The sequence below is a fragment of the Cololabis saira genome, chromosome 21, assembly GCF_033807715.1.
Source record: "Cololabis saira isolate AMF1-May2022 chromosome 21, fColSai1.1, whole genome shotgun sequence".
In the NCBI taxonomy this organism is placed as follows: Eukaryota; Metazoa; Chordata; class Actinopteri; order Beloniformes; family Belonidae; genus Cololabis; species Cololabis saira.
Window position 1 is genome coordinate 19,933,877 of NC_084607.1, and position 107,627 is coordinate 20,041,503.

Below are 107,627 nucleotides of genomic sequence, written 5' to 3' on the forward strand. Positions count from 1 at the left end.
TTCCTTTCCCCCCTTTCCTGTCAATCATTGCTCCGCTCCTCCTCCAAACCTCCTCCAGCCATACGCTCACAGCGGCGTCGGAGCGACAGGCGAAGCATGCACGGAAGAGCAGCAGGGAGAACCACAGCAAACAATCATAAAAATAAAGGCATGCAAGCAGCACTGTCCCCTTATCTTAAGTCCAGTCAGTGGCCGCGGGTCTTCTTAGCAGTTTTCCTCCGGTGATTAGAACAAAAGACGCTCTAAACAGCTCCGTGTTAAGCCTAATTTATGGTTCCGCGTTAAATCGACGCAGAGCCTACGCCGTAGGGTTCAGCGTATGGTGCGCGACGCAGCGTAACCCTACGCCGTAGGCTCTGCGTCGGTGTAACGCGGAACCATAAATCAGCCTTTATGGTGCGCTGGAGAGGAGCGGAGGCAGGGAGCTGGGTGGAGGGGGCGGTGATTTAGCGGTCCGTTACGTAACGATCCGCCACCAAACCACATGCGCCGTTTTTGCACAGTTATGCGGAAAATCCCAGAAAGCACACAATACACTGAATGTTAAAAGTTCGTTGTTTTTTGGGTGTAATTGATGTCAAGACACCCAACAAAACACAAAAAATCAAGAAAAATTTGTTTTTCATGTCACAATCCCTTTAAGGCATTCAGATATTAATGTTAGGTATTCCATGTCTGAAAAAGCACAAGTTTTATTTTTAGTACTAAAAAAATAGTACTCAAAACATTTGATGAAATACCTACCTTGTGACCATGTTTGTCTTAAAGGAGCTTGAGGCTCCTTTTAAGAAATGAGACTCTCTAGCGCCACCCTTCACCACGACGGCCGTTGGGGGTACTGCAGCCAACAGTGAAGCCGGCACGGGAGAACTGGGAGAACGTGCATGCAGCGTCATGTGACGTCACATCCGCAGCCCAGCGCGGGAAATTCGGGACCGAATTGCAGCACATTTTGCAGCACACAGCCTGTTCAAGGCAACGGAGAGATACGCTAGAGGGCTCATTCTTTTGGGTTTGGAACGCTTCATCTGACATTATTACTAGAAAACTTAAAATGTATACGGATTTTTTTCATAAATCTTGCCACAATCCGGCCTCAAGCTCCTTTAAAGAGACAGGCACTAAAACACAGTATTTAATATGAAAAATTAACAAGAGCTGCTACAGAAATGTGTAGGAATAGTAATGCAGTTTTATTATTTAAAATTAAAACAAAATAAATAATTTTGAAACCTGCAAATAAGTATAACTGGGATCTTTAAAGCTGTGTGTTTTTTAAAGGAACACCAATGCAAAAAGGAAAGCTTGGAAATTTGTTTTGAACTCATAAAGCTGCCTTTTGCATTTTTCTTTTTCTGAAAAAAATGCATCTTGCATACACAGACAGGCTCGTGATGATAAGATCATTATGAGGTCAATCTTCTCAGGAGGACAGAGAGCTGGAGCAGCTTCTCATGAACAGATGGCAGCCATATTTCCATCTACGTGCACTTGGCGATGCGCTGACACTGTAATCCATCATACTGTACAGAGCAACGCCAGGCTGTTATCCACAGACGTTCACGAGAACCACACTGCATACTTTTGCGGTTTTTTTGGGAGGGGGGGGCAATGCAGGAGTATGTGTTGTACACTGAGAATGCTCGTGCCACTTCCTCCACCTGAAGACACCTGTTCCTGAGTGGTTCAGGAAACAGCAGTAAAAGAAATATTTCTTTCCATACATCTTCTTTATGGTGCTGAGGAACCTTGTTTTCTGTGTGTATGCATATAAAAATTGACTATTAGAAAACAACCACTTACAGGTGAAAAAAAACAACCCCTAGTCAGCCCTGATTTATTCGTATCCATGAAATTATGCCAACAACTTAAGCCGTTACTGTGAACCTGCCCCAGTATATTTGTGTTCCTGCTCACCGTGTGCAGTTAAATTCAGAATATAATACAGTAAAAGCTAAAGCTCTATTAACGGAAAAGCATGATTTATTGCACTTTTAGTAGTTGCTGATTAGTAAGAAGAACAACTTTGCGCCAAAGAAACATCTGGGACTGACCAGATAACAGCAGCTTCCGTCTTTCTTAGGTCTAACCTTTCATAATACATAGACACCCTGGCACTATTTAGTGAAGTTCTGTGTTATCCCCGCACATAAAGGGACTTTATTCGGCCCAAAAGGACGTCAGAGTAAGTTGGTGTGGGTTTAACCTCGACAGCCTCCAGCCCCCCAACAAGCCTGAACAGGTTAAAGCAGGTACTGAAAAAGATGGATAAATGAGAATAAATGTGAAAGTGAATAAATGTCCACAGATGACCAAAACGTTAGAAGAGAGCATCCACATTTTGGAGAGCCTGCTGCTCCGCATATTTGTCGGATTTGTTGTGGATGTTTCGTTTATCAGTTCCGTGAAATAACAAGCAGCCAGAGCCAATTATCACGAATTGGACACAATAACAATAATAAGAGTCCTTTTGACTTGAAGATCAGCCTTTCCCCCGGGCAGCACATGAAACACCAGAACTGAATATATAAATTAAAGTATTAAAAATATAAAAAAGATTTACGACCCACAGTTGGATAAATCCCTGATTTTAGAGTCCAAAACTATGATTTATAATAAATCTTGAAACCGAATAACAGCCAGCCACATCAGGCTCGGCAGTACTTCATTTTGTAACTCATTGGTAAAAATTTTCAAGTTAACAATGTTAAAATACAGTAGTTAACATAATCAAGCCCAACTGCATCTAACGACATGCCTCACATGCAGTAGCTGCTACAGGCGGCATGACTGTGGACTCTTAGCGTTGTTTATTCATCTGTAATGATCCGGAAGTCACATTCTAGTCGATTCATCTCAGGAACCCTTGAGGGGATTCCAACCCAAGTCTGAAACTGCAGCAATAACAGATGGCAGCGGTAATTATCGTGGATTTCACCTGAAGTATTTAACGCCTCGACAACTACTATCAGCAGATGGCTCTATCAAGCGAGGAAAGAGCTAAATGCACAGCGAGTGCCATACAGATTACCAGCATGCAAAGGTCGCCAATGTGTGGAAGAAGCCTCTGCATGACTAATGCAATCAAAGATTAATTTTTTGGGGGGGTGTAAAAGGTCCCTCAGAGAGCAGTAAAACACTAAACTGAATTTTTGCAACATTTTGAAACTCCCTGTGAAAATAGCACTCTTGCTCAACACAGTGCTGCAGGTCAAGCAGAGGTTAATGGAGATGCAGTGGTGGTCGGAGCAGCGTCGTCTTGACCTTCGCTGCAGACAGCGACAAGTGGCGCAGTCACACTAACAGAAAGGATGATCGACTCTGCTGCTTTTACACCCTCAAAAAAAAACAAAAAACACAAGTTTGATCTGTGACATGGCAGCTTATTTCTGTGCTCACTTCCTAGTTGCCAGCAAACCTCATGGGGAGACCAAGTGTAAGGCAGATTTTACCACCTTGTCTCGTTCAATAAACAAGCTAATTAAACTGAAGGCACGGAAATTTTGAAAATGCCTTTGTTTGGCATTTTAAGCTAATTAGGAATGACATGCATTTCATAATTAAAACTGAGAATGGACCTTTCAGACTCAATCTTTGTAAGCTTTCATAAATAAGTCCGTATTAACTTTCACATCTGTAAGAAAGAAAATAGTCAAGAAAGTAATGTTCATTTAAAAAAACAGCACATTTTTGCTGGGTGGTAAAGGAGGTGGGTGTTTTTTTAAATGCTTAAAACTGACCATGTGAGTATTAAACAGCTATACAAAAGGCTTCCAGAATCAATATTACAATAACTTGGCAATAGACAGCGGACAACTAAAGGATGCACATCCTGAACATAATTTCAAAAAACCAAGTTGTCCGGCTGTTCTGATCAGGGTGAAATCTCAGTTGTTGGCATTCTCCAATATCAAGCTTGGACTCAGTGTGACTGACTTCAGCAAACATAATGCCGTTCTAAAAATAGACTTCAAGGACACCGATGGGTAAGTCGACAAAGTGAAACGCTATCTTCCAATGTCCAAGGAGCAATTCTGCATCCGTTATTTATCAATACTGAAGTGCGGCGGTTTGGCTTTCCACGAAGCTCTTAATATAGTTGGACGGTCTTCACAGATGCATTCAGGACGTCTTTGGTTACAGCAGGTCTGCATCCAAGAACCTATTTAAGCTTTAATAAAGTCAGAACAAACATGTCAAAATTACCAAACGAATATCTACTCTTCATAAATAAGCACAAAACAGACTCACAGAGAGTCACACACCGATTTTTCTCTTTTTATTCAGTGATAAATAATTTCCTATGATCATAGGCTTTATGTGTAGACATCCGATCAAGGCAAGAGACAAATTAGAGGGCACACACGTTGCCACCATTAGAAAATAGCAGAAACAAAAAAAAACAAAACAAAAATCAATGAGGTAAGAGGTTCTCTTCTTTTTTAATATATAAATTGGTGGTGCTTCTATGTCTGTTACCTATACTGTTGAATGCACAGTGCTTCCTAATAGAGAAATCCTGCCTTCTGTGTCTGTACATTAATAAACAAAAACAGGTCATGGTACAGTACTAAACCAAACAAGGCAGAGCGTACAGCTTAGCAGTATACATCATCGGACCAAGATGAAGAGAAGCTGAACAGGAAACAGAAATAGAAAACAAAACTATGACTTTGCGACTGAGCAACTGCGAATGTTTCAACACACTCAAAACACACACTTTTCAGAGAGAGAGCCGAGTGTCAGTAGCTTATTTGATCACACAGTGTTGGGAATAAACAGGATGGTGATGAGTAAGTTTTTAAAGAGGATTAATGAGCAACTCTTCAAATGATCCTCAAAGTGTTGGCTGCTTCCAGCTAGAAGCTGTTGCAGTTACTTATGGATTAGTTTAACTTCTCAGATGGAAGACATTTGACAAGGTGTTTTGAGTAATGACCTAGACGGATCAAAAGTCTTCAAACAGTGTGACCCATCTCGTCTCTGAGGGTGTGGTTTAGAGGGAAAGATCTGAGTCAAGATGGAAATCATACCTATGGATGCCATTATCTCTTGCATAAACATCCATCAATGTCAAAAAATGACAGATTAAAACAGCTCCCATAAGAGTTTAGAAGCTTTTTATTAAGTTAATGTAAGAACAGTTCACTTTTACAGTAGAAGCTCATGTACCAACGCAAATTAACAGTTTCCTTAAGTCTGAGTAGAATGCTGCTTTCAATGAAACTTGGGATTTTTGATTCATTTTTTTGTCTGTGTCTTTTAAGAAAAAAAACCCAGAGAACTTACAATAATAATAATAAAAAAGAACAAAATGTATGAAGCTTTTTGCTTTAATTGTTTACAATCTGTCAATATGAGAAATGACCTAAAGTGCACTGAAGGCTTAATTTTTTTTAAATGTATTTATTGTTTTATCATTTATCCGTCTAGTGACATCACATGTGTGACCTAATAAAAGAGTAACAATATGGAGTTAAACCCGTAGGCAACAGCTAACTTAAGTGATTTCACGCATGAACACCAGAGGACGTCAGGACAATCAGCTGCAATCGCCTTTTAGTTCTCAGAACTGGAAATACAGCGTGGTGTATGAATAGTGCACACAAGAAGCTGGAGATGATAAAAGAAAACCCAAAGTAGTTGCATGTTGCACACACACAGGATGACTGTTCTGTTGACAGCCGGCATCATCTTACACAAGAGGCCTCTATGAATTCACCTGAGAATTTTTTGTTGTTGTGGCTCATGCAGAGATTTGTGTTCTCACATCCAGCCCCTTTCTCGAATGTCTGAAAGCTTTCAGGGCTGCCATGTGTTTATGAAAATGGCTGAATTAACTCCATAGCAACATATGTTCTACATAAAGCCCAAACAATGGAAATATGACGAGTGAAATCAGTTTGTCTCAATTTTTTTTTATACCTCCTAGTGCAGAAATATCAATACAACATTAGATATTCAAATGTCATAGGAAGGTTCCTGATAAGAAGTTTGAAATAAATTATTTTTCGCTTTCTGGGAGTTTATATTAGCAGATGTTATTGAGATTAATGTAAAAGATAATGACAACCATAACTGACAATAGCAATAACTGCTAGAATCACTTTTAATATGTTGACCGACAGCACAGAGAGTGAAAGTGTGTTGGTGTGTGTTACATTCACAGCCCTCTCGAGAGCACACTGAGGCACAGCCCCATGTATGGACCTGACCCGCAGTCCCAGTGCCTTCACTGTTGCACAAAACAAGACTTAAAATAAAAATAAGAAAGAAAGAAAACACACTCCTGGCTCACCTTTTCCCTATCAAACATTAAAGGAGAATACCACTTATTTTCAGCACTCACATGTTATTTTCACACCAATCAATACTGTCAACAAAATAGGGGTTTTATCCCATGTCCCCAAAAATACAACACCACGGTCATGTCCAACCTTCGAGAACTTCTTGGTGAAGCGATTGTGCACATGGTCATGTTGTTACAAACTCGGGACAAGCGTAACATGATTATTCCTTAAATTCACAGTCACTGGCAAAGGATTTGCATCAGCTGGATGGTTTAGCTGAGCTGCCTACACTAATACTTTGTTGCGGTCTGTATGAATAACATTATGCATGGTCTCAGACTGAGTGGCATTCTCCTTTGTGGTGCTTGACCTCCGGTTCTGCTGCCGTGGAGGCCACTCCAAGCTGCTACCTGCTCCTGACTGGGAGCTGGATGAGACAAAGAGGAAGCACACCTGCATCTACCTCTCATCCACGGCAGGTCTGGTGTGTGTGTGTGTGTGTGTGTGTGTGTGTGTGTGTGTGTGTGTGTGTGTGTGTGTGTGTGTGTGTGTGTGTGTGTGTGTGAGTACAAACAGCTGGGATTACAGCTGCTCCCTTCAACAGCACACCTGAGGCTGTGTGATATGGCAGACTAGAATACACCTTGCTCTCAAGTCACTTTCAGAACACCCCCCACCCACCAAATTCACTTCAAGGATTCAGTTCAACGAACCTCAATAACACTTGAACTACTTCAGTGGAAATGCAGTGAGGTACAGAAGGGCAGAGGGAAAAAAAAAAAAAAAAAAGACAACAGAAAAAACACAAAATTGAAAATAGCAACGAAAAGCCAAAAATAGCAACAGGAGCAGTTGTGACGGAGCAGAAGTGTGCTGAAGGGTAGCGGGGCGGACGGCTGGGGATCAAGTCGGGGAGTGGCTGTAGTGGTCCTCAAGAAATGTGCGCCAGCATTGTGGCTGTGGTTGCCATGGCAGCGGCACATTAAGCACCCTTTCCTACAGGACGACAGCAGAGATACGGCTGTATCTGAAATCTGCAGTGGCGGGGTGCTGCGACAGCCTCAGCTGTGCTCACACTCCTCCACCCTGTTGTGCCCATGTCCCGTTAGTGTTTTGTTCATTTATTCATTTAGTTAGGTTCTCCGTGGTGCTGCGGTCCCTTGACACATAAGCAGAGACTTTCCCCGTTTCAGGCTTCTGGCTAGAGTTTGTTGTGTTTGATTTTCAGTCATTGTGTTCTTTTAAATCCCATAAAATTTTCAGAGCCTCTTCTGTCAGTCCAGAGGCAGGCGTGTTGGAGTCATCAGCCTGGAAGGCAAACTTTGCCTGCAAACAGCAGTCCCACTATGGTGAAGAAGATGGAGAGGACGAACAGCACGTACGAGGAGCCGACCACCGTGTTGTTGGGCAGCTTGTACGGCTGACCTCCTACCTCGTTGATATAGAAGCCTATTGGGAAGATGAGTGCCGCCATGCAGAACAGGATCACTGGAGGGAAGAAACAAGAGAGAAAAGTTAATTACCTAATTGTTTTATAATGATTACAGACAAAACACATAATGAAATAAATCTATATCATATATCTATCGACGGTGTTGTGCACGAACACGTTCATTGAACACGTTCATTTCTGTGAGAACGTTGAACTGAACGCAACATATTTTCAAATAAAGAACTTGAACGTGAACTTGGTCATTCTGCAGATCATGAACTGGAATTTGAACTGTTCAGATTATGTGAGTTTCAGCTTCACTGTTTGGGTCCAATTATTACGGAATAATCCTTCTCATTTCACCAGCGGGCGGCGCGCACACGACGAGACGACGACTTCACACTACATTACCCACAACGCAGTGCACACACCAGCATAACAACGGGCATCATCTCTATGGCAACAGTGGCCCGAGCCCGCTGCAGTCTTTACGAATGAAAGCTGGAGAGAGAGACGCCGCGGATGCAGCGTGAGCTGATGATGCCTCTGCTTATCATTATCTGCGGGAATTTTACACATCGTCTCCCAAAGAGTCAGATGGTAAAAATCTAACCTTTCTGTGCAAATTATGTCCACCTGCGCTGAGAAAACAAGTCCGAGCGTCGGGCTCGTCGACTTCAAATTTGAAACGTCATGTGGAGTTAAAGCATCCGTCCAGTAGGGCTGGGCGATATATCGAGATTTTAATATATATCGATATATTATCAAACACGATATGGTATGAGACAATATCGTTTATATCGATTTAAAAAAAAAAAAAAAAATGTTGTTTTTTTTTTTTTTAATGATTTTGATATAGCTTATTTTGTGACAAATTGACTTGAATGTTTTATTTGAGATTTGCACAAATGTTTTATTTGCACAACTGTCAACCTCAGTGGAAAAGTCTGCCTGTTACTGTCTACATTGTACTAATTGCACAGTGTATTTTAATTTAATTGTTATGCAGGAAAGGGATATTTGTTTTATTTTATTCAAGAAGCATTTTTATTCTATATATGCAGGCAGTTTATTTTTATTTCATTTGTTTTATACATTTTGATATTGTGCAGACCTCTGTTAATAAAGGTTCCTGTGTGACATTTGGTACAAGGCTTTGTATTAAAACTGACAGTTTTTTTAAGGGTTTGCCTCAGAAAAAAATGAAGCTAACAGAGATGCTAACAGAGATGCTAACAGAGATGCTAACAGATGCTATGCTATAATGCTTTGGTGGAAACCCCAATTAAGGCACAGAAAAAATATTGAGATATATATCGAGTATCGCCATTTAGCTAGAAAATATCGAGATATGACTTTTGGTCCATATCGCCCAGCCCTACCGTCCAGTGTGAGCAAATATCCTTGACAATCAAACAAAGTCACCAGGAAAGACCAAGAAGGCCCCAAGAGCCCCAAACGACCCCAGCCCCACTGCTGCACCTTCAGGGGTTTGATTTCCCAGCAACAGGTAGACAAACTGATAATGGATACATTGTTGGAGATTTACAGCCTTTGAGTAAAGTTGAAAAGCCACTAGGACAATACATGATTGATTACAGCAGGGTCTCCAACCCTGGTCCTCGGGACCCCTGTCCTGCATGTTTTAGATGTTTCCCAGCATCATCACACCTGATTCTAATAGTCGTCATCAGCTTGTCATCCAGGTCTGCACAAGTCAAACATGCAGGACAGGGAGTCCTGAGGACCAGGGTTGGAGACCACTGGTATACAGTGAAGAGTTTTGGGATAGGGTGGCGTTTCATTCGTACTTCTCACCTAAAAATATTGAAATGAACTGAATTTGAACTAGTTCAAAATGAAAATTGTGAACTATGAACGTGAACTGTTCATTTTTAAACTATGTGAACTGAACTTTGAACTAGTTCATGAGAAGTATGAACTTGCACAACACCGTCTATCGATATTAGAAGTTTCTAAAGTGACCACAAAATGTGACTGTGTCAAGTGTGAGGCGTGAGTCTCCAGCTATGTATGTCTGCATTTATTTGTGCTTGTTTAGAGTGTCTTTGCAGTTGTTCTGCATTTCTTGTGAGCTGCTTGCATTGGTCTATATTTGCTGACCTAGTCTTTAAGGTCATTCTGCACCTTTGCAGTCATTTATCTTTGTTTTGTGCTTGTTGGGTGTCTTTTTTATGCACCCTGTAGTCGTCTTATTTCTTATTTTGGATCTCTTTGTGGGTCATCTTACAGTGGCTGTTATACATCTCTCTGGCTCCCAGCATGTGCTCTGTAGATCCATTTATTCATTTATCCATGTTTCTAGATCCTACATATAGAATTCATTTCAGGACGTGCTTGTGTGAAGGTTTGAAGAGGTACAAGAAGAAGATCAATTCCCAACAAAGAGAAGGCTGCAACCCTTCTACACTTCTCCAAACTGGCTTCAGACAACTAAGCATAAGGTAACCGAGCAGAAAACAGATGGTGATTATAATGAGTTCAGTTTCATTAAGTTCGTTGGTGAGATACAAATGTAGCTTTCAAAGTGCTTTGAGGATAAAATAAAAAAAATAAATTAAAATGAGGAGACTTTTGTTATTCAGTATTCAGCAGTCACCCTGGTGTTTTAAATTTAAGAGGAGGAAGCAATGATGGGCATTTATGTGATGCTATACAAGTGGTGTATTATTAAATAACTGCTTATTTTATTTCTTGTAAGAGACAGTCATTTGAAGAAACGAAAAACTGTTGTATTAAATACTTATATGTTAATATCTAAATATTCAAATGAACAATTAGACGGAATTTGGAAAATTCCTTTCAATCTAAAACATGTTTTCAGGAGCAAGAACTGAAGCATCTACTGAAAAACACTCAAAATGCTACAGGACATATTACTAGATGATAGATGGAGCCCTTCACAGAAGGGTTTGAGAATTCATGACTCAGCTGGGTGGCAGTATAGCTGCTAATAAAAGATCAATCTTATTATTTCATAAAATTCTGTTTTACTTGGAGCCTGGGATAGCTCAGTAGGTTGAGTTGGCACATTTACAGAGGCTATCGCCCTCATGGAGGCAGCGCAGGTTCGAGTCCCGGCCAGTCACTCTTTGCTGTGTGTCCTCCCCCTTCTCTCTTTACCCGTTTCCTGCGTCCCACAAAATCTTTAAAATAAGAAAAGAATTCTGTGTACCTGCATGAGAAGACAAAACTGCGCACAGCGAGTCTAAAACATAACTTAGATGAATTGTTTAACCTACTTATTTCACAATGGCATCTGATGCTGCCACAGAGGAGGCTATGTTTAGAGTTTGGGATTTAAGTCAGCTGTGAGAGGCACTAGCTCCGTCAGTGACCCCCTTTTGCTCCTGATATCAGGAAACCATGTAGAGGTTCTGAGTCTATAAGAAACCTTGAAATAAACAGTAAATTAGTTGACAGGTATATATTAAGCTAGAATGCTGAGACAATGCTGGTGAAGTGGCGCCATTAAATTACATTTAACCCATTTTTACCCATAATCAAATCAAATTAAATCAACTTTATTTATTTAGCACTTTTCAGACACTAGTAACCCAACGTGCTTTACATAATACAATCAACATTTAACATAGAAAAACTCACACACTCGTGGTTAAAAACACACATCTGGTCATTTTCACATACATGCTCACTTCAATATCCAAACAGCACACTGTGACTACGTTTACATGCAGTCAAAATTTGGGTTATTGCTAATATTCCGGTTACTGAAACATTCGTAATATTCCGTTTACATGTGTGAGCAAACAGGGTTATCCCTGTATACATGGTAATTAATCGTTTGGGATATCTCGATCAAACCAGCGACGCGTGGAGAACGTCATTTCCGCAATTCCTGTCATTTCCGCTTCTTCTTCCTGTATCCAAATTCAAAATTTGCACAACTTTTCGCTCACCTTCTTGTAAATTTCGCTATCCCGGTACTTTCTACCGTCTACAAATGCCAAAATGTTCATATCCTTCATTACATTTATGAAGTGATTAGTCTCCTCCTCACTCCAAAAGTGTGGCGTGGTCTTGCTTTTGTCCATGTTTAGAAGTACGTCCTGGACTCAAAAGACCAAGATTCCTTGCGAACAGAGCATGCTTAGAAAACAAATTCATGTTCCGTTTGATGGGGATATTCCGTTTGGTGTTTACATGACCGAATATTCGGGTTTTAAAAGGAGTAACCCAGGGGTCATATTCGGGTTTTTAAAAACCCGAATATGAGCAAATTCGGGTTATTCAAAGGGGTTATTGGTGTTTACATGGCCGTGCAAAACCGGGTTATTGCTAATATTCGGGTTTTAAAAGGGTTAATGACTGCATGTAAACGTAGTCATATACTCCACCTCCCCCACATAGACATTAAAACATGAACATCATAAATAAATAAATGAAGACCTGGCATGACGCTGAGCTGAGGAACGATATGTTGGGGATCTATCCCCACCAGGAGCCCCCCCACCAACGACCAATAAGGGCGTCACCACGGGGAAACCAGATCAGGGCCGGCGGGGGCCACACCACAGCCGAGGCTGCAGTGCAGGACTCCCCAGACCCCGAACTGGGCCATCCCCACAGCAACGACCCCACAGGCCAAGTAGGCCTTCCCTGGTTATAATAAACCTTAGCTCAATTACTACTTACTAGCACAATTACTTAAAAACCTGTTAATCTAAACTCACTGAGCAATGATTCAAAACTGTGGTCAACTTTATGTAGTGTGTTTCCATGGCAACTTACAGGCACTCAATAAATGCATACCTTTTGTGTTTTTACACTTGAAACATTTGTGTAGCCATTTCTATTTATTGCTGCTGATAATACATAAAATGTTTTTGTTTAAAGACATAAGAAAATGATTCATGCAATTTTAAAGTGAACAATTATTTATACTGTGTTGAGTGTACTGCTGCTGCATAAAGCAAATTTCCCCATTGAGGGAGAAATAAAGGACAATCTAATCTAATCTGACCTAATCTATTTTAACTTTTAATTAATTTCCATGTGTGAAGATCATGTCTCATGCTCTCTGAGGCTACATCCAAATTATTACCTTTTCATTTTAAAGTGCAAGTGTCACAGTTATACTGGCAAATATTTATACTGGCAAATTCAAACCTTTAAAATGGAAAATGTTTTGTCCACTGCCGACCCGGTTTCAGTCTGTAAACAACTGTTGTGGTGTTGTGGTAGGTGGACAAAGCCAATGCATTTGAAAGCGATTCACTTTATGACTTGCTCTTCTGCGTCGCCACGTGTACTTCCCTGATTCATTAAACCTCAATCAAATTACCATTACTGGATATAACACACAGGTGCGGTGGAAGCGCAAATAACAGAGTATAGATGGAAGCACTGCCGACTCTATCGTTCTCTATATCAGCTCTTATGCACAGAAAATGTGCATTTAATACTGCGACCGCCTACATGTGCAGGAGGAAAGCCATTACAGAGAGCAATCTGCTGCCAAGTTATTTCCAGTGGAGTTTTCAGGCTCTTTTCACATATGTGTGTATGTCCATTGATCATGGATGACTATTGATGCAAAAACCTGGTCATTCAATTTAATTCAATAATAATTTATTAAACCCCAAGGGAAATTATGTAGATTCAATGTATTCAAACGGTCAGGGGACCTAATTTGTTTGGGCACATCACTTTACAAAACTCAAACCTTACCACCTAACGCTTCAATGCTAAAATGTTAAATGTTATGGATACTATTGCTCCCATTATGGTGAAGGTCATCTCTGACATGTGGACAACCCTCAGGACAAACGGAAGAAATACCTGACTAACACTCTGGACAACTCTGGGCTGACTCAGCATGTAACAGAGGCCACGCACAATAGGGGGCAAACTCTAGACCTACTGATCTCTGAGGGTCTGAGCATTTCAAAGGTTACTGTGTCTGACGTGGGCCTGTCTTGATCACTCGTGTGTTTTCTTTGAGAATATGTTTTCAGTGCACACAAATGCTTCAACAGCAGTGATCTCAAAACAGTGTATAAGTGAAAACAGTAGTGAGATCTTTAACCAGGTCTTCTCTCCAACACCTTCTCTGTCTGGGGGTTCAGCCAATGAGCTCATCAGTAGCTTCAATGCTAAAATGTTAAATGTTATGGATACTATTGCTCCCATTAAGGTGAAGGTTATCTCTGAAAGGAAGACGTCTCCATGCAGAAATGTTACACTGGTAAAAAAAAATAAAATAATGGGGGGCACGGTGGCGCCGCTGGTAGTCCAGCCGTCTCACAACAAGAAGATGGGTTCAATTCCTGCCGGGGACGCTGGCCGGAATTGAGTGTGTGTTAAGTTCCCCCATGACTTCAGCACCTAAACCCTGGGTGGGGTTGGCGAAAGGGCCTTTCTGTGTGGAGCTTCCCTTGGGTAGCTACCGTCACAAAAACATGCACACAGTCCTGGGCTATACATGCATATTTCTTCATATCCTTCATTACATATTTAACCCAAAACAACTGCTAGGTTGCCTTCCAGTCAGGTTTTACACAGCACCACAGCACTGAGACATGATGACCAAAAAATTTAATGATATATGTCTGAATATAGATAGTGGAAAAATGTCAGTCTCAGTTTAACTGGATCTCAGTGCTGCATTTGATACAGTTCCCCAAGGTTCCATCCTGGAACCTCTTCTGTTTAACATCTACATGCTCCCACTGGAACAAATTATAAAGAACAACAAAATAAACTACCATAGTTATGCAGATGATACACAGATATATATTACAATTTCCTCTGGAAACCGAGGCCTTGCACTAGCCTTTGGTAAATGCATTGAGGAGATTAATGACTGGATGTGCCACAACTTTCTTCAGCTAAACAAAAACAAAACTGAGGAAATTGTCTTTGGATACAAAGAGAAATAATAACAAGTCACCACAGAGCTTCAATTTATACACCTAAAAAACCACCAACCAGGCCATAAATCTGGGTATTATGATGGTCTCAGACCTAAGTTTGGAAACCACATTAAGGCAATAACAAAGCCAGCCTACTTTCACCTTAAAAATATATCTAAAGATCTGATGTCTCAGCAGGACCTGGAAAAACAGGACACGACCACTTCCAGCTGTGCCATGCGCTTCGTTCGCTCTGGTGCTGCTGGTGCTGCAGCCGCAGTGCCAGGACGCGCCGGGCCGGGAACCTCCTCGTCCCTCACCGCTTCCGACTGTAGAATGACTGAGGACATAACAAATAAGTGCCGGGCCACTCTCCTGTTGGCCTCCACCTTCAGATTGCACCACTTCTTTTTATTTCTGCCACAGATCTGTCCGTGGCACTCACGGCGTTTACAGCGCCGCAACGACGTGCTGCCACTCACTCGTTTTCTTTTTGTTAGCGATGCCACTACTGTGACCACCAAATAATGTGGTTTTCCTGGCCTCCACCTCATCCACAACATCTCGATCTCGGTCTCCGTGAAATTTAGTGACACGGTGGCCTGGCTCGAACATGTCTAATTCATCCTGACGCACAGCAGAAACAGACTGCAGGCAGGCGCTGTGCATGCTCAGCAGGCTCATTCATATGCAAATACAGTCATCAAGTACTTGGCATTCACCATTCATGGTAGAAAGTGGGCGTGTAGAGGGCGGGATATGAGGCGAATTCACATGCGCAAACTTCCAGGTGGACTGTGCGCACGCCATTTTCGGCTTTTGAGCGCACGTAGACTTTTAGTATGAATCCTACGCACTCTTTTATAAATGAGGCCCCTGGTCTTTAAAGCTCTGAATGGTCTAGGACCAAAATACATCAGTAACCTCCTGACCCAGTATGAACCTTCCAGACCCCTCAGGTCATCTGCATCTGGTTTTCAAACAGACTCCCAGAAAGCCTCAGATCAGCTGAAACACTCAATTTATTTAAGTCCAGGTTGAACACTTTTTTTCTACTAATTTGATCTTATTTGATGTATTGTTTTTATTTCATTATTTTTTGTATTTTAATTTTAAATAATGCTTTTTATTTATATTTGAATGTCTTTGTAAAGCACTTTGAATCACCTTGTTGTTGAATTGTGCTATAGAAATCAGCTTGCCTTGCCTAAAGCTACTCCAGATCATAACTTTGCCCTCATAGGCTTGATGGGTACATCACTTCATGAACTACTCGTCTCACACATGTACTCATCACTCTGGAATAAGGTGAATGGACTCATGAGATTAATGACTTCTTTCTATTGGTACATAGAAAGAAGTTCAATCTTTCCACTGCTGAGCAAACTGAAGCTTTTTTTTTATTCAGTGATAAGTAGTTTTCTTTAGGTCACACAGCTACTACTTGGTTTCTTTTCATATAAAATTTTCTTACTTTTTCTATTAACCACTGCCAAGTGTTCAGCTGTTGATTTTCACTTATCGGTTTCAATTAACATTTAAGTGATCTTCACTCAAAATCATTAAAGATTTTCTTTCAATCACATTTCTTGCCTAAAATTGATTGTTCAATACTCTCCTTCCAGGTTTCAAAAATGCATCGGTCAGTTCTTAACCCCATTTTAGTATTTTACGAAATCTTTTTTCCATGACTACATGATGTGTTTTCCAACATGGTTAAGGAACGAGAAGCTCCTCACTGCATCCGTTAGGGTTAAATAGCTTGCTGCCAGATGAAACATATTAATCACTCTGGTACTTTTCCAATAGAAGGCTCTCAGCAATTTGCTTAGTTGAATCCAGGTGGGGACTTTTTTTTGGCAAGGCAATGCATGCTGTTGTTTTTAACTCTAATAAGAACTTGTCACGTAAGAAATAAACATCAGGTAGACTGAATGGTAAACCTAATAGCCTGTATTGATTAAATAATTCACAGAATAACTATGTTTTGCCAGCTTTCTTCTTTTGCTTTATTTCCATCACTGTTGCCTTTTCCTGTCAGTTTGAAACACCTGTTTCGATTTAATAAAAAGCCATGCAACGTAAGCATTTCAAGCTTAAAATTACACATCATACATCGTCAAGGTGCCCTGCCTCTCTGAACCTTTTTAAGTTTTGTTAAACTGTCAACAATCACTGCCTTGCTACATAGTAAACTACACAAAAAACATACATATATACATATATATATATATATATATATATATATATATATATATATATATATATACTGTATTTGCACATCATGCTTAAACTGAACCATTATTAGTGCACTGCAGTGGCTCCCAACATGCCATCCACGTGATACTTCAAAATCAGAAAACACCATGGTCTGGACCGATTCCTGATATTTAAGTACTAAAAGGAATTGGACATTAAAATATAAAAAAAAAAATCGAATAACTTAGGAAAAGATTATCCTGTACCTGTAAAAAACCTCTGTCCCCTCAGCTTTTCTTAGGACTCTTTGATGCTGCCCTTCCTAAAGATAGAAATTCCTGATCTGTGTCTACAACCACAGAAATCCCCCAAAAATGCCTGCTGCACATATAAACACATCCTCACTGCAGATGTTTGTTGACCAAAGGTGTGCAGATGAGCAGCAAACACCTGCCCAAACACAGATTCATGTTGTTCTTTGATTTTTCCTACATAGCAGCAGGATAGGTAATGTGCAACAATATTTGAAGATCTACAACATGTTTTCAGGCTTTAACAATCACAATTCCATCTGTACCTCTTATGTTTATCCATTCATATCTAAATGTTCACATAATAAACCTTTTACAGCAATAGGGGGCAACTTCTTCCACGATTAAATGTTTTGTAATATAATAAATATGCTTGGGCAGAAAACTTAATTTCACTTTAGAATGTGTGCATGACTATCAAGTTCTAACCTTGCGGTCAAGATTAAGGCCAGACTTTAGAATATAAAACAGGTAAAATACAAGAAAATATTGACGGTGGCCAAACAAATTGTTAACACAGGTCGCACACATGACGCTGGTGACATTGCTGTTTCTTAATGTAACGTTCTGAAGCCTAAATCTCCGTTTACAAGCAAACGTGAAGACAGTGTTTTTGCAAATCTCTACTTCGGCCAGAGTTTTTGGTGGCTTTGAGCTTCGTTTTCATGTAAACCAACGGCCAAAACGCATGAAAACGCCACCGTTTTTGCTATGTGTAAACGGGGCCTAAGTTTGATATTCCCCACAAATGCAGATCGGGTTTAATGTTTTTCTGCAAACAGAAAGCAAGCACTGTATGACACCTCAGGAGCATATCTCTCAACAGGCATAAATTAGATGTCAATCTTTCTAAACAGCTTTTTTTCAACCCTGTTTATTGTCAAGCAAGCTTAAGTCAATAGAATATTCTGCATTAAAACAAAGAGGCCTTAGTAAAAGCCACATGTCTGCTAATTACTACATGTTAACATGAGATGCATGATGTCCCGACTCAACATTTACATCCTCAGACAAATGCATTACGTTAAAGCCATGTGCCCTCAGATTGTGTTTGTTTCAACTGTACCCAAGTGGAATAGCTTTGGCATTTAGTGGTTTTCTGAGAAAAAGCTTTTGTAAAAGCAGTGATACATCTCAGAAATGGTTTGTCTGCATTTGCAATAAGACAATCAATATTGATCAGTTTGCAAACTGCTGTTTAAGTGTCCAATAGTTGTTAGAAGAATCTCTATTTTGAATTGAAATCTGCTCAATGAATCTAAGACTCCCTCCATGAGGTCATTCAAGTCTACAGAGGCCAAAACACCACATGTTAACATGTTCTCCACTTTCCCATCAAACCTGGTTTCATAAGTGAAAGAAGATGCACTCATATGTGAACACTGAGACCAGCATCAACACCACTGGGATTAATTAGCTCACTATGTCGACCACATGGGAAAAATCATTAATTCATAACAGGCAAACCTAACAATAACAGTGAGCATGTTGTGATGTTCCACTCAATGCATAAAAGGTGTGTTAGCAGCTGCAAAGCAAAGCAGAGGTCAGGAGTGAAGTCATTGGGGAGTCATTCAAGAAGATTCAGGAAAAGGTGGTTGTGACTGAATACCCAAGCTGCCACTAATTAGAACCGTTTTATCTTTTTTTTGTGCCTTTGACGGCATTGTAACTAATGGTGATACAACTGAGGCCACATATGCAACACAACATGACATTAAGCAACAAAGAAACCTGATTTACTTTTGAATAAAGGATCAATGGCAGTGCAACAATTATGAAATAGTCTCATGTTATTAAAAATAACTCCCAGTGACGCATCTAGTTTTCCTGTACTTTAGAGCAGCAGATCTGCACATAGACTTTGTAACAGCTTCAATGCAGGTGGAACACATATTCATAAAGCTGCAATATGGCATTTTCCTAGTGTGTGCCACATCAATTTTTAATCATAATCTTGTTGTTCAACAAAGCCTGTACTTTGTACTGTTTCCGCTTGGTCCCATTAACCCATATGGAATAAGGAAAATGTTCCCTGGAGTTCAATACAAGGAAGCAGTTATTTAAGAAGGCATGGTGTTCATTGTTCAGACTAACGCTGCAAATGCTGCTAAATAAACTATTATTAAAAACAGCCTACATTTGTAGCTGATAGAATTTCACCACATAGTCAAACATCTGAAAGAGATTTGTTTATCAAAAGTTTACTAGTAATAATTTGTATCGTGCAAGCCTGTACTGAAGTCAAAATCTCCAAATCCAAATCGAATCCAAGTCCAAATCTCCAAAAATCGACCTGATAAGTTGACATTTTTTAACTCATGCAAGGCGAATTATGAAGGATGCACAACTCACTGTGTTAGGGTTTCTATTCCTATTTATAATTCATGATAACTTATACTGAGTTTTGAATTTAACTTTTGGATTCAATTTGATAGTACTTTATTAATCCCTGAAAGCAAATTTTATCTTTCCCGTTGTTATTTGAGAGGATGGGCAGGAATGACCAGAACCAGTTTTAAAGGAAAAAACTTAATTGATAAGTTGGTTTTCCAGTGTTATTATGTTCACTATTTTCACCAGGCTGGCTGCAAATAAAACCCTCTGTTTGTTTGAATGAGTAAACCAGTACATGCTTAATTCATGCATGCTCAGAAAAAGCTCTTGATGATCCAATCAGATGCTCCATGCTGTGAAAAAGAATTAACAAGTGCAGCTTGTCTGGGAGAGTTATGTGAAGAAGCATCTACTCTCCAAATAGAAACAACCTAAGGGGAAAGGTGACTGGTGTATTGGACATGTTTTGCATACACAGGACAGTAGAATATTCACTCATTGAGATTAGTATAACTCCTCCATACTGTAAACTATTCTAGGCTACGTTCACACTGCAGGCAAAAGCAACCCAAATCTGATTTTCTTCTTTTTTTAAACCCATATATGATTTTTTGTTTTGGCTGGTTGAATACTCTTGCTGACATTATATGAAATTTGATTTTCCTACATCAGAACTCTCTCTGATGGTGTCCCCCAAACAAATGACCCCAGATGAGACTGAACTCTCCATGACAGACTTACAGAAGAATACAACATCTTGCTGCAAATGCTGAAGGACCTTAGCATCCTCAAGAAGTAAAGTCTGTTCTGTCCTTTCTTATAAAACAGCATCAGGGTTGTATCCCCAATCTGGTCTGCTGTCAAGGTGAACACCGAAATATTTATACTTCATCACCACCTCCTCTTCTCCCATGATGGAAAAACTACTCAACTTAATCCTGGGTCTCCTAAAATCCACAATCATCTCCTTTGTCTTGTTCACATTTATGATGAGATGATTGCTCCCACACCATGCTACAAAACAATCCACCAGTTCTCTGAGCTTGGTCTCTTGTCCATCACTTACAAATCCACAACTGCAGAGTTGTCCGAGTATTTCTGCAACAGACAAGACTAACTTGTATTGGATGTCTGAGGTCTACAGTCAGTATATTTACATGTACTAACAGAAAGTCAAATTGTCTCATTAAGCCGGGCATACACTGTGCATACACTGTGATTACACTGTGCGATTGTTGGCTCGTTTTGAACCGATTTTCCACTTGTGCGACTATTTTTTTGATCGGGCCAGATTTGGACCCAATCGTTGGTTGTGCTTCGTGCAGTGTACGTGGGGTGACAACGAGAGATTAACACCTCACAACGAGCTCCCGATCACGTACCGTGTGATCGCAAGAAAATCAAAACGTGTTTGAAATCCTGGTCGCTCCTCGTGAAGGTATCGCACAGTTGAAGTAGTGCTAATTCACATTACAAATCATCTTTTGATAGCAGAAAAAGAAAGGCCGTACTTCCCACGTCTGCCCAGCCAATTCCTTGTCCAAACACAACGTCGTCTTATTTTTTTTTTATTTATGGCCACACAGAATGGCACACATTGCCAATGCAGCATGTTTGTTCTTGCTGAGCATCTTCAGTGTCTCCCACTTCGGGGTTCCTCCTCCTCTTCTACTTCTTTTTGGCATTGCAGTTCCAGTACACAGGCTATTAGGAACGTATAGTATGAGCAGATGGGTCGCATCAGAGCATCGGGACATACAGTGTGAGACCATTATTCGTGGGCTGCGAACTTTTGAACTCAGCGATCTAGTCGTGCAGTTTGAGATGGGGCTGAATCAAACAATTTAAAATATTGCACAGTCTATGCCCACCTTTAATCAGACCGATATCAAATTTTTAAAAGCTGTGTATACACCTTAGCCAGGCATTAGTCGAACCGAACTGAAGCTCTTGTGATCGAGCTATTAGTTCCAGATAATGAGGTCCTAATTCGAGTTATTCAGACATGTATACGCAACCCACGCTTTCTTTTTTAAGTAGTAATGTAGGCTGGATGGTGTTAAATGCACTGAACACGTCTCTGTACAAATATTTAAGCCATCGCTCCACACATAGCCAATGTTTAAAATTCTGCTGTCCTGTCACAATTAAATTCATAAACTGTCTACTTCCATTACACAAAAAGAAATCATACACGCTCACTGCCGCTGCATCTTTGTTTTCACCAGTACACCTGACGTACTGCATTTGATGTCAACAGCTAAAAACAAAAAAGCAAATCTGTTTTTGGCACACACAAAAAAAAAAAAAAAAATCAGAATTGAGCATTAAAACCTGCAGTGTGAATGTGGCCTTAGAGTCAAATGTGAGGCTAGCTACCCGAAAGTTAAAGCGTCAGGAAAAACTGGGTCATACAACAGGAAAACAATCCCAAACACGCAATCAACTCTTCAGCAAATTGACTGAAAAAGGAAAACAACAAACTACATTGCGCTAGCAAAGTCAAAGTCCAGCCATCAAGCTGACTGAAATACAGGATCTTAAGAAAGTTGTGTAAACCAATGTCAGCAACCTCCAAAAAACGGAACCAGTGTTATAAAGAAGAGTGAGCTAAAATTCCTTAAAAACTGTCTTTTTTTTTAGACAAGTTGACCCTTGACAAGAGGGTGTTAATAAACATCTTTAATAAACAGCAGCCTGACTAATAATGTGTGGTTAAAGATGCTTTGTGCTTTGTTAATTGACTCACTGTTCCAGATGGTCCCATATATCTGGAGGTCTTTCACTTTTTTCACTTTTACTTTGAAATGTTTGACTTCCTACACTGTTGTCACCACATCTTCTGTAGTTACTGGTGACGCATTGTCAGAATGTATTATTTATCCAGATTGAATCCTCCCACACAGGTGACCCTCATACATTGGGAAACACTGCTGACATGCATCACATGGAGACAGAGGTGAGTCTGTGCCAGTCATACAAAGCTATCCATTCAAAAGACTGCTGATGGCCTGAAGCCAGTTAAACTACAGAGTGCCCACCTCCTCTCAGACTTCATCACCTGTTTGTCTTGCATGAATCATCCTCATCTGTTTACCACCAATTCCCCTTTAATCCTCTGTCCCCTTTCCAGTTGTGTCTTTACATTGGCAGCTCTTACTTTTAAACACCCCTTGCTTTTGACTTCTGCAAACACAGTTTGCACTCAGCTTGCCTTCTTTAGTCTTTGTAAGCCTATACTAATGTTCTCACCCAAACTCACTAGAGAGTTATAGGTGGATCAAAAAATGATCATCAATCTCTGAAACATCAACTAAAAATGAAAAAAGTAAACTGAAGTTTAAAGACAAGATCTCCTCAAAACCCCTCCTTAATTTCTAAAATAAATCATCATAAATGCAGCATTTTTTTTCAGATTCCAGCTGTTTCTATGCATCACATTCTCAGTCAGACTGGGATGTGGGTGCTTAAAGACCATCCCAACACCCTTATTGAATTTATATATTTCTGACAAATCATCATGCTCAAAATGTTTATGAGGAAAATTCAATTTATTTTCTAATACCTCGGGCCACGTGTGGCAAACAGAAGCTTAACAGGAGACAAAGGGTGAAAACTCTTCACAGTTGTCACCAGCAACCTCATTTTCTTTCCTCTTCACGCGTAATTTTTTAAATGGTGAGTCAATAGCTTTCAATCAAACATGTGATATGCATTTGTTCTCACTGGACAGTGTGTGGACAGGTTTTGGCATGTGAAAAACCTATATTTATCAGGTATTTACAAGAGATTACAAAGTGTTATGCAAATAATGAATCTGTCCGTTCACTGCAGATTTAAAAAAAAAAAAGAAAAAAAAGAAGGGTGTTTACACAAATCTACAAGCACTTTCTTTCTCTCTGTCAGCATCATGAAAAATGCCCCCGCAGCTTTCAAACAATAATACCGGGCATTGTAGCCTCTCAAGCAAGTGCTCCATCTGTATGAATGTGCTCCAGGCTGTCCCTTCCCTCAACTAACTGACAAATCAAACTCCACCATCCCACCCGGCCTCGTAGCCCCGGCCAAGGCACTGTGCACAAGAACTTTCGACACAAAATCGAATTTGAGAAAGGGAAAGGGGAAAAAAAATAAAATAGAGCTCAAAAGCTGTGACATTCAAAGCAAAGAGGGAGGTGAAACACTTGAGAAACACTGTGGCTACAATGACCACCCACTCAGGTAGCAGATAAGCTGCAGTATTAAAGACATTAGCTTAAGAGAGAAAAGGAATGCATGAATATCATCAAGCATGCAAAAATAGTGCCTGTGTATGTTTTGTATTTAAAACAGACTATGCAGACATATGTACTAATTGGACACATTTTAAAGAGGAAATGTCCAGACAAGATGAAGTGACACAAAGAGGAAAGTGATAAAGCTCCAAGGAAAATGTGCTACATTTAGTGTACTAAGCACAGCTCTTTAATTCATTGTGACAGTCATTGTCTTGTTCACTTACTGCCAGTAAAGGCGATCCAACGGGCGTATTTTGTGGCTTCTCTGCGCCAGTGTGATGCCACCAGAAGACCGCATGTGACTGTGAGGGATATGATGCCCATGATGATGAAGAAAAGTGTGGTGACCCACTCGGGGGGCAGCCGTGGTGGAATACAAGTTCGGTCTCGTCCATGGATGGTCTGACATTGTCTGACTAGTCCAACTGTAAGGGCGCCTATAAGGAGAGGAGGAAAGCTAATTAGTTGACCTTTAATTCACCATTCAAAGAGCAGTAGCAAATACACTACTGGGGTTTGAAGCTGATCTGACAAGGGTTTAAACTCACTAACGTTTAAAACTTTAGAGCAATATTATCAACAAGAAGCAAATCACAATAAACTTAGAAGCAGCATAGATACACGGATGCTAAAAATAATCTTTTTGTAGCAACCATACATTGTAATATAGTAAAAGCAAAAGTGAAACAAAGATTTATCATTTAAAAACCAATCACACCAAGGATTTTTACCTTGATCTCATACATTAAAAAGAAACAGTCTTCCATAAAGAGAAGCTGTCTGAACTGCCAAAAGACAGTGAATCAAGCAAGCTGAAAACAACCTTGAGAGGGCATAAATTCCCTTCAGCTGTGCCCAGGCACAAACTGTTGCATGCATGGAGGGGTCCTGGGCACAGCACAACCTACTGTGAGAAGCAGTGGTCTGATCTCTCCCACACACGGCTGTTGTTTTTGCTATTGGGCCACTTAATTCTGCAGCAGCATGTAATGACTTATCCTTGACGATAAAACTTTCCATTGAGCATAATTTTTTGTGAAGCCCCGGCTTTTCTATGTGAACACTCGGTAAGTGATGAAAACTAACTACAGGTGCTGAAATAACATGTGCTAAGCATCTCAAACAGTTATGATTTCAGTGAGTGTCTTAATAAACCATAATATTACAGCAATAATGAGGGAAGGGAGCATTTCAAATTAAAATGCCTTATATAGTCTCATGTTAGAACAGGCTGCCAATGTAATTTGTTCCATTCAAAAGAAACTTAATTAAAATGGGAAGTGGATTATCCTTTGATAATCCATGCAACAGAAAAACATTAGCATCTATTATCCACATACATTTTTCGAGCTGAGATAATGTAATTATATTAATTCTGCTCCAGATTGTAGAGTAAAGTTTAAGATGAAGTCCTTTTGGTGCTGACAGTGAATACATAGGATATAAATGTGCATAAGGTCAAGGTATTAAATTTCACATATAAAGTTGTCCTATGGGCTTCATCGAGCCACAATCTTCAGCTCACACTAGAGCGGTTCTCAGCGGAGTATGAAGCTGCGCTCATGAGACACAGCTCCTCCAAAAATGACACCATGGTTAGTCAGGAAAGGCCCTCTGCGGGTTGGAAAAGAGATTTTAGTTTAAGGTGGGGTTTTAATCAGGAGTGAGTGAGGCTAGGAATCAACAGACCAATCAGTTTAGTGTCTGCAGTAATGCAGACTCTGTACCAGTCTGTTGTGAAGCGGAAACTGGACCAAAAGGCAGTGCTTTCCGTTAACAGGTCGGACTACGTTCCAACACTCACCTACGGTCACAAACTGAGGTTTTGATTTAGGATTCTTTCAGTCACTAACCAGAGTACAGGACCTACTGCTACTTCAGGTGGACACTTCTGTCATAGTCAGTCATATGACAAGAAGTAGAAAATATGGTGATTTGCTTTGGTTAATAAACTATCCTTATTTTGTGTCAACATCTCACAGATTCTCAGTGAATGGGTCCCACTAATGTTCTGGAGACTTTTGATAAAATGAGTATTCCTGTCTTGGACCATGCAAATCCCATGTCAGTTTTTGATGTTTTCATGGGAGATGGTCTCTCTGGTTCCTCTGTAGAAGTTTATAATAACTGAGCTCTACTCAAGTATTTGCCTTATCAGATAACTCCTTCTGCTGCTCATTTACCTAAAATAAGGCTAAAACTAAGTAACATGTCAAGTATCCAGGCAGTATGAAAACAATTTTTTTTAAGTCAACATTTAATTAAAAAAATTTGAGACAACATTACTTCTGAACAGTTTTCTTCTTCCCTTTTTTTTTTTGTTTATTGCAGCATATCTTTTCCCCACCGCCATATCTGAAACAACTGACAAGACTATGAATAGGATCCCCCACAAGTTTGGGAAAGTATTGAACACAAAAAAAGAAGAAAACAGTCACTGAAAAGGCAAGTCTTTGTGGACAATGTGGGGTGTTAGATGGGCGGACATGAGAATGAGACAAGTATGCAAGCTGGAATTTTGGAGGGTCAAGTGTCCCACTTTATCTGTCGGGTGCCAAAGTCTAAGCATTAATGTTCCTCAGCAATAACCTTTGTGTACAATGAATATGATGCTAAAGCAATTTAACCTGAACAGAAGAGTGAAGCCTGTGTAACAGAAGTGTTCTTGTTGGGCGTGTGGGTGTGGAGGGCTGTGCAGGCCTTCCAGAGGAAATCCTGGCCCTTTTATAACTCCCAATGAAAGCACTGCTTTTACAAGCAAATACAACTCACCAAGCACACAAACAATGCCAGTTTTACAAAAAATAAAATAAATAAAAAAAATAGCTTGGGAGTGAGGTTATGTATCAACAGCACAACTCAGGCCTTTACATGTGATACTACACAGAAATAATGACAGTTTTAATAGAAGGTAAGAAGTGACTTAGATTTCTACCTTGATATTTTACTTTACGGACAGCCTTGAGTCATGTTCAAACCAGTTCCAACTGTGCAGGACACTTATACAACAATCATGAAAAGAAAGAGAAAAAAATAGAAGAAAACTAGCACTTTTAGAAGCTCATATCTTGCTCCACAACACATTCATCTAGTCCAGTGATTCTTAACCATAGGGCCGCGGCCCACACTTGGGCCGCGAGCGCCATCTAGTGGGCCGTGAAAGAAAATCAGTTTTGTACATGTGGGCCGCGGGGGCCGCGGGACTGCATAGCAACTCCCGACCAAATGAGGAGAAGAAGACCCTCAGCTAGCTCTAGGTGTAATAGTAAGAGAAATGGTGTGTATTTATAGAGAAAATCCTTCATTTTGCACAGAGTACGTTTAGATCCGCCAGGATCAGGGATCGATTACTTGGGTCTGCGCCCAGAGCGAGCGAGCGAGCGAGCGCGGCATGATCATTTATCCCGGCGCGTCCCCGCGGCCGGGGAGGTCGGTGCCGCTCGGGCTCATCAATGAGCACCTTCACATGCGCATGAGAACCTGACACCATCCAGCCCAGATTTAAGTTCTGGCAGGAGAAATTAGAGCTCAGTTCTCTCACTGAACGACAGAAAGTGGGGACATAAGATTAAGGGGAAGAAATAAAAACTGCAAAACTGTTCAATTGTTAAGATGTGTTTATATCATTTATTATAAAAATGTGTTGAGACAATTAACAAAGAAAAGGGGAAATTCAAACTGCTGGTAAAGAAATAAAATAAGATAGCATTTGGAAAATAAAATCAAATCTATTTTATTTTTAAGAGAAAAAAATATGTGTAATTGAAGTTACACATGTTAATGGGAAAATATGTACTTTTTTAATATAACAGTCAGATGCAGATGTTGATACAACTATGAGGCTACTTGAATGTATGTATAAATATATATATATATATATATATATATATATATATATATATATATATATATATATATATTTATTATGATGTTCTGGACCTTCGCTTGAGTAAATTTTCTCTAAATGGACCTCTTAAAGTTGAATACCCCTGCTATACAGTGTTAATATTTAACGGGCCCCGGGCCACTCTGTACTGAAAAAATTGGGCCCCAAGGTCAGAAAGGTTAAGAACCCCTGATCTAGTCGTCCCTGTACCTCAAAATTATATCACAACTTCAAAGAAAGTTCCATAAGACTGCTTTGAGAAAAAAGTCAGGACTGCACATCATACACAGATTCAAGATGAGTGCATTGTTAGCCACCACAAGAAGTGACATAATGAATAACTTTGAACAAGTAAAAAAGGACCAAGGTCGAGAGAGGCAGAAAACCAACGCATTGGTGTTGAGAACATTAGGAGCAAGTTTGATGGCTGTAGTTAATGGCAGCAGTTTATGACCGTTTCCCCTGGATCCTCTGGTCTCCCGCTGTTTTACTGGCTCTCTGTGGAATTCCAGCCATACAGGAGGCAGTCACGCTACATGGACACAGGTAAACAATTTAACAAGCAGGAACACAAACCGCCAGCAGTGGTGCATTTCTGATGCCGGCTTTTCAATCTAGCCTCAGATGTTCGGCTTCACATATTCTTACTAACAAACACATCCAATTAAACTATCATAAAAACTACAGTTTGTAAATTTCCTTTTAAATCATAACAACAACTGCAGTAAACAATATAAATGTCATGAAAAATAAACGTTTATGCCACCAACATCACAAAACATCATAAACTTCAAGGAACGTATTAACTTTACATGCTTGGTTTACTGTTATCTGGTGAGCCCAAATTGAGCTTTTGGTAAGACCCACCACTCAAACCCCGATGAGATAATGGTTGTCGAGTATCAGTCACACAGGGACCGGAACTCAGACATCTGTATCTTTGGGCTCCATATATTCACTGGAATATCCTGAACTTTCATCTGTTGTATGGTGTTAAAAATGTGCAACGATGTAGCCGGGGTAATTTTACTTCTGATTCCAATACAGAGCTAGCAATCTGGTTTGGGTTAAACTAACAAGTTAAGGCCAAGAAGATCAATGTTTACATTTAATCTAGGCAAATCAAAGTAATAATGCTAATAACTTGCTAAAGTTAATCGCCACTACCAATGTGAGTTTAGCTCAGATGATTCATAGTAACTTTGAATAAAGTGCTAGGTAGCTAGCAATATCATACCTTCAGTTGTACTAGTAGCTATATAGCACGAGATTTAGAGTTATTAGGCGCAGTAGATCTAAAGATATGCCTTTCAACTTAAACTAATTAAAAGTAAGTTAATCTAATCTTACCCCGTGGTACATAAGCAGTGTTGATCCTTGATGTTGTTATCTGCAGTCATGCAACAGTAAAATGAGTCTAGGCCCATTCGCACTGCAATCTATAAACACTTGCCTCCAGCTGAATCTTATTACCAACCATATCTAGTTTAAGATTTTGCACATATCCCTCAAGTCCCAGTTGAAAAGCTTCTCAACCAAAGGTGGTCCTTTTGTGTCCAGAATTTTTTCTAAAACATCTTGGAACCATGTTTTCACACAGGCAGTCTGTTCTAAAACTGTAAACCCCATTAGCTTGTCTAAATTAGCAACAGTAACTAAGGGGGTGGGACTTGCCGCTAGATCATTTCCACCCACAGACTTTCCAACTCTGCCTCTATTTACACAAGGTAAATGTCGAGGCATTCTATAACAAATGTCATAATAAATGCACCTGTTGTAACGTCTTGAAAGTTATGTATTCCACTGGGATTTATTTTTCTAATTCGTCCACATCTTCTGTGTAAAGCTGTGAAAACAGACCGTATGTGCCATCCAGCATAAACCTAGTTTGCTTTATTTGCGATGTTTTCAACTGTATCACCGAACAACAGCTGTGAAAGCAATGCAAAAGCTGGGTCTGTCCTGTAGGTCCCGGGAGCTTCCCCTTACTCGTTACCCCTGAGCACCGCATATTTCTGGTCCACAAAATAGTATTTTATGTAGTGTAGCAGAGCTTGGAACAATACATCATTGGTGAGGTGGTGTATGTTGTTGTACATCACAAGAAGCCAATAGATGTATTGCAGCACAGTGTCTGGCTTAATTTTTTTATATTTGCAACAAAAGATTAAAACTCAAAAGTTTATTTTAGATATTGCGCCTTTTGCATTTCCACTTAGTTTTAAGATAAATTCTGATCAAGTGGGCCAAGTTTGCTAAAGTGTGTCACTCATTGACACGTTGCTCAAACCATATCACACTGTAAACAAAATATGTGCTTCAGTTGAGAAGCAGAGATTGATATGTTATGGCTCAAATTCACTGCTCTCTTGTCAGAATTGGTTCCAACTGTCATTATTCATTCTGGCATCCTCTCTCCCTGTGACTTATCAACCGGGTGAAACAAGCATAAATGTCTGAGTTTATATGTTGTGTTTACAAAGAGTAACAACTATTCCTGAAGCATAACTGAAGAGATGAGTTACTGAGGATATGAAACCTGATACATATGAAACGGTAGAGTGAAAATTAAGTTCTGGAAATACTCTAACAGGGTTCAGCACTGCAAGCCCTGATCAGAAGATTTGAGAGATAATCTCAATTGTACAACCTTTCCTTCAGGGCTGTATACAGGGATATGACATGCAGTGGAAATGGACGGAGTAGAGAAAAAGACATCCTCGAAAGCCATCCAAGTGCTGGATGAAGATTTTCATGATACAGCTACAACTGTGGTGTTAGAATCATCACTCAGTGAGTATTTATTATATTAGTATTTAGCAATATCAGGGGCCTTATGTACTAAGAGTGCGGCGCACAAAAAACGTGCGTACGCCACTTTCAACGCTCACGGTCGGATGTACAAAGAATGACGTGAACGTAGAAAGCTGCGGTCCGGCACTCACACATTAAGGCTTTTGTACACACTTTTCTGAGGTTTTGTCCGTTGGCGACACTCACTGGTGATGCAGTGAAGTGCAGAATATGAGGAAACTTAACGTCAACAATAAGTTCACGACCACGTGAAGGACACGACAGTCCCGACATCACCAGATAAGTTACACAAGAGTGGAGCTGCAACAATCTCACAATCAACCACATAATCTGAACAAGCAACTAAAGGAGCTCAACGATGGAACCAGCAAATCCTGATGGAGCTTTGGCTCCGTTAGAGGAACCTGCTGATGGCAGGATCAGGAGCGAGTCCTCAGGGACCAAACTGATCTGCTGGTCCAGGAGTAAGACTGGACCATCAGCTGGTTCAGGTACCAAGAGGATCCTCCTGGATCTCTGCCCTGAACTGGACCAGCTGCTCCGATTCAGACCAACATGATGCTTCAGCTGGAGCTGCTGACAGGTCGGACATCTGTCTGTCGTCATGACGACCGTATGGGAGGACTACTGGAGATAAAAGCCAGACCCTAAACATCCCATAACTGTGTCTGGACAGAAATACATTAAAATTAATTTTGAAGCAAAAACCGGTGTTGTGCCAAAAAGTGATTGTCTGCCAGAATCTTATTTCTTCTGATTTGTGGCCGCGGGAGCGCGCACAGCAGCCCGTTGAGCGAGAGCGCTAAACCGTCAGATTTCAGATTATGAAGCTCAAGAATGAGATCAAATCATATTTAGGCAGAAACAACCTTTCATTAACTGTATTTGGCCTTCAATCAATATTTGGCAGGTGAAAAGACCCATTTTCAGGGGAGAAATCAGATTCTGGGAGGCAATCACTCTTTGCCACGACACAGGAATCTAGACCGGTCGCTCCTCCTGCGGATGAAACACTCGAGTTACAGCAATTTTGCTCTTTATTTCTCACGTTTGCACCTCGATAATCCCGTCGGCACAAGTTGTCTTTATTTCTGCAGCAGAGGAATCAGATCGTGATGCTTCATGTTTTAAATATAAATGTATTTTGTTCACATTGTTATACTTATGAGAGAGGTGATCGCTGACATCCATAATGTGTAAGACTCAATAAACGTGTACATTGGTCTTAATCCGTTTAGTATATAATATGCATGACAATAAAGCAGAACGAGGAGCCGTTTTTCATCCACCAAAAATTCTGGTGTCGGTTCTTAAAATACAAACAAGAAAAGCAGAGTGTAATGATGCACTAACGCTGCCCATAAACATTCACAAACCCGTACGATCATAATAAAACCACAACTCTTCACCGAACGCAACGCAAAGCAAAGAACACCATAATTTAGGTGTGAAACTGAATCCCAGAAGGGCCGGTGTCCTGCATGTTTTAGATGTTTCCCTGCTTTAACACACCTGATTCTAATTAATCATCATCACCAACTTGTCATCAAAGTCTGGATAGTTCTGTTGATGACACTGTCACTTGTATCATGGTGCAATGAAGCAGGGAAACATCTAAAACCTGCAGGGACACCGGCCCTCGAGGACTGGAGTCCGACACCCAGCTCAGAGCCGATGTTTTCTTTTTTTATTAGTTTTACCTGTTTTTGCACATTTCTTGTTAGGATGAGCGGTTTTTAATGGATAATTATCTTCATATCATATTCAAACATATATTTGAGGGAGGAGACAAGGCGGAGTGTTGTGCTCCCGCATGTGCGCTCAAATCCACGCTGATTGGGATGTACAGAGAAACCTGCGTGGATTTGGGCGTACGCACAGCTTTGTACATGTGAATTTTTGCGGTCTTGTTAATTCCACGCACGGATTCAAGTTGAAATCCACGCACTCTTAGTACATGAGGCCCCAGGACTCTACCAGTTACTCATCTTTCAGTCAGAAAGCATAAAAGTAGGTTTTGCTGAATGCATGACTGCTACTTAAACTGATGAGAAACAGAAACACACGCCTGATTTGTTGGTCACTAGGGGTGGGCAAAAATATCGATATGGCAATATATCGCGATACTTTTCCAGCCGATTCAATATCGATATTCAGAATTTGATTATCGATTTTTATTTATTTATTTATTTATTTATTTTTTAAATATTTTTTATCCCTGATTTTTTTCCCATTATATCACCCAGTGCTCCTACCTAAGTTACAGTCCTGGGCATTGCCACTCTCTACCAACCCTGGGAGGGCCCTGCACTGAGCTCAGGTTTTATTTCACGTTTTATTTCATTTTATAATTTATTTTTTATATAACACAATTGCCTGTCCTTAAAAAATGAAAAATAATGGACAGAGGTTTATTTATTTATGGATTTATATCTACATACCTGTATACTGACTGATCACTGTGCCTGTCCTTGGTTTTAGTACCCATCTTTCTTGTGTTTATTATCATTTGCCACATAATTAAAGCAACCTCATACTAAATTTAATGTTAATTTCATATGATGTAAATAATACGAAAAACATATACAAATATGTTGTAACTTTAGCTTGTATAGTTATAATAAAACATTGTTTTGACTCAGTTTGTCCCATGAATTGTCACTATAATCTGATGAACGTGCAACTCGGATTTTAAGATCCATCACTATCATCTGATGTACATATATACAACTTGGATTTTAAGATGTGTAATGCATTTTTACATTTTCCGGTGAACTATGTAGAATATAATAATCGGGATATCGCATAATCGGGATATCGCAATGTGTATCGTATCGTGGCTCAAGTATCGTGATGCGTATCGTATCGTGAGGTCCTTCCCAATACCCACCCCTATTGGTCACAGGGCTTGTTGACACATCAGAGACAAATCAGCTGGTCGACAGTCACTAGACTGTTAGTGCCAACTCAAAAACTTATAGAAGACCTTTCCTGATGTGCCACTGAGCCATTGTTGATGGGCAGCAGATGTTAAACAAATCAAATATCTGGAGTCATCAGGAGAATATCTATTCAGGCTACAGCCAATGAGAGAGCACACTATCAGATGAGGTCACCGCAAATGAGGGAATCCTGAATGGAAATATCTAGAAAGCAAGGGCAAAATGCACACCATGAGCAACACCACAAAACAGAAGGGCAGCTACTTATCCATTACAAAAGATTGTATTCATCTTCAACACTATTTGTAGCACAGACATCTCTGCAGGATGCTGTGCAAAGCCATGTCTTTACACATCTTTGTGGTTCAGTGATCATTTAGGTGACAGCTTTGATATAAAACTGCTCTGTCAACAATCAAGGGAACAGGGAAATGACTCTTAGACTCCTAATTTAAAAAAGTGAGTCCAGTAATCTGAACAGACCAACAATCCAAAAATCAAAAATCAAGTAGTATGAAACAACCTAAGCGTAAGTGTCTTTAACCATTAACGGAAAAGCATACAGGTGGCAGGAATCCATCCATCCATCCATCCATTATCTATATCCGCTTTATCCTTTGCAGGGTCACGGGGCTCTGCTGGAGCCTATCCCAGCTATTTTTTCAGGTGAGAGGCAGGGGTTACACCCTGGACAGATCGCCAGTCCATCGCAGGGCCACATATAAACACACAAACCATGCTCACACTCACACTCACACCTACGGGCAATTTAGAATTATCAATTAACCTAATATGCATGTTTTTTGACTGTGGAAGGAAACCGGAGTACCCGGAGGAAACCCACGCAAGCACAGGGAGAACATGCAAACTCCACACAGAAGGGAGTCGAACCGGGGACCTTCTTGCTGTGAGGCAACAGTGCTAACCGCTAAGCCACCGTGCTGCCTGGTGGCAGGAAATTACAAATAATTAAGAAACAAAATATCAGCCTGTTTTCTATTCATATCAAGGTGCAAGTGAAATTGTATAATTGTAAAAGAAAACAAACAACCCCAAAGCAAAAGTAAATCCTGGGCCAAAAAATGTAATAAACGTCAACATCAAGTGATGATCTTGTGCCATTTCTAGAGACAAAAAAAAGGGTTAAAAAGGGAAACAAAAACAAATTACCATCCCATTTTGAGGAAGAGAGGAGAATTTGGTGAGTTCCAGCAGTTGGTTCAGGAGCTCAAATTGTACAAGTCCCGATAAAGACAAACCATGTTGTGTGTTTCTTTTGGAAGCTAAGCCTCAGACAAATTAGCCTAATTTAAAATAATAAAAACCCAGTTATTGCCCATCAAATCTAAATTGTTGATGTGAAAGGCTGCATTGGCTTAATATAGGTTAAGAAAAATTTATTATAATTTCTGACATTTTAAAATCCCATATTCTTGATCCTAAAGTCTGGATACTGGGAGATATTAGTTCATTAAATATGACCTATCATAAAAAGTATTTCATTCTGCTTGCAGGCACCGCGGCAAAAAATTGTATTTTAAAAAACTGGAAATCAGAAAACCCCCCAGCACCCAAACAGTGGATTAATGAACTTGGATCATATAGTACTCCAGAAAAAATATTGTATTCCGTTAGAAAAAAAACTAGAGACTTTGACCTTATTTGGGGACCTTTTTTGGATTTTTTTTTTAAATTATTATTATTATTTATTTATTTTGGTTTAATTAATGTTATGAAAAGTAAAAAAAAAAAAAGGGGGGGGGGAAATATTGATAATTATATTGTTATTGTAAATCTTATTTCTTTTTTTTTAATGTCCTCAAAAAAAGAAAAAAAAATGTATTAACATGCAAATGAATCACACATACAAAAAAACAAAACAAAAAAGGTGTCTGGTGCGCAAAGGCCTTAAAGCTCATTTCCTGCAGTATGCTAAGGTAATGGTCAGAGTGGGGTGTTAGTGGGAGCATCTTGAGGATAGTTGGGCGTCATAAAAAGCCAAATAAACTTTGCTTTCATTGAGCACTGAAATGGGGTGTGATGTCACAACTGAGTTATGGGCAATAAATAACACTAAGAATGGAAACCTAAACATGCAAGAACAACACGGGTTTTATTTTGGCAGACTGAGGACATCCGCAAGAAAGAAATCACAGATGCATGGCCTAAGAGCCCACTAGAACCATGAGAACCAACAATGCACCAAGACAAGAGGTCTAAGTTCAAATTCACATGCCATACACTTTTCAAATGAATACATGACAGTGTAAATATTTGCAATAGTGAGAGTGTAATGTGAACATGCATGTTGGCATCTAAAAACAAGAACAACTAAACACATTGTGTCTAGTTTACACACAACTCCGGCATGGTTGTGCCGTCTTTCATTTACAGAAAATAATGGGCCAATTCAGCACTTGGAGACCATGCTCTTTTTCACGCCCCCATCATGCCCTGATACCCTGCAGTCAGCTCTGCACTAACTCTAATCAAAACACTTCTCTCTCACCATGTCTCACTCCAAATGGGAGGAAATGAGCGCCGTGTCTGCCCAACTGCAGCATGATGATGCTGTCATTAGCAGAGCACAGGGGGTGCTGATGTTCGTAAGCTCAGGAGAGATGAGTCAAAATGGCCTCTGAACTGTGGTGGGCGGCAAGTAGGTAAGCTAAACCAGCCAACGGCCAGCTCTGCTGCAGCTGGAGGCTTTTACAGTGTCCACTTTTACTGTAGCAGCCCCCAAACGCAGCTGTGCAGGGGAAAAACAAGCATATCTAAATGAAGAATACGACACAAACAGAAACATGTATGAAAACAAAAAGTAATTCAGCTGCAGATAAGACCATGAAGAAACAATCACCATTTGTCTAAAATGGCTCAGATAAAGGCAAATTACACATGTGTAATCGCAATCAGTTTGACGAAGCATGGTCATCAAGATTTAATTATAATAGTCCCAAATCAGGTTCCTATTTATAAATGTGCCTTTTTGTCAAATGAGTCACACTTGCCTTATGGGGGAACCCTGATCTGGAATAGTGCCAAGGGATTATTTGATTTTTTTTATCAAAGTGAGAAAAGTTCCACCCTTCTGAGCAACTCCAAAATGCAACAATAAAATAAAACTATTGCTATCCCATTTTGAGATGGGAAAACAAGCTAAATCTAATAGTGTGAGATATCCATCCATCCACTATCTGCTAATAATTTAGGACTGGGATACATTTCACTTTGCAAAGAGAAGTTTGATGTAGATATTAGTTTTAAAAATGAAAATCTGTTTAACATTTAAAATAAAAGCACAAGATAGAGGCGTTCATTAAATGACAGAAAAACTGTATGTGACAACCTGTAGGGCCTCTATCAGAGCAACATGTAGAAAATCTAATATTTGTTCCCCTTGAGTCCATGAATGTTATAGCATCAGCTTCCTGTGTGCTACGCTTCATCATTTTTAACATTCATCAACCGCGACATGTGAGATATTTCAAAAGTGCATTATCTTTGCCAGAAGTTCTCATGGTTTCTGTCCTCGTCAGTTGCAGAGTTTTTAGAAAACTGCAGGTCAGGAGCCTTGGCACTGCAGCCCTGTAACTGGATGATAATGGCTGGCCTGGTTTCATTTGTTCTGTATGACAGACACAGTGTGCCCTTGTGCTTTGAAAAGAGATACCTAAAATAACACATTTTAATAGTGTCCCATTTCATCTATTTTTAGGTGATGTCAGATAACGACTGTGACTACAGTAACAGTTCCTGAGAACTTGCTATGAGCGGCAATTCTGTTTAATGATTACTTTAGTGGTGTTTATATCATTAAAATGTTTGCAATTTTATTAATACTCCAATGTGTTTTCTTTTTTTGTATAAATTGTCAACATTTAAAAAATGTCTCTGAATGTTTTAGCACAATTAACACTCAAGAACAGAGGTGGACAGAGTACTCGACCCCAGTACTTGAGTAAGAGTACAAATACTACTGGTCAAAATTTACTCCGTTACAAGTAAAAGTAGCTCAGTCAAGTAAGGGTAGAAAAGTACTTGCTTTTAAAGGTACTTAAGTATCCAAAAGTAAATGCTTTTAAATTTACTTTAAGTAAAAGTAAGAGTAAATTTCTTATTTTCCACATCAGTAAATTACTATATTTTTTCTAAATTAATTTAAGTTGTAAAGTTTAAGTTGTAAATGTCTGTGGTTTGTCTGTGCCCTCGTTTTTTACTCGGTCGAACTCAAACATTGAGTTAAGATACGGCCAAGGATTTTGTGAAAGTCCCTGCTCCGAGTCCGACTCCTTTGACAAAAACTTGTGTCCGATAGGATTTTAGGGAAGAAGAAAAAAGAGCAGACCTGAAAGTAACGAGTACTTTTCAGCCTTCCTAGAATTTTACTCGAGTAAAAGTAAAAATGTTTGTCTTGGAAATGTATTTAAGTAAGAGTAATAAGTACCAAAGAAATCTAATACTCAAGTAAAGTACAAATCCTCTGGATATGTACTTAAGTACAGTACTCAAGTAAATTTACTCTGTTACTGTCCACCACTGCTCAAGAAGCATTTAGAAGTGAAGAAGCTCCTTGTTACACAGGGTAAAAATATGTCTTTATTATTACAGTGAACAACATCCACTTAGAGGTAATATTCATCTTTCATTCAGAAGAATAATGTTTAATGTGTGATATAATTTCATAACACTGTGTGCAAAGCACATTTTTCCACGTCTTAACTGGAAACCTGAATAGTTTCGTTTTCATCATCCAGTATCTGAGAAAATGTAATAAACACTTCCACATAGGGGCTATGTCATTATGATAATTGTAAAAAGGCCAGTTTACTCAAATGCTTACCATCAAAATGTATAATTGACATGACAACTGTAATAATGGTAAATATGTAACATTGGTCACTACTGGTCACTACTGGTCCAAAAGATGCCTGTTTAGATTTGTGTGCATGCAGTCTTACAGAGGTTTTCAGGCTTGACAGAATGTCAATCCTAGTGGAGCCATAAACGTACGAAACAGCAGCCGTTAGTGAAGCTGCAGTGAATCACAGTTTGTAGCTAACAGTCCTATAATAATGGCTTTGCCTTTAAGCTTTGCACAGGAAATAAGCTTTAGTTTTTATTGCCAGAAAATATTACGCTTAAGTGAGGACAGTGTGATGCATACACATCCTGTAGTGCTGAATGACAGCAGCACTCTCTCTCTCTCTCTCTCCTACATTACTTTTTTTATAGGGATTTTCTTTAATATGAATAAAACCCGATAATAGTGTGGAGGTTACAAGAATAAAACCCTAGCACATCTTGAGCAAAGCTGGATTTAATCAAACCTAACCCAGGGCAATGCATTTGTTTCTCAATGGTTAGAACAAAGTCAGTCACATACAAAGACATCACTGTAAGACCTAAAAAACAAACTGTCAAAGACTGAGCTCTTCACTGAATCAATTATAACTGAAAACTTTAATGTTTTCATACTTTTAAACATATTTAAAAGGCACAAATATGGCACTAGTTATTTGTATGAAATACATAATTAAGAAATAAATAACTGAATAGGCCTTTCAATATCCATTTAAAGTGCAAAAAAGAAAGAAATTGCAACAGCTCATGCAGTAAACAAATAATTTTAGCTTGTCTAATTTATTCTGTCACCAGACAGACATATTGCCATGAAGCACCAGGCATTTTTCAGGTATGTCATTACACACCGTGTGTCTGATAACAGAAGAAACCAAACAAGCTATAGTAAATATAGATACTCTGAACTTCATTGAACTAATATAACATTTTGAAACTTAATCTGAAATATCCAAAGCACTGAACACTGGTTGTGCACAGTTGGGGGTGTGTATGAGGGTCCAAGTGTAACATGTCTGGCAATTCAATGTTCTACAAGTTTTGCCAGCACACGGTTGACTGAACACGAAAGGATACGTGCGAAGAACATGCAGCTGGTTGTCTGTGTGAGCGGACGCGAACTCAGGCTCAAATAGCAAGTATTTTCCTGGCTTGACAGTCATGGGGAAGCTGCTCTGCCCCGTACCTGGAAATAAACCGGTTGTTCTGTAGCTTCTGCGCTGGTTTCTCAGGCGGCCGCTTTGACATGTTTGTTTTGTTCATGAGGGCAGGGAGGGCAGGAGGGGGCAGAGAAGCCCGCAGTGTCCCCGGCTTTTAGTCACCCCTCTTGGAGCATTTTCTCGAAAGAAAACTTTTACGCAAATTTTTAAGCCTTTCAGGAGTTTTAAAAACCAGCGCTTTGTTAACGCTAAAAAAAAAAGATTATTAGACATACTAATCGATTGTTAGGAATTCATATGAGAATCGATTTAGAATCAGAAAATGGCAATTTATTTAACACTTTGAGGAATCAAGCTATGTCAAAATAATAGCCTTTTATGCCTCTGAAAAGCCTGAAAAATGTCACTCCATTTAAGTGATAAAGATTGGATAGGGTCCCTACTAGAGCTGCTTATCGATTACATAAACATGTAGACTTGCATTGAGTGCGTCGATGTGTTGCATCCCGCATGTACACAACACCCTGGCAATGGTGAATACAAGTTGCATACCGTGTTTTGCGGACCATAAAGCGCAGCACATTATAAAGGAGCAATATCAATGAACAGGTCTATTCTCATACATAAGGACCACAGGTCATAAGGCGAATGATAAAACATATACTGTAGGTAAGATAAAAAAGCCAGGTAAGTCAAACTTTATTCAACTCGTTCACAATAACTCAGAATATCGTCCGGTTGTAACTAATACAGAAAAATACGCTCACATTTAAAATAATTCGTCTTCCACGAATCCACAAATAAAAATTGCAGGAGGTAAGCGTAGTACTACGTCCCGTTCTCTGATTGGTTCATTGTTTCCAGCGATAGCAGACACCTGAAGTTAGTGTGAGGTTGGAACAACGTTGTATTCCAACATTTGATTATAACTGGATTATGATACAGATTTTAAAAATTGGGTTTACTCTAAAAACCTACCGTTGGCTTGACGTCTAATAATAAGGTAATATTGACTAGATGTTGGATGTTGGTTGCTTCTGCCAGCACTACATAATTAGTTATTGTTGTCTGACGTTGCAACCCATATCCAACCATAGATCAACTGTAATGCAACGTCACTGTGTCAGCTGAAAGGTTTGTCAATCAGTCAAGCGGAGCGGCTTCCTCGCTTACCGATTTTACGATTCTAAATCGATTCTCATATTGATTAAAAAAAAAAAAAAAAAATCAATTTGTATGTTTAAATATCGTTTTTTTAATCATTAAATTTTCGCCCGGTGAGGTTTAATCCCAGTAGTCACATCATTTAATTCACGCATGCACATGGTGTAAAACTATCAAACAACGAACATGGCGTCGAAAAGTAGCGGTAGTATCATCAAAGCGCCAGTTTTGAAAACTCCTGAAAGGCTTACTGCGTTAATACAACCAATCTCAGGAACCATAAGTTGTGACATCACCGAGATCTCCTGTCCAAGCTGTCCACCGGACCTCAACAAATTAAACTCAATCAAACTCTAAAACTACCAATCAATTCTACAAGTTCTCTTAAAATCACTGAGGCGATTGCGGGGTTAATTTGCAAAGATATGTGCCTGTATTCTGTAGTTGAAAACTAGGGCCTCAGGTGGCTAATTAAAGTAACAGAACAGAACTAAACTACGTTATGTTGTCTTGCAAACATCTGTCTGAAGAGTAATACCAAACATGTACCAGTCGGTCAAAGAAAATGTAAAGAATAAGCTTAATATTGTCATATTTTTTATAATGCACCAGCTTAGTTTCCCAATAGCAGTGCACTGCTGCAGAGACTGTTGATGTTTTTAAAAAGAGGCTCAAGACCCATCTCTTTAATCAGGCTTTTAACTGACTCATTTAACTCTTTTACATTTCTTATGCTCACCCTTATTTTTATTGAATCTTACTGCTCTGTTTTATATTTAGTTTATCCTTTCTTATCGTATTTTATTTTTGTTTAATCTCAATGTTTTATCTAAATATTTTAGTTGTTATTTATGGTCTATTTTATACATTTTACTGTTTTATTATTTTAGTTTTTAATGTCTTACTTTCTAGACATACTTTTAGGATTTTATGTTTGTATGTTTTATGTTTTTTATAAACTCCTTTAGTGTATTTTATCCTGTTTTCTTGTAGCTTTTAGCTCCAGTGTTTCCTCATGGGGAGCCTCCATGCTGGGAGTGACTCTGGCCTGCAGGGGGTCGTCCTGGGGGTCGTTCTGGCCTGGATGGTTGTGGAGCTCTGCACCACGGCTTCACCGCTGTGGTGTGGACTCCTCTTTCCGTCCGGGCCGGGATGGTCTCTGTGGGCCCCCCCCCTTGTAGCTGCTGGCTATGGGACCTCCTGGCCTGGACGGCTCCCCGTTACCGTTTCCTCACCTGGATCCTCTGTGCCTAGCCATGTCTACACCATGTGTCTGCGTGCGTGTCTGTGTGTGTAATTTAGGAATTTAGGTGAATTGTAGTGTGCTTTTGTCTGCGGGGAGGGGGGGGGGGGGCATTAATAAGTTTTATGTTTATTTGTTTTTTCTTGTTTTTTTTTTTTTTTTTTTTTTTTTCTGTTAAGCACTTTGTGTTTCATTATTTGTAGGAAAAGTGCTATATAAATAAAGTTTGATTTGATTTGATTTGAGATATAGACCCTTCTGGTGTCCTCTGTTTGCTTCCCTGGATCTGTTTGGTAATTCTGCCCCGCACAATGTTTCTGAAAGGAATTATATCAGCATACTGGGAGGGCGATTGGTCCTTACAGCCATCATTAGCTGCCAATACTTGCTGTTGAATTTCAATATAATACTAGCTAACAATATAAACCTGCTTCAAAGTGCTCCAGCCTTTTGGGTGTTTTTTCAGGACTTAAAATTAAACAATTTAGATTTTTATAAATGTCATGTTTATGCTGACTGTCACTTTAACAGTTGGCAAATATACATCACTCTTTGTGCTATGATCTGGTAAAAGATCATTTAAGATTAAAAAAAGTAATATATTCAATGTGAATTGTGTAGTGGTTAACGCTTTTGATGGAAAACCATTCAGACTTAAAACATTGGGCAGAATTTATGTAAGAATTATGGACTTTTGCACAAAGCGATTTCTTAAACAGTGTTTGCACTTTTTGGGCTTTGAATAAGTTGTTTTAGATTTATGGAGATTGTTCTGAATAAACTAATGATGCCCTAAGACACTTTTGCTTTGGTTAATGTATGAAATGTATTTTATTTTTTCACAAATATGAAAACAATGTGAGAAATGTAAAATGTATTATTTGTTGCCATTTGACAGAAAGATGTAAAAAGTGGAAAAATAAAATCATAAGAAAAATATTTAAAAAAAGAATCATTAGATTAATCAAAAAAATAATCAATAGTTATTGATTAGTAATTAATCAACAAGATATTAGTTAGTGGAAGCCCTAGTCCCTACAGACAAAGTAATTTCAACGCTGTAAGTTTACTAAAAGTGAATAAAAAACACTTAAATAACATTTGTTTAAGCATTTTCTTCCGGTCCATACCACCTTGTATGGACGGATAGTCCATACAGGTCAACTACCAAATGTGACATAAACTACCGTCAACAGACACAAAAAGCAGAGAACTCATCGCCTCTACTGCCGACATGGTCAAACATCTAAGTACTGATTCTGTTCTTTGGAAGTAAAGGCCATGAAGTGTCCTCCTATTTGTGTCTAATGACAGTATTTTTATGCATTGGCAGTCAACTTGTACAGACTTAAAACGTGGTGACCCTGACTGGCCTGTAACAAAACACTCCACTCCTTTTTATGCACTTTTTGTAGTCATACAAATTTGAAATTACTTCAAAAATGTCCACACTGACATTTGAGTCTTATCAAAGGCTTAAAATATCACCTTATTTAATATGAGTCTATTGCCCCAAGTACTAACATTAACTGCCATCTGGCCGTTCTCACTCAAAGTTACTTTAAGTCATGTTTTTTTATTCCCCAATGAACGTTTAGACTCTAACCATGTAATAAAAGACCTATGGGTTGATTTAACTTCTGAATTTTCGTTTAGGGTTTAAAATAAATAGAAAATGAACTCTGTTCGCTGCTTTGAGGTGTTAGAGGCCTATCTCCATATCACACTGATATGAGCCACACTAATGTAGCGAATGGACCAAAGTCTGTTTTACTAAACCACTCATATGGGAAAACATGAGAGTAGACTATGGACATTAAAGATTTTGGACACCTAGCCGGGTCAGCCTGACTATGATAAAACCATGGCAGCAGTGGCAGCACTGATTGCAGCTGCTTCTTGTCAAAGTTTGTAAAACTATCAAATGTGATTGCATATGCAATGTGGTGATCCTCGACTCTCCATCACTGTCCCTCTGCTCAAATTAAGTCCAGCAAATGACCCAGGTTATGTTCGCTCATGTAACCTGTCCTTTGTCAAGAGATGCCAGCCCCAAAGCAAACCGGCTATTCAAAGAATTAATCCTGAATTTGGTTCTACTCAGACTTGAAAGTAAAAGCAAGGCTTGGCAAAATCTATGCATGAATCTCATTTTAATCATATACATACACACACATATACATATACATATATATATATATATATATATGTATATAAAAAGAGCTAAAATATTGAAGTACTCATCACAAATATCCTCCCATACATTGAGTATTTAAGGACCACATAAAAGCTAAGTTTGCAGTTACAAAAAAACAAGAAGATGCTTTTGTTTACCTATTTATTCAATCCACTGAAGCGGTTTTGCTATTCTTATTGCATAAAAGAAGATGCCATTCAAGAACAAAGAAGCTACAATACTGAATAACAGAGATTGCAGCTCTAAATTATATGTTCTAAAACAACAGCTGTGATATTCACTAAAAGGATGAGAATCAAGGTGTGAAGGAGTTCACCCACACATCTCGTAAAACCACTGAAAACAAAAAAAAAAAAAAAAATAGTGTCAATGCAAAGCCTGTTAGGGGAAGTAGAAAGAATAACAGTGAGGTGGAAGCTGATTGATGCACAGGTCCCACACTCACACCACAACACTGCACTTCAAAAATAGCAGCGGTTCAACTCTCTTACAGGCAGGTACAGAAATGAAGATCTGAGGAAGTGGACAAGTGAGCTATTATGTAATGCAATCAATTGGATAGCACTGTAGATAAGGTTCCGATTGAATTTGCAACCTATTATTGCTTTTGCGCAGATTACTTATTCTGTCAAGCTAATACAGTCTCTTTGTGTCCCGGTATATAACAGACCCTCCCCGACCCACTTACTAAGCTGTTATTGTGCAATGGGAACAAAGAGTAGCATCTGTCAATCGCCTGGATGTGTATTCAGGACTGACACAAATAATACTAAGTAGCAATAACACGTGGTTACATCCAGCATCAGCATAGATCCCACAAAAAACACCTGCTTTGATTCCTTGTGTGCTCACTGATTAAACAGATCACATGGAGGTCCCCTTAAATGCCATGCCATTGGTGTTATCACAGGAATGGCATTACCTTTTGAACTGCAACAAAGCCTTGAGCAGACAGGAGGGCGTAAACAATGATTATTTTCTTAACATTAATTTGTTGGTTAGTTTATTGTTTGATGCTGAATTATTTTGTTTCAACTATACCGCTGTATCATGTTACTCCAGAAAAGTATAAAGGGTATGCCAATTATTTTTCTGAAAAACTGTAATAGTAGTCCAACTGATTTACAGGCCACACTGCAAAAACTCAAAATCTTACCAGGAATATTTGTCTTATTTCTAGTTAAAATGTCTAATTTTTAGTCAAAAAATCTCATTACACTTAAAACAAGAGTTGATACCAGAAAAATAACTTGATTTATTGACAATTTTCACCTGTTTCAAGTAAATTTTCACTTGAAATAAGCAGAAAAATCTGCCAGTGGGACAAGATTTATCTTTTCATTACAAGCAAAAAAATCTTGTTCCACTGGCATTTTTCTACTTATTTTAGGTGAATATCTACTTGAAACAAGTGAAAATTGTTGTTTTTTCCAGTGATGAGTCTTGTTTTAAGTGTAATGAGATTTTTTTGACTAAAAATGATACATTTTATCTAGAAATAAGAAACATTCTTGTTAAGATTTTGAGTTTTTGCAGTGCAGCTGCAGAGATTAAGGGTAAGGGTCAATCCACTGTCAATCTGTAAGACGTTTCTTAATATCCCAGTTTATAAAGCAACATAAAAGACAGAAACAATGCTGCTGCGGAGTAACAAAAGAGGACGCTGAAGGTGACAAGCCTGCCCACAATGGGGCCATTTCTCCTGAAAAGGATTATAAAACGACAAACATTGTTGTGATGTGGAGAACAGAAGCAGGAAAAGCTCCCCCCAAAAAAAACACACAAAAGCTTTGCTTGGTTTACCTGCTGATTCCCCAGTGTTGATCCAGTCTGGGTTTGCGATGCTGGCTATAGCAAAGATATCTGCTGCCAGAAACAGACACCCTGAAATTATGGTCAGTTTATCCATCTCTGGAGCCGATTATAGCAAGTATTTGGGGGGGGGCGGGGGTTGTTCAGACGTGAGCCCGGGTGCTGAGCGACCCTGGCGGGGGTTTGGTCTAACCTTAACCCCCTTCAGCCCCGTGTTGTGCTTCTGCCGTGCATCTTTGTAGCGGCGCCTCAGGCTACAAAAGGCTCAAACATGACGCAGGGAAGCATCACATAAATGCCCGGTGGAGTCCCGGTGGAGGTGAACCACAGCTGGATCCAGCTGCGGCGAGCAGACTGCAGGCTGAGCTTATATCCCGGATCCGGGCTCGGCGAGGAGCCGGGCCGCGGCCCAGAGGCGGCTCGACGGCCGAGACCGCATTTTCAGCCTGGAAATGTCACCGACGGAGTCCCGGTCGAGCGGCGGCAAACACGGGTCCTGGGTTTGGTTCGGGGGGGGTGAAGGTTTGCTGTGCGTTTACCCGTTATCGGGACAACGAGAACCCATCCCCGGGTGGTGCTGCTGGTGCGAAACCCGTCCTCCGTCCCCGCATCTGGGACCGCTATGGTCCGCTATGGGCGCCCCGGACCGTGAAGGGGTCGCGGTCGCTTTGCGTGGTTCAATAACACGGGAGCACTTGAACGCCCCACTTCCGAGCGGTGGTAAGGGTACGGTTATTGTTGTTTCCCACCGCCTTAGCTCAGCCTCCCCTTCTGCCTAATGACATCAGGCGGACACCCCCGAGCAACCTCTCACACACACACACACACACACATAAACACACACATGCACGGTATGTTCACTTCTGGGGGAGGAGAGGGAGCTGTCTTCTCGCGATATCTGGGGAAAACGGGGGCGCTGCTGTCCCGAGTCGCCCTGCTCGAGACAGCTGGACTTGCTGCGTTCCATTTACCTCGGAAGTCGGAACTCGGAACTAGGAATGACGTCACAGCCGAGTTATCAGCGTTCCAGTTACAAAGTAGGTAAACAAGTTTGTAGTTCGCATATACCACACGAAAAATGTAAATTGCAGCATATATATGCCGAACAATACTTGTATATGACTGATTTAGTGTGACCAAAACTAGAATGAAGTGCTACGGATTTTTACAGAGCTCTCTTCTACTGTTTACAACGGAGGCAGCCATCTTGGAATGTGAACTCGGGGGTGGTGAAGACTGTCCCACTTTCCCAGTGGGAAATCCCACTTCGAGGGGCATTCCAGTTGAAAATTCCGACTGGGAACTGGTAAATCCCCACTTCCGAGGACAAATGGAACGCGGCATAAAGGCTGATTTATGGTTCCGCGTTACACCAACGCAGAGCCTACGGCGTATGGTACGCGGCGACGCGCAGCTACGCCGTAGGCTCTACGCCGTAGGCTCTACGCCGTACCTTTAAACCGTCCCTTGAAAAACGGAATCGTCCCGAGACTTTGTCCTGAGAGTCAAATTAATAGTCATAAAATGACAATGGAAAATGGTATTGAGCTGTTGAGTTCATAAGTTTTTTTTTTCTGTTTTACTACAACTGTAGGCTACAGTTGTAGTAAAACAGAAAAAAAAAAAGAATTTATAATTTATTTTATGTCACTTGTTTATACTTTATTTTGTGGGTATTTAAATATTATACTTTATGTAAGCTATTTATATTGTATTTTTCATATATTCATTTCATATTTTTTTGTATTTCTTTCTAATTCTAAAAGTATTTTGATTGAGCAATTGCTTTCTTTAAATAAAAGAATGTCCAAGATAAAGCTATTCAGTTTCTTGTGAGTATATACACCAGCAGTGGAATTTACTGCGATGCAACAAGGGGCGCCACCTAAAATCTTGCCTAGGCCGCCAAATTGGTTAGGGCTGGGTCTGACTGTAGCCTATAGTCATGGCCTTTGAAGCACAAATATGTTTTCTACAGACTTTCTGTTTTCACTTTTGTTATTGCACTAAAAATATACACTATATACACTCATCACACAGTTCACCTCTGCCACAACTGGACTATATTTTATTTTGCACTTTATATGCTATTTTTTAACCTTTTATTTCATGTTTATTTTAATATTATTGTGCTTTTATTGTCTGAGTGGAAGTGTGGTTGTTTTTTATGTTTTGATGAGCTGCTGGACAGTTGAATTTCCCTTCGGGGATGAATAAAGTTCTATCTATTTATCTATTACAGAATGGATGTTCCACTTTCTTTCTATTGTTTTATAATAATTTATACAATTTTAAGTTAAGCAGGACAGGTTTCTGTTTAAGAAAGATACTTATTTTATTTAGTAAAAATGTTTATTTTGTATTAAAGTGAATTGCTGGATAATAATTTGTTTTTCCATGTGTTCGTGGCATTCAAAAATTCAGGTTCGAGTAGTTGAAAAATGGTTTCACTCACAGAAAAAAGGGGCTAAAAAAATTCCCCACGCCAGGAGCCTTCCTGAAGGGGTTGGCCGGCCCTGCCGATGTGGTGTCCTTTACTGTATTTATTTTTCAGGGAGTTGGCAACCCTAAACAGGACTGTACTGCAAAAACAGACCAAGTGTGGTCACAATGATCAATGATGATCACGTTTCGTCATAAAAATCAAAAGACTGAGTGTTGGGGGCGATAGCTAGGCAAAGTATAAAGTCTTTATTATATTTTGTATAATGTAAAAAAGTTAATGCAGTAGAGGAACACACAGGTATTTTGAATTATTGTTTTATTTATTGTACAATAACGTTATCAGCAGTCAAGAAGTTTGATAAAACATACAACCAAATCAATTTCAGTTCCTGTTTTATTGTTTCTGCTAAATAATTGATCATTAAAAATAACATGTCCTCAAGAATAACATACCTTATTTGCATCTACAAACTGCCTTTATATATGAATATCAGGTATTTATCCTTTTTTTAATTTAACCCTTGATAAACCTTCTCTGAATTACTTCTTGTAAGTTTCAGATGTGATGTTTATTTTTGTAAAATAATTTGCTTAATCATCTTTGTTTTATACATAAAATCAAACTATTGTCTCTCAATACAGAAGACAGTATCATTTGTCTACATCATAATTATAAATAACTGTGTATAACTGTGCTGCTTGTGCTGGATCACAGGCTGCTGTCCTTCATTTTTCCAGGAGTGTCGAGAGCCTTCCTCCTGCGAGCAACAGCTTCCAAGATCTTCTTCCTGGGTCCTAACTGAATTTGAATGCTTTTCAGGTCTTCGTCAGAGCAGAGTGTGAGTGCTTCTAAATCCAGGTGCTCTCTTCTAAAAGCGTGGGCAAACTCTGGCAAGGAGATGGCAGACAAGAACACATCCAAAGGAGAGGTATCTTCATCCTCTTCATCATCGAGTCCCAGATCTTCTTGCTCCCACGGTAGGTCAGCATCACCGGTTTCTTCTAAACCAATATTATCTTGCTCACCTTCAAACAACTCGTTCTGAACGAGGTATCCAAGACTTTCGTTGTTCCCGCTGGGACTCTCCTCTGAATCCAGATTCATCTTCTTCATGAAGATCAGACCCCCAAGGCCAGGCCGGTTGAAGATGGATTGCTTTACTTGACCCGGTTCTTCGCTGGCATCGTCATCTTCAAATCCACCATCTTCTAACATGTTCTCATCTTGCTCATCAAAAACATCCAAAAACTCTGGTTTGTCAGGAAGTCCATTGTCCTGTTTGAGGAAGATGACATTCCCGTCTCCTCCTCGCTGCAAAGTGCCTTTGTCTTTCTTCCCAAGCTTCTTCTGGAGTGTGCCTTTTACTCTGGCAGTAAGAGAGCCAGATTTTTCCGCAGCAATATACTTGGAGAACTGCTCATTCACACCACTCATGCTCCCAACATCTGAGAATGCTGATGCTGTGCCCGCCTCTGATGCCGACCCAGTATCTGCTCCACGTTGCATTTTATTCATCTTGGTTTCGTGCCTCTTCTTCACCTTCTCACAGAGTTTCACTCGTCTTTCTGCCTGTTTCTGGGCCTCCTTCTTCAGGGTGGCGACCTTTCTTGGATTTTTGTTGGTCTGCTGTGATGTGGCGGTATCAAGAAAGCGTACGCAGTCCATGTGTCCGCGGGCAGCAGCAACATCCATTGCCGAGTGGAATTCATTATCCAGTGCAAAAAGGTTAGCACCAAAGTTAACCAGGAAGCTGAGGATGTGCATGTGGCCGTTAGCCGCTGCATGGTGCAGTGGTGTGTTGCCCCAGATGTCACTCTTGTCGGGATCTCCACTGTATAACACAAAGGGGAAAACATGTACATATAAATAATAATCGCAAACAGTTTTAGTTTTGATTTCCATTGTCATCATATATTGCAAGTATCTTTCAATGACACTATGTAAAACTGTTTCCTGCTTTACATATAGCATTTGTAAAATAAAGTCAAGTCTAGTCAAGCCTATTTATAAAGCACTTTAAAAACAACAAAAGCTGACCAAAGTGTTGGACAAGCGGAAGGAAGACAAAATCAAAACAGGACAACATAAAACATAAATAAAAAAAAACAATCATGGTGTGTTAAATGCTATTGAATAAAAATGAGTTTCAAGATGAGATTTAAAAACAGCCATAGAAGGAGCCGGGCGTATGCACAGTGGCAACTTGTTCCACAGTTTGGGGCCAGTTACTGCAAATACCTGGTCCACTCTTAAAAAGTCCTCAATATAGTTAGTGCAGGAGTTATTTTTCAATGTTAAGGTTTAAATTTTACAAATTATAGTTATAATATCCAAGTTTTTATACTCGGATGGCACTGTACCATAATCCCATAACCTCTACCGTTTACATCCCAGTTAAGATTTGTTTGTGGAGCCCATCTGAGATATAAATGAGATAAAAGCAGCCCACATGGGGACCCTTTATTTGGTTCTATATTGGTCCCATGTGGACTGCTAACAATGATTATGTTCAGATCCGTGGCATGGGCCCAAGTTGGTTTTCTTTTCTGGGTTCCACTTGGGCCAACCATATAAGTGAACTCAAGTGGCCATTTCATGTAGTGACGATATGGAACCAGTAGAGAATCCCATAAGAGGCCCTTCTTTTCATCTTTGGGCCCCAAACACAAATACTGGTTTGGGTGTCTTCTTCAGAGACTGAGATGTGCTTATTGTGATGGAGTTGGTTGACTGTTGTTTGAAAAGGTGGATATTCAACAAAATAGAAATAGTATAAATAAATATCCTCAATGAAAAATCCTACTCAAATAAATGTACATATGTGTGAAGTAATGTGTAAGTAGCACTACTGCTGTTGTAGTTTTAGGTGGAGTTTGTTTGAAGTATTTTACATTAATGATTATAATGATATAAGGAAGAGGAAACAGGGAGAGGAAACTTTGATTACAGAAATCTGTATATAGCTCTCAGACCATTTCTTTTATTTTTTATTTTTGATCGGATATTGGATCTTTTGAATGTCTATTGAAATGAAAAAGTGGAAGAATGTCAGTCAGAAAATGGTGTAAAGAAAAAAACAACTGACACTTAAAATGTGAAGCTGGCCTTTGTATACCTTATCTAAGAACTCAAATGGAAAAACAAGTATTAATTCACTCAAATCTTTAACTCTCTAAACTTTACAACATGCTGCGTTCTGTTTATCTAAAGTTGTTTGTACAAAGCTGTAAAGGCAGGGCAAGTTTATTTCATGTACAAAACACTTCAAAGTGATTTACATAAAAACATTTAAAAAAGATGGAAAATAAGAGTAGGAATAAAAATAATAAAACAAATGAGATGCAAAAAATAAAGGTTGTCATAGTTTTTTTCTTTTTGTTTAGTCATTATTATTTCAAGTTCCTAATTTTTTAAAGGGAAAATACATTATGATTTAATAAATTTAATTTGCTAATTATTTTTCTCCAACAAAAACATTTTGAGGTTTTTTTAATTACCTTACATGTTTCGCAAGAGTCACAAGTTGCTGTGTGTGACACATCATATCAGTTGATGTTAAAAGGGAGGGCGTGTCGGACAAAAATAATTATATTAAATTAAAAAGAAAAAATAAATTGATATATGGGTAGTTTAAAGTTTTCATGAAAATCAGAAAACCCTCTCAAAGGCTTTTAGAAGCTTTTCATCTTTGTTACATTACAAAACCTTGTTATTTTTATTCTCTTGTCGTCATGGTTGAGAAAAATCAAGGTTTCTCCTATAACTGATTCTTACTAGTATAAATGCTAACTGGACTGGAGTTTTACCATTTGTCACGTTTTTCTTTGTGACGTTTTTCTTTGGAAGATCCTGCTTAGCTTATTGCTAGCAGCAAATACAGCATGAGCGTGAATGTTCTTTTCGTTCTTCTTGGCAAAAAACAAATAAAACAAAAGAACTTGAAATGTGATTTAAAAAAAAAAAAGGAAAGACTGCTGTGCATGATTAGTCATTTTCTGTTTATTACTTCTTACAGTATATCAGGGTTTACAGGGTCAAAGTCTAATGCCTTGTCTTTTTGTAGCAGCAATAAAAGTTTTGATTGCAGGGCTACAGCACCACTTCCTCATAAATCCTCTCTCCTGCTGATCATGATTGAATCAAAAATGTTTCATTTCCATTTGTTCATGCAGCAGAAATGTGTCATGGTCTGCTAAACATGTTCAAAATATCTTTTCTGAGGCCCAAACTCCATTTTAGCCGGTCTTTTGTTGCACTGAGCGAGGACTGGAGGTTGGGTCGGTGAGGATAGATGAAGGGATCTTTTGTTTTACAGAATGGGCTTGGCTGATTAGACATTTGGCTCAGTTCATGAAAGTACGTAGTTCAATGAAGCTTTGGGTCACAATATCCCGGACAACAGTTGTAGATGAAGTTTTGGAAAATCAGTTAATGGAAATAAAAAATGAATCAGACATCTCAATATTTTTCAGCCATAAAACTTCTCTCTACAATAATCTTAACCTTTGATCTGTGGACTCTAGTTAGGGCTTAATTGTTGATGTTAATTCAGCTCAGCTTTAGGGGAGTATACTTAAAATATTATAAATGAAACCTATATGTTAATTTCTGTGTTTATCTGTCTATATATCTGTATAAGAAAGAAATATGAGTTGATCAGACTTACTGTCTGCTGCATATGAGCTGAAGAGCATCGACGTGTCCATGAAAAGCCGCCAACAGGGTGGGGGTCATGCCGTCCTCATCAGCAGTGTTCAGGTCCTGTTTTGTGGCCTCCTTCAAGAGGTCCAAATAGCCATCAATCGCTGCTTTGTGGTACCTAGACATCTCTAAAATCAACTGAAATAAAATGAGATCGTGTTACTGTCTCTCCTGTTGTCTTTCCACCAGTCTCAGATGAGCAACGGTGAAGGCTGAGCTGAGCAAACAAAGTGATCACTGGGCGTGTGAGAAGCTTGGAGCCATAAAACAAAAGCAAAGTCCAGTGAGGTCAACTGCACCATTTCCTGCTACAACTCATCATCATCACTTACTTTGAGCTCATGCTGTCGCAGTTAGATCCATTGTATTTCCCCAAATTATTGAACCATTTCCTCTATGTTATGGTTCTTCTACTCTATTTAAGATTTATGAAACGCACACACACACACACACACACACACACACACACAAACACAGTTTTTCATTTCACATACCAATTTGTAATATGAATCGTTGCTATATTTTATTTTTTTTCACTTTAATTTTTTGGAATGTGCAACAACATAGATTTGATTGAATTGAATTGAAGACCTTTTATTGTCTTATACATAATTAAATTGTAGAGCTTCTCCTGTGCTCAGCGCAAAACAATTCAAGTAAAAAACAACAAGTAAGTAAAAAGTGCAGATGTGTAAAATAATATAAGAATAAAAAGTATAAAGTCTTTGAAAATGAATCGTAACTGTACATCTTGTGTCTTGTATTTGTTCAATAAACAAATAAACAAGGCTGTAGCAGAATACAATGCTTGGGTACAGTCATTGACAGACACACATTGCCACTGTAAACTGTATAAAACTGTCAACAGATTGACTTTCAGCTCATCTCTGAAGACTAACCAGACAAATTAAAAAAAAACCTTTTAGGATTAAAATCATACACACTCTTGCCCATTAAGTTGCAATAGTTTTGTTTTCAGAAACATTTCTCTGTTCATTCCTCTCTTCATTTACAATATTTCACGAGAAGAGGAAGAAAAAGGTTTAATTTTAACTTTATGGAGGACAATGTACAAACAAAGCAAAGTAAAACTGAACGTGTCATGATATAGTAAAAGGTTATTATTTGGGTATTAAGGATATTTGTTCAACCTGCTTAGCTTGATTTGATCAGCCTCTCACTCGCTGATAAGCTAAAAGGGCTAGAGTTGGCCACATATGCTGAACGTGCAGCATTTATTTATTACTTATTATTGAAGTGCACTTTGCATTTTGAGTGCCTGGAAGTTAAAATTGGAGAAGACTGAAGCAATGGTCTGCTATGCTGTGAAGTATAAAGCCATTACAGCTGGCCAGGTTGCCATTTAGCAATGTAATGAACCTGAAAAAATTAGGTAAACTCACCATCAGATAAAGTGTTTCCATCTAAAAAAGGTTTAAACTGAGGAGGGATTCAGGAAACTTTTGGATTATGAACACTCTAGGTGGTCCAAAAAACCCCCAACAACTTCTTTGTGTGTGTGTGTGTATTAATTTAGGCAGGGCAAGGCAAGTTTATTTGTGTAGCACAATTCAACACAAGGTAATTCAAAGTGATTTACATCAACATTAAAAGCAGCAAGACACAAACAGTAAATAAATAAAATGAGGTAAAATAAAAAAAAGCACAAGTTAAAAAGTAAGGGCAGTAGAGTACAGCAGGTAAGTATTTAATTTAAGAATACGCTTCAGTAAACAGTAATGTTTTTAGGCCTGATTTAAAGGGGCTGACAGTTGGAGCAGACCTCAGGTCTACAGGAAGTTTGTTCCACCGGTGAGGAGCAGAATAACTGAACGCTGCCTCACCTTGCTTGGTTCTGGTTCTTGGGAACCACAACAAACCAGATCCAGATGAACCTCAGGGGTCTGGGAGCTTCATAGGAACTAACAGATCAACCATGTATTTTGGTCCAAGACCATTCACTGCTTTGTAGACCAGCAGTAAAAGCAAGACAAACATACAAATTTAAAAGTTGCAATACTGCAATATTTGCTGTATTTTTTTTTTGTGTTTAATGAATTAGAATACAGTATTAATAATGCAATACCAATGGGCGAGTGCATGATTTCTTTTCATTATTTATGTATAATTTGCTGCTATTGCCACTTTTTCTGAGTGTGCAAATCAGTCAACCAAAGATAGTCCTGCTAAAAAATCTTGATTAGACCCAGTTTACAATCTTGCAACTCTTAACAAATGGATTAATATTTGTGCTTCTGGGTCCCCCAGGTGGTTGATGATTGAAATACTACAAATTCACATTGAAAAAGCTCAATGGTTGAAAAAAATGCTCTTAATGCAAATGTTTGCAGTGTTAACAGCACACAAAAAACAAGGGCTCTTGGTTGTGGAATCAGTTATTTAATGAAGAGCAGGTTTGTCATCCACCAGGTTATGTTCATACTAGAATATAACTGGATTCAGTCACGGATGCAAAATTCAAGTGATAACCAACTGATTTGCTGTCATTACTTTAATTTACATAGATATACAGGTACATTGACAAACAATTCCAAAAGATGAACTGCATTATAATGATGTAGCACTCTGTTGCTGCTCACACCAAGTGCAGGACAGTTAACCGATTGCTGCAGAAGGTTGTGGCTCTGGAGTCTTCTTTTGTTATCACACTGTCAGGTGCAGCAGATCCAAGTTAAAATGATCCTCTCTCATACTTCATCCACAAATGGTGTATTGACGAGGTGTCCACTGGCTGCCATGGTCTTCTTGCCATCTACAAATTTTTTTGCAGCCTGCAGAGAAAAGAGAGGAACTCGATAATTCATTGTCCAGTATAATACATTATTTAATGAGCTTAATATCAGTAAGTCAGAATATTCAGTTATTTTTAAATTCATATTTAAATTTCAGCCCATGCAGTATGCAGAACCACTTGTCACTAAATAAAAATGTACTGTAGGTGAAACCATCCATCCATCCATCCATTTTCTACCGCTTATCCGTTCCGATGTTGCGGGTGCAGCAGTCTCAACAGAGATGCCCAGACTTCCTTCACCCCAGACACTTCCTCCAGCTCTTCCGGGGGGAGTCCGAGGCGTTCCCAGGCCAGCCGAGAGACATAGTCTCTCCAGCGTGTCCTGGGTCTTCCCCGGGGTCTCCTCCCGGAGGGACATGCCTGGAACACCTCCCTGGGGAGGCGTCCAGGAGGATCCGGTACAGATGCCCAAGCCACCTCAGCTGACTCCTCTCAATGTGAAGGAGCAGCGGCTCGACTCCGAGCTCCTCCCGGGTGACCGAACTCCTCACCCTATCTCTAAGGGAGCGTCCAGCCGCCCTGCGGAGGAAACTCATCTCGGCCGCTTGTATCTGCGATCTAGTCCTTTCGGTTGCTACCCAAAGTTCATGACCATAGGTGAGGGTAGGTGCGTAGATTGACCGGTAAATCGAGAGCTTCGCCTTTCGACTCGGCTCTTTGTTCACCACGACGGTCCGGTACACCGACGGCATAACTGCGGACGCTGCACCGATCCGTCTGTCAATCTCACACGCCATTGTTCCCTCACTGGTGAACAAGCCCCCGAGATATTTGAAATCCTCCACCTGAGGCAGGACTTCTCCACCCACCCGGAGAAGGCATGCCACCCTTTCCTGTTGGAGAAATATGGCCTCGGTTTTGGAGGTGCTGATTCTCCTCCCCTCCGTGTTGCACTCTACCTCAAACCGCCCCAGCACATGCTGAAGGTCCCGGCTTGATGAAGCCAACAGGACAAGATTTTATCTCTGCGAAAAGCAGAGATGAAATCCTGAGGTTCCCAAACCGGATCCCCTCCGGCCCCTGGCTACGCCTAGAAATCCTGTCCATAAAAATTATGAACAGAACCTGTGACAAAGGTTAGCCTGCCAAAGTCCAACATGCACCGGGAACAAGTCTGATCTACTGCCGGCAATGTGAACCAAACTCCTGCTCCGATCATACAGAGACCAAACATCCCTTAATAGAGGGCCCCGGACCCCATACTCACTGAGCACTGAGTAAACGGTGTTGGCTTCCCCTTTTTGAGGCGCCACACGGTTTGCCAGAATTTCGGCCGACCGAAAGTCTTCCTCCATGGCCTCACCGAACTCCTCCCAGACCCGGGTTTTTGCCTCCAGGACTGGCCGAGTCGCGGCTTGCTTGGCCTGCCGGTACCTATCTACTGCGTCAGGAGTCCCACAGGCCAACATAGCCCGGTAGGACTCCCTTCAGTCTGACGGCATCCCTCACTTCGAGGGTCCCCCTCGGGTTCTAGGATTGCCGCCACGACAGGCACCAGAGACCCTGCGCCCACAACTTCGAGCTGCAGCGTCGACAATTGAGGCAGAGAACATGGTCCACTCGGACTCAATGTCCCCCGCCTCCCCCGGGATCCGAGAGAAGCTGCCTCGGAGGTGAGAGTTGAAAATGTCCCTGACAGAGGGCTCAGCCAGACGTTCCCAACAGACCCTCACAATCCGTTTGGGTCTGTCCAACTTCCTCCTCTGCCAGCGTAACCAACTCACCACCAGGTGGTGATCAGTTGACAGCTCAGCCCCTCTCTTCACCCGAGTGTCCAAGACATGCGGCCGAAGGTCAGATGAAACGACAACAAAGTCGATCATTGACCTCCGGCCTAGGGTGTCCTGGTGCCACGTGCACTGATGGACACCCTTATGCCTGAACATGGATAAACTGTGATTAGCACAGAAGTCTAATAACAGAGCAACACTCGGGTTCAGATCGGGGAGGCCGTTCCTCCCAATCACGCCTCTCCAGGTATCACTGTCATTGCCCACGTGAGCGTTAAGGTCCCGAGTAGAACAATGGAGTCCCCAGTTGGAGCACTATCCAGTACTCCTCCCAGGGACTCCAAGAAGGCCGGGTACTCCGCACTGCTGTCCGGCCTGTAGGCGCAAACAGTGAGAGACCTTTTCCTGACCCGAAGGTGCAGGGAAGCGACCCTCTCGTTCACCGGGGTGAACTCCAACACATGGTGACTGAGCTGAGGGGCTATAAACAAGCCCACACCAGCGCGCCGCCTCTCACCATGGGCAACTCCAGAGTAGTGGAGGGTCCAGCCCCTTTCAAGGAGCTGGTTCCAGAGCCCAAGCTATGTGTGGAGGTGAGCCCGACTATCTCTAGCCGGTACCTATCAACCTCACGCACAAGCTCCGGCTCCTCACCCCCCAGCGAGGTGACATTCCATGTCCCTACTGCATAGGTGAAACCACAAACACGCAAAGCTTTTGATTTAACCTTTGTCAACAAATGTCATGGTGTAGTACCTTCTGTTGTCGTTTATCTGAGCTTGTATTTACCAAATCTTTATTTATTTTTTGTTTTTGTAATTTACAATATCCTGAAACGTAAACCTTTATGAGTGAAAGAGGTTACATTTACTTTTTTTTATATGAATGCACACACTACAGTAGACCAAACACCAAAAAAAAACAAAAAAAAAAAAAACAAAGGTTCATTGTAAAAATCTCTGTCCTGAAATGTTTCAGTGGTTTAAGCACGTCATGCTGTTTGCCTATTGCTTTGCAAACTTTATCAGCTGCATTGCTTCTTAAAAAAAAATACTATTAATATACTATTTGCCGTTGTTTATCAGTAAAACTATCCCAAAATTATGACAAGTTCCATGGAAGTTGAAGAAAAGCCAGTAATTTTAGCTGCAAAATCACTTCCAAGCACCATAAGTTCTTCATGACAAATGAAATTTCAACTGGTAATGTATTGCACCAATCCATTTCTCCACATAAAGACATTAAGAGTTCCACACTGAAAAACTGTGGAGAAAGGTAACAATGTGTGTTGCCTTTTCCGAAGTTAACTATATTCCAGTGGTGTTGCCATGACAACGTAACTGAGGCCAAATGAGACAGCGGAGGCATCACAAGTAACCTAGCAAAACCACAGCAGTTCTGATGCGTTTGTGCTCAATAGTTTTTACTTTTATGGTTTTGCCCTAAACAACACACCAGAACAAATAAGATACGATACAAAACTACTGATGCTAACACTGATTTCTCATATACACGTTGAAATATCCAAAAGTAAATGAGTACACGATTAATGAATAGAAGATATAATTATGTTCCATTGGCACTCACCTTGACTACATCATTCTTAGTGACGGTGTCAACAGCTCTGAGGACGGCGTCGGGAGCCAGGTATGCTGCAGTGTTCAGAGCCTGAGCACCAATCTCCTCAATCAGGCCCTCGGAGCTCTCTAATGACATCAGGTACTCTGCTTTCACCTGATTTCTGAGTAGAACATAGAAAGAAAGATGTAGTCAAGCACAGCTCATGCATCTTCAAGCACAACAGCCTTCCTCTCCTCACACTGAACTCACTTTGCTCTTGTGAAATCAGCCTCTGACATGCTTCCCTCTGCCACACCTCTCACTTGAGCAATGGCAGCTTTGATCACCTGCATAGAGAAACACTTTGTTTCTAACATTTCCGCTCATCTGAAATTAAATAAAATTAATAAACCATGGAAACTCACCTCTCCTGCGGAATCAGGTTGTGCGATGGTATAGACGCCAAACAGGCCAGAATCAGAGTACGAGGCATTGAAGGCAGTGGCCTGAAGAAAACTAGAGGTCATCAGGGTATATTTACTCATTTACATTAATTTTCTTTTACATATTTTTAAAGTTGCGGCACTCCCATCATTCCATAAATAAGTTTCCCTTAAAACAAATAATAAATTTAACTTACATCAAATGGCTGTGTGGTAGCTTTGGCAATACCCTGACTCAGTTTGCTGGTGATGCTCGAACCCCTCTTCACATGTGGGCCGGCTCCCAAGATCCTTTGCAGCACAGTAAAGGCATTAGCCTCTGCACTACCAGCCACACCACCCTCGCTGACAATCAGTGCATGGACAAGGTCATCGCTGTTTTGAACTCGCAGCTCACCTTAACACAAATCCCCCACAGTGAGATTTAAGCAGTGGCACAAACATTAACATTGTACTACTGTGGGTTAAAATTGAGCATTTACCTCCCCGGTACACAGCTTTAGCCACTGGCGCTCCTTCCCCAATGTGGACACTCAGCCCCTCGCCTAATTGTCTCAGTTTAGAGTGTTGTACACCTGGATAAATTAAAAGAAAAAGAAAAAAAAGAAAAGATTAGCACATAACTGAATTGAAGTGAAAACACAACACAGTTCACTCTGACTCACCATTTCTGTGTATTTGGGCTAACGGCCAAAATCATTTCGGACAATAACAGCACATTACCAAGTGGCTTTAAATAAGTAAAGATGGGAATTGATTCTTTAGAAATGAAGTCACGAGAAAAGGAGCATGGCTGTAATTACGCAACATAGACTAGACAGCACTCACCTAATCCTACTAGAGCCATTCGACCAGTGGTGAAATTATCCTCAACAAACGACTTTAACTACAGGGAAAGGATAAAAGGGAGGAGGAGAGGTGCTTAAAACAAACACAAAAACCCCACAATGGTCTAAAAGATTTTGTTTTGTTTTTCTGGTACAGGCACAAAGAAGGGCTCAGTGCCCTCCAATAAAAAAATTAAAAAGAAATACCTGTCCAGAGGAGACATGGCCAACCATGAAGTCAGGGCAGTACAGAGAGTTGGACAATGCATTTTTGTATGCTGCTTCATGCAACTTCTCAATTACACCTTGGGGGGAAAAGAAAAAAAATATACAGAGAAGCAATGTGAGTTTAAGCTAATTTGCTTAAATTTAGATAATCATTGATGTTAAATCACTCCTTTTTACAGTTTAAAGCTTGTTTGCTTTTGCAAAAGCTGGGTCCTTATTTGACAGATTACAACTGATGATATATCTCAAACACAAAAATTATGAGATTTTTTTTTTTAAATATAATTGCTGCCAACTTTGGGTCATCCACACCTATCTGAGGACACTGCTGAGCCAGAGCCTTGTCAATCTTCACCCTGGACGCCAAGTCGTCCACCTCCCACGGCCGGAACTCCTGAGCTGTTGTCACGTTGACCAGAAACCCCAACAGTGAATCTCTAAATAAAATTAGAGCTTAAATTATCATGCTGGTCTTAGAAAACTTTGAATAAAAGCACAAACAAAAACCACAAGGAAAATATAATATAAATATAATATAAATACACAGATACAGACACACTAGAACTTACATGTCATCTCTAAGACAGTCTGCAGTGTAGACCATGGTCTCTCTGGATGCTGTCACACTAAACAAACAAATAAGAGCACAGCTTGTTCAGCGTGCTACACTTACTTGTTATAGTGGTATTTATCAACAACAGAGGAGACAGCAACTGTTCTGGAGAGGTTATGTTCACTGACCTCAGGCTTCCCCCCAGTCCCTCCACACTGCGACAGATCTTGAAGGCAGATGCTCCTTTTGTAGTCTAGGAAAAAAAAGAAAAAAAAACTCGATTAGAGGTTTAGGTAAATAGTTTGATTGCAAATGGGCTGCTTAAAAAAATACATTAAATTAAAAGTAATATTTAAATGAAATGCAATATTTAAATATAGTTTGGCAAAGAATGATTAAACACAGAGCAAAGTGAAAAACAGTTGTGTGTAATTATTTCAGCTATTGAAGAAACAGACTCATTCACAGATTACCAGGTTTGCTGCCAGTCGTAACACATGAGAGACACCATGGTTTTCAACAGCCTCATAGCGACTCCCAGCTTTCACAAACACGCCGACACTTGATAAGGGTGAGTAGTTCTCCAGTGATGCTATCACCAAACCATTTGGCAGTTTTGACACCTGAGGCAGCAAAGGGAAATGTTAGTAAAAGGCTGAAATCAATTACACCCTTTCTCAATTTAACTAGTCTTTTACTTGCTCTCCACATTTTATGTATTACACTTTGCATATTACGAATTAGTGTCACCTAGAGAAGGCTACTTGTGCATTCATGACAAGCAGCACCGACCTGGACATTTTGTGGAGGGAGTGCAGCTTTGGAGGGTTTCACTTTTTCAAGGGGTTCAGTCAGACTTTCACTCCTCCTGGCAGCATAACAGCGTTTCTGTGGAAAATCATGAAAAATCAAAAATGGCACTGTATGTGTGTGTTCGCCATGTGTGCTTGATCAAGATGCCAGATAAACTAAACCTTTTTACAAAGAGTCGGTCGGTCCTCCATAAAAATAAAGTTGTATTACATTGCCCCATTAAAGATTAACTTAAAAAGTGGGATGTTACATAACAGCTAATGACAACTACTACACTGTTGTGACTGTAACCACCTAAAAAACATTTCTAGAATTAAGGGGATTCTGTCTAAACAAGACACGGAAAAACTTAGTCATGCATTCATTTTCAGTAGGTTGGATTATTGCAATGGCATCTTTACAGGCCTTAACAAGAAATCTATCAGGCAGCTGCAGCTGATCCAGAACGCTGCCGCCAGAGTCCTTACAAACACCAGGAAACTGGACCATATTACACCGGTCATGAAATCACTACACTGGCTTCCAGTGAGTCAAAGGATAGAGCAGTGTTTCTCAATCCTGGTCCTCGTGGGCCCCTGTCCTGCATGTTTTAGATGCTACCCTGCTTCAGCACACCGTGATACAAGTACCTGTGTCATCAACGGAGTTGTGCAGACCTTGGTGACAAGCTAATGAGGACCTTTAATTAGAATCAGGTGTGTTGTTGCAGGGAAACATCTAAATTAGAGTTTAAAATCTTACTGCTGGTCTACAAAGCACTGAATGGTCTTGAACCTAAATACATGCTTGATCTGTTAGTTCCTATGAAGCTCCCAGACCCCTGAGGTTCTTCTGGATCTGGTTTGTTGTGGTTCCCAAGAACCAGAACCAAGCAAGGTGAGGCAGCGTTCAGTTATTCTGCTCCTCACCGGTGGAACAAACTTCCTGTAGACCTGAGGTCTGCTCCAACTGTCAGCTCCTTCAAATCAGACCTAAAAAAATTACTGTTTACTGAAGCGTACTCCTAAATTAAATACTTACCTGCTGTACTCTACTGCCCTTATTTTTAACAGCTTGTGCTTTTTATTATTTTACTTCTTTTCTTATTCTTAATTTTTTCAATCTTATTTGTTATTTACTGTCTAATTATGTCTTGCCGCTTTTAATGTCAATGTAAAGCACTTTGAATTACCTTGTGTTGAATTGTGCTATATAAATAAATTTGCCTTGCCTTGCAAGGAACGTTAATAAGTCGTTCTCAAACTCCCCCAAATCACAGGATCACATTGTAAATGAGAGCTCAGCAGAAATTTCAAATATTTTTTTCACCAATACATATACTAATAAATAATGACCACAGAGAATTATTGTAGTTCTGTTACACACAAAAAAAAGCTTTCCAATGGACCTGGTAACAGTTTAGACAAAATGTAAGAAATGTTCCACTCACTACCAAAAAATAGTCAAGTCTCTATGGAGGTACAGACTCTCCTGAAACAGTCCATCTATTCTGTAAACAAATCATTACTGTGACAGTGAACCTGTAAGTTACCTGGCTGTCGTCACACTGTTAACAGTAGGTGTGTGTGTCTTATTTTATCAAATAAATGTTGATACAAGAGAAAAGGAAAACCACGAGTTCTGGGATGACCTTCAGGTAGCATCAAGTTCTGCAACGCTTACTACGAAACGAGCGCAGGGATTGCTTTAATTAATATCTAACACGAATTTTTACGGCTTTTGCACGTTTAAATAGTCCAAGTTGAGTAAACTGCACTGTAAAAATGTGTTTTATGAGCGTTTTAGAGGCGGAGCCACCACCACCTATGAAGCTAACTAGCCCACAGGCTAACAGACAGGTGCATGCGGTTGTAGGTTTCAATGAGATTTAGAATCAAGACGAACCGAGGCCAAAGTGACAAAGCAACACCTCCAAGCCCAGACGTAAAACAGAGTTTACCGAGAAAGTGTTGAAGGAGCGGATTCCCCTCATGACTGCCGGATCTCTCCTTCAACCGGCACACAGACAGCGATGGCGGCGGACTGACGTCACTCCCATGATGCACCGCGCTGGGAGACGTTCTGGCGAGGCTTCAAAATAAAACGATACACTTCACGCCATGTCACAAATCATACATGAGAACGAGATTAGAACTTTATATAATTTATAAAAAAAAAAACACGTGGGATAAATAAAGGAAAAATCCTCCAGCAGCATTATTTTTTCGTTCCTGGACAATGGCTTAATGTCAGATTCTGCTTCCGTATAAAACTAAATATATTAAAAAGAGTGAATGAAATATAATAGGGTACTAACCAACATGAAAAGAGACTAACTGGCAAATTATTGAAGCATTTTACATAAGCACTTTCCTTACGTTCAGTACTTTAACCTCACATTTGAAAGAGCCACTACTCAATGTGTTTTGTTTTATCTATAAAAAAGGCATATTGTGCCAAAACATGCAGTTATAAAAAAAAATACAAATCCATCGGTCAACCATTGTTTCCAGTCTTGATAAATCAAATTAAGAATAAATGTGAATGAAGTTAGGAATTAACATCTTTATTACAAGCCAACTGTACTTAAATCCACTAAAATGTAGGACTCACGCCACATTACAAAAATATCTTCCACATATCAGGCTGTAAAGATGATCATTCAGAGCTTAGTAGTTTCACACAATCACTTTCTCTCTCTCTCACACACAGACACACACACACACACACACACACAAATACACAGAGATTTTGTGACATGTACAAAAAGGCCATTGTGACAACAAATTACGCTCCAAATAAATATGTCACACAATACAAAAATACACTATGTTGGCTAGGAACATCTTTAGACATCAAAACACTTTAAACATGTTCACATCATACAGAGAGTGAGTTCAGACTAGGTTTTAGATCACTGTAATTTGAGATGACGTTTGTAAATATTGGCCTCACAACAGCCACCCCAAAAATAGTAATCCAAGTGAACGAGTCTTGCTCCATAAAACGTCATCAACTGGAACCCTTCACTTTTTGTCACCTGCAACAGGCCTGTACCAAATGCAGGCTCCTCGGTGTGCTGGTGGCCCACAGCTCTGAGCTTGGTAGTGCACCATCTCCATGAACAGTAACGAATGCAACCACAAAATCCCTCTCTTATGACAACATTCTTTGGCTGTCATTTGGCGTACCAGGACAGCTGTTCATGTGAATGTCCTTCCTCAGCTGTAGAGACACACAGCTGAGCCAGCTCCGACTAGTAGGCATCTCCCCAACAATCTCCCATGTGTCAGTTTCATCACAGTACCTCTCTATAGTGTCATGATATCTAGTAAAGTAAAGAAGAGATCAACATTAAACAAATGTTACTCCAGCAATCAAAACTGCTTTTTTTAATCCACAGGAATAAAAACAAATGACACATGTTGGATAGCACATAAATGGCACCTCACCTGTCCCAGCCCTCTTCTCCTCCCAAGACATAAATCTTGCCATCTACTACAGCAACACCTGGCCGGTAGCGTCTTTCCTTCATGGGGGCGCACATGGTCCACAGATTAGTCTTGGGATTGTAACACTCTACTTTATCAGTGTTCTCCGTTGACGCATGCCAACCTCCTGAAAAATAAAATAATTTGAGAAACTTGACACCAGTTATTCATGAACAGCCACAAGACTGAGGGCTGATTGGTACAGTTTGTTACCTATTACATAGATCTTTCCTTTGAGTGTACATGCAGCTGAACCAGAGCGAGCAATCTGCATCGGAGCAACTTCTGTCCAGGCTGCAGTTTTAGGGTTGTAAACCTGGGCGAGATCTGTCCCATCACCATCCTCTAGAACTGCACCACCTATATGCAATATAACATCACGTAAACTAAATGGACATGGATATATCAACATGCAGGAAATGATAGCAAGTGTGCAACTCCTATAGACAAAAACAGCATATTTATAAACTAAAACATTTCCAGTTAAAAGAGCCATTTCAATGAAAACCTGCACATTTCTTACCAGTAACATAGAGCAGGCCATCCAGCGCCACCACTGCAGGACTAGTGACAGCCATCTTTACTGACTCTGTGAATTGCCAAGAATTGGTGTGAGGATTGTAGCACTCCACCAAGTCAAGACGAGAGCGGCCCTCCCATCCACCAACAGCGTAGACAAAACCATCCAGCATCACAAGGCCTGACAGCAGAGGAAGGAGACATTAACGGGACCCTCAAGACTGAGCTGTACTATATAGCAGAGCATCTCTGTTTACATCAGGACATTCATGGCAAATGTGAGCACAGCACCAACTCTGAATGTGTCCAGTCAGTTCAGGTTACTTTTAATGGCTCTTTAAAAAATGAAAACTTAAGGAGCATGAGGCTCCTTTTAAGAAATGAGACTCTCTAGCGCCACCCCTCACCACGACGGCCGCCGGGGGTACTGCAGCCAACAGCGAAGCCGGCACGGGAGAACGGGGAGAACGCACATGCAGCGTCATGCGACGTCACATTCGCAGGACAGCGCGGGAAATTTGGGCCCGAATTGCAGCACATTTTGCAGCACACAGCCTGTTCAAGGCAACAGAGAGATACACTAGAGGGCTCATTCTTTTTAGTTTGGAACGCTTCATCTGACATTACTAGAAAACTTAAAACGTATACGAATTTTTTTCATAAATCCTGCCTCAAGCTCCTTTAAAAAAAAAGGTTTAGAGCAGAGGTAAGGATAGTTCTACTCTTGAAAACATTGTAACTGACATTTATTCAGTGGCAGTAAGGTGATTTTATTTCAGTTCACTTAAAAGTAATTACACATCATTTCAGTATAAATCAAAGGCTTACAGTTGTAAAAAATTCCAACACTCTTCTTTTAACTACACCTTTTTAGTCTTTTACATTATTCATACATGTTTTTTTTGTGATCAAGTTTTTTATTGAGCCTTTTATATTCATACGCAATCGTACACTTCTTTACATTGTTGCAGGCATTGTACCTTAGATAACTGGGCTGTTTCCCCACCCCTACCTCCCCCACCCCTCCCTGGGTTAGAGAATCTGTGGTATTTAAACATAGGAGAAAAGAGAGTAGAAAGAGAAAAAAAAAAAAATATATATATATATATATATATATATATATATCTATAATATAGGATGAAAAAAACAAAAAAAAAAAAATCATTCAATGACATACAGGGCAGCAGAATGAGGAAGAAGTTAGGAGGTCACTACCTCCTTTGATTCCTTACAAATGAATGTGCATTTAAATAAGTTTATTTTATGTACATAGTTCTCACTTTGTTTCTTAGACAGACCCTCAACATTTTCTGCTTTGGTCCCATTAGAACGGGCAATAGAAAGTTCTAAGGTCAAGATGTCATACAGCATGGCAATCCACTGGGAGATATGGAGTAAGTGTGGGGGTTTCCACCTCATTATCAACTTTTTCTTTGTAGCTGTCAAGCCTAAAAACAAAAGTCTTCTCTGAGAGAAATTAAGTGATAGATGGGAGTCATCGTTTAACCATTAACCATCGTCCATTCCTTCAAATCGACATTCCATACTTTAGTCACCCCCCATTGTATACCCCGTAGCATCTTGTAATTTTAGATATAAAAAAAAGGGGTGTTCAGAAAGGAGTATTGCATGGAACTCCATGACCAGCATTTCCAAATTGTAAATAAAATTAAGAAGATGTTCTAGGTAAATTATACGAGTTTTGAAGATCCTCATGATCTTAACCCTCTGTCATCCATCAGATGGGAGAAATTGCGAATACCAGAGCTAGACCATGGAGGGTAAACAATGGGTTTTCTCTCCAAGCAAACATTTTTATCATGGAAAATTGGCATCCGAGTGTGCCACTGCATCCCCCAGTTACCCAATGTCTCCATTTGTTGACAGATCTGAATAGAGAGAGAGATCATAGGGCCAAATTTGGATTGACAGTATTTGGGAGATAAACCACAAAACACAAGTTCCTCCAGTTTATAAGGAGAAACACTGTGTTCAATTTGGAGCCAAGGTGTGTTTGCATCTTGAAAAAAAACAGTTCTTAAGAGGGCTAAACATAAACAACAAATAATATAAATAAAAATTGGGTAAACCAAATCCCCCCCCAATTGTTTGCCCTGTTGAAGTGTTGCATTTTTAAGTCTTGGACGTTTCCCTACCCAGAGAAATTTTGATAAGACTCTGAATCTTGTCCCAATAACATAAGGGTGAGGGTAAAGGCAGCATACTAGATAGAAAATTAATTTTTGGTAAGACCATCATATTAACAACAGATATTCTTCTACATAATGATAATGCTTTATGATTAAACCATCTCTCCAGATCTCCCGTGATAGTCAGTCAAACGTTTAATTCTTACTGACAATTTTGTGAAGAGTAGGGAAAATATCGATGCCGAGATACTTGAAATGGGTGACTATTGGTATTTCCGTGCGTAAAATCTGAATATTCTGAAGCATTTTTTTTTTTTATATAAATAGTGCAGATTTATTTATAGCCTGAAAACCTACTTAAATAATAAAAGGATCTCTTTACTACATGGCAAGTCGTGAATCACATTGTTGAAATACAATAAAATACCATCCGCGTATAATTAAATTAAGTTATGTACATTCCCCACCACTATAGGATTTATATTCTCAGATTGACGGATTTTCTTGGGTAATGGTTCTAATGAAAGGGCAAATAAAAATGGCGAATGAGGACAACCTTGACGAGATGCTCTGCCTATGGGAAATGGAGAGGAACAATGATTCCCAGTTAACACTATAGCTGATGGGTTGTTGTACAGAACTTTAAACATATGTATGAATTAATGACCGAAGCCCATGTGTTCCAGTGTGAACCACAGGAAGCTCCATTCGAGACAAATGCCTTTTCTGCATCGATTGATAAAATTGCAGGCAAAGACGAAATATCAGGAGCAGCATGTATAATATGAAGTAGTCTTCTAATATTGTCAGAAGCAAATCTATTTCTAACAAAACCCGTTTGATCAGGGTGAATGAGGTTTGATATTATTGAATCTAATCTTGCAGTTAAGGTTTTGGCAAACAGTTTCACATTATTCATACATGTTGAGCTGAGTGTTGTGCTGCTTCTGTGTCGTGTTACCGTGGGAACTAGATATTGAACTTGTGACAATGGGAGAGAAAAATATAGCATGAACAACAGAAAAAATATTATTAACAACAACAAAAAAAGACATCTTTTGAAAAGGCTCTGGAGTGACATAGCTGCAATCATTTACAGTTTCAATGCAGGACAGCATAAGGCAGAATCAGACCAACTTACCCAACTCAGAGCGAGCTACATTCATGGGAGCCATCTCCATCCACGAGTCAAAGCAGGGGTCATAGCGCCACATTTCTCTGCTGGCTGAGCCATCAGGAAACTCTCCTCCAGCTAGATACAGAGTCGAACCTACAAATGGACAGGGAATTATGGATGGAGGAAATGTGTACTAGAAAAAAGCTTGTGTTCTTCTACAGTGAATAAGTTGAGTTTTGACCCACGTGAACCTCACCTGACACCACCAGGCCGTGTTTGCTCACAGCAAAGGGCAGGCAAGCCAGATTCTTCCACTGGTTTGTTACAGGGTCGAAGCTCTCAACGCTGCGGAGCACAACCTTGTCATCTTCTCCGCCAACCGTCACTATCAGTTCAGCAGCCCCTGTTGCCATGGGAACAGAAGTAGATTGTCACAAGAGTGAGCCGTTACCCGCTGGTCTCTATCCAAAAACTAAACAGTGCTTATAGGAGTGAGGCCAGACGATGCTTAGTTTAAAAATCGTATTATTTGTTTTATTATTTAAACAAAAAACATACAAAATGAGAACATGGTTACCCGTAGACCTGCGAGGTCTCGCTCTGGGGCAGTAGAGCTCTCCACGGCGGTCCTTCAGCAGCAGGTAGTCCTTGGCCTCAGAGATGAGCTTCTGGCAGCCCTGATTCTCCTTCACCACATCCAAAGACTCGATCACATCATGGAGGTAGTAGGGGCTTATGAGAGGAAGGCGGATGTGCTCGAGAACCTTTGAGGAGCAGACAATAACAGACATGTTTTCAAAATAGGTCAAGTGAATCCAGCTGCTAATGAGCACTGAAAAAAGTGTCAATATTCATATCTAAAAAAGAAGCCAAGAGCCTAATGAGCAAGTCACTTTTCACAGGAGTATTAGGAGTCGCTTCTGTCTTCTAAAAGAAGAACTTTCACGTGTTCCTGACATTTTGTACAACAAAGTTTTGTCTCATATTATATTAGTTAGTAGTTATAACAGCAAGCAAGTGTAAATTCAGGTCAAACTGACCTTTTCAAAACTCTGCTTGCGTGACGGACATTTATTCAACCACAACATGACGGCTTCAAAAACCATCTCCTCTTTGGGCACGTTGAGAAGGTCACTGGCAGTGATTTCTGTCAGTTTGTCCACACACAAAGACAAAAACTCCTCCTGGAGAAAGGAGAACACAAGTAGTGTTAACTCTCGACATTAATGGTGGAAGTTAATCATTTAAAGAGTCTAGTTTGAATGTTGAGAGATTACTCCTAGATTTGCACAAAACCAAATATCAAGAGAAGTCCTTTAATGGAAACGGCACAAACTTTGGAAAAAAAACTTGAGAATATCAAATAAACCTTTTTCTGCTTTCAGGCGATTTGATAATCCACTTATTCACAAAAGTGTAATGCAAACAGTTTATACAAATTTCCATGTGTCTGCAGTACTGGATGTGATGTAGTCAGTCATTCTTCAGTAATCAAAATCTAGTATCCAGCTGTTTTTGCAGTCATTAGTATGATGTAGCTGTCCACCATTTAATAATTATACATTACATAATGGCTTTGCTTTTGAATAATCATTTAAATGATCATCCACTGCCTTCATCATCTGGCTATTTTCACAACAGCAGTGGCAGCAATTGCAATAATTGATCAAAGACTATAGATGTTTTAGTCTATTTTCTTAAACTTTGAGATTTTCGTTTCTGTTTTGAAAAGTCTTGCAGGACAAGATAAACGGAGTTACAAAAAAATTGCACTTATTCAAAAAACAGCGATGAATGGAAACAGACCCCTGCAGCACTACCTTTGTCGAACTTTCAGAGATTCAATTTTCTTTTGCGCAAAAGTTTAATGGAAACGCAGCTAGGGAGGGAAGGCATTATTTGTTTAACCCTATGCAGAAAATGAAACGCACAATGACGTCAAGTGACAAGTAAGGAGGAAAAGTTAGCAAAATGAAGCATTTCAATTGTAATTTCCAGATTAATACCAATGCATGACGACAATTTTGATGGAAGATTTAGCCATGGCCACTTGATTAAATCAAAACTGCTGAGAGCAGCAAAATATGGTCTTGGTCCAACTGTGTGCAAACTCGTACTCTGCCCCCCAAAAAAACACATGTATTCCCTTAAATTTTGCCCCAATTTATCCATTAGATGATATTAGTCACTTAAGATGAAAAAATCCACAGCCTCTAAAACCTACAGCAAAAACTGAGGCTATTGTGATCAGCATCGGTTATTTAATTTAACTTCAGCTTAAAATATACTTTACCTCCAGTCTAATAGACTTTCACTTTGTCAGCTGACAAAAAAAAGGCACCAAGATATAGAATGGTATGTTAAAACAAAATTAGAATCTAAACTTTTAAGTCACCTTTTTGGCAGCCTAGGAAACTGAACACAACAGCAAGGACATCTGCCTCTTACCTGTTGACACACACTGCCAAAGTGCTCCAGGATGTAGTCCATGCTGCGTTTTTCCAGCACCTTACACGAGTGGGCCTCAGCAAAGCAGTGAATCCCAACACAGTTCATCTCATCCATCTGACGCTCCATAAAGCAACAGCAAGCCTCCCGCACAGCCATCACATCCAGCAGATTGGCTGCTGCCAGCAGCGCCTGCTCCAAATCACATCTGTGTTTAGCACAAGTGTTGGAAAGCCAAATAAAACATGGGAAAAGACCACTTACCTGTACATTTGCTTTGGAGATGTAGACCACTGATGTGTAGGCGTAACTCACCAACATGCCAATCATCTGAGGTTCAACACCATTGATGGCAACACGCTCCTGCTTGGACTCTATCAGATCAGCTGAGAACATAGCCTGTGGATTTACAAAAAGAAAAGAACAAAGCTCAGTAGTCACGATCTCTTGCATACGAGTCCAGGGGCGTCAATTGGGTATGGCAAGGTACGGCAGCCGCCACACCTTGGCTTGGCTTCAAGGGAAAATGTAAATGTTTGTTTTTTTAAATACATTTATGGAATTACTCTGTCTATTTGTATTGATTATTCTATTACTCAATACATATAGAATAACTACAAATGCAAATCAGAACAACATGATCGATTTCACTGTATTTTACACTGTAAAAACTCAAAATCTTAAGAATATTTGTCTTATTTCTAGTTAAAATGTCTAATTTTTAGTTAAAAAAAAAATCTCATTACATTTAAGACAAGACTCAAAAACAACCATTTTCACCTGTTTCAAGTAGATTTTCACTTAAAGTGGAAAAATCTGCCAGTGGAACAAGATTGTTTTGCTTGTAATGAGAAGATAAATCTTGTCCCACTGGCAGATTTTTTTACTTATTTCAAGTGAAAATTTACTTGAAACAGGTGAAAATGGTCAAATAAGTTATTTTTCTAGTAATGACTCTTGTTTTAAGTGTAAAAAGATTTTTTGGCTAAAAATGAGACATTTTAACTAGAAATAAGACAAATATTCCTGGTAAGATTTTGAGTTTTTGCAGTGAGCGGCTCTGCATTTGAAAAGGTTCACATTTTCTTGACCACACAGATAAACTCCATAGCAGACTTCTGTGATGAGTATTTGCTGGACGTGTTGATTGATATTCTAGTGAAGTTCTGTGACTCAAAACCTTGCCATACCTTAGCTTCCACTGAATTGACGCCACTGTACGAGTCCTTCCCTGCCCAAATCGTGACAAGGTGTGTTTACCTGGAAGTAGGAGCTAAAAGAAGCCAGCACGATGCGATGACAGGGGAACTCCTGCCCTCCACAGCACAGAGTCACGTCGCAGAAGGCGTTGTTGAGCCGCAAGCTGTTGAGGCCCTGCAGGACCGTGTTGGGGTGCCTGGTCTCCACAAACAGGTAGTCCTCTCTGCCCTGGGAGGCCGAGGGAACAGCAGTGCCTATAGCAGCGGTACCAGCGTCCTCCTGGACCGGGAACACGCCGTTCATGGACGGCAACAGCAAACCCGGGCTGACGGGAATCATTTCAGCCATATCGGTGTATATATGCCTGTGCTAGGGAGTCCTGTGATATAAAACAAACATGAAGGTGAGGTTAAAACACACTTCAGAGAACGAACTGTGTGCCGTTTAGTTAGTTCACCCTCTGGAAGGGAGTTACATGGTTCAAATTGAGATAGAAATGTATAAAAGTCGAGCGACTACACGAAAAGCCTGGAGATTGTTACACTAATGAGGCTTAGCTTGGATGCAGCGGCGCGAACAGGCGACTTTTCCTGAGTTAAACTACTCTGTCAGCTAAGAACAATATACACGGTTCATATAAAAAGGGAGAGCATCGTTTAGGCAATTGTTACACTTAAACACTATACCTGTAAAACATAGTCGTGACTGAACTAGTACCGCCGCACTCTCCCAGTTAGTTACAACCAGTTTCAGTCAGCAGCAACGTTTCAGCGTGTAACGCCTTCCACAGAAAGCTCCGCCCACCGAAGTGTATACTTCACGATGATTGGCTGCAGGTGGTGTAAGCTCCGCCCACCGCCAGTGTATACTTCACGATGATTGGCTGCAGGTGGTGTAAGCTCCGCCCACCGAAGTGTATACTTCACGATGATTGGCTGCAGGTGGTGTAAGCTCCGCCCACCGTCAGTGTATACTTCACGATGATTGGCTGCAGGTGGTGTCAGCTGTACGAAAAGCCCGCCTCTCGTCAACCGCCAACCACCAACAGAGTTGATCACAAACCACCAATCACAGTAGAGCTTCTCTCTGGCCTCCAAATGATCCAATACGGATCAAGATGTTTAACAAGCAGCTTTGCTTTGGCCCGCAATCTTCGACATTTGTTTTCAAGTGATGAGCCTCATTCTATAAGGCTCCTACATTACCACCTCAAATACCAGCAATATAAATAAAAAAAAACATTTGGGAAAGATGTTTGGAAATTATCCATATACTGAACCGGGCGAGCAGAGCAGAGGCACCAAATCAAATGACTAACTGGACCATATACTGTTATATTGTGTTCTTTTCTCTATACATTTGCTGGAAGAGGAGCAAGCAAGTACAGCAGTAACCAATGATATAGTAAAAATACATGAATATATATATATATAGCGCGTTTGAGTGATTGCCTTAACCTTAAATCTAACAGCCTACACATTGCCAGCCCATTTCATTAATGGCCCAACCTTCACATAAGCTCATTCAGTAGGCCGGTTTGATTGTTTAGTCATATGCTGTAATAGTTTTTCATGTAGTCCTCAGATAGGCCATACAGTGGCGTCAATTCAGTCGAAGCTAAGGTATGGCAAGGTTACGAGTCACAGAACTTAAGTATCAATCAACACGTCCAGCAAATACTCATCACAGAAGTCTGCTATGTACAGTAGCTTATCTGTGTGGTCAAAAACATTGGAACATTTTCAAATGCAGTCTCGCCAGGAATATTTGTCTTATTTCTAGTTAAAATGTCTCTTTTTTTGTCAAAAAAATCTCATTACACTTAAAACAGGAGTCATTACCAGAAAAATAACTTGTTATTTGACCATTTTCACCTGTTTCAAGTAAATTTTCACTTGAAAAAAGTAAAATCTGCCAGTGGGACAAGATTTATCTTCTCATGCAAGCAAAACAATCTTGTTCCATTGGCAGATTTTTCTACTTATTTTAAGTGAAAATCTACTTGAAACAGGTGAAAATGGTTGTTTTTGAGTCTAAGTCTAGTTTTTTTTTACTAAAAATTAGACATTTTAACATTTTGAGTGTTTTGATTTTTAAGAATTTGAGTTTTTGCAGTGTATAATAACTAGTGAAATCGATCATGTTGTTCTGATTTGCATTTGTAGTTATTCTATATGTATTAAGTAATAGAATAATCAATACAAAGAGACACAGAGTAATTCCATAAATGTATTTAAAAAAACAAACATTTACATTTTCCCTTGAAGCCAAGGTGTGGCGGCTGCCATACCTTGCCATACCCAATTGACGCCCCTGAGGCCATATATGATGGAAATGATGATAGTTAACATGTGGTGTTAATTGGCATGCGAGTTGCATTCTGGTTGGAGCATCAGTGTAGTATAGCGTTTGTAGACTCATGTCCATCTGTGGTGTTACTCTTAGTTGGTGGCTTGTCTTACATTTATTAGTAATATGAGTGTTGAGTATGTACTTCAGCAATACGTTCATGTGAATCTATGGTCTAACTATAGTAAGTTTCCTTTTTTTACCATAAAATGTGGGAAGAGGGGGGCACTTCAAGTGTGGTCACCCTGGGGAACCTGACTGAGTTCATCCAGGTCTGGGTGTAAATGTTTAGCCTCGCACAAAATCTGTGGATCTGTTTTCTAGAAACTGGATTTTATGAACTTCCTGTTATCAGTGAATGTAGTGTCGCCTACAGCAAAATATAGAATATTACAGCTACAGCAAATTCTGGATAAACACAGCAGTCAGAATAACCAGTTCAAGCGCCGTTACAAGCATTTTTATTATATATTAAAGGCAGGCAACAAAGACAGGTTGAAAATAGAAAAAGTCACTACAATCAGGTAGGGCTGTTCGATTAATCGATTTTAAATCGTAATCGCGATTATGTAATTAGAACGATGTTAAAACGTGAAAATCGTAAAATCGATTTTTCAAAAAAAAAAAACATTTTTAATTTTTTTCAATTTTTTTTTTTACCTTGTCTGCACACATATTAATGATTGATACCATATTAATGATTGATGGAAATACCTCTCAATACCTGCGACAAGTGCCCCATCAGAGAGGCTCTTTAGTGTAGGAGGGGGCGTTGTAACATGCCACCGGGCATCCCTCAAGTCAGATGCGATAGACCGGCTCGTGTTCCTTGCAAAAAACTTGCAAATGTGAATAGCAAATGTAATGACTGACATTACACACCTCTACCTCCTTCATGGGTTGCATTATTATTTAGCATGCAAAGACCCAGTTTAGTTTAATTAGAAAATGTCTTGTTTTATTTAATTGGAAATATAACTTACTGTATGTTTGCAAGTGCTGATTTGCTAATTTTTTTTTTCAGAGATAAAACTTTATATTTTATTATATTTTTTAAAACTTTTTTCAACTTATTTTACAGAGTTTTGCACTTTATTCATTCATTTTTGGTTTAATAAGAGCAAAGTTTGCACTTAAAGCCCAATGGGGCAAATGTTCAATAAAAAAACAGCATATTTGAAATCATTTCTTTGCCTTTTGTCAATTCACAAAATAATCGTAATCGTAATCGAAAATCGAATTTTGAGAGAAAAAAAATCGAGATTTTATTTTTGGGCAAAATCGAACAGCTCTACAATCAGGATATACCCCCACTCACCAGGCCTAAGGTGACCACTCCCAACTGTCACCACACACACCCACACGTTAATTCCTTTAAAAAGGTTTTAAAAAAAAAAATAGAATTAGGCAGTAGTAGTAAACAATAAACCAAAATCTAATGGATAATAATCGGGGCTTGACTGGAATAAAAGATAAAAAGAAATTAGTTGGAACAGTGTAACCCATTTCAGAATCACATTATTTGACTTAAGTGTATGTCTCAAATACCTAAATAAAACTTTTTTGTTCAGGAAAGCTTTCCCTGGTCTTTTATAAATGTTTTTATTATTTTTATGCTTTTTTACTTCTGGTCTTTTATGTGTCTTGATTTTATTCCCCTTTTTTATGTTAGCACTTTGAGATTATTTCATGAAAAGTGCTCTACAAATAAACATTTATTAAATACCTCAAACTAAAATATACATTCACGTAGCCCAGGCAACCATAGGGATGTGTCTTCTGGAAACCGCTCACGCCCATCAGTCGCTACACATAAGAACAATCATCTGCCATTTTACATGTGCAGTCTAACATCCCATGGCATCTACAAGGAAATAGATTTGCAACCCCAATTCTCCAGATTCTTTGTTGAGTTAGCAATTTCACTTAGTTCAGGCAGCTTAGCAATTCAAATCAAACAATAAACACAGCAAACAAAAGACCACAAGAAACTAACATTAATATAAAGCTGACTTACCTAAGGTACTTTAAATTACCACGACTGCATGTTTGAGGAGGGGCTTTTCAGCTTTTCTTGAATCTGTAAATGCCTCAAACAAGGGGTACAAACAAAGAGGAGAAAGAGGCCTTTTCTCACCTCAGCACCTCCCACTAACACACCTGCTCTTACTTTCCCTAATCCACTAGGATCTCCTCCCACCTACCACGCTAATAATGCACTTCAGGGTACAGAGAAACTAGGAAAACTATAGTGTACACTACAGCATGACACATAACTTTGATAAGAACTGAAAACTGAAGTTCAAGCATAAATCTGTTCAGCTGGGATTGGAACTGGGACTCTTCTTGCTCTGAGGTGGCAAACTTTCTAAATAAATGTTAAAATATTGTCACTATATCAGTGTAAACATTGTCCATACATTTCATATGAACTGGATGTTGTTTTGATGAAAAATAATCAAATTTTTGATATATTTCATTATTATGCCTTACTTTTTTGCGTTATAGAAACAATTTACCATATAAAGCAAAAACTTTATTTTCAAAATGTATAATTATTTGAGCAATAAGTAATTATAAAGTACATTTTTTTTGTATAATATAAAAAAGTTAATGCAGTAGAGGAACAAAGGTATTTTGAATTAATGTTTTATTTAATGTACAATAATGTTATCAGTAGTCAAGAATTTTGATAAAATATACAACCAAATCAATCTCAGTTCCTGTTTTATTGTTTCTGCTAAATAATTGGTTAGATATAACATGTCCTCAACAATAACATATCTTATTTGCATCTACAAATGTAATTAACCTGAAAAATTAGGTAAACTCACTACCAGATAAATAGTTTCCATCAAAAAAAGGTTTAAACTGAGAAGGAGGGATTCAGGAAACTTTTGGATTATGAACACTCTAGGTCAGGGATCACCAATCCTGGTCCTCGAGGACAGTTTTCTCTGCTTTAACACACCTGATTCTAATTAATCATCATCAGCTTGTCATTGAGGTCTGCACAATTCTCTTAACAACAGTCACTTTTACCACGGTGCAATGAAGCAGCAAAACATGTAAAACATGCAGGACACCGCCCTCGAGGACCAGCATTGGTGACCCCTGCTCTAGGTGGTCCAAAAAAAACCAACAACTTCTTTGTGTGTGTGTGTGTGTGTGTATTTATTTAGGCAGGGCAAGGCAAGTTTATTTGTATAGCACAATTCAACACAAGGTAGTTCAAAGCGATTTACATCAACATTAAACGCAGCAAGACACAAACAGTAAATAACAAATAAAATTATAAGAAAAAAGGTAAAATAATAAAAAGCACAAGTTGTTAAAAAGTAAGGGCAGTAGAGTACAGCAGGTAAGAATTTAATTTAAGAGTACGCTTCAGTAAACAGTAATGTTTTTAGGCCTGATTTAAAGGAGCTGACAGTTGGAGCAGACCTCAGGTCTACAGGAAGTTTGTTCCACCGGTGAGGAGCAGAATAACTGAACGCTGCCTCACCTTGCTTGGTTCTGGTTCTTGGGACACACAACAAACCAGATCCAGATGAACCTCAGGGGTCTGGGAGCTTCATAGGGAACTAACAGATCAACCATGTATTTTGGTCCAAGACCATTCACTGCTTTGTAGACCAGCAGTAAAAGCTAGACAAACATACACATTTAAAAGTTGCAATACTTACCATACCATATAATTTAGTGTGTTTTATGAATTAGAATACAGTATTAATTAGTATTAATAATGCAATACCAATGGGCGAGTGCATGATGATTTCTTTTCATTATTTATGTATATTTTGCTGCTATTGCCACTTTTTCTGAATGTGCAGATCAGTCAACCAAAGATAGTCCTGCTAAAAAATCTTGATTAGACCCAGTTTACAATCTTGCAACTCTTAACAAATGGATTAATATTTGTGCTTCTGGGTCCCCCAGGTGGTTGATGATTGAAATAGTACCAATTCATGCTGAAAAAGCTCTGAAAAAAATGCTCTTAATGCAAATGTTTGCAGTGTTAACAGCATCTATCATTTCGATTTCATGACCAGAGTAATAAAACCGGTGTAAAAATGTACCGTATGTTTTTGTAAGGGAGTGGGTAAACTTCACCTTTTCACCTCTGGGTGGCGGCAGAAATCCAAGGCAGCCTGTTGAACAAATCCCATGAAGAAGAAGCTGTCAACCGGGGCGCTGCTGGCTCAACCAATCAGAGGACAGGACAGTGAGCCACGTGACACAATTCCTCTCACAACACAATTCACTTTCTTTCTCCGAAAACCTTCACTTGCAGCAACACCATGAAGTTGTAGTGGTGCACCTTTTTTCCTCATTCCCCGACTAGATCCACCGTTTGACACCGCTGTTAACCCCACCGGTCGCCCAGCGGTTACTTTCCGGGTTGTTTGACTGCAAGATCTCACGAAGATGGCAGAAAACAGTGGCTTGGCTGGCGGCCTTCTGGGTTACGAGACCCTGGTTCACGCCGTGGCAGGTGCGATGGTGAGCAGAGTAGCAGCAGAAACACTAAACTACTGGTTTGATCTAAATGTTTTTGAGTTTGACGTTTGAATTAACATTATCATTGCGAATGATTTACCGTGAAAAGATCCTGGAGTGACAGGAGCACTTTGTCACCTTGGTGTGGTTGTGAGCTGGTTGTAACCTCTGGCTTTCTTGCAGGGGAGTGCGACAGCCATGTCCGTCTTCTTTCCTTTAGACACGGCCAAAAGCAGATTGCAGGGTGAGTAGGAAGTGTTGTGCTGATTATCCTGCTTTGAACAGCCAAAACTGATGTGAAGCTTTACTGTATTACATAACAACAACTCCAAAGTACAAGAACACCTGGAGCATACAGTCTGAAGCCAGGCCTCTCTTCAAATGTATGGAGATGTACTGGAGGCATTTTAGTACCCCACGTCCACAAAAATAATTGTAAGGACCTGGGGCCGGATTCACCAATATGTTCTTAAGAACGATCTTAGGAAATATCTTAAGATCTAAAATTAAGAAGTTCTTAAGTGCAATTCCTCAATATTTTCTCAAGAACCGTCTTAAGAACTGTCATTTCTTAGGAATTTCTTATTTTTATTCTTATTTTTTCTACTTAAAAACTTCTTAAAATATGTCATTGCATTGCACGCGCCAACTAGGAATGGGCGATATTTTACCGTTCACGATAAACCACCAAAAAAATTCCTCACGATAAGAATTTGTCATGTCGCGGTAAAAATGATAAATTCCCGTTGATGATGTTTTTGTGTAAAGCTGATTTTTGGAAGGAAGGAAGGAAGGAAGAAAACAAGGAAAGAAGGAAGGAAGGGAGAAAAGAGGAAGGGAAGAAGGAAGGAAGGGAGAAAAGAGGAAGGGAAGAAGGAAGGAGAGAGCAGGAGGAAAGAAGGAAGGAAGGGGAAAAAGAAGGAAGGAAGGAAGGAAGGAAAGGGGAGAAGGAAGGGAGAAAACAAGGAAAGGGATAAATGCCAGAAATAATCGTGATACATTTTTTTTAGTCCATACCGCCCATCCGTAGCGCCAACAAACAACATTTATACAGGTAGTTTGCGTCTTAACCGTCAGTCACTCACTAAACATGGAGAAGGAGAAAAAGAGATGCAGGAACTTTTTAAGGCAGGAGCTTGAGGTTATGGTGGATGAGATTAATGTGTAGAAAAAGGTGATATTAGAGGCTTACCTTTTCACAGAAGACATTTTAAGACAGGTCAAGGTTGTCTTAAAGTTAAGAAAAAAGTCAACAAATTTTTATTTCACTTTTATTTCAAGAATACCATTTATTCTTAAGTTTTTTCTTAAGAAGAAAGTTGAGAAAATACTTAAGAACTTTTTTGGAGAATATGACTTCTTCTCTTTTTTTCTTCTTAAGACTGAATTTAAGAAAAAAAGGACACTTAAGAAGATTTTTTTTCTTAAGAATGTTTTGTGAATCCGGCCCCTGGTCTTGGATGATAGATTTTCTTTTTATGTATTAAGTTCCTCTTGGCCCTCTTTTGAATAACCTGTCCTTTTAAAAAAACAACAACCCTTAAATAATCAGTCACCGTCAAACAAATAATAATTTGTTTGACAACTCCAGCCTAAAAGGCCTGTTACACATACACATAACTGAAATAACCTACTACCACCTGCGAATGGTACTTGTGTCCAGGGAGCGGATTTTCATGTGTAAAATAGTTTCTCTGCAACAGTGTTGTAGTCCAGAGGACTTAAGCCCAGTGTTTTGCCACTTTGTGTGTTTTATGTTTTGTCTTTTTTTCTGTTCCAGTGGATGAGGGACGAAAATCACACTCAACCCCAGTCATTCTCTTAGAGATAGCAAAAGAAGAAGGCGTGTAAGTTTCATTTTTGGGACGTAATACCACAGTGCCTGTATGATGAAACGTCATTAATTGTTGGGATTTTTAAAATCACATTTAAAGGCATCTTAATTGAACATTTTTGACCCAAATGACTTTCTACCATTGTCTCTCTCCCAGTCTGTCTCTGTACAGAGGTTGGTTCCCAGTCATCTCCAGCCTGTTCTGCTCCAATTTTGTTTACTTCTACACCTTTAATGCACTGAAAAAGGTGGCAGCATCTGGAGCCGGCAAGCCCAGACCTGGCAAAGACCTGCTGATGGGGATTGTAGCAGGTAAAGGCACCTTGTAAAAATGATCAATCACAAAAGATGAGGATGGTGAATGAAGGGCTCATAGGTGTCCTAAGGAGTTCTCATTTTACATCTGAAATTAAATCGTAAATAAATTATGATGAGTCAAGAACCATCTCCAGCAAATCCTCCAATCAGATGTGCAGAAGGAAAATAATGTAGAAATGTATTTCCCATGCAGGGGCTGTGAATGTGATCCTGACCACTCCCATGTGGGTGGTCAACACTCGCCTGAAGCTCCAGGGGGTGAAGTTCAGAAATGAAGACCTCCATCAGACGCGGTATCGAGGCATATTTGGTGTGTGGTTTATATTTGATCTAAAGGTCAGCACTACAGATGTGCCTTTTTTGTGTTACCGTACAGATTTTAAAAATCGCTGCCTCTTCTTTCCCATTTCAGATGCCTTCTCACAGATCATTGCCAACGAGGGGGTGGGAACTCTGTGGAGCAGCACTCTGCCGTCTCTCATCCTCGTCCTCAACCCGGCTGTGCAGTTCATGTTTTACGAAGCCATGAAGAGGAAGGCGGGCAAGGGAGGGAGGAAGGTGAGGGCATGCAGAAGAGGGTCTGTTGAGCCAAAAGTTGCTGGAACCTTTTCCAGGAACTACAGTCTTGAGATTGTAGTTTGGAGCTCCCAGTGTAAGGGTTTCTGCCCTTTAAACATATCTGAATGCTTATCTGATACTACACAAAATAGGCTGAAACTGGGGAGGATGAGGAGTATCTAGAAAACCTCAGAGATGTTCATGATAAATTAATAAAAGCTTGTTGAATGACCAGTGTATTTGTGTGTAACAGGTTTTGATGTGATTTTTGAAATTCATTGCATCAAGATTACATTTCTGTAACTTTAATGGTGAAGATGCTGCTACATTGTTATTTCTTCTTTCCAAAGATATCCTCAGCGGAGATCTTTCTCATTGGAGCAGTGGCCAAGGCCATCGCTACCACGGCAACATACCCTCTACAGACAGTTCAAGCCATCCTCAGGGTGAATATTTTATCTAACTTCTTGTTTGATTTTATGTAAATTCTTGTTTGTTCTGAGGTTTTATTACTTAAAATCAGCTACTGTTAAAATATGTGCAAAATAAGTTTTAGATTCTTGCATTAATAGCAAATCTAGTTAAAGAAATAAAACTAATATTGAAAATGGATCAGCTTATAAGAAGTTAATGTGTAACAAAGGGTTAATACATCTTATTGGCCAGTGCCAAAAACATTAGTTTGTCATGTATTAATATTAAAAAACACCAAGAAGCCAGCTTCTTTTATTTGTTTTTTCTTTGATTATTGATGCTGAATTATTAGAAATGCTTTAATTGTCGGTGTGCCTCTTTTCCAGTTCGGCCAGTACAAGGGTGACGGCAGGGGTAGCGTATTGGGGAGCCTCTCAAGCATTTTCTCTCTCTTCATGGACAGGATCAAGTGAGTAAACGTTCCCAGAAACACAATGTTGCAGAGAGCGGGCGTCCTGATCCTCATTATCATACATTTGTTGTTGTTTTTTTTAACAGGAAGCACGGCATTCTTGGTTTGTACAAGGGTCTGGAAGCCAAGCTGCTGCAGACTGTGCTGACTGCCGCCCTCATGTTTGTCATTTATGAGAAGATCACTGCTGCTACCTTCAAAGTCATGGGTCTGAACAAGAAACTGAAGCACTGAGAGCAGCTACTTGACTGCAGCGCAGCATTAGTGCACCGGTACGTCAGTAGGTTTAATCAGTGCCTTCTGATCACGTGTGTACAATTATTACTGCTAGGAGCTATTTCAATCTTATGCAGATTTTATTCGGAGGTGGTGCCTTTACCGTCGCAGATTTTTAGGCTCACTCTCACTGATGACCAGAGTTCAAGGTCTTAGTCTTTGCAGACAGGATCTTGTTTTTCCCCTTTCGGTCTGCTGCATTCATAAACTCATCTGAGCAGTTGATAGACTACAGAGCTAACGTGGCATCAAAGAAGACTCATATTTAATTTACTTGAAAGATTTAATTTGCACTCGCTTAGAAAAAATCCAAAGGCTTTCCGTGCACGAATGACAACTTTGTCGGTCGTACGACACCAGGGGCAGGTAGTTAAGAATTGCCTTAAGCTGTGCATTTGGGTCGCTCCTTTTGTACACTTCTATTAAGTGTTGATTTAAACACATTTGAGCTCCTGCAAGACGGAAATGAAATGACAGTGAGATAAAGACTAATTTGCAATCTGTGCTTGTCATTGCCACACACAGACATATCGGTACTAAATCTTGACATGTTTTTCTAACTCTGATCCTGATTTACAAGTTTAAATGTTCTAAATATACAGTTGGCGTTTATAACCCTGTTTACGATGAGTGGTTCGGTCCGGGCCGGTGTGGATTTCAAGTGTTAGAATGGTCCAGCCAGCGTTCCCACTGCAAGTCAGACCACCACGCGGGGGTTTGGGGTTTAGACCAAATGTCTAGCATGTCGTCATACTAGTGTGACTGCAACAAACGTGATGATACAAACAACAATGGAGGTTATCCAGCAGGTCATCTTTACTCTCCTTGGCTGCTGGTTCTTCTGTACAAGACATGCCACGTTCTATGAGAGAAGGTTGTGAGCAGCAAAGAGAAGAAAACTTGACGTTTTTCTGTCCGCCAATCAACAGATTGTATCACGTGACACCAGTAATAACCACTTTATTCGTCACTATACATGGAAACACACTGAAAAGTGTCCTCTGCTTTTTTTAACCCATCACTAGTTAGGCTAGTAGCAGTGGGCTGCCTTTATTCTGATGCCCGGGGAGCAATTAGGGTTAAGGGCCTTGCTCAGACCCAAGCCCACCTCTGTAACCACTAGACTACCACTCCCCCAGTAGCTCCGCCCTGACCGTACCACTAATGGCCCTTTCGCACTAGTACCGCCTTAGCCCGGCTCGGCTCGGCTCCACCCGTTTTGTCCCTGTTTGTTTTTCCACAGCCAGGTGAGAAGTGGGCAGGTTGGGGTGAAGCGGCTGTGACGTACTCGATTGCGTAACACCTTTGTTCGTGTCGGCGCAGATGAGAAATCAGCTGGAGCCGCGAGCGGCTGAGAGTAAAACAGCCCGTCTACATCCCTTTTTTAATTTTCTCGTCAGCCACCAGGTTTATGAACATCTGCACCTCAGAGTTGGATCACCAAACAGACGTTTTGCGCTTTATAATAAAATCGCCGCGAGCCGCCAGTCGCCCTCGCGCTGACTCCCGCTTCCTGATTCAAACGTCTGCCGCCCCCCCCGACCAATCAGAGGCGTGGAGGGTGGTGACGGCCCCGCCCCCGACCAATCAGCTGCCTGTAATGTGATGACGTCGGAAATAGTCCCGGCTCAGCCCGGATAGAACCTCGCCAGAATGGTTACAGAAAAAGTATCGGCTTGGAGCGACTCTACCCGTCTCAGCCCCTAGTGCAGAAGCGCAAGACGGGGCTGTGGCGGGTAGAACCGAGCTGAGGCGGGACTAGTGCGAAAGGGCCATAACACTACAACCGATGGACCTGTAACAAAAGGGGGCCCAGAAACAGTTTGGTTGTATGGGACCTTTTATAATGGGAACACACAAAATAGCGTAACGGACCCTACTGGCCCGGACCGAACCGCTCAGTGTTCATATGGGGCTTATGTGAACTAAGAATGATTCAAATAGAAAAGATTGAAATGTCAAGTTTTGTGAGTTGATTACACAAACACTGCAGACAACTGGGATGCACTGAGTTTTATTTTTATTCGTGTAATGGTCAGTATGCTGTATGTAAATGTTGTCATGCAGGTTTCTTCCATTATTTACAGTTTATTGGTGCTGCATTTGTGAGCAGTAGTTTTTATCTGTATGATCTCTGTTTTGGTGAATGAAACTGGGTCCTGCCCTTATCCTAAAGTTGTTTCTCTCTGTTGCTGTTAAACTGCTGGCTGTTCAGTCTGGTGGAGTATGAGCACTTTATTTCTTCAGGTATAAGGGCATTCTGAGAGCGCAGACTGCAGACAAGCCCGACACCCTGCTGTTGTAGTACAAGCAAATCTGCTACTAAAGTTAAAACAAAAAATGAAAAACCTCACCAGACTGAACTCCTTTGCCTTTAAACTGCTCAGTTGGGAAACTGGTGGACCTTTTGCCATTCATCTCAAAATAGTAAAAGCAGTGATGCATTTGGAAAATAAGACTTTAGCCACAGGAATCAATAACTGTCTTATTTTACTCAAAATGTACTTGACATGTTTACATGAGAATACTTTTTAACTGCTTATCTAATGATATCTTGATTTTTATCTTCACTTATTTACATAAGGATTGTTTTAATAAAGAAAATACATTTCCAAGAACAATATTAAAATTCCTTGTATTTGTTTTATTCATGGTCCATTCATGCCGTATAAAAAGTAAAAGGAAAAAAAGAAGCTAAAATATCATGCAGTATTGGGTGGTTGATTGGTCATTCAAAGTCTTTGTTTTGGTGTTTGATAAAAAAAAAACCTCACTCCCTTCAGGAGTGAGGGTGCTGGGAGTCTTTGCTGGTCATCTTCTCGATGTACCAGTTTGGCAGAAAGGAGTACTGGGAATCCCTGTGGACAGAGTAGTTCACATCTTTGCGGGGTTCCCAGGAGAACAGGTACACCACTCTGAAACAGACGCATTACCAAACACACACATCAACGTGTGGTCATGTCGACCTGAAAAATGTGAGAAAAATTCAGTTTATTGTTGACTCACCTGTGACTGTCTTCTGTAACTACGCTCTTCACAAAAGACAGAAACTCGCTGCAGAAGTTCATACAAACTGTTGGCTTCCAGCAGTTGTATTCATTCTGTACAAAAAAAGACACAAAACTGAATCAATGTGCAAACTTACCGTCACACTAATGTTCTAGTTTTACATTTCCTAATGTATAATTTTTAACTAGAGCAAATATTGGGTTTCCAGTACCAAAATGCTAGTTTTTGACTAGTAATTTACTGTTAGAAATGACTCAATTTTACCTTGATGAGATGAGAAATTTTGGAGACATGAAAGGTTTCCACGGATACAACAACGCCATTGTGATCTTTGAAACCTGCCACAATGCGGGGGACTCCAGGGAGAAAAGACTGGGCCCACCATTTGAGCAGTTTGAACCTAATGAGCCAACAAAAAAAAAAAAAAAACTTTTCAGAATCTTTGCAAATAGGATGAGAAAAAGTTAATGAGCTATTTTACTGAACCATCCACCTGTGGAAGTTGCTGCGCTGCTTGGGTGTGCAGATTTCTGCAGAGGTCTTCAACTCCACATAACAAGCAGGAGGAGGTGGCGCACTGGGATCTTTATCCCGACAATCCACCTCCCCGGAGAACAAGAGTTTGTGATCTGCAAGTCGAGTCTGAACCACAGTGCAGAAGGCCTCGTTGGTGTTAACCACTCCGCTGGGGTCAGGTGAACTGTGGGTGTTCTCTGCAGGTGATGACAATGGTTAGGTGTTACCACTTGTGTGATCTTTCTATAACCGAGCATTAATTTAAACATTCGAAGACACTACCAGCTTACATTTTCAGATAACGCAACACTTTTTTTTTTTAGGTCTGTGAACCATTCAGATGTACAGGATTTAGTGATGTCACATATCCGGAACAGAGAATTAAGAGTTTCTTAGTCCGTGCAGATCATTAGCCTCGTCATGAAACGATGTTACGTAATGTGGTGGATTAAAATTCCCGAATCATTTTTTTGTGATTTTACTGTACATTGAGAAACAAAAGTTTTTTTTGCCTTTCACAGAGAAAGTAGCCTGGTCAGTCATTAGTCCTGCTTTACAGAAATGTACAATAACCATTCACTTTGAGAAAATTCTAACTTGTGAAATGAGTCTGGTAATCCTCTCATTCCCAGCCATTTCCATCAGTACAGACGGTTCCAAACCATCGCTACGGGGAAGAGGTGGGATTTGTGTGATGTCTCGAGACAGGAATACCCAAGGACCACCATTTGAAATGATCAATATGGCAGCAGAATTGCTAATAATGCCTTGGATCAACAGGTTTTTACTGCAAAACTGACAATCTTACAAATGTTTCAATTCAATTCAAAATACTTTAATTCCAGAAGGGAAATTGACCATTGCACACTATTTTGGATGTCTGTGGTTAATACTTGTGTGGTTGTAGCTCCGTTTATGTAACATGCCTTATGTCCCTGGTTTGTACCCTATCCAATGGCATCCAGAGGCAGTTTCTCCTGCGTTCTTTGGCACTTACTTTGGCCCTTACTTTGGAAATCAAATTCAAATCCAGATTAAACCATACTAACTCTTTGTATCAAACGAGGAAAAGAATTAGAATGACTGGACAGGCTATAGTGAGCCCTCCTTCCGTGATTATTCCTGTCCCGGACTCTGATTGGTAGGGGCGGCAGGACTTCATCGCTTTCCATTCAGCACACTGTGCATAAGTCCAGTCTGATAATATTAGAAAATAATACCCACCCAGATGAAACATTACAGAGGATTTGATGTTAAGAAACACATTTTATTTTAATTTGGGACTAATGATAAACAAAGGTTTGAAGAGAAACAAAACGTTCATAAATAAAGTTTGGAGTACCCATCTACCTGCACATATGTACTGCTCAAACTTGTATCCCCAGTACATCATCTCATGGAGCCTCGCAGGTCGGTTCTCTCGTTCCAAGCGAGCAGCTTCTGTTTCCACCTCACTGATGTAAATTGTGCCATTGAACTTGGTGACTGCAAGCGACCAACCATCCCTCGTTTCATAAGGAGTGGTCAGCAGCTTGGTCAGATGACCACGCCATGTCACAAAATCAGCATCCAAGGCACTGGGAAGAGCAGAGGTTGATCAAGGACCACTCGTCCTGCAGGTGCAGTTGGTATAAAAGCAGAAGTAAATGAAGAGATAATCTCACCATGATGAACTTGTAGTTGCTCTTGACTTAAGCTTGGATCTATTAGCTACAATCCATCGGAGAATGTGGTCCAGCTTCTCCTTCACGCTTTCGTCCCTCTTTGTGAAGCGGTCCTTGTACCCATCTCTCAGGTCAAAATTAGGGTTTCTTTCAGGCTCCACGTAGTATCTCATCTGTCTGCTGTCATTGAAAAATCTACGCTGAGTGTCAAGGGAGAAACCTCCAACTTCCACAGGCTGTCTGTACAACGGAAAGTCCTTCTCATAAAGCTCCTTTCTGGTGCTCAGACCATGAAAGGTCAGTGGCGCCGGTGTTGGCACGGACAGATCCTGATGGTGGTTTGTTCGTCTGATGCGTTCACCGTTAGAGTGATGTCCTTCCCTTTCTCGTCTGTATGGGGACTGACGGGGATGATGCTGGTAACTGGAGACGGGGTTGCTGGATCTGTGGTGGTCCATTCCTAAAGCTGAACAAAGCAATGATACGAACTGATAATGCTGGAGAATCAGATGTTCATTCACATTCACAAGTCAGTCACCTCTTTTTTTTTAGCATAGTGGTTCACCTTTTTCATCAAAAACAAGCCAATCCTTCTTTTTTTTTTTAATCATCTTTTTTCTCCTAATCAGAGATGGCACAGATCAAGAGGCCTTAATATCGGTTTGAAGTCTTTTTGTCACTTTGTCTTTATTGGATTTTCAGGTTATTGCAACTGCACATTTTTACCAGATTACAAAGATCATCTGTATATTCACTGTGCAATAGAATAAGCAAAGGTCTGCATCCTTGTGCTTTCTCTAGATAAAATGTCCACTTTTGCCAACTCTTCCCAAATAACCCTTCCCTCAAACCCAGGATATGGGTCAGTCTGTCCATCGTCCATATTTCTTTCATAATACCCAGCCACTGTTTTAGAGTAGGAGATTCAGGTTTATACCAGCTTCTAGTAATGGTTTTCCTAGTATAAGGAGAGTCTTAACCAACCAGCGATCCTCTGCCTGCACTACCGTTGTAATGGGACACAAGTATAAGACAGTACATGTCAATGGAATCTCTTATCAAAGTACTTTTGTCAAAACTGAATATACATATTTCTAGAAAGATTTCACTTTTTCACAATTCCAAAAAATATGTGCACGATGTGCATTTAATGAACCACTTTGTCTCCAGCAAGGATGAGATGTTGATGATTAATAAGCGTTATAAAATACTGAATTAAATGTTTCCAATTAAACACCCTCCATTGGTGTGAGCTTGTGGAGTTACAGGACTGTCTCAGAAAATTAGAATATTGTGATTTTTATAATGCAATTACAAAAACAAAAATGTCATACATTCTGGATTCATTACAAATCAACTGAAATATTGCAAGCCTTTTATTATTTTAATATTGCTGATCATGGCTTACAGCTTAAGAAAACTCAAATATCCTATCTCAAAAAATTTGAATATTCTGGGAATCTTAATCTTAAACTGTAAGCCATAATCAACAATGTTAAAATAATAAAAGGCTTGCAATATTTCAGTTGATTTGTAATGAATCCAAAATGTATGACATTTTTGTTTCTTTAATTGCATTACAGAAAATGAAGAACTTTATCACAATATTCTAATTTCCTGAGACAGTCCTGTATGTTGGAATTGCTTTATTTGTTTTATATAGTCAATGAAATAAGTCACTACATGTATGAATGTATCACAATCAGCGCTTCATTACGCACACTTTCATACTGTCAAAATGTAAATGTATATATATTGCTTAACACCCTATGTATGTATCAGTTAATATCTATTTTATATATCTATTGTACTTACATATTTAAAGGAATGTACTTTAAGAATCCATGAACTATGTTAATATTAAATCAAAACCTACCTCTTCGGCAGGATTCACAGCAAAATATAATAAACGGTCGATCACAGTAGGTGGAAAAAGGCTGTGAACATTATATCATATGAAGTTTCTTCAAGTTACCAGAAAAAATAGAAATAAAAGTGAGTAGAAATGAACGTGTTTTCTTAGCAAAACAGCTAACTAGCGTCATATCCCTGACGCCACATCCGTGTGTAGTGTCGCCGTCCCGCCGCTAGGGGGCAGCGGCAGCGACGCCCGCTTCAAATAACCGTTTGAAGAAGAAGACGTTTTAAAGTTGTTCTTTTGCAGCAAAGGTTGAAACAGTCAGTACCGGTTTGGAGAAAACTATGTGAAAACTAAATACTTTTATTCCCATTGACGATCAGGTAACGTTTTTAAATAAAGTGATCAAACAACTGGAACTAGCATTAGCTATTATCATTAAATAAAACTCAGCAGAAACTGCTAGCTCGTTGTTTCTGTATTAAACTGCCTGCGTGGCTGTGTTTCTTCTGCTTGGATTCATCTGCTGGCATTTGTTTTTCAGGGATGAACAGGAAACGGGGTCTGATTTCAGACGTTTTCAAAGTGAAGAAAAGGAGAAATGGACCAGAGAAATTCGGAGCAGTTCATGATAGAGATGGTAGTTGGGCTCCTAAAAGAAATAATTTAGGTCACAGTTGAAATCAGAGAGTATAAACTCTTGTCATCTTGTCATCTTTTTTCCAAGGACCAGCTGACATTAAATCCACCCTGGAGTACCTCATGACTCTCTTCCCTAGAAAGCTCTTCAACGATGACTTGCCTCAGATTGTGCTGAAGCATCAGCTGTACTGCACACATGACAAGACTTTGGTAGACAAGGAAGTGGTGAGTGTTACAGTGTTGTCTGTCTAACTAACAGTTTCTCTGGATCTGAATGTTAAATTCAACCCACTGTGGTACACAGAATAAACTGCGTGAGCACGGAGAGCTGCTCATGTTCCAGCTCGGGTTTGATTCAGAAGCTTTCGGGTTGGTTTTTACTTCAAACTACAAGGCCAAAGTTCTGGCAGGAGAGGAGGGGAAAGCAACACGAGCAACAGTGGAAAAGTTCTTGGAGAAAGTAGTGTCTTCCTGCACAGACCTGAGCTTCAGCAAAGACCAGATGCTGAGCAAGTTTCTCTTCACAGACACAGAAATAACGTGAGATAGAACCCTTTACATCTCTGTTAAATACTGAAGCACATATTTATTTGAATGTAAGGAGCTTTTAAAAAAAAAAAATTATATATATATAATTTTTTTTTTAAAAGCTCCATATATATAATATATACAGAGGTGGACAGAGTACTCGACCCCAGTACTTGAGTAAGAGTACAAATACTACTGGTCAAAATTTACTCCGTTACAAGTAAAAGTAGCTCAGTCAAAATATTACTCGAGTAAGAGTAGAAAAGTACTTGCTTTTAAAGGTACTTAAGTATCCAAAAGTAAATCCTTTTAAATTTACTTTAAGTAAAAGTAAGAGTAAGTTACTATATTTTTTCTAAATTAATTTAAGGATCTTTTAACTCTTGTTTCTGAGAATTAACTCTTTGAAACCAGCTGCACTGATGTGCTGCTTTGAGAACCACAATGTTATATAAAACCTGCAGAAATACCAAAAACAAATCAAATGAATGCAACAACAAACAAACGCAGGCTACTTTGGCGGTATCGTTTTGAGGAGGCTTGACGTATTTCCGTTTTACGTACATCCCAGTGGAGAGCGTGCACTGTGATAGGTCTCCTCCTTTGACAAAAACAGCTTGTGTCCAATAGGATTTTAGGGAAGAAGAAAAAAGAGCAGACCTGAAAGTAACGAGTACTTTTCAGCCTTCCTAGAAATTTACTGGAGTAAAAGTAAAAATATTTGTCTTGGAAATGTATTCAAGTAAGAGTACCAAAGAAATCTAATACTCAAGTAAAGTACAAATCCTCTGGATATGTACTTAAGTACAGTACTCAAGTAAATTTACTCCGCTACTGTCCACCACTGTATATATATATATATATATATATATGTGTATATGTGTAGTTAAATTCTGACACTATGTGCTTTCCTCAGAAGATCAGGATGTGGTTTATTCCTTCAACATTTAGGCAGCTGGTGAAGTCGGGCGTCCTGACTGTGAGGGATGCAGGCAGCTGGTGGCTTTCCATTCCCAACTCTGGCAAATTCACTAAATACTTTATACAAGGTGAGTGTTCAGTGGTTTGCCTTTGTTCCCTTTTACATTTCTAGCAGTGTCTTGTTATATGGAGTTTTAGTTTTTAATCGTGAGACAACTTTTCCTGTTAGGCCGTAAAGCAGTGCTTGGCATGGTGAAGAAGGCCAAATATGGTGAAGTCTTAAAGGAAGACATAGAGCAGCGGCAGACAACTTCACAAGTGAAATTCCACATGAAGTACCATATTCATGACATAATTGGGGCAGAGCTGGTTGAAAGGTAAGGCAAAACATATCTAAATTCATTTTGTGATAAATAAAAAGGACATTTGTGATAATCTCCACCGACGGGCTGTGAGTTCCTGTTACTTACTTTGACAGCACTTGTTTAGACTTGACTCGGCTTTGAAAAAAGAACTTGTGGTTGTTCTAAAAAAAAAAAAAGCCAGTAAGATCTCTATTGATCTGTTGTTCCTATTAAACTAAAACACCATTAAAGATCCTGATCCATAATAGCTATTACAGACCAATCCTACCTTTTGATGTGCCTTACTAAATATTTATTTATTTATTTTTCCTTCTCTCTTTCCAGCATACCTACTACTTCAGGGACACTGTTGAGATTTGTGGATTCCTGAGTTGCTATGAGGCTCACATACACTAGTGAGAAGATGAGAAGTACATAAAATGAACAAAAGCTGTGGAAAATAATTGAGATTGAGTTCATTAATTTATTTCAGATGTAGAGTCTGTGCCAAATGTATCATCAACCCGTAGTGGGTTGATTAGTTGTCAATTTTGTTGACATGACCTTTGTCAGGTTGTTGTAATAAAAAAATACTTAAACGTCTTTCTTTGAGTAAAATGTGAGATTTTACTCGTATGTGCCCAAAATTGATGGCAAGTAGGAGTCAGAGGCTCAAGATAAGGAGGATCAGATACTTTTGTCAAATATGTTTCTGACAGTAAATGAGCTGCATGTCTTTTATCATGCTTCCACTTGACTGCTTCTGTTTGGGTACTGAGTCATAGCAGAGGGCTCTTGAATGACGAGGGGAAAGATATGAGGTGGATCTTGGTTGTTGAAAATGATTTATGTACAAAACAATAAAAACTTTTTGCCCTGGTTCTTGACTTAGTGAAATTCCACTCTGAGGTTTAATTTCCTCTTATTTTTGTTTCTAATTAAAAATTGATGGGTGGTTACCTCTTAACGGCTTAGCTCTACCGGTGCTACGTACAACTATGTTCATGATTACAGTCATCACAAATATGCAGAGACAGGATTCCTGATGTCGTCATTCAGCAATTACAAAAATAACAGGATGCGGAAGTCTAGTTGTCTTCAAATATGTATCACTCATGTGTCTTAGTGACTGAATTTTGGGATATTCCGTTCCATCTGGATTCAGTGGAGTTTTTAAATTGAATGATTCCAGATACGGTAAGTTCAAACAAGGCTTGCTCTGAACATCAATCAAGTATGGCTATTTTAACAACAAAACTAAGATTTAATTATTTGCTGTGAAATTGGCATATAAATGTGATTAATCTGTGGCAGACTCCACCAGTTACCAGAAGTCATACATAATTTACAGTTTAATTTTATTCAATTTATACCTCCATTTCAGTGTTCTGGCACCGCAGCAGCAAAACAATCCTCTCCTGCTTTAACAAGTTGATTCAGCTAGCTGCTCTTGCAGTTTGTGCTGCTCCTGCTACATTGTCAGAAGTGACCCAAGTGCTAAACTTTGTCATAGTTCCAACATAAACTAAACATTTAAAAAAAATCTAAATGAAACATTTAATCATTGACGATTTAAGTCATTGCTGAGTTGAAGTTAAAATTGATAAATATCACTGCAGACGCACGCAGGTTTGGTTGAAAGCTAAGGGAGGAAGTTTCTGATAATTCAAATTAGTCATCATATACGGAAAAAAAAAAAATCCCCATAATCTAAAATGGAAATGTATTTATCTGGTTCAGTCATCTGCTATTTTACCAATCAACAAAGCAAGTCTGGTAAATATTTCAATTTTGAATATGATCAAAATAAGCATGTGACAAAAGACAAGACAAATGAAAGTAGTGTTTTTACTTGAATTTATTGGCTTTTTCAAAAAGTGACAATAGCTTCTTTCCATAAAACTAAAGAGTCACAACATTGGCTTGAATAAAAGCACAGCTTGATGTCCGAGTACAACACCGATGAGCAACATGTACTTAACCCCTGATCTAGTAGTTCAAATACATTTTGTAAATAGGCAAAAAAATATATAAATGTAGCAATTCTAATCTTAGTTTTCAGTATATGATGCACAGACATGCTATCAGCATTAATTACAAAAAGCTATGTTTGTATGGAGATTAAGGTAGCGTTAACTGTAGAGGTAATAAACAAAGGATATTCATAGTGTTAGTTAATACAGTGAGTGCGTGTAACTTCTGTGAAGAAAGATACAAAAGAATCAAATCACGATTATAACAAAAAGATGAGTACACTGTATACTACACCATAACCGACAGTAGCTTTGTTACTGTTATTACAAGACAGGATGCTCTTTTTAGTGACATTGCTTCACCAGTAGTGATGCTTAAAAAAAAAAAAAAAAAAAAAAAAAAATCTAAATGTGCTGCACAAAAATAATCTGATAAAATGCCCACAGAGCATTAAAGGTGCTCTTGTTCCCCATCACCAAGACATCTGAACATTTCAATTCCAATATGTAATCAAGTTTTCAAGGTTGCACTAATGGCAGCTATACAGTTGAGACACATCTATGGAAATGTAGAGTGGAAAGAAGGAAATAAAAGAAGACAAACCTCACGGGTTCCAATTGGATAAATACAGAAAATACTGGTTTCCTTTCAATTTGTCAGGGATTAATAGCACTGTTGGTGGCAGCAGATCCTTTCAAAGACTGAATATTCAGTAAATTTTAGGCATCATGAATCAAACTGGAAAAAAAAGACGACTAATAATAAGGTTATGGTACACAAATAGTTATTTGAGGCAACAGGAATTTCACAGATACGTTACTTTCATGCTCCTTGTAGATGTCATGAGATGACATGAGCGCTTTCACAAAAGAGAAAGCGAACTTGTGACTCTTAACGCCAATGATGGAGGAGCTGCAAGGACAGCATGTCACAACGGCAAACTGTCAGATCTAATTTTGAGGAGTGAGACAATAGAACAAAAAATTTTTTCGGCTAAAATACAGCATGTGTACAGAACGTATTTGGCAACATTTCATCCACTCAAAACAACCAAGACTGTAAACAACCAAAAAAAAAAAAGAAAAAGGTGGACAAGGGTGGAAGAATAAAGTGAAGACATTCCACAGTCCATTTTTACAAAACATCCAATCTGTTTTAGAAGGCCTCAAGTAATTCATAGTCTTGCCTATACAGTATACATTGAACTAGGGTCTTTAATAGTCCAAATCCACCTCCTAAAACTGACCTTATGTTGAATTTGTCATGGAAATGGCTGTAGCTACACTTATGGAAGGACAGAATCTGAAGCACATTTTTCTTAAGTGTATACTGGTATGTTTCTCCTGTGTCTTTAGCCACCCTCACCATTAGCGATCATGTTCCCCTGTAACTGTTCCACTTGAAGAAGTCTTAGAGGAGCGTGCACTTCTTGCCCTTCTTCTTGACGGGTGGAGGGCACAGGACGGCCCGAATGGCCTCGTCGAACACAGTTTTAAGGCCACGTTGAGTCAGGGCTGAGCACTCCAGGTACTTGACAGAACCTGAGGATAGCACACAGAAAGCAACGAGTTATTTTCTGAAAACCTACATGACGGTGAATAAATGTGACGTATACAACATCAGGGAGGTTGTTACCAATCTCTTTGGCCATGGCGAGGCCTTGGGGGTAGGTAATGGGAGAGAGTTTCTTCTCCTTCAGCTTCTCCATGGTGTCCTTGTCATCTCTCAGATCCAGTTTGGTGCCCACAAGGATTATGGGAGTGTTAGGACAATGGTGTCTCACTTCAGGGTACCACTATATGGGGACAACGATGATGAGTCTGAGAAATAACTTTTTTAGGTCTTTTATCCTTCAAATATCTCACTTATGTAGCTACAAGTAATTATTTATATTATAGATAAATATGACCATATTACTTAATAATCCATAAAATGTCAGAAACAACAGAAAAGTAACAGTAAAGTTGTGAACAACATAAACAAAAAATTATGTTGGTACACTGCTCTTCAGAGTTAAGCGGAAATGCAGAGTCAGATAATCATTTCCTGTGTTTTTATCACCAAGACAAACTCCCCGCGGATACAAGTAACCATGTGATCAGTGTTCCTGTTGGGATGCGTTGGAGTACATTGAGATAAATTAAACCTTGCATTAATTTTCAACATTTCTATGAAATTTTAATTGCAGCAGCTGTAAAAACATTATCCCCCAGTCAGAGTGTAGTTTTTTTTTTAAAAACAGTGTGGGGTGATCTGTGAAACCATCGTCAAAAACGTTGTGATGTTTAGTGGGATTGCCTTTAGCAACCCAATGTCAAAGATGATTCTATATTTCCTTTGTTCCAGTAAAGGAGTACTGTAGTGTCGACGCCCATTAAGTCATTTAAGCAATTCTGAGGGCCAAGATCCAATTCTCAACATAAACGATGAGTTGATTATTAAATATCTCTTTTTCAAGCGTATGATGCGTTCTGATCCACCATGACTATCTGCATTTATAATTAACATTTAAAAGCAAATGTTTTAGCTGCAAAAGCTTATTAGTAGCTGATATTGCTCAGTTGGCTGGATTCTTGCACAGTGACATGTGAAATTTCCAATCAGGTGCTGGTGGTCAATCTCTGATCCGGCTGAACTTTAAAATGTAATTAGAAAGCCCTTTTATCTCACAGAAAGATGGTTACATCATGAAATCACGTTAAATGTACCCAATACATCTTTCAAACCTCTTTTTAGTATGTTCTTAATTTCTCTAGAGGACTAAAGAGCATGTAGACGGATTGTCGACACAGATTAAAGCGTTTGCTTAACAGCAAACCAATGTGTTAATTATTAATCCTTGAAGGGAAATAAAAAGTATTTTTTTAACTGAGCCTGAGTTCACAGATGCCGTTTCAAACTGTGTGTATTTGTGACGCTCTCTGCAGTGCTGACCAGGATAGCCAAACACTGCTGATATTCCGGGATGCTGTTGCAAATAGGATTTTTACATGATGCTTTTGAGTGGAACATATGAATGTCAGCTGATAATACTAAAAACACAACTGAGAATGCTGTTTAAAAGTCAGTTGAAAACTGAAAATGATTATTGCTCCTTTTTGGCACAATATTTAAACAAACTTGAGAAACATGAGCTTGTGCTCATCCACTGCTGTCTCTCCTTTGCTCAAGTCCTTTGTTGAAGCTGAGGTTGTTTTTTTCTTGGATTTGTGGAAACGACAGGCCACACTGACTTTTTCCCTTCTTTTTTTTTTTCAAAGATGGCATCAACGTAGGTTTAAATGGTTTCCAGTTTTCCTGACACGGAGAAAGGCTTTGGTGGTGAAAATGAAAACAAGAAATACTAGCTTCTCAGTTAGACTTTGGCTCTTAACCAGCACTGTAACGGCTTTTTCCAGAAAAAAACCTCATGTTTGTTTCTGCACCAATTCATTCACAGGCAGGAATGCTAACCATTTACTCTAAACATGGGCGCCTGAGCATCTAGGTTCTGTGAGGTCGACTAGACGCCAGTGTACAATGTTTGATCGTATGCTTCCCAAAATTTATAAAATACATAATTTTTTAAAGTGAGGAGTTTGTGCTTGGCTGAGCTTAACATTTTTTTTATTTTTAATCATTTAAAAAAAAAAAAACAACCTTCAGATTATAAGTAGATCAAGAATAAAACTAACCCAGGTGTACAGATCTATTTCCATTACATTTCATTGGCTGATTAATAAAATGCAATCACATTCTTTTAAAAAGCTTAATGGTTAGCTGTGTATTTAATAAGGTTTACATTGATTGGGCAAACTTACAATTAAAGTGTCAAAATAAACTCATATCCAGGTTTTACTGAAAGGCCAATTAAAGACCACCTGACTGCTTCTGCTCGTGCAATGTTTTATAACAGATCTTTACAGATATCCCTCCAACCTCCACCGTTTCCAGCACAGGCAGTACTCACCTTGGCACGGACGTTTTCAAATGAGGCAGGGCTCACAAGCGAAAAGCAGATGAGGAACACATCCTGGTAAGACAAAAGAGAAAAAGTAAATCAGAGCCAACGACATTCACTTCCTGTTAGGAACATTCACCCCCCCCCCCCCACAAAGCAAATAAAGAAATATAAAAATCATGTGTTCATAAAAGGTGTGGTCTTTTTCTTTCTTTCAAACTTCCTTCTTCACTTTACCGTAACGTTCCAAGTGGATTACTCTTGGAAGTTGATAAGTGAAGGGTAATACAACTCTGTCTCCCTCTTTTTTCTTTTTTCGTACCGTCTGTGGGTAGGAAAGTGGGCGGAGTCTGTCGTAGTCTTCTTGTCCTGCTGTATCCCAAAGGCCCAGATTCACCGGCTTCCCATCCACCATTACATTGGCGGAGTAGTTGTCAAACCTGAGCAAAGCAAACGCCATCAGTCTTAATATAAACTGATAAAATATTGACACAAACATGAGATGTGAAATTGATAATCAACCCAAGACTTAAACAGGAAATCAAATTCTTAATTGATCTGCAGTGCATTCATCACACTTCTCCATCTCTTCCTTCAAAACAAATCATAATTTACTAAATCTCTGTGAACGACAGTCCTCTTTTATCAAATGCCTGCTGTGCCGGTCTGTGTCACAATTCCAGTGATAGGGATCAAATGGCTGGACAGAAATGAGTTAAGTAGCAGGCTTCCCCCATAACTTCCAGTTAGCTAGTTTTCCCTTCAATCACAATTCCAGTCAACGGCTGTTTTTGCAACCTCAAGGGCACAGGCAAGCAAATTTTCCACCAATATTAACAACAACAGAACGAGACATTACTTCAATCATGCACTGAGGATACAAAGATCAAGATAACTAATGGACAGCTAGGCTGTAAATAAATACTGCACTGCAGTGTCAGACACTTACACTGTTGGGATGTATTCCCCTGGGAAGGCATTGGTGGTGTAGCTGATGAGCAGACATGTCTTACCCACAGCACTGAAAAGGAGAAGAGACTTGTTTAGTGATCAGGGAGAAATGGGCAAATAAAAAGCAACTGCGAGTATGAATCATTGACTGCTATCATTTTTAAAAAAAATCTTAAACCCAAATTTCAAATTCTTTAAATGCTGAAATCATGATAATGAAATGTGGTCATGCCCAAAACCAGCGTGGGAAAACGGGCTTTAATTTTTTTTTTTACGCAAAATACGCATAGTTGATGACTAGACAGATACTAAGCAATGATGAAAGTCTGTCAACTACAAAGTTCCTCTTTAGTCTGAATCGAAAATTAAACATGTAACTCAATTCCAGGTCCATGAATGACTGTGCTGCTGTGGTATCCACCACACCCAGAACACGGGCTTATAAGCGGGGTTTTACCTCCCACATATTAGGACATATATCTGACTATCAGCCCTGACTCGTGTGTTAATCCTCCGTCTTAAAAGTGTTGCAGAGAAAAAAATAAATAAATAACAACTTCGGATTCAACAACAACAGACACAAAAAATATGCCCTGTAGTGCTGCATAGGAATGGGCGATATTTTACCGTTCACGATAAACCGTCAAAAAAATTTCCCACAGTAAGAATTTGTCATCTCGCGGTAAAAACGATAAATTCCCGTTGATGACGTTTTTGTGTAAAGCTGAATTATGGTTCTGTGTTAAATCCATGCACAACGTACATGTGCGTGAAAGAAGGAAAGAAGAAAGAAAGAAAGAAAGATATGAGCCAGAAAGAAAGAAAGAAAGAAAGAAAGATATGAGCCAGAAAGAAAGAAAGAAAGAAAGAAAGAAAGCAGGGTTTATACAGCAATCCTTATGTTAAATTTAATACCAATTTAATACCTTTTTCACTACCTTCAGATTTTTAAAAAAAACTCACAACATTAAGTGTTAATCACGGACCTTTTAACATTAATACAGATTTTGAACTATAGAACACTATACAGAACAGATTTATAGACTCTGATGTTGACCAGATGTTTCACATTTATTTCACTTTGTGAATGACAATAAAATAGACTGCTTAAAATGTAAAAGGTAAAAAATAATACCAATTAAAAAAAAAAAAAATACTTCTGACAGTGAATTTAACACTTTTAATGGCCTTAAATTTGGCAATTTTCATTTATCACTTTTTAATACTTTTTAAAACCCCGCAGAAACCCTGGAAAGACATTTAGTATCATTTAGTATTCTTTTAGAGCAGTGATTTGGGGGCTCCAAAGACTGAATGTGGTGATGGATTTATAGTTAAACGGTGGAGTTGAATTGGTATTTTTTTTTTAATCGTCATTTTTATCGTTATCGGGATAAATGCCAGAAATTATCGTGATACATTTTTTTGTCCATACCGCCCATCCCTAGTGCTGCACATGTAACCGACGGAGGTTAACAATTAAACATCAAAACACACATTATTTACTTATTTTTTAGATTTTGAAAGAAAAAAAAAGTAAGGATTTAATCAGTCATTAGGTTGGGTGTATAAGAAGTAATTTATGTCTGATACTATCATGTGAAAAATGAACTATCATCTTGTACTGTAACAGCGTGCTGCGTACAATATAAAATGATAAGCGACCAAATTTTATATTTTAAGTGCAGTAAAACATCCAATTAGCTGAAATGTACAGGTAGTTACAGCTTAGTTAGCTATGACTTCGCTCATTGGGGAAAAATAAATTAAAAAAAATGCTTCACCCTTTGGTTGCGCAATGACAGCCGTCCAGCCAACATTACAATCTAACAGTAACTATAAAACACAAGCTTTTATAGTTTATAGTTGTCCCAACTCACCCGTCTCCCACAACGACACACTTTATGGCCTGCATAGCTGCAGCTACAGGAATGCTCTTAGCTCGGCTCTCTTTCCTTTGTCCGGGACTGCTCGCCTAGGAATCGCTCCAACAACCTCCCTGCTGGCGGGCCGCTGCTGCAGCTCGACTCCCGGGACCAGGGCACGCTTGCGGGGGGAAGTTGGTGTAAGTTGTGTAGCACTTTAGGTCGAGTGAAGTCAGAGAGTCGGGGGCGACATTCCCATGCTGAGGTCTGCGGAGCTGCGGAGCAGGACGGCGGCTCCACCCTGCACGGAAAATGAAGGCGGCAGAAGCCGGAATTATGGTTCCGCGTTGCATCGACGCAGAGCCGACGGCGTAGGGCATAGACTTTTATACGTAGACGCCCCATCGAGCGCTGAGCCGTACGTCAACGTCGCCGCCATATTGGATGTGGCAAGACTGCGCTGTAAACTAAGTAAATTGACTTATTTTCATAAAGCGCCTTTCTACAAAGAAATGTACGTTTCAAGTCTCATTTATTCATTCACACACGCACTAATATACCTGGGAAACAGTTAGGTACCAAATATAATATATTTATTTTTTTCAGATGGCAAAAATAAGAACTGTATTGATCCCACATAGGAGTAATTCATGTTATATCAGCTATAGACCCCTTTCCGTGTTAGTAAACAAGTATTACGTAGGCTGGAAAGGGGTCTATAGAGAACAAGGTAGTGCCGAAAAACAATATATATCCCCCCTCACAAAAATAAGAAAAATAGACAAACATATTCTCTCATTAACAAAGCATATTTTACATTTTTACACATTACATTACATTTTATTGTTTGTTATTTTATTGTCTGAAAAATGCTTCAAATATGTTATTTTGTTATTTGAATTTTTTTTTTATTTGTTTTGTTGATAAAAAAATATGTCTCTATTTTTGTGAGGGGGGATATATATTGTTTTTCGGCACTACCTTGTTCTCTATAGCTGATATAACATGAATTACTCCTATGCAGTGGTGGACAGTAACGGAGTAAATTTACATCCATGTTATATGGAAAAAATGAGAAAAATAGAGAAACATATTTTCTCATCAACAAAACAAATTTTAATTTAACATATTTGAACCATTTTTCAGACAATAAAATAACATTTGAACCATTTTTCAGACAATAAAATAACATTTGAACCATTTTTCAGACAATAAAATAACTGAAAAAAATCTTTAAAAAGGTTCAAATAGGTTATTTTGTTACTTGAAAATTTTAAAATATGTTTATGTAAAATATGCTTTTGAAAATATTGTGAAATATTAATATATTTTATATATATATGGGGGGGGGGGGGGGGGGGGTATTTATTGTTTTTCGGCACGCTGGATTTCTTTGTAGAAAGGTGCTTTATGAAAATAAGTCAATTTACTTGTATTAGTTTACAGTGCAGTCTTGCCACATCCAATATGGCGGCGACGTTGACGTACGGCTCAGCGCTCGATGGGGCGTCTACGTATAAATGTCTAGGGCGTAGGGTACCGCGGCGACGCGCGCCCTTACGCCGTAGGGTCTGCGTCGGTGTAACGCAGAACCATAAATCAGCCTAGAGACTGAGCATCCGGAGCGCCGCTACGCCCACAGGCACCGCGGCCTCATCACTTCCCCTGGAACACAGCAGTTTTTCTGAACCTGGAGCGATGCCTGTGAATGTATCGTGGAGGGATGTGTTTTAATTTTTTAAAACATGGTTAGTGAAAATAAGTAAAAACGAATAATAATCATGAGACGGGAGGTTTAGGGTGTGACACCGCAGGAGGAACTGACGTCCGCTCTACGGTGATTACGATGGAATTTTGTGGTTTGGAGTATTAATGCCTGAACTCTGTCTTATAGGCTTCCCCGGAACGAATGGTTGTGATTTATTGATCCATCTTATTGCCAACTCATTACACACACACACACACACACACACACACACACACACACACACACACACACACACACACACACACACACACACACACACACACACACACACACACACACACACACACACACACACACACACATCAATCAATCAATAACATTTTATTTGTATAGCACCTTTCATCCAGGTACATGAAATACACAGTGCTTAACATTTTGACTGAAAAATAAGCATAATAAAAACAAAAATAAAATGCACACTGACATACAATATAGTTAATTAAATGAAATAATGATAAAAGTTCAACAATTAAGGCTAAAAAATAATCAGTCCACAACAATAAAATATAATAGTAATAAAAACATTACAAGAAATAGATAAATAAATAAAACAAATACCTCTAAAAAATGTTAAACAGAAAACTATAACATTTGATGCTACATAAAAGCCAGACCAAAGAGGTGAGTTTTTAGTCTACATTTAAAAATGTCCACATTTCATTACAGACTGTTCCACAGTTTTGGAGCATAGTGGCTAAAAGCAGCATCATATATATATATATATATATATATATATATATATATATATATATATATATATATATATATATATATATGATGCTGATATAAGTTAGTTGACTGATTGCAACTTGCTTTTGAGTCATAATGTAAAAAATGCCATGCCATATTCTCACAATGTTGTGTGTTTTTCTAAATACCATCCAGTTTGATTTATGGAAGTTGTGGGTAGTTTCACACTTATCACACAGTGGCTAAGGTGTGACATGTATATACTGTCATTACATTAAAACTTGTTTATCATGTTACATCCTTTGATTTTGTTTTTTTAATGTTTTAATGTTTTTTTTTATGTTTATGAATGTTATGTTAGATAACCAAAATCTTATTTGTTAGCACTTGTAAATAGAGATAAAATAAGATAAGAAATCCTTTAATAGTCCCACAGAGGGGAAATTTCCAGATTACAGCAGCAAAGGGGATAGTGCAAAACACAAGAGGCATCAATATCACACAATAATAATAAAAACACTATAAACAGTATATACAATAATAATAATAAGAAGAAGGAGAATAAAAATAGTAATAAGAAATACTAGTATATAAAAAGAATAACAGATGGATATTTACAGATGTTATTTACATAATTGCACGTTGCAGAGAAGGATATTGCACATTATTTTCCGGTTTGTATATTTATTGTCAGGTTGTATGTGGTCTACTGTGAGCAGTGCTGGTTGTGTAGTCTCACGGCTGCAGGGAGGAAGGACCTTCTGTAGCGCTCCTTTACACATTTAGGGTGAAGGAGCCTGTCGCTGTTGATCTATCAGTCCATTAGTTTAGTCAAATCTTACCAACACCATATATATTAATAGTGTGACATACACAAAAGTGTAGTCACATTTTTGTTATTATATACCTTTTTTTCATTTTGATTGGCCTTTGGTGAGCATTGGAAATTACAGTAATAGGGATCGGTATCCCAGGACTGCTCCTGTTCCACCTTCCACCACCAGGGGGCGCCTCGACACGTTGAGAGGTCAGTTTGACAGGTGTGACGTCACCATCCTCCCTTCAGATGCGCAAGAGAGAGAGAAACACTCAAACTGACTCTGTCCCGTGTTTTCCCTGTTTATTCAGGTAAATATAACGTTTGGATTTGAAACAAGTTTATTAGGACCACTTTATACTTTAAAGCAAAAACCGGACCTGGTTTAATGACATGACTTTGTATTAGTTTGATGTATATAGCGGACATTTAGGATTTTACACTTTTTTTATGCCGGTGTCGTGCCAAAAAGTGAATGCCTGCCAGAATCTGATTTCTGGCACAGCAGCCCGTTGGGCGATAGCGCTAAAACGCCAGATTTTTAGATTATGAAGCTCAAGAATGAAATCAAGTCATATTTAGGCAGAAACAACTTTTCATTAACTGTATTTGTCCTTCAATCAATTTTTGGCAGGTGAAAATGCCTATTTTGTGTTGTAATGGTCCTTTAAAAGAGTTAAAAGCAATCATGTGAGCTCTAGTATTTATATTATGAAGCTCAAGAATGAGATCAAATCATATTTAGGTAGAAACAACCTTTCATTAACTGTACTTGGCCTTCAATCAATTTTTGGCTGGTAAAAAGACCCATTTTCAGGGTAGAAATCAGATTCTGGCAGGCAATCACTTTTTGGCACATACCGGCGGCCGTTACAGCCGTTAGGGCCGTTTAATATGTGACTTGTTGGTTGTTTGCACGACTATTATTTTGTATGTTGCTCCCTTTAGTTGTAAATGCTCCTGTTTTGTGTTTAATGTGTGAATTATTGTTAAAAATGAAGAAGTACATTTCCGTTTTCTTTATATATCGTTAATTCTCTTCAGTTCTGCCTTGAAATATATAGTTTCCTTTATACATTGTATTTTATCAATGTAGAGTTAACCTGTTATCAGAACAAGGAATTCAGTTGGGTTTCATAATTGTATAAATACGTTTTTAGTTACGGGACCGTTTAGAATAACAACACAGTTATTAGGGATGTAACGATATATATAAAAAAAGAATGATTAATTCTGTGCAATAAGTAACATGATTGTGGAAAAAAAGCAAACATGATTACAGTATGTTGATGCTGAGGAAAAGAAAACATATGGGAATATGAACATGAATGAATAGAAGAAGATATTGTAATGGTGGGAAATGTGAGTTATATATATATATATATATATATATATATATATATATATATATATATATATATATATATATATATATATATATATATATATATATATATATATATATATATATATATATTTATATATTTTGTGAATATGATTGATAATAAAACAGTTGTGCAAGGAAGAGAGAGAAACACACAAAAACTGACTCTGTCCCGTGTTTTTCCCTGTTTATTCAGGTTTACCGGCAGAACAGTTTAAAAAAATATAATCTGTTACAAAGCCACATCCTGGGCGTGTAACATATATACTATCATTACATTAAAACGTGTTTATCATGTTACATCCTTTGCTTTTATGTTTTTTTTTTTAAATGTTTTTATGTTTTTCTTCCATATAAGAACATAAGCCTGAGACCAAGAAGGGGTAAAGGGTTAACTCATAAGTTAGTTGACTGATTGCAACTTGCTTTTGAGTCATAATGTAAAAAATGCCATGCCATATTCTCACAATGTTGTGTGTTTTTCTGAATAACATCCAGTTTGATTTATGGAAGTTGTGGGTAGTTTCACACTTATCACACAGTGGCTAAGGTGTGACATGTATATACTGTCATTACATTAAAACTTGTTTATCATGTTACATCCTTTGATTTTATGTTTTTTTTTAAATGTTTTTATGTTTTTTTTTTAATGTTTATGAATGTTATGTTAGATAACAAAAATCTTATTTTTTAGCACTTGTAAATGATCTATCAGTCCATTAGTTTAGTCAAATCTTACCAACACAATATATATTAATAGCTTTGCACATTTATTAAAAAAATAATAATAATAATAATTTTCTCACATAAAGAGGCATTATACTTTATTTACTTGTGTTTTTGCTCCTTCAGGAGCTTCATCCTGAGAGTCAATGCTCGGGGAAACTCAACCCACGCCCTCTCACATCCGGTGTCGCAGCGTTATTGGTCCTCTTCAGAGGATCGTTCTGGGTGGAGCAGAACAATAATGTGTTAAAGATGGAGCTTGGTGTCTGAAAGGTACAACCATGCACCGCTACACTTCACCTGTCACCTTTCCGACGTCACCTGGTCAGTTGACTCAGTAATCAACCAGCTGTTCTCGGCCTTCATGGCGGGCCTGTCGTACCTGGTGCTCCGGTTTTCGGGCTCCGCCGGTCGGACTTACGGAGTGTTTTCCAAAGGATTGACGAGGACTTTGTTGATATTTTTCGAT

At 39.3% G+C, this 107,627-nt stretch overlaps 8 protein-coding genes across 8 annotated transcripts; 2 read left to right on the forward strand and 6 right to left on the reverse strand.

The window, feature by feature from the left end:
- Positions 1–4,264: 4,264 nt before the first annotated feature.
- Positions 4,265–46,830, reverse strand: mosmoa (modulator of smoothened a). Its single transcript, XM_061711990.1, has 3 exons — positions 45,812–46,830; positions 23,967–24,179; positions 4,265–7,778 (listed from the first exon to the last, which is right to left on the reverse strand). The coding sequence occupies exons 1-3, from the start codon at positions 45,915–45,917 to the stop codon at positions 7,594–7,596; spliced, it is 504 nt and encodes a 167-aa protein (XP_061567974.1). The 5' UTR covers positions 45,918–46,830; the 3' UTR covers positions 4,265–7,593.
- Positions 46,831–48,566: 1,736 nt separating this feature from the next.
- On the reverse strand, positions 48,567–53,206 carry anks4b (ankyrin repeat and sterile alpha motif domain containing 4B). Its single transcript, XM_061712335.1, has 2 exons — positions 52,933–53,206; positions 48,567–50,097 (listed from the first exon to the last, which is right to left on the reverse strand). Exons 1-2 carry the CDS (start codon positions 53,091–53,093, stop codon positions 48,975–48,977), a joined length of 1,284 nt encoding a protein of 427 aa, XP_061568319.1. The 5' UTR covers positions 53,094–53,206; the 3' UTR covers positions 48,567–48,974.
- Positions 53,207–55,351: 2,145 nt separating this feature from the next.
- Positions 55,352–64,001, reverse strand: LOC133421385 (cytochrome b-c1 complex subunit 2, mitochondrial). The gene is made up of 14 exons (XM_061710939.1): positions 63,876–64,001; positions 61,916–62,011; positions 61,597–61,746; positions 61,312–61,376; positions 61,140–61,196; positions 60,883–61,007; positions 60,550–60,647; positions 60,344–60,401; positions 59,998–60,090; positions 59,713–59,912; positions 59,498–59,578; positions 59,343–59,419; positions 59,100–59,253; positions 55,352–55,759 (listed from the first exon to the last, which is right to left on the reverse strand). Exons 1-14 carry the CDS (start codon positions 63,906–63,908, stop codon positions 55,676–55,678), a joined length of 1,371 nt encoding a protein of 456 aa, XP_061566923.1. The 5' UTR covers positions 63,909–64,001; the 3' UTR covers positions 55,352–55,675.
- Positions 64,002–64,460: 459 nt separating this feature from the next.
- On the reverse strand, positions 64,461–73,629 carry si:ch211-256e16.3 (kelch-like protein 20). Its single transcript, XM_061711399.1, has 12 exons — positions 73,527–73,629; positions 72,901–73,219; positions 71,905–72,039; positions 71,641–71,832; positions 70,233–70,376; positions 69,770–69,956; positions 69,449–69,595; positions 69,217–69,345; positions 65,930–66,106; positions 65,620–65,766; positions 65,368–65,533; positions 64,461–65,243 (listed from the first exon to the last, which is right to left on the reverse strand). Exons 2-12 carry the CDS (start codon positions 73,186–73,188, stop codon positions 65,072–65,074), a joined length of 1,884 nt encoding a protein of 627 aa, XP_061567383.1. The 5' UTR covers positions 73,189–73,219; positions 73,527–73,629; the 3' UTR covers positions 64,461–65,071.
- Positions 73,630–79,428: 5,799 nt separating this feature from the next.
- On the forward strand, positions 79,429–84,232 carry slc25a17l (solute carrier family 25 member 17-like). The gene is made up of 9 exons (XM_061711084.1): positions 79,429–79,692; positions 79,873–79,933; positions 81,470–81,536; positions 81,681–81,835; positions 82,035–82,151; positions 82,254–82,399; positions 82,750–82,845; positions 83,200–83,282; positions 83,372–84,232. Exons 1-9 carry the CDS (start codon positions 79,618–79,620, stop codon positions 83,517–83,519), a joined length of 948 nt encoding a protein of 315 aa, XP_061567068.1. The 5' UTR covers positions 79,429–79,617; the 3' UTR covers positions 83,520–84,232.
- A 1,130-nt stretch (positions 84,233–85,362) lies between these two features.
- On the reverse strand, positions 85,363–90,798 carry dxo (decapping exoribonuclease). The gene is made up of 7 exons (XM_061711086.1): positions 90,627–90,798; positions 88,751–89,216; positions 88,437–88,663; positions 87,064–87,283; positions 86,835–86,970; positions 86,568–86,662; positions 85,363–86,476 (listed from the first exon to the last, which is right to left on the reverse strand). Exons 2-7 carry the CDS (start codon positions 89,206–89,208, stop codon positions 86,341–86,343), a joined length of 1,272 nt encoding a protein of 423 aa, XP_061567070.1. The 5' UTR covers positions 89,209–89,216; positions 90,627–90,798; the 3' UTR covers positions 85,363–86,340.
- A 55-nt stretch (positions 90,799–90,853) lies between these two features.
- Positions 90,854–93,869, forward strand: LOC133421834 (inactive serine/threonine-protein kinase 19-like). The gene is made up of 7 exons (XM_061711613.1): positions 90,854–90,991; positions 91,153–91,248; positions 91,336–91,475; positions 91,555–91,790; positions 92,730–92,827; positions 92,929–93,076; positions 93,389–93,869. The coding sequence occupies exons 2-7, from the start codon at positions 91,155–91,157 to the stop codon at positions 93,432–93,434; spliced, it is 762 nt and encodes a 253-aa protein (XP_061567597.1). The 5' UTR covers positions 90,854–90,991; positions 91,153–91,154; the 3' UTR covers positions 93,435–93,869.
- A 1,014-nt stretch (positions 93,870–94,883) lies between these two features.
- On the reverse strand, positions 94,884–102,097 carry LOC133422479 (ras-related C3 botulinum toxin substrate 1-like). The gene is made up of 6 exons (XM_061712489.1): positions 101,789–102,097; positions 99,907–99,978; positions 99,280–99,397; positions 98,967–99,029; positions 96,653–96,812; positions 94,884–96,558 (listed from the first exon to the last, which is right to left on the reverse strand). The coding sequence occupies exons 1-6, from the start codon at positions 101,821–101,823 to the stop codon at positions 96,428–96,430; spliced, it is 579 nt and encodes a 192-aa protein (XP_061568473.1). The 5' UTR covers positions 101,824–102,097; the 3' UTR covers positions 94,884–96,427.
- Between the last annotated feature and the right edge of the window lie 5,530 nt (positions 102,098–107,627).

What these genes read in the sequence shown, in the direction of transcription:
- slc25a17l (XM_061711084.1), top strand. Translation starts at nt 79,618, where the DNA reads ATGGCAGAAAACAGTGGCTTGGCTGGCGGCCTTCTGGGTTACGAGACC. An exon ending in ATAGCAAAAGAAGAAGGCGT is followed by an intron (nt 81,537 to 81,680) that starts GTAAGTTTCATT and finishes TCTCTCTCCCAG; the next exon opens with TCTGTCTCTGTACAGAGGTT. An exon ending in GCGGTATCGAGGCATATTTG is followed by an intron (nt 82,152 to 82,253) that starts GTGTGTGGTTTA and finishes TTCCCATTTCAG; the next exon opens with ATGCCTTCTCACAGATCATT.
- LOC133421834 (XM_061711613.1), top strand. Translation starts at nt 91,155, where the DNA reads ATGAACAGGAAACGGGGTCTGATTTCAGACGTTTTCAAAGTGAAGAAA. An exon ending in CACTAAATACTTTATACAAG is followed by an intron (nt 92,828 to 92,928) that starts GTGAGTGTTCAG and finishes TTTTCCTGTTAG; the next exon opens with GCCGTAAAGCAGTGCTTGGC. An exon ending in GGGGCAGAGCTGGTTGAAAG is followed by an intron (nt 93,077 to 93,388) that starts GTAAGGCAAAAC and finishes CTCTCTTTCCAG; the next exon opens with CATACCTACTACTTCAGGGA.
- si:ch211-256e16.3 (XM_061711399.1), bottom strand. Translation starts at nt 73,188, where the DNA reads ATGGCTGAAATGATTCCCGTCAGCCCGGGTTTGCTGTTGCCGTCCATG. An exon ending in CTTTTAGCTCCTACTTCCAG is followed by an intron (nt 72,040 to 72,900) that starts GTAAACACACCT and finishes GTAAATCCACAG; the next exon opens with GCTATGTTCTCAGCTGATCT. An exon ending in TTGGCAGTGTGTGTCAACAG is followed by an intron (nt 70,377 to 71,640) that starts GTAAGAGGCAGA and finishes TCCTTTCTCCAG; the next exon opens with GAGGAGTTTTTGTCTTTGTG.
- LOC133422479 (XM_061712489.1), bottom strand. Translation starts at nt 101,823, where the DNA reads ATGCAGGCCATAAAGTGTGTCGTTGTGGGAGACGG. An exon ending in TGTGTCGTTGTGGGAGACGG is followed by an intron (nt 99,979 to 101,788) that starts GTGAGTTGGGAC and finishes TCTCCTTTTCAG; the next exon opens with TGCTGTGGGTAAGACATGTC. An exon ending in CGCCATGGCCAAAGAGATTG is followed by an intron (nt 96,559 to 96,652) that starts GTAACAACCTCC and finishes TGCTATCCTCAG; the next exon opens with GTTCTGTCAAGTACCTGGAG.
- LOC133421385 (XM_061710939.1), bottom strand. Translation starts at nt 63,908, where the DNA reads ATGAGGGGAATCCGCTCCTTCAACACTTTCTCG. An exon ending in GCTCCTTCAACACTTTCTCG is followed by an intron (nt 62,012 to 63,875) that starts GTAAACTCTGTT and finishes GATTTTCCACAG; the next exon opens with AAACGCTGTTATGCTGCCAG. An exon ending in GCCATGTCTCCTCTGGACAG is followed by an intron (nt 60,402 to 60,549) that starts GTATTTCTTTTT and finishes CTTTCCCTGTAG; the next exon opens with TTAAAGTCGTTTGTTGAGGA.
- dxo (XM_061711086.1), bottom strand. Translation starts at nt 89,208, where the DNA reads ATGGACCACCACAGATCCAGCAACCCCGTCTCCAGTTACCAGCATCAT. An exon ending in TGAGCAGTACATATGTGCAG is followed by an intron (nt 87,284 to 88,436) that starts GTAGATGGGTAC and finishes CATCACCTGCAG; the next exon opens with AGAACACCCACAGTTCACCT. An exon ending in CAGCGCAGCAACTTCCACAG is followed by an intron (nt 86,971 to 87,063) that starts GTGGATGGTTCA and finishes TTGGCTCATTAG; the next exon opens with GTTCAAACTGCTCAAATGGT.
- mosmoa (XM_061711990.1), bottom strand. Translation starts at nt 45,917, where the DNA reads ATGGATAAACTGACCATAATTTCAGGGTGTCTGTTTCTGGCAGCAGAT. An exon ending in CAACACTGGGGAATCAGCAG is followed by an intron (nt 24,180 to 45,811) that starts GTAAACCAAGCA and finishes CTCTCCTTATAG; the next exon opens with GCGCCCTTACAGTTGGACTA. An exon ending in TTGGATCGCCTTTACTGGCA is followed by an intron (nt 7,779 to 23,966) that starts GTAAGTGAACAA and finishes TCTTCCCTCCAG; the next exon opens with TGATCCTGTTCTGCATGGCG.
- anks4b (XM_061712335.1), bottom strand. Translation starts at nt 53,093, where the DNA reads ATGTCTAGGTACCACAAAGCAGCGATTGATGGCTATTTGGACCTCTTG. An exon ending in CAGCTCATATGCAGCAGACA is followed by an intron (nt 50,098 to 52,932) that starts GTAAGTCTGATC and finishes TGTGTTATACAG; the next exon opens with TGGAGATCCCGACAAGAGTG.